This window comes from Calonectris borealis, chromosome 15 (assembly GCF_964195595.1).
Source record: "Calonectris borealis chromosome 15, bCalBor7.hap1.2, whole genome shotgun sequence".
Lineage (NCBI taxonomy): Eukaryota > Metazoa > Chordata > Aves > Procellariiformes > Procellariidae > Calonectris > Calonectris borealis.
In genome coordinates this window covers 11,129,301-11,261,370 of record NC_134326.1, presented here as the reverse complement: position 1 = coordinate 11,261,370, position 132,070 = coordinate 11,129,301, and the positions used below count along the sequence as shown (strand labels likewise).

Sequence of the window (132,070 nt, the reverse complement as noted above, 5' to 3'; positions counted from 1 at the left end):
GCTTCGGGGCTGAACTAAGCTGAACTCAGCGCTTAATTTTCAGAAATGCTGAGGCCTGCTCCTCTCGCATTGTTTTCAGCCAGAGGCGGAGGAAGTAAGCGCTCTTGGAAAACAGACCGTCAGCCGTGCCCGGGTGGGTCAGGAGGCTGGGACCACCCTTGCAGCACATACAGCGGCCGCCCCTGCACCCGAGGGAGCCGTGCAGGGAGCAGCCCGGGCAGCTGCTTTGAGGTCTCCTCCTTGGCATTGGGGTGTGAACCCCAGCATCCTCCCTGCTCCTGCCTGCGGCTCTCCGAACGTGACCACCACTTCAAAGGCAGCAGCGCGGAGTCACCGCCCAGGGGAGCCTCCAGACTGCGCGGAGACAGAGCCAGGGAAGTGGAGGCCACAGATAAGGCATGGGAAGGAAGAAGGAAGGACCAGAGCCAGCCAGATGAGCTCCAGGGTTTGAAGACCGCTGCAGCCCCTGCCTGACACTGTGTTGCTGAAAGGAGCTTTCTAGTTCACCTCTGTGCAAACATCTTGGGTTTTTTCCAGTTCAGCTTGCAGGAAGGTTTGGAGGCGTCAGGGAAAGCCCCGCGGTAATACTCCATGTGCAGGTGTCTCAGAGGCACCGGTTTCGCTATAGAGAGCTTAATGATAAGGTGTAGGAGAGTGGCAAGGAATAGCAGTCGCAAGCGTACAGCCCCACGGTGCTGCCTCTCAAAGCCTTTTCAAGCTCTTTTGATCATTGCATCCCTTCCTCGGCCATCCTGCCCGCAGCAGTGCACTGCCTTGCTCGGGCACCCTCGCCCAGGCGCAGGCAGAGCTGCAGCACCTTCCAGCACCACCACTGCTTTGGCAATGGTTGCCTGGGGGACAACCACAGCATCACACATCACAGAAGTTTTTTAGGCACAGGACTATCGGGGAAAACCTCTTTCTGTCTCTAGAACAGCTTCTTCCAAGGTCGCAGAGGTAGCACGGACCTCGCGTCCTCTGCAAGATCTGAGCTAACAGCTCGTGAAACCATCGTGCACCCTCGGGATACTCCTCCCAGCTCCCTCTGACTCCTGTCGGGTCTCTCCTGCCTGCACTACGACAAGGTTGCAGGGATGAGGGGTGGGATGCCAGGCTCTCCGCCCCAGAGCAACTCCATCCTGCACAAGGACGCCTGCTCCCCAGCAGAGGGCACAAGGGGACACGAGGAGATCTGTCAGGAGCTTCTGATGTTCCCAGCGTGTCCCACATCCTGAGGCAGCCCAGTCCCAGACCCCTGCCTCTCCTGGGATGGAGCAGGGGCTGCTCTCCACATCACCTGCGGAAGAGGAGCCCTTCCCACCGCCCCTCTAACCAGTGTCTCCCTTGGAGCCGTTGTGCCCCCCTCTCATCCCCAACACCGATTTCTCAGCTCTCCCACCACCGTGAAGCCTGGCCCTGCCGTGCACCCAGACAAGACGGCCACCCACCCCAGGAATCAGCCCCACAAGGACAGACTCACAGCTGGCAGCCAGATCCACCCGGTCTTCACAGCAGAAGAGGGTCCCCAGGTAATGAAAAGTGTCTCTTGGCCACCTGATCTCTCTTCACCAACGGAAGAGCTGCTGCAAAGAGGTCCCCCAGCTCCACCCTTCCTGCTGCCCCATCCAGTCACGGCTTCTCTCCTTGGCCTCTCATCCCTGCTCTTTTCCCAGACTGGAAGTATCTCTGCCCAGCACTGGCCAGAACATTAAATGGCCTTAACCCTATCAATAATGCAGGAGAATTGATGACAGGTAGCTTGTAGACAGCTGCCAGCCTCTGAGGGGCACCGAGACCTCCCTGAGAATGGCCAGGCAGTTCCTGGGGTGCGAATAAACTCCTGCAGCCCACGTTGGGGTGGTGAGCTCAGGCAGGATCTGACTGGGAGCCCTCCTGCCTTGCCCACCTCTCTGGATCTGGAGCAACCTGGAGGGGATCCTCTCTGCTGGCCCAGAGGTGAGGTGAGGTGGCTTCCCACCAGCTGGAGGGACACAGGGAAAGCACTGGCTGGACACGGCTGCGTGCAAGTGGTCATCTCAGCCTTTGCACCGTGACCTTGTATGTGCTGGACAGGTTTTCCCGTGGCCCCAGGTAGCCCACGGCTATCAGGCTGTGCTGGGGACAGCAGAGAAAGGTCTCTCTGATGTGTCCCCTGTGTGTTGGAGAGCTGTGTCTAAGCCTAGAGGCTGTGCTATTCCCGTCCAATAAACTGGAGAAAGGTGCCTTTCTTTGCGGAGGTGCTTGGAAAGCCATTGCATCAGGGCTACGTGCCTGAGAGAGGCAAATCTGAGCTGTTTTCCTGCAAGTTGCAGACCAGTCTGGGAGCCGCTGGCGTGCAGCTGCTGGCTGCGAGACACAAGCCAGGCGGCTGCTCTTCCACCCGGGGGTGTGCAGGGCCCGTGTGCGCCCTTGTCAGCAGAGTGGAGGTGCTTGAGTGGATTGAGGCTGGGGGTCCGCTGTCCGGGGACACGCACAGCCAGTGTTGGGAGCACAGCCCTGCCTGGGACTCGCTGCATCGCCTAGCTCTTCGCTGCAAGAGGGGGAATCGGCCGAGGGGCCCGCTTGGCTGCTGGGAGACTCCCATCGCATCTCCCGAGGGTTTGGGATGCAGACCTTCAGCAGGCAAATCCCAGTGCTTCCGCAGGCTTGCAGACGCTGTCTTCGACCTCCCCCGGGAAGGACAGGGCTACCAGGACTGGCAAGCGTCACCTCTAAGGATCTCGTCCCATTGAAATAGGAATGCCTGACCTCTTGCCTTCCCCTCTGTGCCCAGTGTCACCTTATGGGACGTTGTGCTCCTTTTCGGGCTCAGCGTCCCCCAGCAGCCCTGCGGGAGAACAGGAGAGCTCTTTAGCTGATAGCTACCAAGCCGTCGGAGGTGCGCAGTGCAGCCGGGCTCTCCCTCTCCTGCATATTAATTGTCAGAGCCATTAGATGGCAGCAACTACCGCGCCACCAGCATCCCGCTCCCCGCGCAGTCCGAACATTGCAAAAACGGTTTTGGAGCCAGGCCCCAGCCCTGCTGCCCACAGCCCACGGGCACCAGCAGCCTGCACCGGGTCCCCATGGGATGGGGAAATAACCCCGGGATGGGGCAAGCGCTGTGAGACTGCAGAACTGGGCTTGCAAGGGAAAAAGAAGGAAGGGTCTGAAACAGGGGACCGGCATCCCGAGCAGCAACGTCAGGCTCAGCGGGGACACGAGTGCAACCCACCGGCTCCAGAGGACATCTCTGGGGAAGATGACTCTCTGGAGTCCATCTGCAAGGGATTGCTGTGAGCACACGGCTGGGAATGTAGCTGGTTGCTGACTTGCAAAATCCAGCCTCTGTGCACTGCGCTAACGAGCAGTGAAGCCACACTCATTTCCAGCAGTGATTTTATTGTCTCTGTGTTGAAGACACTACGGGTCAGGTAACACGCCAGGCAAACCCTGCCTGCGATGTGCAACCGAGGTTCGTTCAGGTGCTGCGTTGGATAGAGCTGACTGAAAATCAGAAGGAAAAATTGCTCAACACGTAAAAGTTGTTCTCCTTGGAGAGGTTTCTAAAGGAAATGTATTTCATTTGGAAATATCTCCAGAAAATCAAACTTTCAAAATATTTCATTTTAACATCTCAATTTCCCTGTATTTCTCCCCTCTAGTCTCTCTTTTCCTTTATTATTCTCCTCTGGCTCTGCTTTTACCCTGTTCCTATTTTGCCATTGAAACAGAAATGAACCGGACAAGGAAGGAGAACAAAAAATGACAAAGTGAGCACATCACCCCAGATCTCCAATTTTTCATTTTTCAATTTCACCCACAGTAGGAAAATGGTCACGAAAATGCATTTTGTTCATCTTTGGACTACAAACGTACAAAATCCCAACCTCCGTATTACTTTTCCTTCCAACATCCACAGTACGAGTTGCAAGGTGCTGAACAGCTGTCTCTCACACATACAGCACCAAAAAGCAAACCCAGTGCTGTTTTCCCCACCGCCAGGCCAGCAAGTGTTGATACGAGCCATGGAGCCTGAGCAAAGACATGATTTGTATGAACCACCCCATCTAATTCACACAGCTCAAGCTCAAGTTTAATCATACAGTAAAGGGAAAATATTTAAAGAAATCTTTTGATAATTTGGAAAAAATCAATATTTTTAGACTTTCCTCTGGAAGAAAAAAACTGATTAAGATATTAATTGCTTATGCTGATCTAGAGGTTTTTTTGAAGCTCTTAATGATCCAAGCTGCTTGTAAAGGTGTTGGTCTTGATGCCATTTCCTTTTAGAAAGCAACAAAGCAGCTCAGTGAGGCTAAGCATCTTGTTTTGATATTTTCAGGGTGGAACATTTTGATTTTTCAACTTACAAAGCTTTGCTGCTTTAATTTTTTGTACATAAAACGAAGGCTGAAATCAGAATGAAAGCTTTCAGTTTAAGCTAATTAATCCAAACACTTTGATTCAAATCCCATTGTGTTTTCTCAGTTTTGTTCTCCGGGAATTTATTTTAAGTGTCTGCATTCCAATTTTAGACCGGGGGAAAAAAAAAGTGAGATTTCCTAGAAAAGAGATAACCCGCTGCCTACCCAGGGCTAGCCGTTCTGCAGTATTTTGTATGCTTAGAAGTGCAAAAAGAAATTATCTTTTCTTAATTACCTCATTCGGTTTCCTTCTGAACTGCACGGGCAGCATGGTCTGGAGACCTGGTCTGAGCTTTGCCGCCAGCCCCCGGAGCAGGGAGCGCCATGCTCAGGCCTGAAGATCCCCCAGTTCAGGAATCACCTTGATTCTCAGTTTCCCCATGAAACAATATGAGGAACAAAAGGAAGAACAAGTTATCGTGATAACGCCACTCCAGAAATAAGAAAGAAGCAGCATTTGCCAAGGCTAAATTGCTTTTTCTGAGGAGGTGGTGCTCCCCGAGGAGCCCTGGGGCGATGGGAGGTGTGCCAGCCAGCTTCCACCAGCCGAGAGGTCCACGGGCTGGGCTTCTCACAGGCAGCTCATGATGGGCAAGGCTGTCCATTAACAACATCTCAGGATCCTGACCTAACGGCTGATGGGAGGGAGGATGTTTCTTCCTTCCATCAGTCCTCGCTGCTTCAGGGCAACTTAAAAAGGAAAACTAAAAATAAACCCAACTTCCGATGACCTTTAAAGGCTTGAAACATAGTTGGCAATGGGAAAGCAGGTCAGGTACCTCGGGGGCCAGAGCTGCAGCTGATCTAAATCTCCCTTCGCACCGCTTTGCTGATGCTGCTCGGCAGGAGCTGCTGGCCGGGCTTTGTGGGGCAGCTGTCCCCGGTGGGTCCCCACGCGCCCTGCGGCAGGGCTGGGAGCAGGGGCTGCACTAGCATGGTGGACACGAACTCAGCTACACACGCAGAGAGGGGAACCAAAGCAGCCTCGAGACGCCTGACCCTGGGCAATAAGCCCCGATATTGCCTGGGAGCCCCCAGCCTCGCTGCATGCCACAGCAATGTGCTCCTTGGCTTTTCCAGCGTGCTGCTGCGGCAGAGGTCTGCTCAGGGACGTTAGCTCTCCTGAAAAGCTAGAGTGAAAGACTTTTGCAGGTTTTAGGACAAACGCTAGTTTCCAGTGCCCTAAAACCTTTGCCATCACCCCTCCCTTAGGCAGATCATGCAGCACCTCTCCTCTCCTGGGGTCCTGATCTTTCAGGAGGGGAGGTGAAGGCCCAGCACACCCGGACATGCAGGACGAATCACTCCAGAGCTTCTGCAGCGCTTGTTTTCACTCATCTGCTTTTGATTTGGAAACATTTGTTGGACTTGACCTAGGGATTCAGCCCCCATGATAATAAGATAAGGACCTGTAGCTCCTCCATGCATCCCTTCCTGGCTTTGCAGGACGGCAACCGGTCACAGGGGGGCTGTAGTGCACACCAGCATTGCCTGGAGCAGATCCGGCTCACAACCATTCTCCTCTGTCTGGGAATTTTTTTTTTTGCAGAAACCATTTGCGCAGCACTAAAATTAATGACTGAAAACGCGAGTTTGCTTGAAAATAATCTATCATTTGATTATCACTTTAATGCAGGCAGCCTGGGGAACATCTGCCTCTGCCTGTCTGTGTCTCCTCCTGCCGACATGGGGAATTGCTGGGAAGAGCTGTTGTGCTGCTGTGTAAACTGGAAGAAAGCCAAACCACTGGCGAATGACTCGGTGGTTGCTGTGACTGAGGAAGAGGAGTGGGGTCCTGCGCTGGATGAGGCACCAACTGTGCTGTCAGGTCCCACCACAGCCTCCCAGGCCACTCTCTTAAAACACCCACTGCCCAGTTCACTGGCTCTGGTCCCAGTTGCTATGTTTTCCAGGGCCTCCCAAAGCAAAATGCTGATCTCCATCATCTGGAAAGTAATTCTGTCATCACGAGAAGAGCGAGTCTGGCTTTGCACCAGGGCAGTGGGCAGCAGCATCTGACCACTCCTGACTTTACCTCTGCCAGGTGCCACCTCACAGGGGAGGCAGGGGACAAGAGAAAAATGAGTAGGGAACTGCCCAGTGCTGCAGAATTTCCTCCATCTCACGACACAGACCATGTGCTGCGGTATAATGGGGTCTCCAGACCCTTTAGGCTTCTCTGCTGCCTTTTGGGAACATTACAGCCCCAGACTTACAGGCTTTTTTTGGAAAATGTCACCAGCTTCCGATGAGTCAGAGTCCTGCTTCTCTGCAGCCTCGCTCCACGCGAGGCGTCGGGCTGTGCTGCGCTGGGGTCCCCGCGGGCATCTCGCTGCCACTGTTTGGACTTAAATCTTCTTGCTGAGAAAGGAGAGCCTTTCGCTGCCAGCGCACATGCAGGCAGGTCTGCCAGGAGCTCGGGCTGGCAGCGATGTGTTCGGCCAGCTGGTGCTTCTGGGACAGGCAGGCACATTTGTGCTATGGCACCCTGGAGCAAGGGCTGCAGCTGGGATCTCTGGCCAAGGTGTTCCCATTCCTCCTGCAACTGTGATTCACAGGGCCCAGCGGTGAAGGTTGTTCACCAAGATGACTACCAGTCGAAGGGGAAAGAAAGTGGGTGGAAAGCCTGGGGCTCCTGCAGGGAGACCTCTGAAAGCTGTTCCATGTGACTGTACGTGTGTGTGTTTGCAAACATGTACGTATGCATGTGTCTGTATCTAGGTGTGCTGAAAGGGATGCTGTGGCTTCAAGGAAAACAGAAATGCAAGAGCTAAGGCTGCTGCTGAACCGTCCCTCCATGCACTTTTTGGACAGAGATGCTTACATGATCGTTTAACTCTGACCTCTCCTAACCCTGTCTCTCCTGGCCTTGGGACCTGCTACGCGATATTTCCCGTGCACTCCCCTCTCCATTCCTCAGCTGGTCCCCAAGTCACGCAGGAGTGAGGTGGGTTCCCCTTCCCCGGGGCTTTCCCTGCTCTGCGGCAGTGGGACGGGGGCTGCCCCTCCGGCCCCGGGGGACCAACATCCCTTCCCAGGGCCAGCGGCTGAGCGCAGCCTCAAACAGAAACGTGTGGGTGGTGGCTTTCCAGGTCATCAGCTGCAGAGGTGGTGGGCCTGATTTCTCCAAGTTCCTGGTGTCGGTATAGCACAAGATACATTTTGAGCCCAGCTCCTGGTGATTTCACATGCAGCCAGCAACTTCCAGCTCTCCCAGTAATCAGCCAGCTGCTGTTTGAGTCAGGCATTAGGAAAGAAGAAACACAGTTATCAACCGGGTGTGGAAAGTTTGGTTCAGGTGACTCTCAGCATCTCACACGGCCAAGGACACAGGGATAAGAAACCCAGCGTCCAGGGAAGCCATCAGTAAAATCAAATTAGCACCTTTTTTTCTTCTGTCCTCTTACCCCCATCACTACCGTGTCCCTTTTCACCGAACGATGGAGGGTCCTGCAGGCAGCAGCATCCTCTGCACAGCCTGAGCTATGTCGTACATGCTGGGTACTGAATGAGGCAGGCGCCTTATGGGAAAAATACGCATCTAATAATTGCCGTGAAAGACCGTGTTGCAATGCACAGACACAAAGGGATGAAAGGAGGCTGCGTTAACATCCTGACATTTCCTCATTTCTGACTTCTTGTCTCAGGCATCCCTAACACCCTTTTATGGCAGCTTTTGCGGCCAGTTTCCTCAGTCAAAGAAAAGGAAATGGGATTTCCAAAACACCCTGGGACAGCACTAATGGTGAGGGGCTCTGACCAGTGCCCTGCGCCACCGGCCCCTGCCACAGCCTGGCCGGGGGCCAGGTCCCTGTGTGGGAGCCGAGGTGGGGGGGTGGCAGGGGTTTGAGCTCCCTGCTGTCAGCTCACCAGTGCAGAAACCCAAAAGTCCCATGGCGGGGGACACCCGATGCCCTGCCCGCCTGCCCCACTGGCAGCGCCCGCTGCCCCTTCCCCACGGCGCAGCTCCACGGTGCTGGGACTGTCCGGCTGGGAGGAGATAAAGGGGAAGAGGTTCTGTGCTGGTGCCGCCTGAGCTCTGCCAAAGCATCCCGTCCTCCTCCGCAGCCCTCTGCAATCCCAGCCTGTCTGTGCTGGAAATTTCAAGTTGTTCTGAAGACAGCAAGTTAACAAGATTTGGAAACCAGGTCAGCGGAAGAAGCTTAATTAGCTCGCTGAACCGTGGGGACCAGCTCACATCGTGTCTGCTTTATTGACTCCCCAAATGGACGTTATTGATACGATAAGCATGAGCCTCTCTGCAACGGGGTCCTGCGCTCTTCCCTCGAGGAGGGGACACCCCGGGCACTTGTCAGGCATGGGAAAACTTCACAAAGGGCCCCAAATCAGCACCATGGGACAGCCCGAGCCATCCCGTCGTGCTGTATCAGCAGCACTGCTTTCCCCTCAGCCCTGCAGGGACCCCCAGACCCCCACCCCCACTGCTGGTCGTGCTCTTGCCACCCACTCGGCGCCTCTGGGGAGAGGACAGAGCCAAAGGGGACAGGCAGCAGGGCTTGCAGCGAGCTGGCTGCATCACCGGCAGCACAGGCGTAGCTCACACAACCTGCTACCTGTCTTGTCATGTCACCACAAACATCTGCTGCCGCAAAAAAAACAGCAAGAGAAAGGGAAAGCAAAAGGTCCTCTCTGGGCGGCACTCCAGCCCCAGGAGCAGGAGAGATGTGGCATCTGTCACGCTGCATGAAAAACCCCTTTCATTAGTGGCAAGATCGTAGCTCGCCTCTGAATCGCAGCGCAGCTTCTCGGGGGCTCCGCAGGCAGGGCGGGCACAGCCCCGTCTCCGCTCGCACCCTGGGAGCAGCTCCGCTGGGTAAGGCTTTATTCTGATACATAGCATCTCACAAAAAAAGCAAGGGGCTAATCGCTTTGAAGCCCTTCCAGGAATCCTGATGTGCTGCCAGCAGAGAAGGCTGCTTGCTGATCGCGAGGGAAGAGCCCCCTCTCCATCCTGCAGCCAGGTGCTGTGCAGACACCCGCAGCTCCCTCCCCGCTCCTGGCGTGGGACAGACACCCGGGCTGCCTTCCGTGGGACTGCCAGGACAGCTGGGGGTCACCAGCCTGGACAGCTGCTAGATGGGGAACCTTGGCACTAGAGGAAATCCAGTTTTTCAGCATAAATTGTATCCCTCGCCACCATGCCTCTGTCCTGGGACAGCGTTTCTTTGCATGCTCAGCCACTACAGGGCCAAGCCAGAAGCGAGCGGTGGGGAGTGGCACGCGGTCCCACTCAGGGCTGGATGGGAGCAGCACCGGGCTGGGTGGAAGCTCCATGGCAAGGAGGGACAGCCTGGGAGTCCCGGGAGCTGCAGGCAGAGCCGCAGGCAGGGCCGACGGCAGGGCAGCGAGTAGGTCACCAGGCAGGGCAGTGTGCAGGATTGAAGACAGGGCAGCATGAAGGACAGGGTAGCGCAGCGGGCAGGGCCGGACCATGGGCAGGACTGTGGGCAGGGCAGGGCAGCACGCAGGGCCGGACCATGGGCAGGACTGCAGGCAGGGCAGCGGGCAGGGCCGGACCACGGGCAGGATTGCAGGCAGGGCAGGGCAGCGGGCAGGGCCGGACCATGGGCAGGACTGCGGGCAGGGCAGGGCAGCGGGCAGGGCCGGACCACGGGCAGGACTGTGGGCAGGGCAGGGCAGGGCAGGGCAGCAGGCAGGGCCGGACCCCGGGCAGGACTGTGGGCAGGGCAGGGCAGGGCAGCGGGCAGGGCCAGAACACGGGCAGGACCGCGGGCAGGGCAGGGCAGGGCAGCGGGCAGGGCCGGACCATGGGCAGGACTGCAGGCAGGGCAGGGCAGCAGGCAGGGCCGGACCACGGGCAGGACTGCAGGCAGGGCAGCGGGCAGGGCAGGACCGCGGGCAGGCGGTGCCCAGCAGATGGCGGCGGTGCCGAAGCGGCGCGCCCCGCAGCCGCCCCCCGGGGCCGGGCCGCCGCCCCCCGCGCAGCCCCGCGCTGCCCCGCACTGCCCCGCCCGGCGCGGCCCTCCGCGGGCTGAGCCGCCGGGGCGGGGCGCGCGGGCGGGGAGAGGCGCTGCGCGGCGCTGCGCGTTCCCCGCCGCGGCTCCACACCCCGCTATAAGAGCAGCGGCCGCGGCCGCGCTCCGCAGTGCATGGCAGCGCCTCGCCCGGGACGCTGCGGCTCTGCCGGGACCCTCCCCTGGGCCGGTCCCGGGCGTCCCCCCGCCCGCCTCGCCCCCTCCCAGCCGCCGACACCCTTGACCTTGCCGTCCGGCAGCTCGGGAGTGAGAGCCGCGGCAGGCGGGGGATAGCCGTACTGGGTCGCGGAGCTGCCTTGGGATGCGTTAGCCGGCGGATCGCACAGAAATATTTCTCCTAGGAAGGAGAGAGGCAACCTCCGCCCACTGACGGAGGGGCGGAAGAAAAAGAGGATTTAAAGAGCATCTTTGCCCCCTTTGTTGAATGAGAAGGACAGAGGAGGACCAGCAAGATGAGCACTAGCAGTAAGTACGGCTTTCCCTTGCCTTTGCTATGGGAATGGGGCTGATATTGCACCGGTCTGGCTGGGAGGAATTGGAAAGAAAATGTCACAAGGTTGACAAGCCTAATGGGATGGATTTTTTTTTATTATTATTATTTTCCTGCCTGCCTTTTGCTTTCTGACAGGGTCTGGCTCTGCTGGCCTTTCTTTCATGTGTACTAAGCCATGGTGCTTATCTGCATTGAGTACTTTTCTTGGCTTGTATTTCTGGGGTTTGGAGGGCAGATCATGGACTAAAATGTCGATATGCAACATGGTGAGAGGGAACCAGGAGCACTCTGACAGGCAGCATCACTTGCTGATGCCACTGCCTACATATAAATGAACACAAGGGGAACAGCCGATGAGGAGGAGGAACAGGGTAAGGAGAGACCCAGAAACCAGGTGCAATACTGAAAAACATGTACCTTCTACAGCTGGGGATGTGGGTGTTTCTATTGTGTGTGTGTGAGAGACAGGGACAGAGGCACTCAGGCACTATGTATGAATTTCTAAAGCAGAGCTTGGAAATGTGCTGCATAAGATGAGAACTGGCACCTAGTACTAGTCTGGTTACTTCTGGGTTTGTGCCCTTGTTGCAAAGTCTGGAAAGATTGATCAGGTTTGATCGAGTCACAATCAATTTCTGTTTCCTCACTGATACGATGTGTGACACCTGTATCCACCTTGCTAGCACAGCTTTGATCCATTCCTTTAAAAGCAGTGAGCCCCCAGCGAAAGGAGGGGGGGCTGATGGCTACCTGAGGTTCTTCCTCCTGGGATAACCTGCCCAAGGAAGGTGTCCTCCCTCCTGTGGGTCCTAGAGGCTATGTGAGGAAAGGAGGACTCCCCCAGGCAGAAAGCAGCAGAGCAGCGACTTCTCCATTGCATTGGTGTGTTGAGGTTTCTCAATCCAAGGGCTTGGGGTGGTTCCCAAGCAAAACACTGTGAAAAATGCCTTGGCACGCTGCAGGGCGACAGAACAGGTGATTCCAGCTCTATTGGGCTGTGTCAGAGGCAAGAAAACTTTCCAGGTGCCCTCTGCACGAGCCACACCTGGGACAGGAGCTAGCCCCCTTCCTGGGGGAGCAGGGCTGGCAGTGCCCAGGTAGGAAACAATAGTGAGCGATTCCTGCCGAGCCCTGCTGGGTGCCTGGTAACGAAGGGTCTTCCCTCTGGGTGATGAGCTGGGGTCGGGTGCGGAGGGCTGGGATGGCACACGGTGCTCGCTGCGGTCAGTGACCGCAGTGGTCAGGTGGGACTGTTAAGCTTCCTCAAGCCAATTTTGACAAATGTGTGTTGGTTCCTTTTGGGATTCCTTTCCAGCTCATAATAGCCAGCTTGGCTGCTGATAGTGATAAGGGCTGTTTATGGCACTGGTGTGTTATAACTATCTGATTGCGCCGCAAAACTCCTTTACTGGGTCCTCCCCCACACAGAGAGAGGTGCCAGCAAACCCAAGCGTGCTGCCTGCCTGTTGCTCTGACGTGACTCACAGGAGGAGGCCACCGGGCAGGCAGGGAGCGCAGAGCTGGGAGTCTCTTGGGAGGTGCTCCTCCTTCTGCCACTGCCTTGCTCTGTGACCTTGGGCACATCACTTGGCTGTGCCTCAGCTTCTGGATTTGCCAGCAGCAGGCTGCCACTGTGGCCCTTGCTTTGGATGGCTTTGCAATCTTTGCCTACATATTGCCATTACCTCTTTCTAAGCAGCCATGTGTTTCAGTAAAGGTTTGGGAACTTTGTAACATCTGCTGATCGCTTCTGTGCTGTGGGTGGATTACTTATGGATTACTTATGGTCCCTTTGGGACCACACCTGGTACAAGGGCTCGGCAAACCCTGCAAGGCAGTGGGCTCTGCCCTGTTGGGCTTCCAGACTTTTTCCCAGTAGCCAAGGGGCTCAAAGCAGGTCTTGCCATACCCAAATGCTGGCTCCTGTCTGTTCTTAGCAATGGCGCGATTCTCTCCTAGCTGGCTCTGTGAGCAAGGCATGGGGTGCAGGGCCACCTCTTCCGCCAGCATGTTCTGTGACTGGTGTGAATGTTGCCAAAAGCTGTGTCTCCCCTCTTGCTGCTGCCTTGCCCAGCTCTGCGCATCCCTACCCAGCTTGTATCCCTCAGATCCATGTGCCTGTGAGGCAAAAAAGGAGCCCAGGAGCCTTGTGTCGGTACCGTCTCGGCCATCTCTATTTCACCCCACTGATGCTACCTGGCAGTGACCTGCAAGGGCTTTCGCAGCCCTTTGCTAGCGGCCAGTGGCTCAGGGGAGCTCGGTGCCACTTGTTGGTCAGAGGCTTCCCAGCCCTGCTTGCAGCTCTGCCTCCCAGGCATTCCCAGCTCTGCTGCTCTCTGCTTTGATTTTTTTTTTTTTTGGTTGGTTGGTTTTTCTTCCCCCCTGCATTGCCCCCCCCCCCCCCCCCCCCCCCGGCCCCCATAGTGACTGAGGGCTCAGGTGTGGTGGGATCCACCCAGCAGGCTCAGCTGTGCTCCAGCCTCCCCAGTCTGGTCTCTCTCCTGGTGCACAGGACCCTACCTGTGCAGAGAGGCAGACACAGGAGGAGGAGGATGGATGATGAAGCCAGATTGTGCATGGGGTAATGATGTACAGGTGTACCTATAGCTGCAGGACCAAAATTTTGGGACTGGCAAATCAATGAGATGTGCAGCTGAGGATAAAATGCCACCAGATCTCTGAATTCCCACCACTCCTTTCCATCTTACTTGGTGCATTTTGATTAACACTTCTGTCCTGTCTGAAGCTGACGTGAGGCAGGAAACCTGGGGCTGTGGGCTACGGCTGGCCTCAAGCCATGCTCTTGTGCAAAACTACCTGTGAGGCCCCTGGGGAGCTCTGTGCAGGACTTGCCGGGCTGTACAGGTGTATCTCTGAAGATGCTTCGTGCACAGCACACAGGAGTCTCGCCTGCCCTTGCTAAGGGGACAGGGGTTTGCTTTTCACCCTGGTATGGGTCCCAGGGTTGGAGGCCCCATGCCGTCATCTCTCCCATGATACAGGGAAGGCAAAGGCACATGGAAATCTTGCTTTTAAGGTGAAGAGAAAAAGGCCCTTGATCTTGGGTGTAAACTCATATCCTGAGGCTGCAGAGCAGACCAGGTGGCCCGGAGGGTGCAAGGGTTGTGCTGGCTGGGAAGGTGGCCTCTCCTCCTGGGCTCACCAGGTGTGCAGCGAGCATTTGGAGGGCACAGTGTTGATATTTACATTAGCTACACTATTTATACCTCCCACTCCAGTTAGCACTGCTAATTGGTTGCAAATGGATTCATACATTCATAAACAGGTCTATCAGTGCTGCTCTGCATTTCCATTGAAGCTGGATCCTGTACTACAAACCCTTGCCAAAGAGACAATCCCTTAAAATCACCCCCTGAAATCTCCTACGTTCTGGGCTCAACCTCTCCCTCAGAAACTGGCCTGGTGCAGGGAGTTTAATGTGACCAATGCTGTGTTTGTGCTCATTAAAAGGCAAAGGGTTGAAGTGGTCAACTGCCCCAGGGATTTAAGACTCTCTGAAATGAGTGTGAATAATCCCTTCTGCTGCTTTGAAGGTAGCCATCAGGTTTGGGTGCTGCAGTTCCATGCAGTGAGTCCCGTCTGTGAGTATGGGTCACCCCCGTGGGACCCATGGGAGATGGCATTTGCACATCGTCTTTTTTGGTCCAGCTCTGTTGGGGTGGGAGGGGGACTGCTGGAAGTCTTGGCATTGGTCTTGTCAGGAGCAAGGTGCCCCTTGTTGTCATGGGCCACCCTGATCTGAGCAAAGACACGCACAACTCCTGGAGGAGGTGAAACCCTGGTGAACTCCTGGGTCGAACCAGGTTTGGCAGGCTCTGGATCGGTGTTGCAATAGGTCACTGAAACTAGTTCACAAACTAGAGATCTTGCAGACTCCCTCCTGCCTCCATCATGCACCCTGAAGAGGGAGACCAGAATCTCCCTCTGGGGAGCAGTCCTATCTATCCCCCATCCTCTTTCCTCCGAGCAGCTGACAGCCTGTCGGAGCTCTTGCAGAGGGTTTGGTATGTGAAGTGGAAAGTTTCCCCAGACCATCCCAACCTCTGGCACCTCTCAAATTCCTGCTCAGAGGCTCCCCTAGTCTCAGAAAGCTGGGGAAGGAGACATGAGGAAAGGCTGGCCAGCTAAGCATTTGGGCAGGAAGGCTTCATGACAGATACTGATGAATGCAGCATGTTTGCTTGGTTATTTTTGTCTTTCCTAAATCACGCTGCCTGTTACATGGTGATCCACTAAGCATAATTACCCAGTAATCTCTAAGCACATGTGGTTACAAGGTGTTTACCAGCAAACTCTATTAAGTCCCTGTGTAATTAAAGAGGAATCACATGGTGCTGCACGTCTCCGGGAGCTCCAGCTCTGCTCTGTACAGCTCATCAGGCAGGGTGATTCATCAGGTCTCCCCACCCAGTGGGGTAGGACCTGCTGAGGAGGACATGGTGTTTCTCCTATGTTCGGAAGTGCAGTGAACCCGGAGCAATCAGCCTGTTGATGTGATGAGCAATGTTAGTGTCTTCCCTGTGAGGAGGCTCTAGTTTTTGCAGGGGTGACACCAGGCCTGGGGCGTTATGGTACAGATGAGCCTTTTCAGCCATAGCACTCATGGTCGCTGGTCAACACTGGTCCCTGTTTCATCTTTGCAGTGCTGGAGGCTGCCATAGGCGTGCAGTGAACTGGGGACAAAGCACAGCTCCGGTGAGGGAGGACCCAGCAGAGTGAGATGCTGACTAGAGCAATGGTGCTGCTGCCTCGTCTCTGGGTGCTTGGTGAGATGGGCTCTGGCTCTGGATAAACCCTCATGCTCCTCACCCCTGCTCCCCCAAGAGCTGCTGGACAGGCTCTTCACATGCAAAGGGGCAGCTCTTTCTTCTCTGGCAGGTTATCGTGGAGGAGGATTGTGGAAGGAGGAGAGCTTTCAGAAAGGCTGGAGTAAACTCATAGTTCAAGGTATGCGTGCGGGTGGCACAGAGAAGAAAGGAAGGACACAGATGCAAGACAGAGTCTTACCAAAAGTGGAAAGCTACCTTCCTAGTATGCTCTCTCCAGACCCAGCCATGAACATTACCTAGCTTCCATGCTTCTCCAAGGAGGGCTCTAGCACTGCGTTTTGCAGAATTTGAGCACCCAGGGAGACTCCAGGCTCTCCACCCACATCTTGGTCCTCTTGATTAACGCTCAAGCCTGACTCTGCTGCCACAAGCAACCTGGTACAAATTGTCCTCTTTGTTCTCCTGGGCAGCCTAGCAAAGGGACAATCATCCGTTGCATTCAATTTGGTGCCAGAAAATTCAGAGCCCGGGCAGCTTCTTTCTGTCCTCAGGCTGGTGGATGGACTCTGTCCTCTCACCAAGCTTCGTTCAGGCTCTCCAGCAGACCATCGTTCTTGGCAGCTTGCCCTTTGAAGAGCAGAAGCCATGGAAAGTGGCCCTGCAGGCCAATGAAGTGCATGCTGTAAAGTCAATTGAAGCAATTGAATTATTTCAAGGGCCTACCATGCTCTTATAAAATAAACAGCAAGTTTGCTAATGACGATCAGTTTAGCCAGATAGTTGTGTCTGTGATGCCAGCAGGCTGGATTAATGACACTGTCCTGTTATCAGCAAGGAGTCGGTGTGGTGCTGCCTTTGCTCTCTGCAAAGCTGCGAAGGAGAGAAGGCAAACCCACCAAGCTCCTGCCAGACCCTGCAGTCCTATCGTGACGGTGCCATAATGAAATGGTTGGAACATCTAATTAGATATTTTTAGACTAAATACATCAGTGCCTCTCAGTTGTGAGCACTGCAGCACCTCCAGAAAGCATCTTGGGGGTAGACTGGTGATGGCAAGGATTCAGACAGAGAGTGATGGAGGAAGGAGGGAGCTTTGCAGGATGAAAGGGGATTAGGAGTGACCACAGTAGCCGTAGGGAAGGCAGAGCCCAAGCCCAGGTATTTCAGGCCCAGGAAGTTTGCTTGTGAGCAGCTCGGGGCAAGCGTGGCAGCGGAGGTAGTTCTTGCTTGGAGGATGCCTAGGCTGTCCCTAGTCCTCCTGTGCCCAGCATCTCTGCCTCTTGAGTCTGTAGGCTCAGTAAATCACTGGGGAAGTAGAAGAGCTTGAGTGCACTGATGTACAGCCCTGATGGACATGCCTTGCTCTCTAGAAAAGGGCTGTCTGAAGCTTAACAGGACCGAACTGATGTAGCACGGCAGCAAACTTGGGTGCCCAGTTCCTCTTTATTTGGTGGTGGCTCAGGTTTTTGGTAGGCCAGAGTTTATACATGCATTTTTCTGTTCAAGTATAGTCTTCTGAATGCTTTATCAGTATCAGCCATAAGCCCTCGCCTGAGAATTGATGTGCCTTCTCTGCTGCCTGGGGTGGAGATCTGAAGGAAAAAGGAGCTGGTGCTATGGTTTGCTTATGCAGCCTGTCTGACCTTCCTTTCTTCTTACCCTTTCTACCCTGGCAAGGTTCTCTGAGCCCCAGGCATCACTTGTTTTTCTGTTCATGGACATTTTACTGCACTTCCATTTTGAATCATCTTGTTTCTGAGACTGGGACAACTGGGAAAGTCCTTGGGGGGGAAGGTTTCTCTAAGGAACAGCACAGCGTAAGAGGGGAGCACGTGCTTGAGGGTTTGAAGCCATTCTGTTGGCTTCTGTGTTCTTTCTTGGCAACAAGCAGCACATTTTGGAGAGCACTACACTGCTGTGGGGCAAGAAGGGCTTTGCTGGTGCAATGCCAGCCCCAGAGCCCTTCCTCAGCCCAACTTGCGTCCACTGCAGTCTGGATTTAAGTTTCAGGGTTTGACCTGTTCTCACAGTAGTGAATTACATGACTGTTTCTCAGACACCTGCAGTCTGCTGCTGGACGAGACAAGCATAACCTAGACCAGGACTCGAAGCGTGAGCTCCCAAAGTGCAAGTGCCAGGTTCTGCAGTACAGCACCCCTCACAAACACGCTTGTAGCATCTCGCTCGTGAAAGCACGTTGCAAAGCCCTGCCTGTCCTTCCTAGTGTCTGTGTTTCGTACTAGCTGACCCTGAAGATCTTGCTGCTTTTCTCCTGGCAGCCATCTCCCTGCCAGTCCTGGGGACCCTTTTGCGCAGAGGCGTCCTGGGGAGGGCTGCCCAGCCCAGGGGCGCTTGCTTGCAAAGGGGAGCTATTTTTAAAGCAGCTGGGGACTGGGTGGGTTGTTCCCTGGCTCAGCAGCACTTGCTGGGACATGTCGGGTGCCGTGGTGGGGATCTCCCAGTCGCAGCTGCTCCCCAGCCTGGATTCTCAGCGGAGGCAGGGAGGGTCCCAGCAGGGTGGCCGGCCCAAGGTGGCTGTGTTTCATCCCTCAGTCAAGGACCTTTCCCTGCTAAAAGCTTTAGAGGAGGAGGAGGGAAGGAAGCTGTGTGTGAAGCCCATTTCTGTTGCACGTCAGGAGCTGCAGCCCATCCAAGCCCCAGAGCTGTGTGAGAGGGGCAGCTGCCTCTCCCCAGCAGCCCCTCTCTGAAAGAAGGGGCGGCTTTGCCTTGGCCACAGGCAGGGCTGGATCAGGGCTTGTCTGTCAGCCGCTGCTGCCCTCCCTGTCTCCTGCTGCACTGAATCACTGAGTGCTCTTCCTGGGTAAAATAACCTCCGGCTGGCTTGGCCATAGTGGTGCCCGGCTGGGGTGGCAAGTGGCTTTCTCAGCAGGCTGGTGTGGCTACAAGGTCTGCATCAGCCGGGATGCCTCTGTGTGACTACATGAGCAAACAGGTCTCTGGGCTGCTAGGAAGGACCTACAGCAGGTCCCCGTGGTTTGTGCTTGCCCTGCAAACGGGAGATCAATGGTCAGGTGCTGAGTACAGCAAAGGCATGGAGAGGCTCTCCTTGCCTGGCCCAAAGAAATGGGGGCTGGGGCAGGCAGAGGTCCCAGAGCCCCTCCGGAGGTGGGGCTCAAATGCAGCCCATGTAGGGCAGCTGCCTGTGCAGGGCCGCAGGAGCCAGGTCCGGGCAGCGCTGGGCAGGCAGCGTGCTGTGCGGCTCAGGGCCGGCTTCTCCCGCCGTCCGAGCAGGCAGCTCTGCTCCGGATTTTCCCTTTCTCTGCTCGTATCGCAGCAGTCCTCAGAGTGTGATAGAGCACAGGCTTCCCCAGCTCTCGTCTGCACTCAGATCACAGCACAGCGCTGGTCCCTGCAAACCCCTCCCTCCCTGCGCCTCGGCTGCCCTGCGCTGTGCCAGGGGCCCTGCGGTCTCCCTCCCCACCGCCTCGGCACCTTCTGCATCAGCTCCCGGTCCTCAGAGGATGAAGAAGGTGGAGCAAGGTAAGATGAGCTCCCTCTAACCTCCTAGGTGCTATAAATAGCCGCATCACCCGAGCATCGTCTGAGAGTGATGTGACCAAGTTCGGGCTCCTGGAGACCTGCTGCCTCCGCAGACACACCCAACCCTTGGCCGAAAGGGCTCCCGCGGGTGACACGGAGCGTGTCATCGCATTAGCGCGCTGCGGGACACCTCTCAGGTTATGCACAGCCTAATCCCATCTGGCAGCCGCTGAGGCTGGCATCCTGCGGCTGGGTCAGCGTGCCTGCACCTCGCTGGCAGCGGCAGCCAGGCAGCTTGCACCAGGGAGCCTTCCCCCTGCGGTAAAGACTTAGCAACCTGCCTTCGGCTCTTGCCGAGCTGTGCTGCGGTGCAGGTGGCATGGATGGGGCAGGGCAAGGGGGTGTCTTTGATACACGCGTCAGGTCTCTCTCCAGACCTTTGAGCGGGAGGGAAGGCAGCTCTTCTGTGGGGAATAACCAGTTCAGAGAGAGAATTGGGTTTTGTGGTGCTGGTGCTGTGTGGTCCCTGAATGCTTCTTCACTCCCTCCCTCCAGGCTGGGCTGGAGGTTGGGATTGATCAGGAAAACCTTGGTCCTCCCAATCTATCCAAGCTGTTGCCAGAGATTCAGTTCTTGGGGCAGGCTGTGCCTTTGGAGGGAGTTTTGCTGGCAGCACCAACGTATCCCCCACCTCTTGACCATCAACCAGCATGGGAACCAAGCAGTATAGCAGCTTACATGTGCATGGGCATACAGGGAGAAACACAGCCATCTTCTCAGCAAGGAAGCCCTCCTTCATCTGGCGGCAGATGCTAAGGCACGAAGCTGGATGATCCCCTGCTCAGAGCCTTTTATTCGGTGAGCAAAACCATCCCTTCATACACCCACAGATCCTACGTGAGAGGACTTGCACTGTTGCCCCACCATCTGGCCCAGCTGCCCCCCTGGGAGAGGAGTGGGTTGGACCTGATCCTTCCCCTCCGGGATGGGAGGTGCCTGGCAGTGCTGCCCTGGGTGAGCTGGCCAGGGAGGGCTGAGGGACCGAGCGTGGATGGTCTCCCCTCCCCTGCTTTTGAAAACCTCCCCCGCTTTTGAAAAAAGAAAAGTCACTGCCTGCATGGTGAGTTATGTGGTGATGACGGCTTGTGATGGGTTACATATAAAATCCCTCGCATCCCTGAGGATGCTACCAGTTGAAAGCTTTTATGGCATTTTAAAAATAGCCACAGAGGGGGAGAGAATGAGAAGATGGATAGGTAGGTGGATCCCTAATAAGGAGAGAAGAGGAAACAGCTAGAGAGGGAATGGAAAGACTTTAGTGAACGGCATGTGAGTGATTACTGAGGGAGGGGGTGGTGTGGTCATACTGAGCTGCTGAGCTGCGTGCCCAGCGGGAACGGGAAACCCTATAAAAAGCCTGGCTGTGAGATATGTTCCTTGCACGTGCTGGGGAGAGGTATGGGGTGAGCATCAGCTCGGGCTGTCTCTCCTGCGGGTGCTCACTGCGTTCTACAAGTAGCCGTTAAAAATAATCCGTGACTCTTGGCTGGCTGGCCAGGGCTGGCTGCTGCTGCTCTTACGTGATTCCCTGAACAGCTCCAGGCTCCTCCGTGCTCCTTTCCTGCCTCGAGGCTCAGGCTGATGGCCTTGTCTGGGAGCTGATGGGTGAGGTTGGTCCTGGCCTTGGCTTTCCCCAAGGTGGCCTTTCCCACCTGGGCTGTGCTCCAGGAACGATGCCGAGAGCTGCCTCTCTGCTCTGTCTTCTGGCTTTCTGCTGCCTGACAGCTTGCAGCACCCAGAGGCAAGATCTGGTGGTGGTGGGTCTGGGGCTGAGGCTGGGTAAGGGTGCAGTGCCCCAGCGCCTGGCTGGAACAGCGGTCCCAGAGCCACTGGCAGGAGGTCCCCTCGGCGGGACAGCCCTGCTCTGCCTTGCGTCACTGCCAGCACAGCGTCTCCCCGGTCCCGGAAAGTGGCTCCAGGCCCTTCCCTGTGCTTGTGGCAGCTCTCCCCATCACTCGGGGAAGATTACACGGAGTGTCTCCAAGAAATGGTAATTGCTTTGGCTTGCGCTTGGTGCAGCAGAGCCACTGGGCACTCAGAGCTCTTAGTCAGCTTAGAGATCTGCCAGATCCTTCCTCTCCTTCCCCTGGAGAGCTGGCAGAGGTCTGCTGTGGCCATTGCCCCTGGCCCCAGCTGAGCTGCAGGCTTGCACCCAAGCTGGCCCAGACCTGGGGTCTGAAATACCGGGCAGCACAAGGCACAGTGCACTCTCATCGGGGTGTTGCAGCCTCAGGGTGAAACACCCCAAGCTCAGCCCCCGGCAGGCACAGCGCCGGGTCAGATGCCACCCTTCCTCCAGCATGAGGGGTGCTGGGGAGACAACAGGAGTTTCCCATCCTGGGGGATGAGGCTGGAGCTTGTGCCATCAGCACTGCTCTGCCATCTGTCCTCCCCGACCCCTCGGCTGCTGCTGCCCACCCCTGCTCTGCCCCTGGAAATCAAAGCTCTGTGCAGCTGGGCTCGTTTGGTGCAGGCTGCTGGGAACCATTCCTTGGCTTTGCCCCTGCTCAAACTGCAAGGAAAAAACTCTGCTAACAAGACTCCTCTGTCAAACTTGCCAGCCTGTCACATCCAGGCCGTCTCCCTCTTGCTTGCTTTCTTATCTTTTTTCTTCCTCAAATACCCAGGGAAACAGAGGCGGGTGATGGGTTACCCCTGCCCGGCTCCAGGCTGGGGAATGGCAAAGCTGAAGAACGTGTGCTGCCCGGTCCTTGCGCTGGCCTCTTGCAAAGGGTTGCCCCTCATCTGTGCGCTGATCTCGCTGTATTTCTCAAGCCCACAGCTTTTTTTAATGCTGTAGCACAGGAGCTGAAGTCCAAGCCCAGCCACCCTCTGTGGGTGCTGAGGTCTCTACCTCCTTTGCCAAACCCCGGGGCAGCCCCTAGCCTGGGGAGGGTGAAGAGGTGCCTCCTGCCCTGGCTGGCTTCTGCTGACTCTGAGGAGCTGCTCACCTGGTCTGAAATAACTTCTGGAGGAGCAGCGGGTGCTTCTGAGCCAGCAGCACAGTCCTTGCCAGCGAGTGCCCTTTATCCTCCCCAAGGCAGGGGGTACCCCCAGTCCCTGCTCCCACCTTGCCTGCGCTTTGCTGGGCGGCGGTGAGAGCATCCTGCGGGCACGTGGCAGAGCAGGGGCTTGCCAAGAGAGGTCATCTGCGGCTGCCCCAGCCCTCGCTCCCCGCTTGGCTGGTCAGGTGGCATAAAGGGTCCGGTTTGGGAAATAATTCTGTTCTTTGGCTGGCAATTTTTGGTTCATTTAAACCAAAAGCGTGCACAACAAAGCACATGTTCATTTTCCCCTGTTGAAAGGGGACTTGTTCCCTGGAAAGTGCCAGCTCTGCTGGGCCCATTGATTGCCTGTTAATTGTCACTAATGAGGAGCTGGGAGATGTGGCTTCCAGAGGCTGTTGGGGACAGACCGTCGCTTCGGCTTGGGAGGGACATCTCAGCGGGGAAGGGAGCCGTGACCTCGGTGCAGGCGAGTTAAGCTGCATGAATGGGTTTGTTACCGGAGAATGCCCCAATTCCTGTGCCTATGGCACGGGGCGGCAGCGCTTAGCCCCGACTCCGGAGCGGAGAGCGTGGAGGGTTAAGAGGATATCTGGTGCTTACTGTACACAGATGGATTTATTTACGTGTATATAGCAGGGAGGTGGGATGGGGAGGGCTAAACCCACCCTGTCCGGGAGGGAGGCTTAAATCTCTGTGGCTGGCCCGAGTCGGGAGCACAGGGCTGCTGGGCAGCAGGACGTGATACCAGGGCTTGGCCGTTCGCCTCCAGCCTGACAGTTGAAGGCTGTTTTTCTCCCGGCCCTGATAAAAGGCACCAAAGGCTTTTAGCAGGAGACAGCCACGTCTGCCTGCCTGCCGCTTCCCGCGCTGGCAGCCCCCCCTCCTTTTGAAGTCGGGTTTCTGGGCGTACGCAGGAGCCGAGGAGAGCACGAGTGTGGGAAGGAGGAGGGGAGAGGATTACGTCTGTGCCGAAACCCCTCGTACGCTCATGGGAGTTTATTGTTCTAGATGTGCCTCGTCCTGCCGCGTCCCCCACCGTCCCCAGTCCGTTTGTCCTTGCCCAGCCCCATCACTGGGCCGCCCCACGTCCTACCAGCGGAGGCTCAGGATGTGGCTGGGGGGGATATTAAGCCCCTCTAGAGATTGTCATGCTGTGTGAGCACTGGTGCAGAGGTGTGTTTTTACCTGCCGAGACAGCCCCACGCCACAGCGGGGACGGGCGCTCCTCTCCCACAGCAGCAGCTTTCCAGGTGCCCATCGCCTGGTGCCATGCTCCAGCCACTCCTGTAGCATCTGTGCTCATTACTTCAGTGGTTTCTCTCATCTTCTCTTTGCTAAAATGGCTGAGCTGTTTCACCCAGTGCTTTTCCTGGGAGTTTTCTGGGTTTTTTTCTCCCGTTCCCGCCAGGCTTTCATGTCCAGCTAGCCCCGCTGACCACCTCCCGCTCCCCAGGTACCCCCTCTTGTCCCTGCAATCGGGGGGCTGAGGCACCACCCCAGCACTCGCTATCTCTCTGCAAGAGGCTGTTTCTGTGTTTACCGTTCAGCTATCGCGAGGGTGGCTCAGCAGAAGGGGAGCTTCCCTTTGGGATTTGTTATTTCGTTAGAATAAACAGCCAAGTGGGATGTTACTTTCCATTCCAGCTGAGAGAGGTTGTAGTTGCTGCTTTTTGACCCAAAGCCTGACGTCTGTTTTTTTAATTCTCTGCCTTTAATGAAGTGGGATGGAGAAGCGAGAGCGGAGCATGCTTTGGCAGTAGATGCAGCTCGTGTTCTTGCAGTACAAGGGCTTATGTCAATGTATTTGTGGTTGCATCTCCGCCTCCTACTCTGGCCTTGGATTAGGGGTTCAGGTGAGCCCCAAGCCGTGCGACAAAGTGTACTTTGTCCCCCGCTGCCTCCGGACTCCTTTCGCAACCAGCCGTGGAGATGGCCCACCGTTGTGGGGTTGGGACTGGCTATCGCTCTGAAGGGCCCTGTGCTCCACTTGAGGGGGGGTCTTGGCAGTCTGGCCTCTAAATGCCTTCTTGGGGGCTTAGGGGACACAGGCAGCCCTGCTCTGCTTGAGAAGTAGCAGGACAAACAGCTGGTGCAGCTGGGCTGAGAAATGGGCCTGGACCCCAGAACTGGGGTGCAGCGGGGAGTGGGAGCGTGGGCAGCCCTGAGCTAGCACGCTGCGTGTATGCGCTGTGACCCAAAGGCTGGGCCGATCCGTCTGTGCTGGCGGAAGAAGGAAGGTGCTGAATAACCTGGCCCCGGACACCCATCTGTCCATCATCTTAAGGGTCTCTTCAGTTTGGGGTTTGAGAGCTGCCTCAGGGCGTGGGCAGGGCTCCTTGCAGCCTCCTGGGTCTCTAGCAGGGTGCTGCCCAGCCGTGCCGCAGCGGGATGTCCTGCAGCGCAGCCTCGGGCTGCCAGCCTGGGGACTGGCAGGGGGCACATGCCATGTCCTGGAGGGACCCTTTGCTGGGACAGCCACAACGGGGCCGACAGACAATGTCTTAGTGGTGTACTCAGCCTACGCCCGGGGTTGCCTTGCTGAAGGTCATCCCAAGGTGAGCAGCCTAAAGGCAGCTCTCCTCCTCCTCTTCCACAGTGCCAGTGCTTTCCCACCCCATCGCTCCCTCCTGCCCCAGCCTTTGCTCCGTGACTTTAGGCTGTTTCCCTTTCCTTCTTTTTTGCTTCTCCCCACCTTTCTTCTCTCTCTCCTTTTTTTCTCTGTTTCTCTTCTGTCAGCTTTGTTTGCCCTGGCTGTGTACCGGGGTTGCCATGGTGACTGCCAGAGCATCTCTGCATCCCAGAGTAGTGGTCCTGGGCCTGCCCTGGCCATGGGGAGTGGCAGGGCACCCTCCTGCCCCTGGGAGGGACCGGCTGCCCCCTCCTCCCCGGGATGGAGGTCCCTGGGGACATCCCAGCAACACATCCTGGTGTCCAGGGAGAGGACAGGACAGGTCAGGGCACGGGGTGGCCCTCGCAAGCTCAGGATGGGGCTGGGGGAGGCACTGGCAGGGCTGGCTGCATGGCAGAGAGCCTCTCCTGACAGAACTGTTAATCTTCAATAAATATGTTTCTAATGAGCAGGCACTACTTAAGGAAAATAGAGGAGCTGCTGCAGCCCAGGTAGTCCCTTTGGGGCACCACCACCTGCCAGCAGAGAGGAATATAAAACTGTATAAATACGGAGCTGTACCCCACTGCAAGACGTGCACCTTTCCTCTTGCTCTTGGGAATAAGCTTTTCCCATCCTAGGAGCCATGCTATTTCTTCTGTTGATATTATTGTCTGTCACCATGCAAGTGACTGGTGACTTGACCTCGCCTTGGCCAGGCTCAGGGCCCTGGGGTGCACACCTCCCCGTGTCTTTGGGCAAAGTGTTGTCTGGATCCTAGATCTAGTCTTTGCCCATGACATGTGGAGGACTAAGGCAGGCGACGGGGACTTGGATGCATCCCCTGGCCATGGTCTGGTGTTGGAGGACACAAGCGGAGCTGTGGTTTGGAGGCAGAGTACAGCTTGTGGCTTTCTGGTGCTGCTTTGCAGACAACAATGTAACTTTTCAGTATTTGTCAGAACTTCTGTGCCCCTTTCATGAGATAATTAGGATGATGTGTTATTAGTTGATTACTGGGGAAACATATATTTACTGAGGATTTATTCTGGAAGCAACATTAATCTCCTATATAGTTGCTAAACCCCCATAAATAATCTGATTTTGATAATCAATTGCTATTGCAACCCCCCCCCATAAATCTCAATTAAATGCACATTTAATTCACATAAAGTTGCCAAATTTGCTTGTACACTTCTGTCCTGCTGTTTGCCTCAGGCAGATGTCTGTGCATTGCTAGCTCAAGTCTGTTTATCAGACAACCAGAAGCCAGAACATGGTTTGCCAAGGCGGAGCAGTTACAGTAACAGCAACGCTCCTCTCCCGCGGTCCTACATGGAGAACCCAGCACATCCCAGCTTCCTGCTGCCAGAGCTGCTCAAACACAAGTGATTTGTGAACATCACTCTGCATGGCCCTTCCCTGGCCATTCTCTTTGTGCCCAGGTTTGCAGCGAGGGGAGCAGGAGCAAGTGTAGGAGAGACTCGGCGCATGGAGCCACCCGGGCTTGCCCGAGGCGCAGGGGCGTGGGTGTGCTTGGGAGGGGCAGGGAGGAGAGGTGCAGTTGCCGAAACCCACGCAGAGGCTTCCAACAGCCCTAGCCTGGGCTGGAAACTGAGGTCTTGTTGGGTCCTGACCGCCCTTGGGCCAGCCGCAGTGACTTTTCAAGCCTTAGTGCTGGCGGATGGGTCAGAGGGGGAGGAAGCGGAGGCTTGCTGCGACAGGGAGGCGGCTGGCCCTGGACTGGTGGGACGCGGTGCTGCCAGCTTCCTTCGGAGCTGGAGGGAGATTCCAGACATCAGCTGGGCTCTGTTTGTTGTTGGGGCCATGCTGATTTATGTTCTACTCTTGTTTTTGCAAATAGTAGACAGCTAGCTGCAGTGGCACACACCCCGGAGAGGGCAGAGAGAGCTGGGCTCATTCTGGCAGAGCTCCGGAGGGGCTGTGACGTGGGTCCCTGCCGGGGGACCTGGCAGGAGCGTGGCAAACCTCCCGCTGCCTTTCATGGCGTGGGGTTTCGGTCCTCACCTGCGCTGGTTGGGTGCCAGCCCCCGCAGCTGCAGGGGCTGATGCTCTTTGGAGCGCAGCCTCCCTGTGCCTGCCGCCTCTGCCGGGGCACCGGCAGTGACAGCTTGGGCTGTGATGATCTTGGTGATGGGGACCGTACTAGGGGAGCCATAAAAGAAACGATGAAGCTGTTCAAATTGTTGGGAAGATGTCTACTAAGATCTCCTCCTGAGCCTGGCTGGAGCCCAGCCTGCTAATTATGGTGGTAGGGGAAATACACAAACATACAGATGGCAAGAAGAACAAAAACTGCTGTCTTTTAATATTGAAAGCTCAGTTTCCGGCCAACTGAAACCAACACATGGCAGAAGCTAAATGCTAACAGCTTTGGGTGAGACCGGAGCGCCTCGCCAGCCTGCGCAGGAGCTCCTTGAGCCCTTGCAGAGCCCAGAGAGGGATCTGCCTCTCCCGGGGCAGCGGGGTGGACCTGAGCCCGCAGCAGCTGCCGGCGGAGGTGCGGGGAGGCCAGGCTGCGGTGGTGGCTGGCCGTGCACGCTGCGTGAGCGCACACCTACATGTGCCAGGAGACAGCGGCAGGCAGGGCTCGCAGCTGCAGGCTGCCAAGAGCCCCCCGCTGGCTCTGCACCAGGGGTGGCCCGTGACCGCTCCAGCCTGCTCTGTCCTGGGGACTCCTTGGTGCACCCCTGCATTGCAGGGAGGGAGTTTCCTCCTTCTGAACCCACCTTTTGCCTCTGCTAGGTGGGTTGGGGCAGTGGCTCACGGAGAGGCCTCAAATGCTGCTATCGGGCACTTGTCACCACTGTTGGCCAGCCCCTCATCACTGTGCTAAGGGGTGCTGCTGGTAGGGGAGCATCTCCTCCAGGGATCTGTCGATCCTTGCAGTGCCAAGAGGCTGTTCATAGCTTGTAAAAGATGCTCTGACCCACGGGGCTTTACCCTAACACAGGCGCTAAGGATGGGGTGGGCGAGATGGACGTCAGGCAGCAAGAGGCTGGTGAGTGGTATTTTCTAGCAGTGTCCTGAGGACCTGTGGGTCAGTGCGCCTGTCTGATGCCTTGTGCCGTCCTGCAGTGCTTGCGGTGCCTGAAACCTGTTGGTGGCCATGGGGCTCTCCCCAGCACGGTGCTGTCCCCCCCTGCACCTCGCCACCCGCACAGCCCTGGCGCCTGCTGCGCTCCCCTCTCTGCCACCCATATGCGTGGCCAGGTGTCTCAGATAAGCTCTGGGGGGGGTGGGTACAATCTTTTTATGACCACTTAAAGGCTCCATTTGCTACCTTTAACAGAATTAGAGCAGGGGATCACAGTAGATTAAGAGAAGCAGTAAACACCCTCTGTGCTGCACGGCTCTCGGCTGTAGGGACGCTGCTGGGGCTCTGCTGAGCCCTTCTCTGAAGGAGGGTTTGCACAGTTTTTGTGGGAGGGTCTGTATGAATTGACTGCAGGTGTACGTTTTGTCTCTTCCGACCCCACGGTTTGCGGGCAGTTTGATGGTTCAGCAGGGCTCCAAGGGGATGTGGCGATGCCCTTCGCTGCAGCCCTGGGCTGTGTTGCCCCCCTCCCAGGAGCACAGCTGATGAGATCCCAGTTGTTTTAGAAAGCACCTTCCCAGGATATAAGAGTGGATAGAGGAATTTGGAGCCTGCCAGGGAAGCTCCTGATGGTGTTTTGCCGCCAGCCCTGAGCTGTAATTCATCCCCTGGAATGGGACTGGCTGGGGGTGGCTGGTCTTGAACCTCCTGTCCCTCTGAGCACGTGCTGATGGCATTGAGATTGCTCTGTAACATATACCCCCTCCATGCATCCTATTTATGGGGCGATTGTCCCCTCTGTGACGCCAGGGCTCGCTTTGCCAGCTGTCACCTCCAGTCCAAATTCCCATTTCATTGCATTAATATCTATACAGTGTCTCTGGATAGAAATTTGATTTCGGTTCCCTCCCTGGAGTAGAAGGAGTTAAAAATAGCAAATCCAACACCCCTCATTCCCTGGCTATGACGCAGTCTCCCAGGTTGGAGTTACAATGCCAGCATGAATATGATTTAAAATAAAATGAGTGAGTGTACTGCACTCTACAGAATAGGAGAACAAGCTCCAGCCTGGAGAAATGACATGGAGTCGTCTCTGGTCGTCTAACCCGTGCCTGCAAAAGGCAAGAATTTCTCTTCCTTGCAGTGCTTGTATTGGCCAGATAAATGATGCTATGCACAGAGCGATTAGCGGAGTAATACAGGAGGTATTCAGCCCATCAGGGAACCAACTGATCACAGAAGAAACCAGGAAGAAATTAGCTCAGTACATTATGGTTTGGGGCTGTCTTTCTAGAGCATCACGTGCAGACCACCTTGCCAAGTATCGGCTGGACGCCGAACTGAATGATCAGGGCAGAGAGGTGCTGGGCTCAGCAGCACTGTGGTCCCTCTGAAATAGCAGGGTGCAGACGCACGGGCTAACCGGGTGGATCCTCTCCCAGAAGTGGGTACCAGACTATGTAAGCAACAGTCTGCTGCAAGGTGGCGGGTTGCCAACCTGGCTCTCTCTCGTCTATCGGGGCTGTTTCTCTGATCTGGTATAGAAAATCCTAAATCCCCACATTTTTCATTCTCAAGCACTGCCCTAGTTTAAAAATGCTGGCTCCTGGCTTGCTTTGTAATTTTTTAAATATAGCATCCTTTATGTTTTTGATGTATGCACCATATGTTTTGAAAACTGCAACAAAATCCATTGGGCTTGTGGGTGGAGGTTAAAGGGAAAAAGCATTTCCATACGGGAAGCCGCAAATACAAAACACAGCAGCAAACAGAAAATCCCTCCATGCATCAGCCAGAAATAAGCTCCTTTCTGTCCTGGCTGTCTCCGGCGCGTTCGTGTGCGTGCGAGGAACCAGCCTGAATGTTTCCATTGTGTCAGCTCCTGTCCCGGACACCCTGGCACTAACTCCACAGCCCCCTCCAAGGCCCAGCGGGAGATGCCACCGTGTCGGAGACCATCTGACAGCTCCTTTGCCCTTTCCCTTCCTCAGAAAGCCCCTTTGCTGCTTTCTGGGTTGGTTTTTTTTTTTTTCTTTTTCGGCTGGGACGGATCCCTCCTGCTAAAGCTCGCCCAGGCTGCTGCATCCCTGGCTGGCGGCGGCGGGTGGGCTTTGGCAGGGGCGGGGAGAGTCCCCCTGGGCTCCCTGCACTCCCACGCAGCACGGACTGCCTCCCAGCATTGAACACAGACTCTATTTAGCAGGAAATTTGGCCTCAGCAAAATGATGAACTAACGTTTTTCATCTTTTGGCCAGGACCTCAAGTTTAGTCTCTTCTACCACGCACATCTGGCACCCCTTGACTCTAGGACCCAAGGGCATCCTCTCGCATGGACCCCCCAAACCTGTCCAGCCCGGTTAGAACAGAAAATAGCATCGTGTGGGCTGGGGCTGGGTCCAACTCCCAGCCGAGGCGCGCTCCTCCTGCGTTCTCGCTGTCTGAGGCTGCTGGGTGAGCTGTTTGGCTGGCTGTAGCTCACCCACTTGTCACGCCTCATGAATAAAATTCAGGGGAGGAGACGGGCTCCGGCCGGCGCCTGGCTGCCAAGTGCACTGCCTCCCTCGAGACCACCCTGCCAGGTCCCTTCCCCAGCCAGCATCACCCCAGGTGAGCAGGAGAGAGGCTGGGGTGGCCAGGGGCAGCCGTGGGGCTGGTGGGACCCATGTGGCCGTTGGGTGGCCCAAAGCTCCTGCTGGGGGTGGCACTCTGGTTTGGCCCTGCACTTGGAAGATGGGTGGGATGCAGTGGCCCCATGTACTGAGGGGGGCGGATGTCATAGGATGGCCACAGTGAAGGAGGGGACGTGGGGAAGGCTTTCATATTTGCTCTTGCTCTGCAGCATCCCATTGCACTGGAGATTCAGGGCTGGGACTGTGTGCCACCCCATGGGGCATGCGTGCCCTGGGGATGGCAGGGACCAGCCGCAGGGCAGAGGGAGGCTGCTACCGAGGATTTGGCTGTACGCTGCAGCATGGTGTCCTCCAGAGAACGTGGCCTTGGGTGGTCCTCCGGCACCTGGGATCCACAGAGGGCCACCAAGAGCAGCCATGTATCTCCGCGACCGCTCGGGTGGGTTTGTGCTCGCCCAGATCCTCGTCCCAGGGTAGTCCCCAGCCCTGCTTTGGGACCCAGGCAGAGCTCGAGCCATGGATGTTCAGTGTGTCTGTGTGCAGGATGCACTCATCTGCCTCACGCCTCCTCGCTCATACACAATTTATTTGTATCTATAGCAGCTCGGGCAAGATTTTTTAAGCTGAACCAGATGTAAGGATGAAATCCCATCTTCAGCCTCTCAGCAGGGATCCCTCCTCACCCGCCTCAAATAAACCTTTCCGCTGCCCAAAATGCTGATCTCAGAGTGCTGCACATCTGCTGGGGAGGCGGCGGCCGGTGGGAGCTGCGGCAAACGCCAGTGGCGGGAGCGGCCCCAGCGCAGTGCCCCGGCTGCACGCAGCAGGCAGGGGATGTCTCCGGCCGTGGGTCGGGGCTGGGATGCTGCGGAGCCGTGTGCGGGGGCGAGAGGGCAGGAGCGTGTTTGTTGGCTCTCGCCCTGCCCCTGGCCAGATTGTCGGGTTTGGGCGTAGAAGGGTGGGTTTTGTGCAGCGCTGTAGGAGCCCGGTCTCGCCTCTACCGGCAGGTGCCGCGAGGGCTCTGGACCTGGAGGGCTGTGACCCCCTGGTGCAGGGCTGGGATGCGCAGCATGAGGCCGGGGGCTCTCAGCAGCTCCCCGCTGGCTCCTGCATCTCTGCGTCACCCTGGGCTTCGCTCCTGCTGCTTATTGCTTCATCAGACCTCCTAAATTGAGGCTGACCCTCTGAATCAAGAGGCAGTCCCTCAAGAGGGACCTGTTCTGGCTTTCTGGGCCCAGATCCAGCATCTTAGCAGCCTCCCGAGTGAGGAGCTGATGTGCGCGCGTGCAGGCATCTGCTCGGGGCATCCGCGTGCGTGTGTCCCCCGCAGTAGTGGGGCACCTCTGTCATCTCCTGCTGGGGCGAGGAGGAGAGAGAGAAGAGCTCTGGGCAGTGCATGTGCTCTGGATTCAGCCCCTGGGGACGCCTGTTTGCTGTCCTCCATCTCTCCTTCAGCTCGCACGCACGTGCCTCTCGCTCCCTTTCCCCCATGGCTTCACTGCTCCGTTTTTCTTGAAAGCGAAGCAAATCGATAGTTGCCTGCACTCTGGGACGGCTCCGCACGACTCCCCAGCCCTACACCAGCTTGTGCCCTGCAGCCTGGTGTGCTGCCACGGTGCCCTGCCCAGCTGCCGGCTCTGCACCGGCTCAGCGGCAGTCCCTGCACAGCTTGGCCGGCTCCCAGACCGTGGGTGGCACTTGGGCTCCTGACCCGGCCGTGGTTGCTGCAGCGTGCTTTGGGGTGTCTGCATCAAACCCTTCTCAGCCCTGCACATCCTGTGAGGAGTGGCTTGTGGCACCAAAGCCACCAGGCACCCAAGCTTGGGGTGAAAACACCTTGTGCAGGGACCTCAGTGTGGCTTTGTGGAGCCCAGTGGAACTGGGATCTGGTCCAGCTGTGCTGCAGTGGGGCCCTGGAGGCTTGCTCTTGGGGCCAGAGCAGCTCTGATCTGGTCCCCTCCAACCCTGCTGCACCTGATACCTGTGCAAGCCAGGGTGCTTTCCCAGCCAGGCTGCTCTTGCAGGGGGTGGGAGACTGGGCAGAGCTGGCAGCACAAGTCACCTCATAGCCGTCAGGGGATGGAGATGCGTATCCCACATGCTGGGGGAAGCATCTCACTTCCCAGCACTGCTAGTCCCAAGTTGCTGGTGGGGGGTTCATACCACTGCAGTGCATCTGGATAGCAGTTGGATAGCCTAATGCTGGGGAGCTGCACCAGCAAGGAGCAGTCCTGCTCACCCCAAAAGCATGCTTGGGACTGCCACGGTCCTCACTGGTTCCCCTCCGGCAACCAAGAGCCTCAGCCACCTCTGGGCGCTGCAGCCGGGGCTGGCCATGTGGACGGCTGCCACTCCCCAGCTTCACCATTGGGGCAGCTCCCCCTTCACTGGGCTATTTTGGGATTCCTTCATGAATCTGACCTTGTGTCAGAGCGGGGCGTGAGCTTCAGGGCTGTGACTAGCTAATGTCCTCGCAAAGATTTTAAGAGGAAGAAGGAAGGTAGCCGCCTGGCTTGCAGAGCTGCGGAGCATCCCTGCTTCTGCCTGGGAATGGGGCAGAGGGGGCTGCTCCCAGCTGTCCTGCCGAGGCCACCCCGGGGCAGGACCCAGCACCAGCCCTCTGGCACCTGGGGATCGCCCTGCCGTCCTCTCCTGTTCGGCATAACTCCCTGCTCCATGCTCACCACGGCTCCGGCCGTGGGCAGCCATGCATTTCAGCTATTATTAATTAAAATGCAATCTATCCTTTCTCTTCCTCTCCCCAAGATGCCAAGAACTGCTAAAATATTCTCAGGGATAATAGGGAGGGGAATTAAATGGTTACTGTGAAATTCGAGCTGTGCCTTTTGGAGATTTATTGCCATTCCTAGAGCCTGCGATTCCCTGTTGAGTACTACGTCTCCAGCCCCACGCTCGGTGGAAATACCATGCCTGCTTGGGAGACTGGGCACGCCATGTAAGATACACAGGCAGCTGCGGCGCGTTCAGCCTGCAGATATGATACACCGGGTGCTGGGGGATCTCTTTTCTGCGAGCTGTCGGAGGGGCTAAACTCCTCGTCTCTGACCTGCGTGGTTATGTGCAGCCCTCGGTGTCAGGTCTGGGATGCAGCCCGGGGCCCCGATGGGACAGGCACTGTGGGTGTGATATCGCATGTTAGGATGAGAACAATATTGCTTGTGGAGAGCGGCTCCCGTGCAAGCGCAGTGCTGGGAGCAGAGGCGGGCAGCAGCCAAGGGGATTTTGCCTGCAGCTCTGAGCGCCGTGCCCAGGAGGGTGACCGTGGGAGGAGCAGCACCAGCCCCTGCTCTGCCTGCGAGGAGGGGGCTGCTGGATGCACAGCCTTGCTTCTCCCACATCGCCCAGTTCTTCCGTTCCTCCTGCAAATTGCTGCTGGGAGGGGGCATGCGCAAGGTGGGGAGCAGCTGGCCCAGTGCAGGGGGGCTGAGCATCCCACAGACCCTTCTTGGAGGGGATGATATGGGAGAAACTGCCTGGTGCTGTTAGTCATTGCAAAAAATCCCCAAATCCCAGTTGCATCCCAGTTGGGGGGCAGCTTGGGCGCAGGGAGGCAGGCTGCCACCCTCCCTTGGGGGTCCCGCTCGCACCCAGTTTGGGGGTCTGTGGAGCCCAGAGCTCTGCTGGAAGGGGCTTCTGTGATGTCTGCAGACAGGCAAATGTGCTAGCACCAGGCGTCCCAGCTGCAACTGCAGTTCAAGGAGATCTTGTTGCCATGACAAGCTGTACAAGTATTATCTGGGAAAAAAAGACCCCGGCAGCGCTTGTTGGAGATGGGAGAAAACCAGCCAGCGCAGAGGGCACGTACATACCATGCAAGCCATGCGCTGATGTGGCTGCAAGCACGTGTGTTCAACCTCACATGTTGAACTCCTTCTAACACGCGTTATCTTCCAGTGTTACACCCCCAAGACCTCCTGCCTTGCTCCAGCCCCCTCCCAAGCTCCCTGCCCCCCAGGCTCCCCTGCACGGGGGTGCACAGCCGGGCTCCCGGCCCCTCGCCCTCCTCCAGTCCCAGTGCAGCCATCCTGGCAGGGCCCTTGCAGGAAAGGGAAAGCGTTAGTGAAGCTCTCGAGAAACGCTGGCCCCATGCCGCAGCGCTTGCCAGGCAGGGGAGGCTTACGTCCATCAAGCCCTCAGCTTCTTCATTTCTTTAGTAGCAGGGGCTGGTGAGTGACGATTAAACTTTAAAGGGTGGTTCTGTGCTGGGAAGTGAACGCTGTCAAAAACCCCAGTGCCTCTGTACGGGCACTGCTTCTGGGGTGAGAGCATCAGTAGCAAGGGGTGCAGCCCAGCTCCGGGCACCCACCCCGTGGCACAGATCAGCGGGGGGCTGGGGGTGCTGTTTAGCCTGCGGCAGGGTGCTCGTCCTCCTCCTTTGTCTGGTGAGTGGTGAAAGGACCTCTTTCCCTGGACAATGACTCTTGCCTTAGTGGTGCTCTGGGTGCGACTGTCGCTGCAAGCCCGCGAGTGAGGATGCCACGCACAGGCTGGTTCCCCGTGGTGCTCCCTGGCCGCTGCCGGGCTGAGGTTGGGGGTTGTTGGGACAGCGTGCTCCCTGGCTCGCCAGCTCCGGGCAGCCAAGGGAGTAGCTGTCGGGCTGGGGAAGCTTGTGAGTGCTACACAAGGCTTTCTGTTGTCATGCTGCTCTGCACCAAGGTCTTCAAATTTCCCTGCAACTGCAAGAAGTAGAAGAGTAACTTTTTCCTCTTTTTCTTGAGAATCTGGGAAAATCACAATTGCAGCAGTCGGTGCTTTCAGCAAACCAGGGACATCCTGGGTCCCTCACCGAGCGCACCCCACGGCCCTGCCCCAACCCTGGGGGTTGCAGGTTTCTGCAGGGGAGGGGGTAAAACCTGCTGCAGCCTCAGCCGGCAGCGGGGTCTTCAGGTTTCCCCGGGACGTTACGGTCCTGCCTGGGCTGCCCGCACCGGGGAAGTAAACATCCTGCAGGCAGGCACGGGCAGCTGCCTGCAGCCGGGTCAGTGCCGGGAGACAATCGCCGGCTTCCTCAGCGCTCACATTTGGAGAATAATTTCCATGAATGCAGCCAGAAACACACTGCTGTGCGGGCAGGGCCCTCGCTATTCACTGCTTCATCTTTTTTTCCTTTTTCCTTCTATCCTCTTTCTTTTTCTCCTTCTCTCCTTCCCTCTTTCTCTTTACCTTTCCCCTTTGTCTCCTCCGACTGTGTTTTTGACCTCCCTCCTCTCTCTTTTCGGAGCAGTAGCAGTGTGTCCCCCCCCGCACACCCCCTCCCACCCCAGCACATGGTCCTGCCATGCCCTTGCTATTAGCACGAGGCTTTGGCACCCGTTTGGGCACCTTCCCACATCACTGGCCAGCCACAGAGGCTGCCACCACTTGAGTCTGTGTGACAGTTTGCTGCCTCCGCCCCGTTCCAGCTTGACAGCACTGGCTGCTTTGCTTCCCAGCGCAGTGCTGGGAGCTTGGGGAGCAGAGCAAGAGGAGAGGCTGGTTCTGCCCGCACCATCCCTCTGCACCCGCGCAGTGCAAAGCAGGGTGCTGCTGGCTCTCTGGGCTGTGCCTGCACCCCCGGCCCCCATCCTTCCCGCCTGCCATCCTGCCAAGGCAGGGCATGAGCCTTCGAGCATCCCGAGGTTCAAATCCGCAGTGAGCCCCAGGGTCGGGGGCTGGAGCGGGGCCAGAGCGTGCATTTGAGCTCATTAGGAGCCTGTTGCAGTGGTTTCGCCCGGCTGCCAGCCCTCCCGGGAGAGGCAGCGGGTGGGGGGAGGCACAGACGGGCCGGGCGGTCTGTGGGGGTGCTGCAGGGTGGGAGCGCGGGGCTGGCACCTCTGCCCTGCATCCTTGACCTACCTCTGCAAAGAAAGGACTTGCAGAGAGCTTGGCTGCTGTTATCCTCTGTGATATCCAGCCACGCTCATTCAGGTCCTCCCCGCGATAGCCGGCTAAAGAGGACTCCCTCCCCTGTGTGATGCCGGTGCTGGCCCAGCGTCCCGTCCTGCTGCCGGCAGCCACATGCCCTCGCCTGCGCTGGCATCTGCCACTGCAGCTCCGCTGGCTGCCATCCTCACAGCACCCACGTCTTGTTTGTGTCCTGTGTCATGCCAAGGGAGGTGATGCGGTGCCGGAGTGATGGTGGTGGGGGGCAAGGGGACAGCGTGAGGCAGGTGGAAGCAATAATTGGTCGTGATCTAATTAGGGAAGCCTAGGGCTAGATTAGGAGCTGTGACACAGTGGAGGGTTTTTAGCCGTAAGCCACAGATGGCTCTGCCTGCGGGCTGGGAGAGGAGAGGCTGGCGTGCACTTGCCAGGGTTCATAATCCTGCCCGCATGACTCTCCGTGCTGACTAACAGGACTGTTTTCTGATGGTTTGGAAATACCTCACTGCCTGGTCCACGTCAGGCGGGTGGTCCCTGTTGCTCCCAGCCCACGCTCCCCGCACTGCCCCGCTCCCTGCCCACCTTCCTGCCAGTGCCCGTCACAGCCCACTCCTGCGCTGCACGCGTGGGGACAGCAATGGATGCTGGGCGTTTGAGCCTGCAAACAGCAGATCTGTGGTACCTGCCCTCAGTCCATTCCTTTATCGGGAGTATCTGGCCTGCCCCAGCCTAAAAATCTAAATATTAAATAAGGAATCATGCAACACTTCTGGATTTTACTTAGAGGAAAGATCAGAAGAGAAAATATTTTGAGGTAAATATGTAATTTTCTTCTTGGTCAAAATGACTTTTATGTGCAGAAGCTCGATGGAAAGCCGTGGCCAGCTGCCTGAGCAGCCATCCGAGATGGCCATACAGATGTCACAGCAGATGTCAGATTCGCCATCGGAGCTGAGCACCCCCAACTGCTGGCCCCTTCCTCTATTTCAGGAGTAATTTGGCTGATCTTTCAGCTGGGCCACCAGCACTGGCATGGCAGGGTGCACAAGCCCACATTGTGCCCCTTACCCAGCTATCTGCTGCCGACCCCAGCGCCTTTCCCCACCGTCACCTTCTCGGCAGGGAGCCGTGGTGGCCAGAGCAGGCTCGTTCCTGTGCCCCGGGGTCAGAGACAGCCCCGCAGGACGGCTGCGCCTCTCTCCGTGCCGCCTGCGGCACCGGCATCATTTGGCTCCGAGCCCATCTTTCCCTTCCTCCCCAAAAGCATTTTTACGGCCACGGACAAGCTCTTTGGCCGCTGCAGGATGGCAGGCAGGAGCCCTCAGCCGCACTGCTGATGAGAAACCCATATCCCGCGGCCGCTGGAGCTCCCACCCTTCCTCCTCGGCCACCCTCGGGACGCAGCACGGCTCCTGGAGGGGAAATCCTCGCCCTCGCCTCCCGCGGGGCTCAGAGCCGGCCGGGTCGCCCTGCATCCCTGCTGCGGCAAGAGGATTTGGGGTGCAGGGTCCCGGAGTGCCACCTCTTTCTCCCCACATCCCAGCAGGGGTTTCTTCTGTGCCCCCTCACTCTCCACCCCCAGCCCGGCACATTGTGTCCCATCGCCGGTGCTTCACCCCAGCCTCTCCCTCAGCCTCCAGAGCTTCCAGCAAAATTCCTTTCTGGCCAGTCATTGCCGCCCCTCGGCCTCGACGCCTCCCGGGCCGGCGCACTGGCGGGGCCGGGCTTCCTCTTCCTGAGCCGCCACGGCCCCCACTGCATTCCCGGTTCCCTCCTCGCCTTCACCCGGTGCCGTGGTATCGGCCCTTCCCTAGGGACACAAGGGCGCGGGGTCTTCCAGCTGAGCCCACCTCGGGGTTGGGGTGCCCAGCTTCCCTCACCCTCCCCAGGGGAGCTGCATCCTGCGCGCACCCCGTGCCGTGCCGGTCCCAGCACCCCCAGTGCGAGAGGATGATTTACAGCCCCAGTTAGCGCAGGGAGCGTGCAGAGGATGACTGCGGTGAATCGCTCACTGCGAGGCAGCGGGGAGGAGTGGGAGGCAGCGGCTGCTGGAAGGGGGCTCAGCAGGAGGTGTGAGGACTCCTGAGAGCATCGTCTACCCTGACACACCGCTGCTGCTCCCCCTCGCCTCCAGCATCCACCCCAGCGCGGGTCTCGCCCAGGCATACACCCAGCACCCCCTGGAGCTGGACCCCCTGCTGACACCCACAGCACCCAGCGGGGACATCTCCCCTGCGCGCAGCCAGCACCCACTTGCTCACACCTCGCTGCACCCCAGCAGCACCCCCCCCCCCTCCCACCGCCAGCACCCACCCGCCTCAGCTTCCCACGGTGACACCGCCTCTCGTTATTAATTAAAGGGTGAATGCTTTGCTTTTCCACAGTCCCCTTCACCTGTGGCTCTCCGAGCATTGTGCTAATATTAATTACTGGTAATTAATTAAATCAGGCCTCCCCATCCCCCTGTGGAGATGCTGTCTCATAAACATGCTGATAGCAAACACGGTGTCAGGACAGGCTCTCAGAGCTGGGTGGGAGCTTCCAATTACCTGTTGCTAATGATGCAAACCTCACCTGCAGCAGTTTCTACCTAATTGACCTTCCTGGAGGGCTAATGGGCTGGGAGAGGGAGATAGGTGGGAAACGAGCAGGACCTGGTCTGATCCCAGTAAGGGGTGATGGATGGATCTTTATAAATGCCCCTGGGTGTCCTGGTCCTTGCAGCTTGTGCTCCTGGACACTTGGTCCTGGTTTGCTGCTGGTGGGGTATGGGGCTGCCTGGGTGGGAGGCCCAAGGAGCTGGTGGAGCTTGCTTTGTGTCAGCCGTTCAGCCCCGAGCCACCGTGGGGGGCTGTGCCCCGATACTCGCATTGGTGTTGAGCTGCCATCCCCCAAGGTAGACGGGGATCATCTCCCATCAGCCCCCCCAGCCTCCTGAAGGGCTCAGAGTGTTTCAGAGGCAGTGTAAGGGTTCAGCATTCCCCCGTCCCGCTGCTCCTCGGAGAGCTGGGATGCCGTGCAGGAAGAGGACAGGAAGGCAAACAAGGTTGTTGACCCTCCCGAAGCGGAAGGTGGGTGCTCTGGGAACGAAGGAGGGGGATGGCCTGGGGATGCACAGCAGGAACCTGCAGACTGCTCACTGCAGCATGGCTTGGAGGGTCTCTTGGGCAAGGTCCCTCCACCCTCCTGGGGGACAAAGCTCCCCTACGCAGCCTTGGGTGTTGTTTGGGGGCACTGTCTCTCCCCCCCGCCCAGGTCACAAGCTCCCTTGCTTGCGTATGGCTGCCGCTGTGTGTCCCTAAGAGTGCACAGGGCACCGATCCCTGACCAGAGGTGCCACCTTAATCCGGATCAGCGGGAAATCTATTGCGTGCCCACGCAGCCCCGCATGGCAGCTCACTGCCTGGCTGTGGCCACAGCGGCACCTCGGACTCTGCGGATCAAGTGCCAGCCGGGACACGGGGGCAGCCCCACAGGAACCCAGCCCTGGGCAGCCTTTTGCACTGCGTTGTGGAGCACAAATGCAGTAATCGCTGAACAAAGGCGGCTTAATTTCCCGCTCTACAAGCAAAAGCGGGAGCAAACTGGGGTGAAATTAAGGCATTCCTTGGGCAGCTCCCACCCCCTCACCCCGACTGCTGTATCTCGGCCTGCGAGGCCGCTAATGCTACTTACATTATTACTGGATTATTTTGGTGTAATGAGCTTTGCCCTGCTCAGCTGTCCCTCTGCTCAGGGGTGTTGTGATGTGTAATACTTCCTGCGCGAGGCCACGAGGCGGGCAGCTGCCTGCTCAAAAACAAGCAGAGCCCTAGCAAAACAATGCATTAATGTTCCCAGAGCAAAATTCCAGCATGGGCCGGAGGTTAATCACAAATCAGGGAGCTTTCGGCTTAGTGCTGAACAAAGCCAGCAGGCGGGAGGGCGATGGTGCCTTAAGCCGGGTCCTGACCCATCTCCGTGGGTACAAATAGGAGTGACCATATTGGTTTCATCTCCGCCAGCGGTGTAACGCAGCTATGAGCATCTCTTCCATCCTCAACTCCTCTTCCTCTGCCTGCCTTCCCATCAGACCTGCCAGCGCAGGGGCTTGGCGATGTGTTGCTATGGACACCAAGAAGTTTCCCCTAGAGACCAGAAGCCTGGAATAAGTGATGCTTGCATTTTCTGACATTGATTTTTTTTTTTTCTCTTCCTCTTTTTTTATTATTCATGTTTGTTTAAGTGTTGATTAATTCCCAGCCTTTCATCCCCTCTCCCTCCAGCTTTTCTGTCCGAGCTTTGTGGATTGCCGTGGCTGTGTCCCAGGGCTTGGCTTCTGCTTCGTTCTCGGCGAGGATGCGAGCACAGGGTGTGTGGGAGGAAGTTTCAGTGCTGTAACTCTTGCTCTGCCGGATACCCCTACGGAAGAGATCCCCCATTTATTCCAGGCTCAGGAGATCCTGTTGGGGTCAGGCCTGGGTGCACCCAGGCTGCTGCAGAGTTCATGGGCGCTCACCAGCGGCAGCTGCCTCAGGAGGTCCTGGAGGCCCTCTTCCCAAGGGTTTTGCACCTCCGTGCAAAACGTGCCTGCAAAAGCATGGGTGGGGACACCCTGCTCCCTTTACAGGTGTCCTTCATCGTATTTGGGACCTCAAAGTGATTTAGATCTAATTAGCATCCATTGGTTTGAGCTCCAGGCCTGACTCCCATTTTATAGGACCTCTGTTGGCACTGCAGTACCCTTTAGTACCTCAAGTACCTCTGTCGGCCTCTGAGAGCTCTTGGCCTGCAAGAGGACCATCAGGAGGGAAGTCCCAGCAACGCTTGGAAGTTCACGTCAAGGCTGGAGCCTGAGCTTTGCAGGGGTCTGGGAGGCACTGGCAGGAAAACACCTCGGCTTTCCCTGCAGCCCTCAGGTCAGACTTGGCAAGGCAGCCAGTCCCCAGCAGTTCCAGTCCCCACCAGCTCCAGACCTGCAGGATTACGGCCCCAGGGGATGGAGCAGCAGGCAGGGAGGGTCAGCCCATTTTCCCAGTGGCGAGCAGTGCTGCACGTCCGTAGAGCGTGTTTCTGGGCACTTGGCGTATGGGATGGGATTTTACTGTGAGACAGTCTCAATGTCATTTTGACTTCTCTTTCTTTGCTTTTGAAGCCAATAATGGGCTGTTTCTGTTCCCCGTCACACGATCTGCCTGATGGTGAACGAGGAGCCTCTCTGATGAGTGATCTCCTCTGTCCTGTGCCCCTTCCTCCCCGCTCTGCCGGGAGTTCTCATACCAGGTTTCAATCAGCCTCTTCTCTTGTTTCTGGGAATGCAGTTCAGCCCTGGGTCAGAAGGTCTCTGGTCCATTGAAATCCTGCCCTTCACTGCTTCAGTTGCCCAAATTGCAACTCCCTCTCTGAAATCTTACAGCAAACAAGTCCTTTGCTGCTTGTCCCCTGCCTGCAGCGATTAGCGTGGTGTCAGGCAGCCCGGAGCTCCTGCGAGCAGCCTGTGCACTTGCAGGTGAGGCGGGGAAAGGAGGAGCTGCTCTTTAAAATGTTTTCTCTGTGTGTTTGGGGATTGTGCTGAGACAGCAGAAAGACCCCCTGCTCCGTATGGTTCCTCTTCTGGAGCGTGGGGCAAGGCTGCAGAACATCAGCCCTTTGTGGTGGTCTGCAGAGCTGCTGGAGGGGGTTGAGGAGTGGAGGTCAGTCCCAGGACCGTCTGCAGCAGGAGGTTGGCTCTTGCCCATAGCTCTGGGGGGGCCATGTTGCCCTCCCCTCCCCTGCAGCCCCCGCCTCAGCACAGAGCCTGCACGCGCCGCGGTGCCGCTCCGGAAGGAGCAGCGGGGCTGGGATGCTGCTCCTCGCTGAGGAGGTGAGAGTCCCACCAGGGCCAAACGCTCAATTGCTGTGATGTTTGAAAGCTCCTTGAAAAATGACTTCTTCAGCCGGTTCCTAACCAAACAAGTGGAAGCTCCAAAAAACAACAGTTCCTTCCCGCGCTGCTGCCAGATCAGTGCTCGCTGGCGTGTTTCTGAGCAGGTCAGCAGCAAGCCAGGACTGCCCGAGGGCTGAGCGGAGCAGAGCCGGTGGGTAGCTGGTCCCTCTGTTGTCCTTCTGCACCTGCTTAGGAGATAGGAGAGCATGCAGGGAACTCTGCATGGCCTTGAGGCGATGGTGTAGGTGACCTGGTTATCCATGCAGGGACGTGAACCGGCTGAACATGAGCCGGCAGTGTGCCCAGGTGGCCAAGAAGGCCAATGGCATCCTGGCCTGTATTAGGAATAGTGTGGCCAGCAGGAGCAGGGAGGTGATCGTGCCCCTGTACTCGGCACTGGTGAGGCCGCACCTCGAATCCTGTGTTCAGTTTTGGGCCCCTCACCACAAGAAGGACATGGAGGTGCTGGAGCGTGTCCAGAGGAGGGCAACGAAGCTGGTGAAGGGCCTGGAGCACAAGTCTGATGAGGAGCGGCTGAGGGAACTGGGGTTGTTTAGCCTGGAGAAGAGGAGGCTGAGGGGAGACCTCATCGCGCTCTACAACTACCTGAAAGGAGGTTGTAGCGAGGTGGGGGTTGGTCTCTTCTCCCAAGTAACAAGTGATAGGACAAGAGGAAATGGCCTCAAGTTGTGCCAAGGGAGGTTTAGATTGGACATTAGGAGAAATTTCTTTACTGAAAGAGTGGTCAGGCCTTGGAACAGGCTGCCCAGGGAAGTGGTTGAGTCACCATCCCTGGAAGTATTTAAAAGACCTGCAGATGAGGCCCTTAGGGACATGGTTTAGTGGGCATGGTGGTGTTGGGTTGACGGTTGGACACGATGATCTTAGAGGTCTTTTCCAACCTTAATGATTCTATGATTCTATGACAGGGAGCAGTGCCCGGGCACTTGCACTGCACAGCGCTTAGGACTTCAGACCTGTGAGCCAAATACAGGTAGTGGCTTTTTTGTCGGGGTCGGGGGGGGGTGTGGGGAATCCCGAATCCAGGACAGGGATGTGCACCCAGCTCAGGGTCACCGGGTGCTGGCACGGTCTCAGCTGTCCTTTGCACTTATCGATGGCCTGATGTCCGGCTGCTGTGTCGCGGTCACCGGAGGGCTCTTCTGCAGCTGCCCAGCTAAGGTCAGTGCCATGACGCCCGGTTGCGTCCTAAATGCTAACAGACCCTTCCCCTCTCTCGCTTTTCCCTCCCTCCTTTCTGCCAGCAGTTCCCTATCAGCAAAACCCCTACACCCCCGGGAGCAGCTCCGCCGTCATCCAGTGCTACCGCTGCGGGGACACCTGCAAGGGAGAGGTGGTGCGTGTCCAGAGCAATCACTTCCACATCCGCTGCTTCACCTGCCAAGGTAGGACGATGCCACCTGAAGAGCTGCTGGCCAGGTTGCCCCATGGCCCCAGGTGCAGTCTGGAAAGCAAAAAGCTGGGGACAGACCTACCTGGTCCACTGACATGGTCACACACCCACGGGTGGCAGCTTCCTGCAGGGATGGCTGTGGCGTGGTGCAGGCAGGGAGGCAATGGCACGGAGCTGGCACGGTGCAGGCAATGCCCCTGCGTGATGCCAGAGCCGGCAGGCTGTGAACAGGGGTGGCCGAGACCTGGGCACCGTCACTACCCTCGAGCTGCCTGAATGCCAACAGCCCACGCTGCGCCAGTCCCAAACATACCCACGGCCCATCTGTGATCTCGGGGGGCCACCGCGTCCTTCAGCCGCCTGCCTGCCCCCAAATTGAGAGGAGGAGGAGGAGGTGTCGCCAGCCCGGCTGAGAGGCAGCAAGGTGGGGGAGACACCCGGAGCAGCTCCTGATGGGGCTGGGGGTGGGTGACGGATTGCTGCCACCCACGCGTGGGATGCGACCGAGCAGCTGGGGCTCGGCAGCCCCCGGGAGCTGGCAGACATAAAGGAGAGAGGTTGCTCAAATCCTCCGTGAGCACAAGAGGAGAGTGTGGAGCAGTAAAAGCTAACGGCCCAGAGCTGATGCTGAAGAGCTCCTTAGCACGTTTATTAAAGCAGCCGCTCTCAACCAGGCCACTGGCCTCTTCTGTAGGTTATAAAGCATCCCATTACTAGAGCTTTTTAAAGGTCTCTGGTCTTCCAAGCTCCCAGCACTTTGTACTAAGCAGGACATAAATCCCTGTCGCCTTGGCCATGCTTTGCTGCTCCTCCCCTGGGGACGGAGGGTTTGGCTGGAGGGGACTCTTCCCCTGGGCTGTTACCACCCCTGCTGCAGCCCTGTCCCCCGTGGCGTGGGGGGATCTCTGGGAGGGGGTGTGGGCCCCAGGTTGCCCTCGGGGCTGACCTGCACGTGCGGGGCACTGTGCCGAGCCCCTTCCCGGCTCGGTGTGCGGGAGCTGCGCATCCAGACAAAGAGCTGAGACAGCCGCCGGCTTCAAAAGGGCCAGGAGCCGGCAGGGAGAGCTTGGCAGTGTTCGCTGCCTGATTTCCAAGTGAAAGGGAATAAATAATGAGAGGAAATCCTCCTGTCTCACCTTCCCTCACAGCTCTTACCCCCTGCCACCTCAGGCTGGCTGCGGCCGGCTCCCACGCCAGCCCCACGGCTTGTCCCCGACGTGTCCCCGGGAGCCTGGCACAGCTGGTGCAGCCCCTGAGGATGTGCTCCGGGTCCCACACCAAACGGGGCCCAGACCTGCCTCGGTTTTTCTTGCTTCTGCTCTCTGATACTGTCCCAGAGCTGGTGGCCTGTCCCTCATCACTGACAAGGACACGCTGGCAGGCTGTTTCGGAAAGCTGCGGGTGCTGGCCCTATACCCCCCGGCTGTCTGCCCACAGCTCCGGGGAGCAGCTTTGCAGGGGATGCTCTGCGGGAGAGGAGCTGCATCTCTGCCCCTGTGGGCCCTGCAGCCAGCGGGTCCAGCTGTGCCCCGGGGAGGGTGGCTGCTGTGCGGGCTGGCCCACGGGTGCAGGAGAGCTGTGTGAGGACAGGACAGAAGGGTGCTTGGGGGAGAAGGGTAAAGCAGAGACCAACATGGGCTGTGCTGGCGGGTGCTCAGTTGCTCTGTAGTTCCCCCTTCCACCCTGTCACCTTGTAGGACAGGTGATGGGCGTTGTGCAAAGGCCCCAGGACCTGTCCCTGTGCCGTTCCTGAGGTGCCTTCCAGGGCTTGATACTCTCGAGGTCTCTCAGTGGATGGAGAAGACGTAGGAGGGAAATGACACTAAGGGCCAGGGCTTGCCACATCTCTTTGGATTACTCTGATGGGCTGTGCACCACCCACGGTTCCCACAGCAGGGAAGGAAGCGAGGTTGGGCTGGACGCTTATGGAAAAACAAGCAGTGAGAGCACCAACCCCAGTGTGTCCCAGGACCTGTTCCCATCAGGGCACGGCTTCATGTCCAGGCCAGGGAGTGGAGATAGCTCATCATGGAGAAGGCCGTGCCCCAGGGCATGGAGAAGACCTCTCCCCAACCGTCCCTAGGGCACACCCAACTCTTTGCAGTCTTGTTCTTTGCTTCCCAACACCGTGTGAGTGTCAAATGGAGGGGCTGAGCCCCATCCAGGTGCCATGGGTCCAGGAGGGGATGCCTCGGACCCTCCTGGGCTGCTTGTGCAAGGCAGGTGGGGGCTGCAGGGGTTCCCCTCCCTGCACTGGGGTTTCCTCTGGGAGTGCCCAGCCCTGGCTGGCTGCGCAGCACCATCCTGCACCCCGCCACAGCCCAACACTGACATCTTGTGGTGCTGGGGGAAGGCTCCAGCGTGTCTGGTGGGAAGGGAAACCCTCCGAGATGCAGCAGAGTGGGCTCAGAGATCCCGGCTGGGCCCTGGGCTAGACCTGCCTGCTGGCCCCTTGACGGGTGCGTGTCCTCCCCCCGCAGTGTGCGGCTGCGACCTGGCCCAGTCGGGCTTCTTCTTTAAGAACCAGGAGTACATCTGCACCCACGACTACCAGCAGCTCTACGGGACCCGCTGCGACAGCTGCGGGGACTTCATCACCGGAGAGGTCATCTCCGCCCTGGGGAGGACCTACCACCCCAAGTGCTTCGTCTGCAGCACCTGCAGGTGAGCTGAAGCCACCACTGAGGGCACGCAAACCCCCTGCAGAAGCCCCATGCAGCCCTTGGCCATGCACAGGGGAGAGGGCTGTTCATTAGCCTGCAGCCCCTCATTCCCTGCTCAGCACCGCAGCAGGCGCCTTCTCTGCGTTTTCTTAGTGGAAACCCTTGGGAAGCAATGAGATGGCTCCAACCTTTCCCTCTGCAGCCTGCAGACCTGCCTTAACACTTGCATTGGTCCTCCTGCCCCGGCATGCGTTGCACACTCCCTGCCTCCCCTTGTAGCCCTCACCTGGAGCTCCTCCGCTCCCCGGCACCGCGGGTCCCACTGGCCCTTGGGAAAGGAGCTCATGGGCAGCCCCAAGCGCTGTGTGGAGAGGAGCGAGCAGCTCACACCTCCCCACCTTTTCCTTGGCCGCAGGAAGCCGTTCCCCATCGGAGACAAGGTCACGTTCAGCGGGAAGGACTGTGTCTGCCAAAACTGCTCCCATTCTCTCATCAGCACCAAACCTATCAAGATCCACGGGCCCAGCCGTAAGTTGACTGCTCCTGTGTTAATGTGATGGCTGCAAGGAGAGGGACCGCCTGTGCCCGGACCAGTGCTCGGGGTGGTGACGGGATGGGCTTTGGGGCCAGCGTGCAGCGCTGCACGGAGGCACGGGTGTTCGCAGAGATTTTGGAGGAGGAACAGGGTAGTCTCATGGCTCCACCCGGGATTGCAGGTCACCGCTGGTTTCGGAAACTCCCTTGGCCCATTGGTGACCTGGGCGGGTGCCGCCACCCCGGCGGGTGCTGTCTGGGGCAGTGGGGAGGTTTTGGAGCTGGGTGTGCTCTGAGGCGGTGCCCAGGTGTTGCTTTGTGTCCAGCTGCACCAAGGTCTCTGTCCGAGTGCCAGCCCCGGGACCACTCGCCTGGCTTTCCCAACACTGCATTACTCGCTGCCTCTACAGGCACTGAAAACGCTTCTTACGCTCACCCCCTTGCACTGATGAACCTAAGCTAAAACTCAGCAAAGGCAATGGAAAGGCTCTTTTGGTGGATTTGGCCTTGGTTTTGACCCCAGGTTGTTCCTTGGGATACCCCCTCTTCATGCCATTCCCCTCTCATGGGGCTTTGCCCCCCCAGTCTTCCCTTGCTGCAGGCTCTCTGCCCCGGCCACTGCAGAGCATCCAGTGGGTGCTGTGCTTGGGGGCAGGCAGAGCATCCCTGCTGCACGCAGGGCTTGCTTCAGCCCGTGTCCGGAGCGAGGGGACTGCAGTGTTAACGTCCATGCTCCGCTGTCTCCCATATGCCCCGTGTTTGCTGCTGTCAAGTCCCAGGGGAGCTGTCTCAGCGCAGTGCGTGGGCAGGTGGCAGAAGGCGGGGAGAGCTGGGAGCTGTGCCACACTGTGGTGCCCAAACCCGGCCACGTCAGCGGGCTGAGCCGTGGGGGAGCCGGGCGGGGGTCCTTGCTGCTGCGGCTCAGCAAGCCTTGGAGCATCAGTGCCTGGAGCCAAGCCCTGCAGCCAGGGCTAGACCCAGGACCATGGTGTTACCCATGGTCCTTGTCAACCGGTCACCGTGGTGGCTGTTTGGATTGAGTTACGAGTTGGTGCTGACAGGTCCCTGGGAGCTCCCCCAAGCTGCCTCCCCCCAGCTGTCACCATGGCCTTGGTGCAGTTAGGGGACGTGGCGGGGTTTGAATGAGCCCCAGCCAGAGGACGGGGCGTCCCCCATCTTCCTCCATCAGCACCCTGAGCTGCCCAGAGGCAGGCTGTGGCCAGCCCGCAGCACCCCGCTGTCTCCCATAGCAGGGCCGGGGCAGCGGGCAGGGGAAGTGCAGCCGCACGCTCTGCCTCTTGTCTGCCTTCCTCTCCCTCCCCGTCCCCTTCCCGCCAGCGCTCCTCCCTGGCCTGCAGAGCGGGGTTACCTGAGGGCACCATGCTTTATTCATGGGCAGCTGCAGGCAGCAGCCAGAGGAAGCCTGCTGCCTGCACGTGCCTCTTGCGGCCCAGGTGCCCTGGCAGTGCCACCCAGACAGGGTGGCAGGGGAGGTTTGGCTGCTGGAGCCCACCCTGGTGCACTCTGCAGGGAGGACATCCCTAGAAGAAGGATGCTGAGCCTCTCCCTGCAGCCCCAGTCCCGCCAGCAACAAAAAAACCCAGCAGCGCTTGTGTGAGAGAGGGCACGGGTCCTGGCTCAGCTGAGCTGGCCAGCCTGCTTTTTGCCAGGGGTCAAAAATCCGCCCCCACCAGCGGGCAGGGACTTGGTGCAGAGCTGCCTGGGGAAGGGCTCGGTGGAAAAGCCTCCCGGCTCGGGCTGCCTGTGCGGTGCTGCTGCACCTCTGTGGTGCCGTGGCAGGGAGGGAGTTAAGGAGAAACCCTGTCTGGGCAAACCTGCTGCCCAGGGGGAGAAGAGGACAAGGAGGAGTCAGGGTCAGGAGTCCGAGGCCCATGTGCTTCCTGCTCCCAGCCTTGACAGGAGCCAGGGGAAGCGGGGAAGGAAGGGAGTCTCGTAAATACTGCAGCGGGGCCGGACGTGGCTGCCGGAGAGCACAGCCCTTCCTCTGCTGCGCTCGCTGCCGGACACTTCCCACCACTCCCGCTCCGAGGGGAGCCCCCGGGGACCTGCCAGGGCAGCGCGGCCCTGGCAGCCCATGCACTTGCCCCGGCTCAAGCTCGCTGCCTGGCAGGGAGACCCGGCTCTGTGCTGCGGCAGGTGCTTGGCTGGGGTGGCTGGGTGCCAGCAGTGCCCCAGAGGTCCCAGCTCCAGCAGGAGGCTTTCCTCCTGGCTCCTTTGCTGGGAACAAGCAGAGGTGGCATATTCCTGTAAAGAAATGATTCCCCATAAAGAAATGATCCCCACGGGGCTGCCCCTGGAGTGGTCTCAGGAGCAGGGTTTTTGTAACAGCAGCATGCCCTAGAAAAGGAGGTCCTCTGGGGCAGGGCTTGCTCTGAGTGCAAGGGCTGTGCCGGGTTAAACACCCAGGGTGCCTCGGCGCGGGCCAGCAGATGTGGGTGTTCCTGCCGTGCTGCCGAGCCCCCCATCGGTGGTCCCATCCGCTCTCCCTGCTTCTGTACCCCCAGACTGCGCAGGCTGCAAGGAGGAGATCAAGCAAGGCCAATCCCTCCTGGCCCTGGAGAAGCAGTGGCACGTCAGCTGCTTCAAGTGCCAAACGTGCGGGATCATCCTCACCGGCGAGTACATCAGCAAGTGAGTGCCACCGTGCCGGCGGCAGGCTTGGCAGTGCCGGCCATTGCCAGGCTGCACCCCCCGGGGCTGGGGCTGCAGCGAGGGGGTGCCCAGCCTGGCTCAGCCACTGCTCACCCCCTTCTCCTCCCTCTCCCAAAGGGATGGCATCCCATACTGCGAGTCCGACTACCATGCCCAGTTCGGCATCAAGTGCGAGACCTGCGACCGGTACATCAGCGGCAGGGTCCTGGAGGTGAGTCCCAGAGCCACGGCCACCCCGTCCCGCTCTGTAATAGGGACCGTGTGTGTCCCACCCCGAGGTGCCTGCCTTGGGAGGCGTGGGAGTTTCATCATCCTGCACCCTCGACATGCTATCCTCACTCTCTCGGGGCCATGGCTCTTCCTGCGGTGGGTGCATGGACACAGTCTGACCTTCTCTGGAGGGAGGGAGTGGGGGAAGGAGCAATGCCACACTTCGGAGAGGTACTGGAGCTCCAAAAGCAGCCAGAGCATGCGGTGGCCTGGGTGTGCTGGGACATGCCCGGAGCCTAGGATGTGGGGACTCCAGCTTTAAGCAGCTGCTACCATGCCCGGCTCTGGAGTGTCCCCACCATGCTCACCCCAGCCCGCCTTCGGAGCGCATCCCTGTGCAGGCAGCCTGCCTGTTGCCTTGGAAACACATCCAGCACGGCTGCCTGCTGCGGAGCCTGGGCGAGGGGCTGCAGCACCCTGCCCACAGGCAGCCATCCCCGTGGCACACCCCTTTGCAGGACAGCCACCGGAGCAGGGGGTCCCCTGCTCTGAGCCAAATCCGGAGGGGTCTTTGCTCATCACCTTGCTGGCCAGCAGGAGCTGCTCTGGCAGAGCCTCCGAGGGATGCAGGGATCCCACAGGGATCCCACGGCAAGGCGTGGATGCAGGTGGCCATGGAGGGTGTTTTGGGCGATGGTGGAGCTGCACAGCAGGCAGAGGTGGGGGGAGTGGGGTTTGCCATTGGGGAGGGACAGAGAGGTCCGTCAGGGCTGGTCCTTCCCGTCAGCCAGGCAGTCAGGTCCTTCCTGCGCTCTCTGCTCCTGGAGGTGAGGTGTCCTGTCGTGCTTTCTGTTTCTACCCCAACATTTGCAGGGGAAAAGAAAAAGCCGGAAAATCTGGTCTGAGGGTAAACTAAAGGCTGAGGAGCCAGGAGGCAGAGAGAAAGATGTCAGAATGAAACCTGTTGTGATTTTTAGACCCCCTGGTGATGCTGTGTGGCTGGGCTGTGGTGGTGTAGGGAGGCAGCAGTGCTGAAAGTGTGCTCAGTCACTCCCCCTTGGTGGGAAGGGAAGATGTGGGTGGCATTGGCACCCACACCTCTGCCACCTCCAGACAGCAGCCATAGGAAGCTGTATCCCAAAATCAGAAGTACTGTGGCTCCACAGTGAGCCAGACCGCAGGTGCTATGGGCTGGAGTGGCAGTGGCTGTGCAGGTCTCCAGCCTGCTGAGAGCTGTTCCAGGACATCTCCAGCCCATTTCACTCACAGCCTACCAAGAAGTGGTTACCCCCTCCAGTCCTGCCAGCTGGGCTGGCCTGAAAGCACCCAGCCTGGCCAGGGAACCTCTCCCGAAGCTGGAGCTGGGTGTCAGGAGCCCTCCAGCATCTTCCCCCTCTTCAGGGAGCTGTCTCTGCCTGGGGAGGCTTTCTGCTGACTCCAGGCTTCGGCAGCAGGCCCGGCGCTGGCTGCCGTGAGCATGAGCTCAGCGCTGCAGCGGCTGCTGTGGGCCGGCTGCCCATCATGGGGCCACTTGATTAGCAAACATCTGAGCAGAGCAGGGTGAAGCCAGAGGGTCCCCTGAGGTCGAATCCCTGCTGCTGCTTCCCGATAACCCCCTGCCAGGACAGGAGCATCCCCAGCCACCCCGGCAGGGCAAGCAGGCTGGGCGTTGCGTGGTGTGGGATGTTCAGGGTATGAGGGCAGGTGAGAGGAGCCAGAGGGGACCTGGGACCCCTGTCCTGAGCTCAGTGGCTGTGTGCCACCCTCGGGCACCACTGCCTCCTCACTGCACCACTTTCAGGGTTTTCCTCACTTGGCACAACCACAGTGGAGTCAGGATGAGCGCAGGATGTTCCTGCTGCTGCGTGTCTGAGGGGACGGACTGAGAGCAGCTCTGCAGGGTGTGACAGGCGTGCAGGTGGTGGCAGCGCGCCTGCGAGCTGGAGACAGCCCTGGGGCGGTGGCAAGGAGGCAGCTTTTCCCGCTGTCCCTTGCCTCTATCTCCCCTGGCTGTTCTCCCAGCGTTAGCTCTTCCCTCCTGCTTTGTCCTCCGCCTCTTCCCTGTGCCTTCCGTCCCAGGCTCTGCTCCCAGCATCGGCTCTCCCTGGCTGGAGTGGCTGGCCAGCTCTGCCGGGCTATAGGAAGAGGCTGGCTGAATCCCACGAGGGGCTCCAAACAGCCGTCGTCTTGCATTAGCACCTTGCCTGCTGCACCCGCACCCGGGCAAGGGGGGGGTCCTTATGCGACGGACTCCAGCGGGCTAGAAGGAATGCGCCTCAGCGCCGGGGTCCCCGCGGGCAGAGCCGAGGTGCCACCTCCTCGCAGGTGCTGTTACAGAGCTGAGAGGAACATTGCGTTTTGGTGCGGGGGGCTGTGCTGGGCGAGCACCGTGGAGCCTGTGGGCACCCCTTGCCTCCCTGCAGCCAGGGCTCAGCCCACGCTCCCCACCCTCCCCGGGTACGTGCCTGCTCACGGTATTGAACGATCTCCTGTAAAACCAGAGGCTTTAATTGTCTTCTCCAGCAGAGTGCAAAATGGAAAGGGCACCTTTAAATAATTTTAGGCCTTAAGGAGCCTTCTCGTGCTATCCCGGCAGCCTCCGGGCTTTCCCAACTGCCCCAAGCTGTGCAGCCAGGCTTGGATGATTAATGAGTTTTTAAGGGACCCCAGCTGATAAGGAGCAGGTCTCTTCCCTCGCAGCCTCTACCAGCCTTTTACGAGCTGTAATATTAACCAATATAAAAGGAACAAGGTTTGTGCACGGTTTGGAGAGTTACTCCTCGAGGGGGAATGGTGGGTGTTGAGATGTTGGGTGGTTTTTTGGAGAAGGTCTGCGTTGAAATGAAAGGTGGGACTGGGCTGGTATCTACTGCTGGGGGAGCAGCCAGCCTCCCTCCATGTCCACAGCCTGATCTGCAAAGCATCCCCTTTTGGCGTGGTCTGACCTGTGACAGCAGCCCGTATAGTCTAGATAGGAAAAGATACATAGATTTTTTTTAATTTTTTTTTTTTCTTACTGTCACACACCAAGCCATTGGGGGTACTAAGAGGGTCCAAGAGCACCAAACCCATGCCAGATTCAGAGAGGGACTGGGGAGAGGCAGCACATCAGCCATCAGGACCCCATGTCCCCAGCATTAGCTGTCTCTAGCCGGCTGGAAATACAAGCGAGGGGAGCTGTAGGCACATGGGCCCATAGCCTTTAGGAGCCGGGCTTTAGCTGGGTTGGTTTTAATCTCTTCTCCCTGTATTTATGGCTGTCTTTCCGACTGACGCAGCTCAGCGTGCCTGTCCTGGGTACGTGGTGCTGTGGGGGGCTGCCTGCTGGGGGTGCTGGCATGGGCAGGGTTCTGTGCGCGGGGGCTCGGGCAGAGCAGGAGGAACCGGCCGTCCTCAGGGAGCCTCTGCCTTGGCAGGGCGAGCGGGACACCTCCCTGGAGTGGCACATGTGGGAGACGATGAGTGCACTGGCACAATGGCAGGGACACTGGGGGCTCCAGACGAGGCTTTTAGGGATAAAACCAGTTTGGAATCTCTATAGCCTGGAACCAGCTGGTGTATTTGCTCAGGCTGGCGAAGCATTCAGTGCAAATTTTCCTGTTGATCCTCCCTGTTTCAAACTGGCCCCAGCCCCTCTATCATAACCCTCCCCTTTGTCAGCCGGAGCCTCGTCTTCCTTCTACTGCCTTAAATTATTCTTCCTCTTCTCTTGGATTATTATGGGAGTAAAATGTCCTTTGGGGTCCAGCTCTAACAGCACAGCCCTGATTCCTCCTGCCCTGAGCCAGCTTCTGCCTCCCAGCTCTCAGCCCAGAAAACGAGCCTATAATTGAAATGCTAGCAGACACTTTGAAACAAGCTACCAATTAAAGCTATTATCCCTGTCAAAGAGCAAAGGGAGCAGCCCAGCTCCTGCTCAGCTGGGGAATAGCATGTCGCTAGCGCTGAAGTTTGGGCATGGCTTCACAGAAGGAGAAAAGTTTCTTTAGGGAGAGGGAGAGGGGCTGGCGATGGTAGCCAGGGGGGATCTGACAGCAAAAGGAAGCCTGTGCTTTGTGAGGTTTATCTTTGGGGCCCTTCTTCTTTACTGCTTCCCTGCTGTGACATCCTGGGCCAAATTTGCTGTTTCTCTTCACACCTGTAGAGGGAAGGAGCTGGTGCAAAGCATGGCTGCTTGGCTGAGCATTACTGCAGAGGGTCTCGGTTATTTCCAGAGTCCAAGGACAATTTATTAGGGGTGAGGTTTGTAGGGGTACCTTGTTTGGGACCTCCTAGCTCTGCTTTCCAGTGTGTTGGACAATTCAAGGAGAGCAGAAGGGTCCCAGTCCAGCTTGTAGTTCTGCAGAAGCATTAGAGATGAAGTGGTCTCTGTTTTTTTCTGTACACTGCAGTGGTCTGCGAGGCCACTCTAAGCAGTTTTGCCTCATTCACCTCATCATTGCCTGCAGCAGAGAGGGCTGCCAGGGATGTGAGCAGGTCCCCATGTCCTGCCTTGCTCAGGGGCCCCTCCTCTCTGCTCGCCCTTACAGGCAGGAGGGAAGCACTACCACCCCACCTGTGCCAGATGTGTCCGCTGCCACCAGATGTTCACAGAAGGAGAGGAGATGTACCTCACAGGTAGGGATCCCACTGCGGCGAGGAGGGACTCCCCTGCCCCATGTTGGGGCATGGACCGAGTGGGGCAGACCAGCATGGCTGTGTGGAGGTGTGCTGGCTGTGGGGGCACCTGGGGTTCGGGTCCTTGCGGTGATCAAAGCCAAAAGGGTCTCTCTGCACAGGAGAGTCCCAGTGCCCACCAGCAATGCCAGAAACCCCTCTCCACTGCTCTCCAGCCCTTCCACTCTTCCTGGGCCATGTGGCAGTCATTTCTCTCCATGAAACCTTCCCTGCTGCTGAGCTGGAGGAGACTTTGTTCCTCGTGGGCAGTTTTTTGCTCCCTGCGAGTCTCCCTGCACAGCTGGGGAGCACTGCCGGGCATGCCTGGATGTGCCCCTGGCCTGCGCCCAGCAAATAGAGGCTGGGATGGGTGCGGGGTGCCCGGCTCCCCGCTCTCCCCAGCCCCAGGGGAGGGTGGTCCAGGACCCTTTCCCCACTGCCCCCAACTCCCCCCGTCCAGGTTACGCTGCGAGCAGCACTGGAGGGGTAAGGCTTTCGCTCGGCACAGCCGGTTGGTTTGGATTTGGTTTTGGCAGGAGCTCATCCCTGCCTTAGGAGCTGCCTTAGGGGCTATTTCCAGCACAGTGGGAGGGTTTGTTTTCTCTCAGTAACCTGTGCTTGCCTGTCACCCTGAGTCACTAATGACCCCGTGGGTGGCAAAGGGGGAATTGTGCACTGAGAGCCGGAATGCGGGTCCCAGCGAGGCCCTGTCGTGGGCGGCAGGATGCTCAGCATCCATCCCGGGCACACCTGGGTGAACCTCGGTGGCTTTGCTGGTTCCAGCCCGGAGGGCACGTGAGGGGCTCTGGGTGCCCCAGGCTCGGTGTTACCCTGAGTTTAACCAGCAGGAGCTGCCTGGCTGAGCGCTGGTTGGGCTGGGCCAAAAACACGCCCGGATTTGCTGTCACAGTTTAGTAGTGTTGGCCACTACGTCTCAGTGCTCGGGAGGTAGTGGTTAGTTCCTTTCTTAGTACGGACACCCGGTCCCCACTGCCCCACCTTCCCAATGCGTGTGCAGTGGAGAAAGCACCCAGGAAAGCCAGTGGGACCCAGCAAGTGACCCCCCTCTGCATCCTCGGGGCTCACCGCCTCCCTCCTGCTCTGCTCCCCATGGAGAGACCCCAGTGCCTACCCCCTGCCCCTGCAGGGCCCCCCCAGCAGCTGCCCCCGCAGCGTGCAGGGGTTGCACTCCTATAACACTGGTTGCTCAATGCAGCTGCTGCTGGGGAGAGCACCGGCACGTCCTCCCGTGGGCTGCAGGTCGGTGCTGGAGGCGGCAGGGACAGGACGGGAGTCCCCCGTGGCAGAGGGACCTGGATGATCCCTAGTAACAGGGGTGAGCTGTGCGTGGAGCTGAAACACTTTCCCTTTGCCGTGTTGCAGGCTCCGAAGTGTGGCACCCCATCTGCAAGCAGGCGGCCAGAGCAGAGAAGAAGCTAAAGGTAGGGAGCAGGGTGAGGGGCATCTCTGAGAGGTGGCACATCCCAGCTGACATTGCCCCCGAGTCCTGAGTCCCTGCTGGAGGTGAACTGTTGTGGGCAATGTCCAAGCCTGGGGTGGCTTCGCGAGGCTAGCCCAAGCTCTTTCCCCTCTGCCCAGAGGATGGCGGGTGGCTGTGGCCAAGGCTGTTAGCGGGGACCTGCCTCCTGGCTGGCACCAGCCCACGCCACAGCCAGGGAGGGGGCACAGCAGTCCCCTCGCCGACCCCCCGCGCCCCTCGAGCTGTTGCTCCCTCTCTGTGCCCGGCTGGCCGCAGGGACAGCTGCCTGCTGCGTCTCGCCGGGCCACTCACCTGCCTCTGGATCTGGCAGCGAGAGAGGCCAGGACACAAAGCTGGATGGCAGGGCAGCCTGCGACGGCCACGGGCACTGGCAGCAAGTGGATGAAAGGGCAGAGGAACTGGACCTTGATTCAGCCCCAAAATCAACCATGTGCTTGCTGCACCCAGCACTGCGCCTGCTCAGGGGTCCCTCCCCGCTGTGCTCTCACCTATCTGCCGCTTTTCTGCCTCCACAGCACAGAAGGACGTCGGAAACCTCCATCTCGCCTCCCGGTTCCAGCATCGGCTCCCCGAACCGTGTCATCTGCGTAAGTACAGCTCTGCTGCTCGCCCGGGTGAGGCAGGACATGCTCTGGCTGGAGGGAAGGGGGTAACAGCTCCCAGTGCCACTCTGCAGTGTGAAGCGTCCCCTGAGGATGAGCCCAGCGTTTGGGGACAGCACAGACAAGCCGTGCTGGCACTGCTGTTGGCACAGACCGGGAGCACTCGGAGGGGCACAGTCCCACCCTCCCAGCTCCTCTGCCCCTTCCCGCTGCTGCCTCTTGGGCATCTTCTCTTACCTCTTCCCGCTGCTGGGGTGACGGTGGGCTCTGCCTGCTCTGTGCTGGCTCTGCACTGTGCGCTCCAGCCTCCCCTCCCCTCTCTCCTCCTCTTCCTTTCCGTCTCTCTGTCTCTGTCTCTCCCTCTCCCTAGGCTAAAGTGGATAATGAGATCCTTAATTACAAAGACCTGGCAGCTCTTCCCAAGATTAAAGCCATCTATGAAGTGCAGCGTCCTGACCTCATTTCCTACGAGCCCTATCACAGATACACATCGGATGAGACGCTGGAGAGATATAGCTATGGGGAGGTACTGAGTCTCGATATGCCCAGTGCCGGGCTGCGCAGGGAGCTGGGCCCCGATTCAGGGCGATGGGGGAAACTGCCTGTGGGTTCGCTCACTCCAGTGGGAATACTGCAGGGAGGCAGGAGCGGGGGTAAGACCTTACCCGGAGGCTCCCCATCACTGGGAAGAGGGCCCGGGCTGAAAGGGAAGTCTTGGCGCTGCTGCTTTAGAGTAAGAAAGAAACCAGTGACCTTATCAGCTGATGGCAGCACCCGCCCCACACTGTGCCGCAGACGTGCAGGGACAGACGGCGCTGCGCGGGAGGAGACGTCACCCTCGGGAGTGATGTGGCAGGGGAGCTCACCCATCGCAGCCCGCAGCAGGAGCGGAGGAGGGCACGCAGCACGCGTGCATCCCTCCGGGGTGAAGGGCCAGATGGCCAGCAGGCTCAGCCCAAAGGCTGGCCCCTGGCAGGCAATCCTCCTGGCCACCCAGCCCCAGCATGGTGTCTCTGGAGCACAGCAGGGCTGCCTCTGTTGGGTGCTGGCCTCGCAGCCAGGGGAGGAGGGCTTGGGCAATGTGTTTTTGCAAGCGTGTTACGAGATGATGCCAAAGCAGCACGTGGCACAGGACTGCCCTGCCCCGCTCCCCCAGGCAGGCTGGGGCTGCTGGACGATTTCAGTAAGTCTGTGGAAGAAGAGGGCCTGAGCAGCTCACACAGAGATGGGAGAGCTGAGGTGGTCCTGGAAGAGGACGTTCTGATGGCCAGCAGCAGCATCCCATACATCTCCAGTCTCAGGGCTTCTCACAAGCCTGCTTTCCTCCAGCCCACCCCGTGATGGTGCAGGCAGCGTGGCCATGGCCCGCTGTGGAGCACTGCAGGGCTGGCAGCCGCCTTCCCCCCTTGCAGCCGCTCCACCGAGGTCTCCAAGAAGGGGCGCAGGCTGCCGATTCAGGAGGTGCCATCCTCATGCCAGCTCCCCTCCCAGCCAGGGGCTCCCTGCCCGGCATCCTGCCATAGCTTGGCTCCGGCTGTGCCACCAGCCGCCCCCGCTGCCTGGCAGCTGCGATGAGGCTGTAACGTGGGGAAAACCAGCTGCTGTGGGACCTCAGTCTGTCACTGCTCCCCTTAACTGTGTGCTATCTCTCTCTCTCTCCCCCCTTTGCCTCCTGCTGCCTCCAGTCCCTGGGGACCCTCTCCCCGTACTCGCAGGTAATGCCCCGGTGGGCACCGAGGGGTCTGTCACCTGCTGCCACTGCAGGGCGTCCCTCTGCCCAGGGACTGCTGGGACTCTGCTGAACGCCCTCTGCCCGGGTGCTGCCCCGAGGTGGGGGGAGACAGGGGGACCCCATCCGGGAGGGTCCTGTCCTTCGGACCTCGGGGAGAGTGGCGTGCAGCCCTCCCTGGCAGAGCAGACCCGGGGTGCAGCTTCTGCCCCGTGGAGGGGAACACTGGTAATTAGGAACAAGCTCAGGGGAAAGGGACCATCTCCAGGCAAGGGGGTGAAAGCCTCTGGCCGGACACCGTTGCCTGGTCCCAAACCCTGGGCTTCGCTGCTTCGGTGGCAGGGAGGCAGAGCAGCCTGGGGACCCCCCAGCCAAGAGGACACGCACGCTGCCCCAGCATGTCACACCGTGGAGCGTGCGCCCTCCTGGGCTGCCACAAGCATGGGGACCCCCATCTGTGGGACACCTCCCCGCAGGGCTGGCAAGGCACTGACCTGCCTCGTCCCTCATCCCGCCAGCTCTAACCCCGCTTCTCTCCGCACCTTTCCCGCTCCCCAGGACATCTACGAGAGCTTTGACACACGGCAGAGGCGAGCCTCCAGCCCTGGCTACATTGACTCCCCCACCTACAGCCGCCAGGGCATGTCCCCCACCATCCCGAGGTCCCCCCACCATTTCTACCGCTCAGGTGAGGATTTCAGGGGCAACCCCAGGCCGGGCTCAGCTCAGACCCCCAACTGGAGCGGGGATCACCAAACTGTCCCCTGCTTCTCCCCAGTGGTCCCTCGTCTGACAAGTAGGCAGGAGGCCTGGGGGGGTCCATGGGGGGCTGACGGCAACAGGAGCTGTGGGGCAGTGATCAGCTCTGCTGTGTGCATCCTCTGGTTCCCCTGACTCTTGTCTTGCGAGCAGCGAGGAGAGGCTGAGGGGGCTTTGTCCTGGCTCAGACCTAAGCTGGGGCTCATAGAGGATGGGGTGGGGTGAGAGGTGACCCCCAGGACCAGTGAGTACCCCTCAGCTCGTTTGGTAGCTCTGGGAGGGGTGTGCACGAGAGTGCTTGTGCCCAGGCAGTGCTGCAGTGGGGGTCCTTACACACACACACGCGTGCACGACCTGGAGCGTCTCAGGGGTAAGCAGAGTGTGTCTGTGCCATGCCTCCTGTCCTTCGGAGCCAGGGAGGAACGACTGGGAAAATCCGAGGTCAGTAATTCCGGAGGTCTCACGTTCCCCGAGCTACCCGCACGCCGCACCGCCAAGGGCCTGTCACCGTTTGCCTCTGCAGCACGCTCGGCTTTCCTCTCACCAGCGCAGGGCAAACCTGCTGCCCTGTAACAGCACCCGCACACGGGGTTTCCTCTGCATCCCGCCTTCCTCCGGAGATGCGGGAAATCTTCCCCTGCTCCATCACGCCCCATCCTGAACCACGGCCTGGCGCACGTCCTCGTCACCCCCCCACATGGGTCGCCCCCCGCTCTTCTAACACCGCTGCATTTAACACCCGTTTTCTTCTGCCTCTTGTTCTCTCTCTCGGTCACTTATGGCTGCTTCTGCTCGGCACCGCGTAGGCACCGAGAGCGGGCGCAGCTCCCCCTACTATAGCCAGTTAGATGTGAGGTCCTCCACTCCAACCTCATACCAAGCGCCCAAGCATTTCCACATCCCAGGTAGGCTCTGGAGCGCCCCGGTCCCCGGGGAAGCGCCGTGTCTGTGGCATGCCCGCATGTGCCGTCCCCCCTGTGTCGCATGCGTAGCTCCACCACCTGCCTAGAGCCAGCTGGCAGCAGGATCTACCCCTGGTAGAGGCCATCCATAAACAGGACCTGCAGCTTGAACCCTCCTCCCTCCCCATCACCACCCGGACGTCCCAGAGCCGCCCGGAGTCTGCTTGATCCTTGCAACATCCCTCTTCTTCCTCTTCCCCGACCTTCCTCCACCCCCACACGAAGACGAGTCCCCTGCGGAGAGCCTGCCCCCTCCCCTGCCTCCCTCCCAGGATCACGAGCCGAAGCGTGTCTGCCGGAGGCCTTTCCGCACCCATCCGCTACAGATGACTATTTTATACTCCCCCTAGGGCCCGCCGCTCCCTCCCCCCAGAGTCTTCTGGGCTTGCCAGATGCCTGCTCCCCTTCTGCAGGGATTGCAGGGGGCCACCAGGTAAGGGCCACCACCCGCTCCCGGCCACGCAGAGCCCACGGGGACGGGGATGGAGCGGGCAGAAGGGGAGAGTGGGGAGGGAAGCAGGCAGAGCTGCCCATCCATCCTTCAGCATGTGCAGGAGGGCCAGAGCCCCAGACCACCCTGCTCAGCTGTAGGCATCTCCCGCTGCCCTTGTCCTCGTCCAAAGCGTGGAACCCTCCACAACGTACAGCTGATGCCCTGGGACAGCACCGTGAGGACACCCAGAGGCTCCCCACCATGGTCCCCTGCTCCCATCCCATCCCTGCCAGGGTTCGGCCCCGCTGCCTGCCCTGCCCTGCCCTCCCGCTGACGGTCGGTGGTTTATGGATGGCCCCCTCCCTGCTCCGCCAGTTCTGCTGCCTGGCCCCTGCGCGGGGGCCGTAGCTCTCAGCGCCAGGCTCCAGCTCGCTTTCCCTCCCAGCTCGCTCTTTTCTCTCTCTGCTGCGGAAAGAGGCTTTGGCTGATGTTGTTTCGCCCCCAGGTAGATTGCAGATGGTTCTTCTAGGCGCTGGCACCCCCAAGAAACCGCACCAGCGTGAGCCATGGTGCATTGCTGCCGGCTGGCAGGGGTGGCCGGTGGTTCCTGGCTGTGCTGCTCCCTCCCGGGGCCGGCAGTGCCCGCCGCCCCGCGGTGCATGCTGACGCTGGGGCTCTCACTGCATGTCCTCTGTGCGCACCGCTGCCCGAGGGCAGCCCCGGGGCTGCGTTCCTGCTGCCCATCCTGGAGCCTGCCCGGCCCTGGCCTGGCACTGCGCTCCGTGGGACGCGTGGACCCGGAGGCGGTTGCGTGATGGAAACGTGGTGTTGGGGATAGCATCTCCTGCAGGACCTCTGTCCTGTCCGCTCTCAGCATGCCCACGCTGACCTCCCCTTCCTCCCTTCTTTCCTTCTTTCTTCCCTTTCTTTCTTTCTTCTGCCACCAGCTGCCGGCGAGAGTAACATCTACCGGAAACCCCCCATCTACAAGCGACACGGTACGGTCTGCCATCTGCGCACCGGGCTCTGCTCCGGGGGGAAGCGGGGCAGGGTACCAGTGCGGGGCTTGGTCTGGCTGAGTCGCATTTAGGGGCAGGGCGGGAGATGGGAGCAGGCATCAGGGTGAGATGTTGGGGTGCTGGGCTTTGGTGGGCTGATGCTCCTGCTTCCCCTCCAGGCAGCAGAGTGCAGGGTTCGGTGTAAGTAAAAGACAGCTTTGAACAGCATTGCTGTTGCGAGGAATGGAGGCGAAGGCTGTCAGCGGTGCTGGGGACCGGGATAGCTGTGGGAGGGGGAGCGAGGCTATGGCGGGGTGGCAGAGGAGACGAGGGTGGCCATTGCTTGCTGATACCGGGAGCCAGAGCAGCCTCGGGAAAGGAATGAAGGTAGTTTGCAGTTTCACATGGAGCCCTGGAGAAAAATCACAGCCCATCCTGGATGGATGCTCCAGGGTGAAATGAGCCTGGGGGCTGTCGAGGGGTGGGGAGGAGGCACAGGGGGGTTGGTGTCTCTTAGCGGGGCTGGCTTGCGCTGTTCCTGCTTGCTTCTGTGCGTAGAGGGACAGCAGCTCCCCCCGAGCAGTAACTGTGTCTCCTCTCTCTCCCTGGGCTCTCCCTTCCCACCGCCCCGCTGCTGGCTGCACCCGCTGCTGTAAGTAGCTGCCGTTGGCAGGGTCCCCTGTGCCCGCTTGAGGTGGTGGGTGGCTCTGCCGCACAGCCTGTCCTTGGTGCTCCTTCCCCTGCGAGCCTCCTGACCTTTGGGGAACGGGAGCAGGGCTCACCCTTGGGTTCCTCACGTGTGCTGCCGAGGCTCAGTCCCCAGCCTGAGCAGAGCTCTGTGGCCTTGCCATGGGGGACCGAGGCCCTACCAGAGCCAGAGCTGCTGGGGCCACCCCTCTGCTCCCCGCTGCTGCACAGCCCACTGCCGCCTTCCCCTGGCAGTAACCCACCGAGAGCCCTTTCCCCGCCGGGACTGAGCCTTCCTCCGTCCCCTCCCAGCTGTGCGGTTATAGCCCTCCGGGTGACAGGACAGCCTGGGGCACAGGGGCATGGGGAGGTTGGTGGCACTGGTGGTACTGGGGCTGGGGTGAGCACTATGCGGGAGCCAGAGCTTGTCGTGGTGCCGTGGGCTATGAGCCATTCATGTCCCTTCCCAGCCGCATCAGTAACAGCCCCTCTGCTTGTCACCGTCCCCACCACCTGCCTCTGCACCCTTGTCTCCAGGAGGTGTCAGCAGACTGAAAATGGATTATTCCCAGCTCTGCTCCGTGCTGTCCTGGACATGAATTGCTGGTGGCCACTGGGGAGAGGGGAGGGATGAGGATTTGCCTTCTTCCCAGGGTGAATCTTTGCAAGTCCTGCCAGCGGGACGCAGGGTCCTCGTTACAGCTCTGCCTGCTCCTTTTGCAGACAACCTCCCTGCAGCCACGAAAAGCAAAACCAGCGAAGACATCGCACAGTCATCCAAGTATAGCCCTGCCTACTCCCCGGACCCATACTACCACTCCGAGTCAGAATACTGGTCCTTCCAAGGCTCCCCCAAAGGTAACAGCCCCCCATTGGGCTGGGGGAAAGGGAAACCCATTCCTGCCCCCAAAACCAGCCATTCCTTGGGAGGGAACACACCCCTGCGTTGGGTCTGGACCCAAAGTTGGGGTTGGGCCAAAATACCTGCCCAAGTGACCCTAAAACCCTAGCAGCCCTTGGGACTTAGCTGTCCCCATGCAGCTGGGGACTGTCTCCTTTCTACCTGCCTCCACTTTCGTCCCCATCTGACCCCCCCATGTGTCTCCTTGCAGCCCCCCGGGCCCGGAGGTTCTCGTCGGGAGGCGAGGAGGACGGGTACGACCGGGGCATGCACAAGGTGAGTGATCTCCCTACGTGCAGCCTGGCAGGGGAGAGCCGGCAGCAAGCTGCCCCCGTGGCGGTTGGCTTTGGGGAGGAGGGGCCACCAGAGAAGGGGCCACCACCGTCCCTGCTGCCCTCTGCCACCTCTCCCCCCTTGGCCACCCCCACCATGGGGTTTGAAGGAGGGGGAGCGCACCCACTTGCCGAGGCAGCCCACCCCAGCACCTCGTCCCCTGGGGTGGGGGAGCAGATGGGAGATGCCAAGCCCGTGCTGGGAGGTGCCGTGCCGTGCCCTACCGCGATGTGCCAGCGGTCAGGGAGGGCCGGGCAGGGAAAGGAGGGTGAAGCGGCTTTCCCCCCCTACCCAGATCCAGAGCGGCATCGGCAGGCTGATCCTGAGGGAGGAGATGAAGGCTCGGTCCAACTCCTACGCAGACCCCTGGACACCCCCTCGCAGCTCGGCCAGCAGCAGAGAAGCCCTGCACATGGCTGGCTATGAGGGCTCCCTCAACGGCTGTAAGGATGACCCTGTCCTGTCCGTCCCACCCGATCCCAACCCCTGTGGGAAGTTTGCTGGGGTGGAGAGGGAAGAACAGGGGACTGGGAAGGGAAGGGGTGGTGGGAGAGGTGCTGGGCACCTGAGTTGGACTTGGGAGGCTCTTTTCCTCTCTGGAGGGCTCCATCCATTCCCTGTGCCCCAGCTGGGATGGGGCATTGCCCAGCGGGTGTTTGCAGTCTCTCCAGGCAGCCTGGTGAAGTGCCTCATGGGGTGGTTGAAGGGTCCCTTGGGAATCTCACAACACAGCCACGCTGGGTTTGCTCTGACCTGTTTCGGGCTCGCTGCGTGTGTACCTCCTCATTAACGGCACGTCTGGGACCTCAGACCTGCTGCCTGGCCCCAGAGTTGCCTTCCTTGCTTGCGCTGCCTTCACTGCACAGCACCCCAGGCACCCAGCCCTTCTCCCCTTGGGGCTGCAGGGAGGGCTGGGGGCGTTGGGGACCCTGACAGCACAGGCGCCCCTGCCCGCTCCATGCTCTCCTTCCTCACGGCACATCTGCCCTCATGGTGCTGGGGCAGTTCAGAGGTGCTCAGGGAGCCCCTCAGCCCTGCTGGGCTCTCGGGAGCCCCAGGAGGACCCGCAGGGCTGGCAGCCGGGCAGCTCTGCGTGGCGTGGGGCACCTGGTCCTCCCTGACGCCCGGCTCTGCTCTCCTTGCAGCTCCCCGGACGCACTACCTGGCTGACAGCGGTGAGCGTGTGAGCCTGCAGCCCTCCGCGGCTGCTTCCCCGTGGCTGTGGGATCCAGAGCCTGAGCTGGAGGAGATGCTGGGACCAGGGAGGGAAGAAGGGGGGAGAAGAAGGAGGTCTTGAAAGGCTGGGCCAGGGTAGAGCTGAACCAGGGCAGAGCTGGTGGCAGCGCCAGGAGAGGATGAGTCAGAGAAACTGAGAGAGGAGCTTGTGTTGCACTGAAGGGTGAGGCGGGAGGGCTGCCGTGGGAAAGGGATTTTGGGGAGAGGAATATCAGCACGGGAGGAGGCCAGGCTGGACATTAGTTGGAGCTGGAATGAGACAGAACTGGGTGAATGTGGAGCTGGGTAGCGACGTGGATAGGGTGGCCCAGCGGGTGCTCTCCTAGGGTGTGGGGCTCACCCCTTCATTTTCCCTTATGCACCTTGGTGGCTTCTTTGCAGATCCCCTCATTTCTAAGTCGGCCTCCCTTCCTGCCTACAGGAGGAATGGGCTGCACAGGGTAAGTGCCTCCTGCCTGCATCCTGCTGCTGCCAGGCATCTCTGCACCCTTCATCATTCTCCCCAGGCTCCTCAAAGCCCCCGGTGCTACCCTTTCATGACAGGGTGTCCTGCTCCCTCCTTCTCTGCAACCCTGCTGTCACCGCTGGTCTGTGCTAATCCAAAATGACCCTTACTGGGACCAGAGCGCCCTGTCCAGGCACTGCAGGACAGAGGTGCCTGCTCCGAACATCCTGCGGGGCATTTCAGAGGGATGCTGGTGTTGCTTCCCAGCATGAGAGCTTTGCTTTATACCCTGGGGTAGCGATTGCTGGGAGTCGGGAGACCTGGTCCTGCCGCTGTGAGACCTGGGCTTATCACTTCACCTCCTCGTGCCTCAGTTTCCCCACTGCCAGGGATGGGGAGTGGGTCCTGCTTTGGGGTGGGTGGGTGGGTGCCTTCCCCCCTGGGGACATGGGACGTGCCGTGCTGAGCGTCTGGAGGGGACCCCCTCTTACTCCTCCCTGTATCCCTCCTGCAGCCTCCCAGTGCCGAACTTTTCCACTATGACAGCACGAACGCCGTCAACTGGGGGATGCGAGGTAAGGCACCGCGGGGCTGGGGAGCAGCAGGGGCAGGGGACCCTGTAGGCACAGAACCAGAGGCCTTGGGGCTGCCTACCCCACCACAGGCAGCTCTGGAAAATGAGGTCCAGGCTAGATGGAGAATGGGGGAGACAGGCAGGGGTCCCCGCAGCCCCCGGGGAGGATCCTGGCAGCGGAGGCGTCAGTGTGGCTCATGTCTCTTGTCTTTTCTCTCTCCCCGCAGAGTACAAGGTAAGATGCTCCCACTCCAAGGAGCAGCCGCCAGCTGGAGGTGCGAGAACCACCCAGAGGGAGTCCCAGACACATGTCCGTGTGTCCCCAGGCCCTTCAGGAGGAAGCTCTGCCCTCTGCCCACAATGCCCTACCTTCATCCCCCTCCATCCCCCCCACCTGACAGCCCCGTCCTGCGACTGTGGGGCTCGGACCACAGTCCTTCCCCTCCTGCCAGGGTCCCAAGCAGTTGGCCGAGCAGAAACGTCTCCTGGGTGAGGAACAGAGAAGGGTGGTTGTGCTGGTGGTTCCCTACTCACACTTGTCCCTGGGTTGCTTCTGGTTTCACAGAGTGAGCAGGCTGTTCCAGAGCCACCAATGTGATTCAAGGGGGATTAGGGTCATCCTGAGAGCACCTCCCTCTGCCTTGTCCTGTCCAAGCCCTGAAGGCAGCTGTGCCACCCAAACCCTGCTAAATATGGCAGGAGGAGGCTTTGCCCTGGTGGCCCCCCCAGCCTCATTCCCAGGTGCCCCAACTGTCCTCTTCTGGCTCTGGAGCTACCCCATGGTCTTCCTGTCCCTGTGCAGATATACCCCTACGAGCTGCTCCTGGTGAAGACGAGGGGGAGGAACCAGCTGCCCAAAGATGTGGACAGGACTCGGTTAGAGGTGAGGAGAGCCTTTTCCACTAGGGACAATCTCCTCGGGGCTCAGGGGGACCTGATCCCACAGGGTGTCCCCTTAGCCCTGGCAGGCAGCGTGGGGTTGCAAGGGGCTCATGGACGTTTGAGGAGCATCTCCACAGCTCCCCAGGAGCACACATGTGCCAGCACACTGTCACGGTGGTCTTGCTGCTCCACTGGCCAGGCAGAGCTGTTCCCCATGCCCACAGCATGAGTGCGTTCAGCAGAAGCAGGAGGGAGCCGGGTGCTCCCCCTCTCCCAAGTGAGCACTGCTGGGGGTTGTAGCACCCCATTGCACCCAGCCGGGCAGGGGATGCCATCAGACCCACTCGCGTGCCCTCCCACACCACTGCAGCCATATGGCCCACGTGATGGCTGTTGGCCCTGGGTGGTGGCCACGGTCCCCAGCCCTGGCCCAGCACCCCATGTCTCCCCAGCGCCACCTCTCCCAGGAGGAGTTCTACCAGATCTTCGGCATGACCATCGCCGAGTTCGACCGCCTGGCCCTGTGGAAGAGGAACGAGCTGAAGAAGCAGGCCCGGCTGTTTTAAATGCAGTGCACTATAAATATATACATACCTATAAATATATACATAGAAAGATCTCTATATTGCAGCTCTGTATGATTCTCGGTGCTGTACGTGGCAGAGGCACCCTCTGCACCCCTGAGAGTGAATTGGAGTCTCGCAGATCATTTTATGCTCTTTGTTTCCTTTTCTTTTCCAACCCTGTTTCCGTATCGATCCTTGGGTTCTCCCAGGGGCTAAAGCCGCGTGGGCCCCGAAGCACTTGGCGTCTGTCACTGCTGCCCCACGGGGGCACGGGGGGAGGATTTTCCTGCTGCAGCCACGGCACCCAGGGCTGGGGGAGAGCGGGGCTCTGGGATGGGGGGTTGAGGTGGGGGTGTCCTGTCCCCCTCTGCTCAGCTGGTCTGTGTATTTACTTATGGGTTGGAAAAGACCCTGGACACAGTTGCAGGAAAGCAGGATCTCACCATGGGCTCCTTAGTGCCCTCCCTGCCTTTAACATGGCCTCGCACCGGGGGCACCTTCAGCCTCAGCATCAGAAATACAGAGCTTGGGGCAGGGACAAGGAGGAGAAGTGGTGGGGACCCCACGGGGAGCAGGGTGCAGCCCCACGGGTCCGGGTGCAAGCCTGAGCCCTGATGCGTCCTGAGCTGTTGGCTCTCCCTGCAAACCCCGTATTGCTACAGAGCCAGTTTTTCCTCCCAGAGTGCCGGAACGGCGGCTTTCCAGGTCATCCCAAAACCAAGCCCTTCTTAAATGAAATAGCCAAAGCCGCCTCCTCCCTTGTGCAGTTTCTTGCTGCTCTTCAGGTTTATCCAGGGCCAGCAAGACCCGAGAGCGGACAAGCTGCGATGCCGCCCAGTCCTGGGCCACCGTGCATTGGGCCCTACCAGAGGCAGTGTGGGCACCCAGCCCTGCTGCCCGGGGTCTCGGCACCCATGTGAGCAGCGGTGGGAGCAGTCCAGCCGGGAGCTGGGGCAAGGCCAGAGCTGGGGAGCCAGGGGCACTGGTCCCACTAACTGCTGGATCTTTTCGTGGGGGTTTTCCTGAATTACCCCGTCACCAATGCCTGAGTCCCAGACGAATCCCTCTGCAAGCCTCCAGGAACGAAGGCCATTGCCAGGGCCATTCAGCGTTCACTCCACTGCAAACTATGGGGATTTATTTTTTGGTTTTGCTTATTTTTTCTTATAACTAATAGGGTTATTTCCACACAAACATCTTTCCTGGTGTCTGTGGTGCTCTGGTTTCCTATTTGCTTGTCTGGCACAATTTTGAGGCATACCGCAGGACTGAGCAGTCCCAAACAGGGCAGCAAGCCACGGGGCACCTCTGCAAGAGCTGGGTCAGCAGCGTTCCTCCGAGGGGACAGCAAGGGTCTCACCTTCACTGTGCTACGGGCCAGCTCTGCTTCTGCCTGTTGTGGTCCTGTTTGAAACCCTCCTGTCCTGGTGTCTCCCATCGGGTAGATCAAACGCCCTCCCTGCCATCAGCACCACCACCGCTGGGTGCCGAGGCCGCCCAGCTTGTTGCCCAAAAAAGCCGTCACCGGGTTCCTGTGTGAGGCAGGAGAGACGTGCGGGGCCCCTTGCAGGGGCAGGGTGCAGGGTACTTGAGGCAGGAGGTCTCCCGTCAGCCACAGCCCCAGCTCCCGGAGCTTTACGTTGGCGTGGGAGGGGCTGGGGCTGAAGTGGAGATGGCGATATTGCGCTGGAAATTGCTCCTGTCTGCTTCAGAGCAGCAGTAAATGAACCAATTGTATTTATAATGATTTCACTCATACAAACTACGGCTCCCTAAATCAAGCTCAACCATTTGTGGCTATAAGAAACTTGAATCTCCAGCAGCAGTTTCAGTAATAAAGCCTGGAGGATATTATTATTAATAATAATACAACAGCAGGAGTCTTTTCATTTTCAAAGCATTTTATGGACAGTAACTAACTGTTCCCCGCAACTACCTGCATGGCAAAGATGGGGAAACTGAGGCAGGGCTCAGTGCTATGTCTCAGAGCCATGCCGTTCAGGGGCAGGACACACCCCATGGCACCCTCATGGGCTCCCATTGCCCCGGGGTGTGCAGAGAGCACCCATCTGCACCCGGCGAGCAGCGGCGGGGGCGTTAGCGCCTGCCCTGGAAGCTCTCACTGCCTGAGCCCACTCTCATTTGGCTGCTTTGCAAGTCCCGGCCGCAAAGCAGCCAGAGCCCGGCAGGCAGCAGCGTTGGCGGCTTTGGCCTGCGAGCGACCTGCGCCTCGACCACAGCCCCAGAGCTGACCCCACGTTACGAGAGAAAAAGGGGCTCGATCCAGAAGGGAGGGACCAGCAAACACCGGCCAGGCAGGGAGCAGCGTCTGGGCAAGAGCTGCCTGGGGAGAGCGGGGCAGGGCTGGCTCCCGGCTGGGCACAGGGGGATGCGAGAGGGGGGTCGCCGCCTCCCATCTGCCCTGGGCTAAGAGTGCCCCAAATGGGGAAGCCCTGGAGGCCAGCTGCTAATGCACATCTAATATTTCAGTTATTGCTTTCCCAAGGATAACTGGGTACGTGTGAAACCAAATCCCGTTTCTGTCACAGCCTGCTGTACCCAGAAGAGGGCTCAGCTGCAGTCCTGAGGCTGGAGAAATTGTCCTGGGGGTGCCAGCAGTCACTGCCCCTGCTGCCACGCGCTCTCCACGCACGGGACGCTCCCTCGCACACCCCACAAGTCTCCCAAGCCCAGGTCTCCCCTGAGGTCTTTGTTGGGGAGAGGCAGTGATGGTGGTGTGACCACCATGGCCAGGCAGAGGCTGGGTAGATGAGGGACACCAGGAGGGAGCAGATATGAAGGGATTTGGGGTGCGGGGGGAGCAGGGACAGCACGGGTGAAGCAGGGACTGAGGTGGTAAGGGAGAGCTGTGCTTGCTCACTGGGTGTGCGTTTGGGTGGGGGAATTAGTCCTGGATCTTTGCCCAAACTGAAGTTGTCCAAACCAACAACCCCCGTGGGCAGGCAGTGGGCAGGTGGAGGTGGCCCACTCTGGACCCCCACCCTTCACGGGGGGATCCCCGGGTGCTGCCGCTGCTGGGGATGCTCAATGCCCGGTGTGGGGCAGCACCTGGGGGAGATGCACGGGGTTGGGGGGGGGAACCCCGGGACACCCTCAGCCGTGCAAGGGGGGTGGAGGGAGGTGGGTGCAGCAGGGCTGCACATGGGGGGTCACCAGCGATGGGGACAAATTTTCCGCCCGCGCTGCCGGCGGGGACACCCCCAGGAGGTCTCTCGGTGCCGTGCCGGGCCGTGCCGGTGCTCGGCGCTGCCGTGCACCGAGGGAGGGGCGGACGAAGCGATTGGCCGCTCCGAAGCCGAGACCCGGCCCCGCCGGGCGGCTGCTACCGGTGACACTCGCCCGCCCGCGCCTCCCGGGGCGGCCGGTGCTGCCCGCGACTCCGGGACCATGGACCGTCTCAGCGGTAAGGGGGGACGGGACGGGACCGGGACGGGCATCCCCTCTCCCCGCCGTGCCGGGCGTGCTCACGGCGGGGAGAGGGGATGCCCGTCCCGGTCCCGGGGGGCTGGGGGTCGCGCATCCCTTCCCAACCGAGTGGGTGCAGCGGGATCCCAAACACCGGATCGATGTGGGACCCTGCCCCCAGGGTGCCTTTGCCCCCCACCAGCCCTGCGGCAGGGCCAGCTGGGATACAAACTGGTACCAGTTTCCCTTTGCTGGTCAGATGGGTGAAAAGCCAGCGGCTTGTAAGCAAGCCTGTGGGGTGTAAGCACTTGTTAGGGGAAATTATGGTCGTAGAAAGGGAGGTGACTGGTGTTTCCAGATGGAGCTGATTGGATCCAGAGAGTTTCCCCAGCTGGGGAAGATGCTGGTGGTCTCATAAAGCCATGGAGGGCCCGATCCCCACCCTGCTGGGAAGCGGCTGCGTTCCCACGTGCGTGCGATTCCCGCCTGCAGCTTGTGGCATTGGGCTCACGTAGCTGTTAGGCTTTGATCTGGGATATGAATAAACCTGCCAGGGATTTGGGCCAACTTTGCAGAGAAGGTCCTGGCTTTCTGCTGGGGCTGGCAGGTCCCTGGATGGGAGCAGAGGGAGGCTTTCAGGGGGATTGCTGCTGGCTGCTGCTGAACAGTGGCCTGGGGCTGCAGAGGAGGAGCAGGTGGTGACATGGTGTAGCATGGGGGTCCTGGCCCTTGACCGGTCCTCAGAGGTGCTAGAAAAGCACCAGCCAAAAATGATAACGGGGAGCCAGACGCATTGCTCCGGCTCTGCAGGCTGGGACCACGCTGAAGTCCCAGGGCAGTTCAGGCAGTGCTGCAGCTCTGGGTCAGCACCAGAAAGACCCGAGGGTCAAGAGTTCCCCTTCCCGATGTAAAAGGATGGGGTGGTGTTTCCGCAGTGGAAACACAGTTATGAGGAGTTTGACTCTTGGGCTGCAGCTCATGGTGTCGGTGGTCGGAGAGCAGTGTCAGTGCCCAGCAGCCCGGGAGGGGACAAGGACGGTGACAGGGACAGCCTTCCCCCATGGCTGCGGCTCACCCTGCCTGCCAGCCAGACAGGGTGGCTTTGCCAGGTCTGAAGGAGGGTGCTGTTGCGGGAGGGGTAGTGTTGTCAAATGACAGGCAATGCCAGAGCTGTCCTTCAAGATCCCAGAGGACCTCACTGGTGGGGAGAGGGGAGAGCAGAGGGTCTTGGCTTCCCTGTTCTCTTGCTGTGTGTGCTGGTGGGAGGCTACGCTGTTTGCACCTCAGGCCACCCCAAAAATCACAGGCAAGGGCCGGGAGTGTCCAGCACACTGCAGAAACCATCCTGGAGCATCGTGGAGATGGGCCCAGAGATGGTGCGGCCACTCCACGAGCTGGCCCTGCCAGGGGAGAGCCGCTCTGCTGTTTTATTGCCGTTGCTGGTGCCTTCTATGGTAGTGGCAGCAGTGCCTGCTTGCTTTGCTTTGAGTGCTTGTAATGAATTGCTGTTGGCACCTGGAGGGCTCTTTGCTAATGTAAACTTCCTCCAGACCCTCCTGCTCATCACTCAGAGCCGCTGGATCTCTCTGGGGGCTGTGGCTCGTGGAGGGAAGGTGTGGGGGTCTCACTGGCTCCCTTCCCTGGTGCAAGGGGTGCTGGGTCTAGAGACGGGTGGGAGCTCTGTGCCCCGTTCCCAGCCTCTGCCTGCTCTCTGGCAGCCCCTTTCTTCACCTGGAGCTCTGCTCAGTCCCTGACTTTCTCTTGCTTTATGATCCACCAGCTTCTTCATCGCTTTCCATGCTCCAGCTGAGCCTGCTGCCTTCCCCAGCAGGCTGGGCAGCACCCGGTGTGGGGCTCAGCTCTACACCAGTGCCTAACCTGGGGAATTGGTGCTGTGGGATGTTTGCGGAGTTGTTTCAGGTTGTGCTGATGGAGAAGTGCATGTGTGCGTGATTTGGGAGGTGATCTGTGCCACGAGCCTTTGCTCTAGCAGGGCTGTGCTCGCACATGGCTTCTCCTCATTAGTGACTCTTCTGTGACCTTTTCTGCCACTAGAATTTAGGTCCTGCACCAAACTTATCTGGTGTCTAAATCCAGCAAAGCCGGTGGAGATGTGTCAGGGATAAACTTGGCTCCAGCTCGCCCACAGGAATGGGGAGGCTGCAGAGTCGGTGGGAGGGAGCCCGGATCATTCCTGATCTGCCGCCTGCAAGCTGGCAGCAGGAATCCCGCCCGCCCCACGCACGTAGCCCGGTGGAAGGGGGTGCGGAGTGGGTGAGAAACACAGATCGGGCCAGCTGTTAGCACGCCAGGCAAGTGCCGAGCTCTCCTCCGCATTGCAGCCATTCCTTCTGCTGGAAACTCAGCTGCCCGGGGCCATCGCCTGTTTATAGCCAGGGAGCGTGCGGGGAAGGGGGCTGAGCCCACCGCGGGCTGCCCCAGCCCCACCGCGCGGGGCAAAGCAGGGTGGGAGGGCGGCCCCGAGGATCCTGATGCCAAGCAAAGCAGGAGGCACCGGAGTTATTTTTCCCCTGTATCTTCCAATATCCTTCCATGTGCAATGCTGCCCTTAACTGGGGGAAATGGGTCTCGCTGTAGGTGCTGGATCCCTCTTGCAACCAGGCTGGCTGCGCCGGAGGGGCGCAGACCTGCCCTGCCCTGCACGTCGCGGGTGCCTGCTGCGGCAGGGGCTGCTGGAGAGGGGAAGGAGAGGGCTGGTGCCCTTACTGACTGCTGCGGGGGTAGTGTCCTCCAGCCAGGGACCCTGGGGACTGTCCTATCTGCCTGGGCTGTCTGGAGAACCTGCCTCTTTCCCGCGTTTGCTCTTGACCTGGAAACGCTGCTTTCCGGTGCAAATGTGCTGAGCTGCAAGGCTGACGCACCCTCTGCTATGGAGCAGCGCCGAGCGCCGATGTGCCTGAAATCCTCTCGCCCGCAGCCAGTCCTTATCCCAGCCCAGGAAAACTTTGTTTAAGGTTTTGAAGAAGTTGTCTTATCCCAAACAGTGGGAAGGCTTTTCAGAGGAGGACAGGGAGTGAAAACTGGGCTTGACCCAAGATTTGCCTGTTGTTCAGTAGCCAAATAACTTGCTGGGGACAGGAGATAACGATTTAGCAGAATGGAGAGTTGAAGTGGTTTCTGGCATCCCAGACTCATGTCCTAACCCCTTAACCCTTCCCTACTCCAGCTACTGTCTAGTCTAGGCACAGCTAAAGCTCTCTCCTGAGAACCACACATCTCCTCCTGCATATAAGGAACCTTCTTCCAGTGAAAATTAATGGCACAGCTGTCAGTCCTGCAAAATATCTATTAAACGTCACTCTTCCAGGGCAGCAGCAGGACAGTTTGGTTGGAAACCTCCCAAGGAGCTCTGCATTGTCTCTGCCAGCCCTGCCCTGCTGCCGTGCAAACAAGGGGCTGGCACCCCCTGCCAGGGCACCCACGGGATGGCTAGAGCAGGTCCTGCCACCCGTGGGGAGGGCCCCCACGCAACCACCAACAACTTGCCTTTCATCACCCTGCAGCGCTAAAAGCGGTGGCGTTCGGGGAGCTCAGGTCCCTCCGCAGACACTGCGTTGATGATCTGCAGCCTCCGCAGTGGGGAAGGATGAAAATAACTTCTTTGGCCCTCCCTCCCCCAGGCTCCCCCCACGGCACGGCTGCTGCAGCCCCTTCCATTTTTGCTCCTGATATGCCTCCCATCGCATCAAAGGCAGGCTCTTCGGCAGGCAAGGGAAAACACTGACATTTCGTAACAGTTTGGAACGAAAACAGATCTTTGCTGCAAGGGGTTTCCATGCTCAAAATACTTTTTTTTTTTTTTTTTTTTTTTGAAGTGGGTTTCATGTGCGTGTGATCCTGGAAGTGATAGGAGGGAGCTCTGGGAGACACTGGTATGCTCTGATTGCTGGCAATTAGCAGGAGATGTGTAAGGAGCAGCCTGAAGAATGGCTTTGGCTTTCTTCTGGGTTTTTTTGATCATTAAACCCACCCAACTTGGTGATGGGGGAACAGCCCCTTTTTGGCTCCTTGTCCAAGGGTTCAGCCTCCCATTTTCATGTGATCCCAGTGTCATCTTAAGCTTTGGGAAACCAAGGTTGTAAAGGACAGAGCCAGGAATAGTAGTTACATAGGAACAGGTTGGATAGCTGGCTTTTGTGTCCTGGAGTTCAAAGCAGATACAGTGAACCAGTCCCAGCACTGTCGGAGCCACTGAAGTCGCATCTTCCCCTGTGCTCAAGCTTGTCAGCTTTCCCGCCGGGATAAACCGGCTTTCCTGCCTCTCCGCCCCTGCCCGCAGGGGTTAAGCGGGTAGGAAATGCTGTCAGCCGGTGGCCTTGCCTCTGCACCTGATGCTCCCGGCGGAGCTGGGCAGGGGAAGGAAACGGAAGGGCTGTTCTCAGCTGAGAAAATACGCTTATCCTGCCCTCCGAGGGTCCTCCGGGGCAGCACGGCCCCGGCCCCCAAACGCAGAGACCCTCTGCCATGTCCTGCCTGCTCCGGCCTGGGAACATTGCTTTCCTGCGGGGACAGGGCTGAGGTGGCCACTGAGAGGGTCCCAATCCCCCCGCCGGGCAGCGGGGACTCGTGCCCGGCACAGCTCCTGAGGTCCTGGGCATGGCTGGGGTCAGGGCAGGGATGCTAACACAGGAGGCTGGGTGCTGGTCGCTTGTCTCCCTCCCTCCCGACTCCGCGGGGTATTTCCCCACGGGGGCCTGTGGTTTCTCCTCCCACCGCCTCTGAAAAGAGGCACGTTGCATTGTGCAACGTGGCTGAAAGCGTTTGGGAAAGCAGAGCTGGCTGGTGGCTAATCCACCAGCTCCTTCCTGCAAATCCAACGCCCTCCCTGCCCACCCCCTGTAGGTGAGGGTCCCGTACCCTCCTCTGCTTCTGAGGGTCCAGGCACAACCACCTCCTGGGACTCTTCCTCCTAGAAAGATGTGCCAGCCCTGCCGGCCTCCCCGCGTCTCACTCCTGTGGGTCCAGTGTTGCATCTGAGATGTTTTGGATCTTGGCTTCAGGGAAGGGGGATGTACGGGACACGGAGAACAGCCTTTTGGGATGCAGAGAGCTTTCCACCCCCATCAGTGGGGCTGGGGTGTCCGTTTTGGAAATTTGGGGGCTGGAGGACTCACCCGGCCCTGGGTGGTAACGTGGCGGTGCCTGCCTGGGCGCAAGGCGGTGGGGAGGGCATGCCCGCGGGAGAGCCGTCATCAGCGTCGGGGTGCTGAGTCAGCGGGTTTCCCACCACGGTGCCTGCAATTAGCTGTAATTCCTGCTGTCCTGGAGGCTGAGGTTTGGTGGAGAGGAAGGGCTACGGAGAGGTGAGAGCTTCAGGTCCCCCCAGCTCCGAGCTAGCTGCAGGCAGGAAGGTGCGACGCGGGGAGGCTTCCCGGTGCTCTGCCCATCGCAGGGGTGAGCAAATGGCTCTGGCACCGGTCCTGGGGCCTCTCCCGGTGTCGGAAGGGAGCCCAGGCCAACCTGCTGCCCCCTGTGCTGTGGAGTTTGTCTGAGAAAGACTAACACCAAAATTTTGGTTGAAGAAAATACACTTTATTCTGGGTTCTGACGAATCCTAACATCTCCCCTCTGCCTGGAGCTTGTTTTTTATACATTACTCAGCAGCTCTCATCCCTGCCTGACTATTCCTTTAAAGGGCATCTCAAACCTCTCTTTTTCATTCATTATTTAAACGTGTTCTCCAGCCAGCAGCCTCTGAGCCCTGCTCCCAGGCTGGCCCGGCGGAGCATCCTGCCATGCGCCCCGTGAGGCTGGCACCGAGTTTTGAAATGTTGCCTGGAAGCGCTGAATCCGGTCCATGCAGAGCTAATGGCATTGATTGGGCTGAGCTGTGGCTGGAAACAACTTGTACGTGGGGTTGGGAGCCCCCCGGGGTTCAGGGGTCCGGGGCAGAGGGAGGAGGGTGCCCGTGCCCTGCCTGGGGGTATGAGCAGGGTCACCCTGCGATATCTCACCTGGGTGCTTTTATTTGCTCGACTTCTTGCTGTGCTCAGCAGCAAGAGAGGGCGATCCAGAACCCCCCCTCCTCCTCTGGGGTGGGGGCAGCTGCAGCCTCTTCGGGTTAGAGGGATAAAGTTTGCTTTCGGTGAGCTGAAGCAAACCACCACAGTCTTCTCCAAGAGGTGGAGAAAGGGCTGCTAAGCCGTCAGTGGAGAGGGAACAGCCCCGGCAGCCCCTGGAGAAGGAGTCCTGCTGCAGCACGGGGCACTGGAGGGTCGTTATCTGCCTGGGTCACAGGAGGTGTTTGTGGGTGATTTAATCAGCCTGTTAATTATTACCTGCACTGCTCATGAAGCTGCTTTGCTTCGATGCAAGCTGCTGTGAAGAAGGACATACCCTGCAGCCCAACAAGGGCTGCCCCAGGGGTTTCTTCCAGCAGCAATGCCGGTTCAGGGAATCTCGGCCCCTCCAATGCCCCATGGCTCTGTTGGGGGCTCCATGGGGACGTGACACCCCACCGTGGGTCACTGCCCAAGGGGACCAGGGCCCCAAGGAGGGCAGGCAGGGTGAGGGTGCTGCAGCCCTGGGGGAAGGCTGCAGCTCTGGGCATGCGGTCGCTGCCGCTGAGGGGGGGGATTTTCCACCCACAGCCGTGCTCTGAGCATGGGCATTGCCAGAAGAACCTCGACCCAGCTTGGGGCTTCACTGCAGGGCAGCACCCCTCCCCCTGGGCCATGCGGCGAGGGGTGTGCTGCCGGCACAGGGCTGGGTGGGAAGGGAACCACCATGTTCCCCTTGTTCTCCAGTTTCTCCTTTAATCCAGTTATATAGAGAAGAGGCTTGACTGGCCCCACAGCAGTGAGCAATGGTTTCTGCGGTGTGTGACCTGGCAGGGGTGTGAACACGCGTGATAATCTTTGTCCTGTGCAAGCTCGGTTGGCCTGTAATTACACTTCTCTCTATTCAGGACTCCTGTTTTCATCTGTAAGACTGGGGAGGATGTGAACCTGTCTCTCCTCCAGTGCACCGGGATAGGGATGTTTGGGGTCCTGCTCCTGTGGCCAATTCCCTCATGCCCGGTGCTCTCGGCACTGGCTGGGTGCACTGGGCACCGCAACTCCCCTTGCTCTTCTCGGCTTTTTGGGGGGTGGTAAGGACTCCAAGAAACTGCTTCAGCACAGAGGGCCAGGCTGAAGCAGGAGGGCTTGGGGTGAGCGTGGCTGAGAGGGCGGCTCTGCCGCTCGGGCCGGGTCGGACTTGCTGCTCGGCCGGTCTCTGCTGGGGTGGGTGAGCGACTGAGAGCCAGGCCATGCGATAAGGCTTTCTGCAGAGCTATTTATACTGGGGAGACGAGCTGCTGCTGGCAAAGGTACTGGGCCAGACGCAGGACCCTTCACACGAGCACTGCTGAAAGTGGCTTAGCTGGCCATGCTGCTGGGGCCGTGCTGGGAAAGGAACCCCCCCCCCGAGCTGCTGTCAGCATTGGGGTGTGCGTCTGGAGCGGACGGGGCCACAGATGAGGGAGGACCAGCAGGCACAGCCAAGGCAGCCTTCTTGCTATTTAACCTCTCTGGTTGCTCATCTCCCCCTCTCCCGTTGCTCATCTCCCCCTCTCCCAGGGCTGGAGCGGGACGGAGGGGCCCTGCGAACCCTGCGGGCTCCTTCGTGTAAAGAGAGAAGCCAGCGGGCGACTGCACGGGGAGGGAGAGCTGGCAGGGGACCTTCTGCCCCCTTGAGCAAGCAGGTTTCACGTTCATCTCCCGGGATTGATTTTCCAAGGTTATCAGCTAAGGATATTAGTTACTGTAAGGTCATGACGATGAGATGCCCAGGAGATGTGTGTCCCTGCCCTGCCTGCTGCAGCCTGGCTTTGCCAGGGCACAGGGTGTGCTGTGGGGCGGTGGGGAGGCAGCAAGGGGGTGCCGGGAGTTTGGGGGACGGGTTAAAAGGTTTGAGTTCACCTTGTGCTCCGTAATGCTCGGGGATGCTGTGGCGTCTGAGCTGGGAGCTGCTGGGGGAGCAGGGACGGCTGCTGGGGTCCTTGGGCTACTGGCAAGGGGGTTAATCACAGCGAGGGGTGGGAAGATGCACCAGCTGGGGCAGTTGGAGAGCCAGGGAGGGTGGGGGGCTCCCGGCCACGCAGGAGCCAGCCCCAAGAGCTCAGGCTCTTGCTGACATTGTTGGATGCCAAGTCAGAGGCGCTCCCCCCATCCACCCCACTCAAGGGGCCCTTGTTTCCAGGGAGGAGATGATTCATGTGCAGTGAGTGGCCCCTTAGCAAATCTTCCACTGTTACGGGGATGTTGTCAGAGCTCAAGTGTGATCATTAATGGTTGGCTTTTCTTTAAAAACCCTCCAGGCTGGAGCACGCCAAGTTGCTCCATAGCAGTACAAACAGCCACCCTGGGAGGAGGAGGTACTTTCCAGCCTCATGTTCCTGGCCCCACCAGCCCATCCCAGTCATCCCAGTTTGTCCCACACACAAGTGGTGATGGCTGGCTGGGAAGCTGAGCCTGGCTGGCAAGGATGCCCTGCTCGCCCCTGCCGCCTCCCCGGGGCTGAGTGCTGCCCTTCTCCTGCCTGCTTGGCAGGGTGCTCCTCCTGCCCGCACCGGAGAGGCGGTGGCCGCAGGCAGGGTGCAGGCAGGCAGCCGTCTGTCCTCCTGTCTTCTGCACAAAGGAACAATTCTGGGAGTGCTGCGCCGCCCCCGCCAAGGCACTTCCTCGCCGGCTGTGGGTCTGCCTCCTCCCCGTCGGAAAGAAACCTCCTTGGGAATGGGAATGGGAACAGGAACTGCCCCGGGAGCTCAGCAAAGAGCTCAGGAGGCCGTGGCCTTCCTCAAGGACCAGCAGCGGGGGAAAGCTGGCCCCACCGGGGCGGGAAGCAGCGCACTGGGACTGGAGGGGGCTGCCAACACCCGCTTCGGGCATCACTCCTCCAGTGATGCCCACAGCCCGTGCTGGGGCAGGAGGAGGCTGGGGGCAGGCAGCGAGGTATGGAGGCACATCCCTGCGCCCAGGTGTCTCTTGTAGGCGGCTCAACATCAGCCCGTGGAGAGGGCAGAGGGGTTTATCTGCCGCAGGTAACTCCCCCGGCGGCGCTGGGTCTGTTTGTCCCACAGGGCTCCTCCTGGGGCTGGGCCATCTTGGCTGCTGGGGTAGCCCCTGGCTGTGCCCCCTTCCCCAGCCCGCACCCCACCTATTTATGGCATCCCAGGAGCTATAAACATTTGTTTACTGCCGGTGGCAGCTCTAAGCAGCCCTGCGCAGGCAGGCAGGCAGGCAGAGCGTCCCGGGGCCCTGCCCGCGCCAACAGGAAGGATTTATTTTTGCTTGGTTTTTATTTTAGCTACAAACAATGGCCGTCACTCCTAGCATCCGATTTCCCCCCGGCCCCCCTCACCCCCAGCCTTCACCTGGCATGGGAGGAAGCGTGGCCGGGGGCAGGCGGAGGACACGGGAGAGCCGTGGCCGCGGGGCTGCCAGCACCTGGGGAACCGTGGGACGGGGGTCCCCATGAACATCCCGCTGCAGCAGCCTTACAGTGCTGTGAAACAGCATCTCCTCTCCCCAGGGCTCTCTGTCGGGCTGTGGACCAGCTTTGCTTGGGGTGACAACCCCACGTGCATTGTCTTATCTCTCCCCCTGAAAAAGCTGGGTCTGTACACCAGGAAACTCCTGCTTTGGCTTGGCCGGAGCCTCTTCCTCCTCCTCCTCTTCCTCCTCTCTGCAGGTTGCTGGAGCAGGACCTGATTTTTGCTCCTGTGACGGAGCAGAGGCCGGGGAGGGGGAGATGGGCTCTGCAACTGCAGGCTGCGCCCTGACCCGTAGCCGCACAGTGTGGAAGCGGGTCCCTGACCAGGGGGAAGCGCTCACGGGGTCTAAAAGTAGAGCTGGCCTGGGTGCAGGGTGGAGAGAGGTAGTGGGGTGCTGGAGGGGACAAAGCTCCTCTGCCAGCATCGTGCTTGGTGCTGCTTCTAGGGCAGGCTTTGGCAGCAGAGGAAATACTGCCCCTGTCCTGAACAGCAGCAGCGTCCTGGTGCCGGTCCCCCGGCTCACCCCGTCCCAGCAGGGCTGCCCTGGGTCCCCTCCGCCCATCCAGCCCGAGTCAGCTAATGCTAAAGCCATCTGCCGCCACGGCTCCCGGCCTTCCCAGGCTCGGAGACCTCGCTGACATCTCCCTGTCAGGCTGCAAATGTGGAGAGAAGTGAGTTTGCAGAAGGGGAGGCTGGCGTCGCTCCCTGTCCTGGGAGTGTCCAAAGCCCGAGCCCAGCAAAGCGGTGCAATCCTGCAGGATTTTGGTTGCAAAAGAAGCCCCAGAAGAAAGCAGCAGGTGGGAGCCATTTGTCAGCACCAGAGGCAGGCGCGAGGCCGGAGGTGTCAGACGAGCGAGGCAGTGGCTCGGCGGGTGGGGGACGCAAGCGTCCCTTTTCGGCTGCGTCACCTGCTCAGCGCTTGTGGCCGCTCTGATGTCATGCCACCTTCCCCCCAGGAGCCCTTTGATGTCCTGCCGCCACCTCCGTCCCCAGGCTCTGCGGTTTCACGCTGCGGTTGCCAGAGCCCCGAAGGGCAGGGGTATGCACCGACCCCAGCGCCCACGCACCCACCCCCGGCACGTGAGCCCGGTCCCCTGCCCGCTGTGGTGTGGGCACAAATGCAGGCTGGTGCGGGGTCTGTGCTTGCTCCTGCTGGCTATAGCAGAAGTAACGTGCCGGTCCTTGCTTGCTGGGTGACCTTGGGTCGGTCACGTCAGCACCCACTGCCCTCCACACAGCAACCCTGGAGCAATCTCCCCTTGCTTCCTGCAGCTACCCCATTAACCTTATTTAGGCTGGGAGCCTAACGAGCATAGGAAATTAATTCCTTCCCTTCCTCCGTTCCCCCGGGCAGAGGCTCAGCTCGGCGGGCCGCACACCCTCCTGGGATCACAGGCCTCTTTGACTGCCCCCCCCCCCCCCCCCTTGTGTTTCGGAGGATGTTTAACAAGGGAGACGGAGGGGACGGCTCAGCTGGGGGGAAACAAAGGCGCCTTCAGTGCTCGCCCTGTGCCGTGCTTCGTGCGCCCCGGCCCAGAGCTGGCGCTCGGGGCGTTGCTGATGAGCTCACCCGCCTGCCATGCCGGGCGACAAACCTCGCTTATCGGCCATTCTCGCTTCTCCTGTGCAGGGGGGTCTCCTCGCCCCCCTCGCCATGCACACCGCCTGCTTTGCCACTATTAATAGAAACCCACTTGCCCTTTTGCCCTCGGCTGGTCCGAGGAGCTGGTGGCTGGGATGGGAGATGTCCTGCACACGGCAGGGGACGGGGATGCTGGTGAGCACCATGGCCTAGGCTTCCGTGTGCAGTGTGAAGCTGATGTAGGGTGTCTGCATGGTCCCCATCTCCTCCATGGGAGTTCATGGCCAGCTGAGCACCTGCTGAGCTGGGGCAGCAGGAAGATGGGTAAGTGTCTCCCTAGATGCTTGCTGGATAGACAGAGGGGCATCTTGCTTTTTGTCCCAGCCACTTCCTTGCTAGCCCCATGCCCTACTTGCCCTGCAGCTGTGTCCTGGGCAAGGCAGGGGAGGATGTCTCACCTGGAGACCACCACCGCGTTGCTGAGCAGGAGCCTGCTCCCATCCTGCCTGTGCAGTGCTCTGCAAACACCCCAGGGACAATCTGCCCCTCCTCCCTCCTTTCCTGCCTCTGCAGAGGGGCAAGGAGACGGCCATGGGAGCCGAGTGCTTACCCTCGCTCATCACACGCATGAGGCTCTCGCGTGGCTGGAGCAGGTCCCTGCCCCAGGAGGTTCATGCTGGAGGGGGGCAGCGAGCAGAGCACCAGGAGGACCTGGGTCCTGTGGCTGCCTGTCTGCTGTGGGGTGTTTTTCTAGCTCAGGGAGCAGAAGCCCTGCTCCCCCTGTGGTTGCCCTCTCCTTCCCCGTGGGCTGGGAGATACTGCCAGCTCCCCAGGCTTGCTTGCTCCTTCTGGAGCTGTGCTGAGGCTTCACCCCCTGCCTGGGGGCTACCTGTCCCGGTTTGGCCTGCCCACGGGAGATGGGCACTGGCAAAGCCGCCCTTGCCGAAAGGGCTGGGGCTGCTGTTTAGCTTGGCGCTGGGGAGGGAGGAGGAAGCAGAAGGTCTGCGGAGATAGAAGCCCATCGGCCGGGGCGGCAGGAAGAGATTTGTGAGCTGCATCCTGCCTTGTGTCCTGGGGAGGCGGCAATTTGGGGCCAGGCACGCTGTCTCCTTGCCCGAGGGCTCGTCTTGGCTGGGCACTGATCCGCATCAACCTGCTTGTGTTGGGTTCCCCTTCAGCGAAAAAGCTTTGAAATAGCAGTTGATTTTACTGTCTGTCCCTGCTTTGGGCAGCAGTGCCAGCCTGGTCCTGGGGGACTCACTCCGTGCTCCAGGCTGTGGCTCATGGGGGTGGAAGGTGAGCACCCAAAATCCTGGGGCAAACCTGTAGCAGCCCAGTTTTTGATGGGTGTTGGGCAGAGTGGATGAGGTGTTTGGATAGGGCCCAGCAGAAGCTCGTTAAAGAATATGAGTAATGAGGATCCCCGCAGCAGCACAGCATCCTGCCCTTCCCCTGGGAAATACGCCCCGTGCCAGCCCTCGCTGCCGCCCAGCTCTGCTCTGCCGGGGCCCTTTCCCTGGCAGAGCCTGGAGGGGCAGCGGTGAGGGTGGGTACAGCTCGGGCACATGTTCTCCCCTCCTTGCAAACCATCCCCGTCACTCAGCACATCCGAGCTGCCTCTGCGGTCACCTCTGGCCTCTCCTCCTGTCCCTGGAGACCCAAAGCCCCAGCTGTGCCGCGATGACTTTCGGTTGCTGCCAAGAGAAGGGATCCTGCTCATGCTTGCGCTGGAAGAAACAGCAGCTTTTTTCTCCCACCCTCTGTAGCCTCCATAGCTGCAGGTTTGCTGCTGTCCCTGAGCTTGGCCTCTCCAATGCAGGCCGTCTCCCCCAGGCGCTGGACCCTGCAGGAGCTACCCTGGATGCCAGTGGAGCTGGGCAGGTGCGTGGTCCCGGGTAAAACGGGAGCTTGGCTTTAGATCCAGCTCAGTTTTGTCTTATTCTGCTCGGAGGAGATAAGGCACAGGAAGAGACCTGGGATGAGGATGTCGGTGCACGTGCAGGATTGGGGCTGTGGGAGCTCATAGAGATTTGGAGTCCAGAGCTTGCCTTGTTCAAGTCCTCCCCATCCTTCCCATCCCTGGCCAACAAGTTTTCCCAAAGCTGTCGGTCAGCTGCTGCCAGCACTGTACCTACTGCTTTCAGTGACAAATTTTTTTTGTAGCCCTGCTCTGATATGCAAACACCCAAGTGTTTTCTGGCGCCTTGCTGCATGGGTAACCCCACAACTGCAGTGTGCTTTTGCTTTGTAAAAACTAGCCCATGAATCACCACGTCAAAGAGAAGACCCACACTTTTATGTGTTGTGCCTGTAATGGTGATTTGCAGCGAATTCTCTTTTCCTGCTTTTTGCTGGGCTCTCCCCATCTCTCCTGCCTGGTTCTGTTTGCCGGGCTGATGCTGTGTTCAGGTTTAGTGGCAGCCCAGGAGCTGGCGGGTGCTGGGATCTCGCAGAGCAACGGGAAAGCAGATGAGCGGTGGCTTCTGGTGCGGTTCCTCTTTGCCAGGACTTCAGCTGCTCTGACCCTCTGGCCCCCTCTGGGGCCATGTGTGTTGGACGGAGGCTCAGCTAACACTGAGCGGGGTGGGGAAAGCCCCTCTTGTGCTGCAGTCCCCGTCCCCTCCCTGGGCACCTTTCAGGCCGCCTGTGTGGGGCAGGTATTGTCCCTTGGGGCAGTGACTCCATGCCTGGAGGGAAGAGTAGGGTGGCCTTGGAGCAGTGTGGATGAGCTAGGATGATACAGGGGAGGAGTGACAGCAGGGCAGAGGAGCTGCTGTTGGTGAGTGTGGGGAAGAAGGCTCTAGCCTCTATATGGGGACACTGTGGAGGTGGCACTGGGCTGGGAGGTCACGGGTGGTCTGAACACAGCAGGGGAACATGAATGTCCCCCAGCAGGCGAGGGGTGGGAGGACGTCTCCCTGGTCAGCATTGCCAGGTGGCTCTGGAGATGGCATCTGGGTTTCCTTTCCTTCCTTCCTTCCCTCCATCACAGCGAGGGGGCACCAGCAGCAATGATGCACTGTCAGGCGGACAGAGGTGTAGTTTTATCTGCATGGAAAAGTATGTGTGCTGAGCCCTTTGATAGCAGTCCAGTAGCCCTGCAGAGCTGGTGTTTCCATTCACGGGCTCAGCAGGCTGCATCCCGGCGTCTGTGTGCAGGTCGAAGAGCTTGTGCATGGAAGGAGCATGTGTGCACTTAGGAAACACCGCCTGAGCCACGCTGGGCCAGCTGGGAAAGACCCCCATCCTGCGGTCTTCCGTACATTCCAGCCCCTTCTGCCTTGTCCCAACCCCAGCACCCCAACACCACCCTGGCTGAAGGGCTTTTTCCTGCTCCCCCCAGTGCTGGACCAGCTCCTGCCAGAGCTCAGCATCTTGCTCAAGCTGCTGGACCACGAGTACCTGAGTGCCACCACGCAGGAGAAGAAGCTGGCTGTCTCCACCATCCTGCAGAAGCTGCAGCCACCCGCAGGTCTGTGTCCCGCTCCCGCGGTGCCCGGTGGCTGTCCCCAGGGGCAGTGGGTGTCCCCAGCAGCTGCCCCAGGCCAAAACCCCAGCGGGGTAGGGAAAACTCCGCTGGGCAGGGATGAGCTGCCTCTGTGCCCAGCGCCCAGCATCTGCTCAGGCCCCTTGGGGTGCTTTGCTCCCCGCTCTCGCTTCCCAGCTTCTCCCCGCCCCGGGCACAGGGGCTGGCGTCAGCCCTGCCGTGGCTGCGGGGGGGCTGCTCCCTGCGGAAAGGCCGCTTCGCAGAGGTCTTCCTGCCACCCATTTCTGCTGAGCGCAGGGGTTTCCGCGGGAAGGCCAGGAGGGCCATGCACCTGGGGCTTCACAGCCTTCCCACTTTCCTGCCTTCCTGGGGTGGGGTGGCAGCACCCCTGGGGGCTCCTCTGCTCCCCGGGCGCCTGCTCCAGAGGAGCACCCCATGGCACAGTGGGGTGGGCTGGCCTGCGTCCTTGGGTTGGTATTTGAGGGGAGGAGGGGTGCCGATGCTCGCCCCGGCCACCCTGCCCACACCCAGGCTGAGAACATCCCCTCGCTCCCAGGGAAGGACGTGGACTACATGTACGTCAACACGGCATCCCTGAGCAATGGCACCAGCTTCGTGGAGTCTCTCTTCGAGGAGTTCGGTATGTGTGGGCAACCTGGAGTGACTCCTGGGGGTCCCACTGGGTGGGTGCTGTGCTGGCCTCGGGGTCCCTGCTGACAGTGGGAGCTCTTGGGGTGCCCTGGGGAAGGAGGTTAAAAGCTGCATCTTTGTGTCCAAGGTGGGCACCATCACCCTGGGTGCTTGCTCCCACTCCCCTAAAGCTGCCTGGGGGCTGGCCATGGGGGGTCCGCACACACCCCGGCCCAGCTGCATTTACCAGCAGTGCCCAATTCCCAGCACCTTGGCAGTGAAGGGCCATGGGTGCTTGCCTTGGAGGTCCCTGAGGGCATGGCTGGGGAGGCCAGCTCTGAGGTTTCCTGCTCCCTTCACCCTCTCCGCTTACAGCAGACTGTGACCTGCGGGATCTCCAGGACATGCAGGAGGAGGAGGGGGACACCAGCGATGGTGTTGGCTTGGAGCTGGCGAGGAGCCAGACTGCAAAAGCCGTAAGTCCCTGAGTGCCCACCTGCTCTGCGAGGTCTGCTCTGCACCCGCCCGGGGAGGGGGCAGTGGCCGGGGCTGGGACCCGTTCCTGTCACTTGTCACAGCAGTAGCTGCTGGGATTCATGGCCCTCTCCGCTGCCTGGCTAATGCCGGTGGTGCTTCTGCCCTAGGTTCCTGTGGACCCTGCTCCACCGCTGCCCACCACCCCCCCGCCTGAGGATTACTATGAGGAAGCCCTGCCCCTGGGCCCTGGCAAGGCGCCCGAGTACATCACCTCCCGCAGTGAGTCCCGCTCCGCACCGGGATGGCAGGAGGGTGGGGGGAGCCCCGCAAGCTGCCCGCTGCATCCCCCGCCCGCCTGCCCGCATGGTAAAGCAGGCAGCCCTCGGCGGGCGTGACGGCTCGTCCCAGGGAAGGAAACGTGGCTGCTCCCACCAGCATCGCTCCTGTCCCGCTTCCTTCCCATCCTGCTGTGCTGTTATTGCAAGGAGCTGTTTGGTCTGGCTTGGCTGGGAAGGGGGTGATGGGGAGAGGTCGGAACTGCGCGGGGACCGATGCTGAGATGCCCTGGGAAGGTGTGCTTTGCTCTGCCCGGCTCGCAGGCTCGCTGCTTGGAGCATCCCTGGGGGGAAACCAGGTGTAACAGCCCCAGCTGCCCTCTGCCTCCTCCGCAGACAGCTCCAGCCCCCCCAACTCCATCGAGGATGGCTATTACGAGGATGCAGACAGCAACTACCCCGTCACCAGGATGAATGGGGAGCCAAAAAACTCCTGTAGGTATCCGGGTGCCCTCGCCGGGGAGGGGAGAGCTTCGGCAAAGTCCAGCCCCGAGATGGGGGCTTGAGGGCTGGGCTGGGGGCCAGTGGGGTTGAGGCTGGAGGACCTCACGTGTGTCAGAGGCTGCTGGGCAAAAAGCAAGGAGCGTGGAGTGCTGTTTGTCATGCACGCCAGAGCCCTCATGCTGTGGAAGGGATGTCACCAGCATGGGGAACAGGCGTCCCTGCCTATGCAGCTCTTGTGTCCTGCGTGAGCTGCCTCTGCCACGGTGGAGGAGACCTGGGGCAGGGACACCACTGCGGAGCCCTGCTTCTCCGTGCCCCGCACGGGAGGTGTGGGGTAGAAGGCTGGCGCGTGATTCTCTGTTGTGGGTGGAAGGTTTAATCCAGGCTTTCAAAGTTTGAGGCTTGCAAAGAAATAAGCCAGCCCAGGGGTTTGGATAGATGCACCTGGGACCGGCATTTGGCCTGCGAGCATCCTGCCTGGTTTGGAAGGGAAATGGAGACAGCCGGGGTCAAAGTGCTGCTGTTTTCAGGGGATGACATGGAGTCCATCCACCGCAGTGCCCAGCCCAGGCTCTGTGCTGGAGCCCGCTGGGCGCAGGGAGCCCTGGCAGTGTGCAAGCATGCCCGGCAAGCAGGGCCCCGGGTGCCATTCGGGGTGACTTGCCTGCTTCCTTCCAGACAATGACTCGGATGCAATGAGCAGCTCTTACGAGTCGTATGACGAGGAGGAGGAGGAGGGGAAGGGCCAGCAGCTGACACACCAGTGGCCGTCGGAGGAAGCCTCCATGAACCTGGTGAAAGATTGCAGGATTTGCGCTTTCCTGTTGCGCAAGAAGCGCTTTGGACAGTGGGCCAAGCAGCTCACCATCATACGGGACAGCAAACTGCTGGTGAGCCCAGAGCTGGTGGGGGACAGAAACCTGCTGGTGGGCTGGGAGGAAGGTCAGGTCCAGGCTGAAGAAAAGTAGCACTATCCAAGCCAAGACCCTGCCCCAAGGCTGCCACTGCCCTTGCAAGTGAATGGAGGGCTCCCCTCTTTTGGGACCCCATGGAGTGAGAGGGCACCCTGCAGCCCTCTGCCACCGAGGCTGTTGCACAGACTGAGCCACCTCTGTCTGTGCCACCTGAGAGGGACCCTGAGAAGGACCCCAACTCTGCCCAGCACGGCGGTGGTACAGGCAGGTTTTGGCCGAGCCCTGAGCGGTTCCCTTTGCTTCTCCTAGTGCTACAAAAGCTCCAAGGACCGGCAACCACACGTGGAGGTGCCCCTGGGGTCCTGCAATGTCATCTACGTCCCCAAGGACGGGCGGCGCAAGAAGCACGAGCTGCGGTTCTCGCTGCCGGGAGCCGAGGCGCTGGTGTTGGCCGTGCAGAGCAAGGAGCAGGCTGAGGAGTGGCTGAAGGTACTATGGCTGCCCCCCGCTTTGCCCGGGGGGCCGCAGACCCTCCTTGGCATCCTCCCTGGCGGAGGCGGGGCGGGGGCTGCCCTGGGAAAGGTCTTGCCCCCCTGGAAGGAGAGGGGGGCTTTGCTCCCATTTCTTATCGGTCTCGGGGGGCTGGCCAGCTGCTTCCCAGGGCCTGGGCGTCTCCGGCGCTGATAGCCCCTGTGGAGTGGGGATGTTTGCTCTCCCCCTCCTCTTCCCTGTGGCCCTTTCCTGCCTTTGTTCAGGGGCGGGAGGCAGGGGCCGCGGGGAAGGGGCCGCGGGTGGGAAAGGAGCCTCTGTGCACACCACAAGCCCAGCTGTTACCCCAAACGTGGGAGAACAGGGTCATTTTACATGGCCTGGGCAAGCCACGCTCTGCCTGCCTGTAAAACGGGGGGTCATGAGGTGTCCTGTGCTGGCAGGATGACTGTGTGGCTTGGCACCCAAGTCCCTCACTCTGAGATTTCCAAAATCTCTGACAAAATCTGCAAAACTGGTTGCAGTTTTGAAGGAGTCAAGATGTGTGCAATCCCCCGGGCAAGCTGGGCTTGTGCCCCGAGCAGGACTCACTGTCCTGTCCTGCAGAGACCAGGACCTCTCTCCCCATGGTTCAGCCCGGCTCTGGCAGCGAGATGGAAGCGTGCTGAGCCAGGGAAAGTAGCCCTGGCCCTCGGGTCCGTTTAAGTGGCTGCTGGGGGCTGTCTCTGCAGGTGATAAAGGAAGCCAGCAGTCCGGCAGCAGGTGGGATGGAAGCCCCCACCTCCCCGGTGATGCCGTGCAAGATGGACCTGGATAAGGTGATAGTTTCTAACCGCCCTGCCGAGGTGCTGCGTGGGGCTGCTGCGGCCCTGGGGAATGCGGGGCCAGGGGAGCACCGAGCTCCTGGGGCTGCTTGAGGAGTCCTTCCCACCCTCGCAGCAGCTCTGCAGGGCTTATGGGGCACCCCACCGCTGGGGAAGGGGAACGGGGCTCCCCTGGTGCCGGGGGACGTCCCAACCCTGCGTGGGAGGGATGAAGGGCCGATAGTGGTTGTTGCTGGGGGCTGCGCGGGGGGACGCTGCTGACAGGGTGCCTGCTCCGCTCCCCCCACAGCGGCTGTCGCAGGAGAAGCACACCTCTGACTCGGACAGCATGGCGGCCGGTGAGACCGGCTCCCCGGGGGCCCGCAGAGAGCCCGGCGAGCACGGTATGGCCCCTGCCCCAGCCAGGCAGGCTGTCACCCCGGCCGGCGGGGCCAGCTGTGTGCACCACAGCTGGGGAGCATCCTCTCCCGGTGAGGGGGCATGTCCCGCTGTGACATGCGGCGGGGGCACACAGCTACCCTGTCCTCCTTCCAGGGAAAGGCAAAAAGAGCGGCTTGGCTGACCTGAAGGGCTCGATGAGCCGGGCGGCAGGAAAGAAGATCACCAGGATCATCAGCTTCTCCAAGAAGAAGCCTTCCCCCGAGGACACGCAGACCTCCTCCACCGAGGAGGACATCCCCTGCTGTGGTTCGTGCGGGCCGGGGGCAGAGACGGGGCTTGGCTTGCGCAGGGCCGGGAGCGGTGGGGAGCTGGCATCCTTCCCCCCAGCCTGGCCATATCGGGGGCAGGCAGGGGTAAAAGGGCGGTGGGGTGGGGGCAAGCTCACCGAGCTGCTGGAGGGCTGTGACACTGCCTCAGGCTGCAAAATGGTGCCCAGTCTCGGGTCTGCAAACTCCCGTGGTGTGTGGGGAGGGGGCGAGGGGTCACCCGTGTCCTCCCAGAAAACAGGCTTGGGTGACTGTGTGGCACTGAGCTGGCACCTCACCTGGGTCTAGGGGTCCCAGCCGGCTCTCTGTGGGGAAACTGAGGCACAAAAGGACCAAACGAGTAGGGAGCCATGCTGTAATCTCTGGGCAGCCCTGTCTCACTAAAGCCTGCCCGAGGTCCGGCTGAGCAGGCGCTGAGACCCTTCCCTCGGCCTGCCGCCCCCCAGGCTACCTCAGCGTCCTGGTTAACCAGTGCTGGAAGGAGCGCTGGTGTCGCCTGAAGGGCAACACCCTCTACTTCCACAAGGACCGCACCGACCTGCGGACCCACGTGAACGCCATCGTCCTCCGGGGCTGCGAGGTGGTCCCGGGGCTGGGCCCCAAACACCCCTTCGCCTTCCGCATCCTTCGCAACGGGCAGGAGGTGGCGGCGCTGGAGGTGAGCGGGCAGCGGGGCGGGCAGGGTGTGCCAGTCCCGTGAGGAGGGGGTTGCCAAGTTGGGGGAGCATTTTCTGTGATGATCAACGCTCGCATGCAAGCAGTGCCTTGTTTTCCCCTCCCCTGCGCGTTAAGGAAGCCCAGGGCATCGTTTGGGTGAGCCGGGGGCAGCCGCGCAGGTATTTGCAGGCTGGAGGCAGGGATGAGGCTGGCAGGGCTGAAGCAGGCAGGTTGCAGGGGGTGGCTGGAGGTTTGGGACTGGGACCTCCTGCATGTGCCCGAGTGCTTTCTCTTGGACCCTCCTAAGTCTTGCACACACGCTTTGTGTCAGAGGGCCCTTCTCCACAGCAGGGCTTTGCATCGGGAGGCAGGAGCGAGGGCGAGGGGCCGGGAGCTGGGCGTGCACCCCAACCTTTTCTCTCTCCTGCAGGCAAGCTGCTCCGAAGACCTGGGCCGCTGGCTGGGTCTCCTCTTGGTGGAGACAGGCTCACAGACGGCACCAGAGGCCTTGCACTACGACTATGTGGACGTGGAGACGATTGCCAACATAGTGACGGCTGTGAGGCACTCCTACCTGTAAGGCTGTCCTCCCGCTGTGCTGCGGCTGGGAAGGGGCCGAGCCGGGGGCAGAGTGTTGGGCTGGGGAAGGTGATCCTCAGCCCTGTGTGTTCCCTAGAAAAGGCACGAGTGGGGCACGGGTCAGACACGGTTTATGCTGTGATCTTGGGGAGAGCTGGTGTCCCCAGGCGGTTCCCGAAGCGGGGCAGTTTCCCTTGGGCAGGATGGAAAGCGGAAGGTGTTTCATCAACGCTGATGAAGGACTTAAGGGATACACCTGGTAGAGTAGGTAGGGTAGGGTAGAGTGCTCGTGAATGAAGCTGGGAGAGCAATGCAGAAAGCCCTCTGAGATGGAAAGGCTCACTGGGGGGCTGGCAGGGATGTCCTGGAAAAGAAGACCCCCATCCCTCCTCCCGCAGGTGGGCCAGCTCCTCCCAGGACCACCGGCCAGACTCCTCCCGCGTGGTGTACGATGACGTCCCCTATGAGAAGGTTCAGGTGAGCGTGGGTCAGGAGCTTGCCCTCTTCCATCACTATGGCTGGGCTACAGAAGATGCCCTGGGGAGCCTTGGCCAGGCCACGATGGCCCTGTGGGTGTTTCAGCACGCTTTCCCTCCCGTCCCTGCCGCAGGCCGAGGAGGAGCCGGGGCGGCCGGCAGGAGCCCAGGTGAAGCGCCATGCCTCCTCCTGCAGCGAGAAGTCGCGGCGGGTGGACCCGCAAGTCAAAGTGAAGAGGCACGCGTCGAGTGAGTGCGGGGACCCTGGCCAGTGCAGGAGGACGCTGTTCCCCCAAGAGGGTCTGCGGCCAGGCTGCGGCTGGCTGGCTCCGGCACACGGGTGATGGGTTGTGCTGCGCCAGCTCAGCTGGACTGCGGGTGGCATCGGTGCTGCTGGGGCCAGAGCCTTCATGACGGGCTCTCCTTGTGCGTGCAGATGCCAACCAGTACAGGTACGGGAAGAATCGGGCTGAGGAGGATGCCAGGCGATTTCTGACAGAGAAGGAGAAGCTGGAGAAGGAGAAAGCATCGATCCGCAGCGAGCTGGTGTTGCTGCGGAAAGAGAAGCGAGAGCTGCGGGAAGCCATGAAGGGCAGCACGGGTAGGTTGGTGCCATCCAAGTGCTGTGGCTGGGGATGCTTGAAGGCACTCGGGTACGGGGGGAAGGCTGCAGAGCTGGGGTGGGATGGGGACGCTGGGCTGGCGGTGGCATTGTGGCCGTGAGCTGGTGTGCAGGGCTGGCAGCCCCATCTAGCGTCCCTATCCAGGAGGATAGGTAGCTTTGTGCTGAGCTGAGCACGCTTGTGCAAGCAGGGTCAAAGCTGCAGGACCTGGAGCAGCGGGTGGCGGTGCTGGAGGAGCAGTGCCGGCAGAAGGAGGAGCGCCGCGTTGACCTGGAGCTCAAGCTGACCGAAGTGAAGGAGCGGCTGAAGCAGTCACTGGCGGGAGGGCCAGCCCTGGGGCTGGCTGTGACCGGCAAGACTGAGAATGGGGTATGCACCCCTTCTTCCTTGCTCTCGCGGCTCTGGCTTCCCCCAGCAATGGTGCTTGGGGTGGCGGGGGGGAGCAGCATGTGGGGAAGAAGGGACATCCCTGCTGCTTTGTCCTATTGTGGACAGAGGTGGGAAGCAAAGCGTCAATTAGGTTTGGCCACGTCAGTTTTTACCTCATGACAGTTTGTGCTTTTTTTTTCCCCTGGCTGTCTCTGCTCCCTGGGTCTCCTAAATCCTCCTCTTTCTTGCTCCCCCTTTTCCACAGGAAGCTACAAACAAGCCAAATGGGAGCCCCCCTGAGCACTTGGTCCCTGTTAACTGTGCAGCCGAACTGAGGAAGAGAAGCCCCTCCATCCTCCCTGCCAACAAGGGAAATGTGCTGCGGAAGGCCAAGGTCCTGCTTTGCTCCCCCTCTCCTCCCCAGCCCCACGGGAAATCTCATCCTTCATCTTGTCTCTCTTCCTTGACCGTGAAATCTGGGGACCTAGGATGCTCCCTACCCCAAAAGCAAGGGGTACTACCAGGGTCCCCTGCAGCACTCACTGCTGGCATGAGCCCAGCTTGCAGGAAGATTTAGGAGGTGCAGAGCTGGGTGGGCAGAGGGGAGAGCACCATAGAATCATAGAATAGTTTGGGTTGGAAGGGACCTTTAAAGGTCGTCTAGTCCACCCCCCCTACAATGAGCAGGGACATCTTCAACTAGATGAGGTTGCTCAGAGCCCTGTCCAACCTGACCTTGAATGTTTCCAGGGATGGGGCATCCACCACCTCTCTGGGCAACCTGTTCCAGTGTTTCACCACCCTCATTGCAAAAAATTTCTTCCATATATCTACTCTAAATCTACCCTCTTTTCATTTAAAACTATTACCCCTTGTCCTATCGCAACAAGCCCTGCTAAAAAATTTGTCCCCATCTTTCTTATAGGCCCCGTTTAAGTACTGAAAAGCCGCAGTAAGGTCTCCCCGGACCCTTCTCTTCTCCACGCTGAACAACCCCAATTCTCTCAGCCTGTCCTCATAGGAGAGGTGTTCCACTCCCCTGATCATCTTCGTGGCCCTCCTCTTGACCCACTCCAACAGGTCCGTGTCTTTCCTGCGCTGAGGGTTCCAGAGCTGGACGCAGTACTGCAGGGGGGGTCTCACCAGAGCAGAGTAGAGGGGGAGAATCACCTCCCTTGACCTGCTCGCCACGCTGCTTTTGATGCAGCCCAGGGTACGGTTGGCTTTCTGGGCTGCAAGCACATATTGCTGGCTCATGTCCACCTTTTAATCCACCAGTACCCCCAAGTCCTCCTCGGCAGGGCTGCTCTCCATCCCTTCATCCCCCAGCCTGTATTGATACCGGGGGTTGCCCCGACCCAGGTGCAGGACCCTGCACTTGGCCTTGTTGAACCCATGAGGTTCACACGGGCCCACTTCTTGAGCTTGTCAAGGTCCCTCTGGATGGCATCCCGCCCCTCAGGCGTGTCAATCGCACCGCTCAGCTTGGTGTCATCTGCAAACTTGCTGAGCGTGCGCTCGATCCCGCTGTCTGTGTCATTGATGAAGATATTAAACAGAACTGGTCCCAATACGGACTCCTGAACGACACCACTTGTCACTGATCTCCATCTGGATATTGAGCCATTGACCACAACCCTCTGGACGTGACCATCAAACCAATTCCTCATCCACCAAACAGTCCACCCATCATATCCATATCTCTCCAGTTTAGAGAGAAGGATGTTCTGGGGGACCATGTCAAAGGCCTTACAGAAGTTCAGATAGATGACATCCATAGTTCTTCCCTTGTCCACTGATGTAGTCACTCCATCACAGAAGGCCACTAGGTTGGTCAGGCAGGACTTGCCCTTGGTGAAGCCAGGCTGGCCATCTCGGATCACTTCCCTGTCCTCCATGTGCCTTAGCATAGCTTCTAGGAGGATCTGTTCCATGATCTTCCCAGGCATAGAAGTGAGGCCGACAGGTCAGTAGTTCCCAGAGTTCTCCTTTCTACCCTTTTTAAAAATGGGTGCAATGTTTCCCTTTTTCCAGTTACCAGGGACTTCACCTGACTGCCATGATTTTTCAAATATCATGGAGAGTGGTTTGGCAGCTACGTCAGCCAATTCCCTCAGGACTCTGGGATGCATCTCATCAGGTCCCATAGAGTTATGTATATTCAGGTTCCTCAGGTGGTCACGAACCTGATCTTCTCTTACAGTGGGAGGGACTTTGCTCCCCCAGTCCCTGTCTTGCGGTCCTTCCACTCGAGAGGTGTGGGAAGAGAGGTTGCCAATGAAGACTGAGGCAAAAAAGTTGTTGAGTACCTCAGCCTTCTCCTCGACCGTTGTTACCAGTTTGCCAGTCTTACTCATTGGGGGGGTACACTTTCTGTGACCTTCCTTTTCTGGCTGACATACCTGTAGAAGCTCTTGTTATTCTTTGCATCCCTTGCCAAGTTCAGCTCCATCCACACCTTGGCCTTCCTGACCCATCCCTACACAACCTGGCAGCATCCCTATACTCTTCCCAGGATACCTGCCCCTGCTTTCACTGCCCTTTAGTTTGACCAGCAGGTCTTGACTCAGCCATGCCGGTCTCTTGCCTTCCTTTCCTGACTTCTTATACCTGGGGATTGAGAGCTCTTGCGCTCTATGGAAAGCGTCCTTAAAGATCTGCCAGCTCTGTTCTCTTCCCTTGTCCCTGAGGGCAGTTTCCCAGGGGGTCCTATTGACGAATTCCTTGAACAGCTGGAAGTTTGCTTTCCTAAAATTCAGGGTCCTGACTTTACTCTTTGCCTGACTCGCATCCCTCAGGACTGTGAACTCCACCAGTGCATGATCACTGCAGCCCAGGCTGCCTCCAATCTTGACATCACTGATGAGCTCTCTTGCGTTGGTGCCCATCAGGTCCAGTACTGCATCCCCTCTGGTAGGGCTGTCTATTACCTGGCTTAAGAAGTTATCCTCAATCCACTCCAAGAGTCTCCTGGATTGCCTACAGCTCGCCGTGCTACTTTCCAGCAGATGCCAGGGTGGTCGAAGTCCCCCAGCAGGACGAGAGCCTGTGAGCACGATGCCTTCCTGTAGCTGGAGTAAGAAGGCTTCGTCAATAGGCTCCCCTTGATCGGGCGGCCTCTACAATGCCCAGGGCAGGGCAGCATTGACCCCAGGCTTTGAAGATGCTGGGTGGTCCAAAACCCCCAGCAGGGAGGGAGGTTCTCAAAGGGCTCAGTGCTCACTTCTCCAGCGATGTGTCCTCATCCCCCGCTTTTTTTCCTTTCTCTGCAGGAATGGGAAAAGAAGCAGACTTAAGCCAGGCTGCAGGAACGCCTGCCGAGCCCCCACCAGACACTGGGGCTCACGGAGGAGCTACAAGCCCCCTTTCTCCAAGGTGCCGGGAGGGTGCTGGGAAGGCATGGGGGAGAGACGCCGTCCCACGCCCCGCCGCTGCGGCACCATCTGCCTCATGGACAATGCTATAAACCATGGGGAAGGGGGCGGGAGGGGGATTTGGGAGGCGGGTGGGGAAGGGGAGTCCTTTGTGGATCAGGGTCACATACTACTGGGAAACCCATCTCTGGGGGGAGCCTCCCACGAGGCCGGGAGTTCGACACAAGGTGTGTGTGCCTGTGGTGATGCATAAGGAAGGAGGGGAGAGCCCAGGGGAATGCCCGAGCAGGCATTCCGATTTATCAGGATCAGCTTGTGCCACCATGGGGATGCTGGAGACCGGGCTAACACTTTCCAAAGCGACCACGGACTCATTGGGGATTTTGGGCTGCCTCAGTGTTGGGGTTCATAAGCTGCTCAGGACCGGACACTTCAGAGACGCTGATCACTCACCCTGCTCACTGCTCCCAGCTCCGCAGGGTCTCATCTCAGGGTTCCTCATGTCTCGAGCTCGCTGTGCCTCAAGCAAGTGCCCTTGTCCAGTATTTCCTTCTTGTCCTCCAGGCAGTAAGGGTGAAGGCACCCTGGCTTCCCTTGGGAATGAACGAAGCTCAAGTGTCAGCATTTGAAAGCAAATTAACAGTGGATACCTTTCAACCTTGCTAAACAGCTTAGAAGTGCTGCAAAGGGCTGAGGCTGGAGGCAGCCCGGCTCTCTCTGCTCTAGCCCCATGCCAGCTTTTGGGGGAGCAGGGAAAGGCGGGGGGGGTTGTCTCCTGGCCAACAAGCGCATTCAGACTATTGCTGCTGCAGTCAGACACAGTTTGCCAAGGTATGTGGTCAAAATGGAGCGAAGGGAAGTTTAAAAATTAAAAAAAAAAAAAGGATGCTTTCAAATGAGGGGACTGGAACAGAAAAGAGAAATAGAGGAAGGTCATTTAGCACAGGCAGAAACAAGGGACAGGAATAAAAAGGAAAGGCCCAGGCTTTTGGCTGGGAACAACGAAGCCGGCCCGTCGCCCACTCATGTTAACAACTGCCACAATTAACCTTTGGAGCTCGCTCTTTCAAAGCCCTCTTGTTAGTAACTAGGTAAGCAGCTTTTAATAAAAACGCTGGCACTGGCATGCCCCTTCCCCTGGTGTAGGGAGCATGGTGGGTAAACTATTCCTGCTTGTAGTGAAATGGGCCAGGATGCGTCTCGGGTGGGCTTGGCATCCCTGCGGCAGTGGCTGCCGGGGCCGGCAGGCTGGGTGAATCTCGTATGCCACGTTAGTGACTGCAGTTAGCTCAGAGCCACGAGCTTAGCTGCCTGCTGCCCAGGCTGGAGGGGCTCCCCATCTCCCAGGGATGAGGTGCGGGAAAGCCCCATTTCTGACGGTACTCGTCCTCTTCTCGGTAGCAGCTTCCACGTGCCGGTTGTCACTGGGAACACCGGGAGCCGCACTCTGGCACCTGGAGCCACACCATCCCATTTCACTTCAGAAATGGGTAAAAACCCTCTCCTCAAAGCACCGCCTCTCCCGCTAAAGAAACGAGGAGCCTGTGCCCACAGTGGGGAGAAACAGAGCTGGACCACCACAGCTTGTGAAAGCACGTCATAGAATCATGGAATGGTTTGGGTTGGAAGGGACCTTAAAGACCATCTAGTTCCAACCCCCCTGCCATGGGCAGGGACACCTTCCCCTAGACCAGGTTGCTCAAAGCCCCATCCAACCCGGCCTTGAACACTGCCAGGGAGGGGGCATCCACAGCTTCTCCAGCAACCTGTTCCAGTGCCTCACCACCTTCATAGTGAAGAATTTCTTCCTTATCTGATCTAAATCTACCCTTTTCCAATTTAAAGCCATTACCCCTCATCCTATCACTACACTCCCCGATGAAGACTCCCTCCCATCTTTCCTGTAGGCTCCCCGTGGAGTTAGTCCTCAGTTAAAAGGCCCACTTGGCCAAGATTTGGGGGCTCTTTAATGTTTATTCACCATGAGGTGAGAAACACCGTTTCTTCCAGCTCAGGTCTGCCTGCTGGCCCACGCCTCTCTCACTCTTTATTGAACAAGAGGCGAAACCCGTCGCTTTATTACCCCCTTAAGCGGCGCAGCCAGCGGCGGCAGGAGCAGCATATCAAGCCCCGGCCCCGAGTCCCGCGTCCGCCGTGCCCGCGGTAGCTGCCCGAAGCACCGAGCCAGGCCCCGGCTGAGGCGCTGCCCGCGCAGCCGCACTGCCTGCCGGGACTCGCAGTCCGCGCAGGGGCCTCTGGGAGCTGTAGTTGGCGGGCGGCGCCGGCGCGGCGCTCCCCTTCGTCAGTCATTCCGTCGGTCGGTCTGTGGGGCGATGGCCGCCCGCTCCCTGCGCCGCTTCGGGACCGTCCTCTCCCTCGGCGGTGCGCCGCGCCGCGGCAGGTACGTGAGGCGGTGTGAGTGCGTGAGGGGGGCTGTGTCGTCCCCCTCCCTCAGCCGTTAACGGTCGCCAACCGCCGCGGCGCTGACCCCTCCCCTCCCGTGGCGGGCTCGGTGCGAGACGTGGCAGCGCCCCGGGCCCGGGCCCGCCGCGGCGCCTCGTCGCCGCCGCCGCCCTAAGGCGCCGCGCCGGGCCCGGGCCCGGGGCGCCCGCGGTGCCGTGGGCCAGCGCGGAGCTCCGCTGGAAGGACGCCATCCCCCCGGCGGTGCCCGCTTCACCCCTCATGAGGGGCACGCTGCCGGCCCTTAGCTCCTCAGAAAGCCTGGAACAAAAACAGGCTCCCAGTAAGCAAGCTCCTTCCTGGAAAAGTGACATTTTGTGGAAAAATTCATTTTCATTTTTAGGGCAAAGCGTTTCTGTGGTCAGTAAGTCACGTTGTGACGTTGTTTCCTGCCATTACGTGTATCCACGGGTGATTTCTGCGTCTCTTCTTGCCCATCTGGACCATTTATTCACGAACTGTATGTTTAATGTGCTCCTCGGGTTTTATTTTTGGTAGTGATGCAGCACCTGTGCTTTCAGCGTGTTTTGGGTGGTCGAGGGAAGAGAGTCCATTTAATTGTGTCAATATTTAGAAAAATGGTGTCCAGTCATATTTTTGGACATTGTGGAATATGGCTTATAAAAGTGAAATCCATAACAGGTGTTTTGGTTATTTGAATGAAATGTGGGCAGGTGAAAAGAAAAAAAGTCAAAGTGCATGTTAGTTTATCCTAGAGCTTTTTCTCTGGGGAAAAAAACAAAACAAAAGACCATTTAAATGCAATAAAATAATTCTGCAGCACATAATAGAAGCAACAGTGTTTGGGACTAAATGTAAAGATGCACATCTGAAAGTTCTTCCTCTTTCATATCCTCTTATACATGTGAGAACTGTTTTGCCCCTCTCAAAATGTGCACCAAGTTTGAAATAGGTGACTTTGACGGGAGCTGAGCAGGCTCCCTTCTTGGAGGATCGCCAGAATCTACCATCGGTGTGAAACTCCTCTTTGTAGGCAAGTTCTCTGGCCATGCCTGCGTCGCAGCCAGCGGGAGCACCTGTGCTGTATGCGTCTTGGGGACTTCTTACCCTGGATGGGTCCTTGGGGGCCTCTTCCCAGCTGTAGTCTGGGAGCCTGCTGCCCAGTTTACAGCCATCCTGCGTTAAGGTCCACCGCACAGGCTTGTTCTCCAGTTTCATGGAAGAGGAATCCACATAGTATTAATCTCTGGTATCACTCCCTCATGAGACAGTGCAGTAATTGGGGGTAATTAGGAGATTTCCTTCCAAAACACGCTCATCAGAGCTAAAACACTAATGCAGATGTTTCTGTCTGTCTCAGCACTTGCGTGCTTTGTCATGTTGATTTGGGAGGAGGAGGAGGGAGTGTTTAAGGAGAGATGGGGTAAGACCCTTGTGTTCAGAGGGAACATGACAGTTGGTTTGGGATGGTTGGATATGGTGCCTGTGCTCCAGAAAGAGGTGATATTATTGTTCTGACCTCAGAGACCTGTTCTCATCATTTAAATTGTAATCTTTAAGGACAATTGGCTTAAACCGTATGGATACAGTCAACTTCTCTGCTACATCTATCTATTTGGCTTTCTGTGACATCCGTTTGTAAATCTTTTTGTGTTACCAGCTTAGTTGTATAATCCCTTCACATGCTCTGGGACTTCCACGTGTCTGACTTCAGGATGTGTCAACTTCCTCCAGTGGGTTTTCTGCCTATTTTTAGGGCAGCTGTCATCATGACTGTGTTTAGAAGATGGAGCACAGTGCAGTGAATAGACTGTAAATAGCACTTGCCCTTTTTAGTGGAGTATTTCTTTCATCCTGGAGGAAGAAGTAAATTGAGCGGCATTTTCAATTCTGCATAATAGTCCTTCTTAAGAATTCCCTTTGGAGGCAGTCTGTGGTTCTTGTTTCTTGCCTGCAACTTTTAAGGCAGGCTGGTCTGAACAGCACGTGATACCCGGGGCATTTCACTGCACGGGAGAGTGTTCTGTGACTTCGTTTCACAAGCTGGAGAAAGGAGTCCATGCAGGCAGCTCTCTGCTTCACGTAGGCAGGTCCCCGTAGCTGGGGCACCGGCTCATTCATGCCGCTCTCCTCCTACACACCAAAACACACCCATTCGTGTCATGTAAATCACTTGCAGAAGGAAATGACTCACTAACCTTTGCTTCTTGGATGCGAAAGAGTTAACTCATTCGTATAGCTTTTTTAAGACACAGGAGTCTAACCTGTGAGGTGCCTAGGGAGGCTGCTTTCTCAGCTGCCTTTCAGGTTCTTTGGTTCATCTGTAGCATGGCTAATTTCCATCCCTGCAGCTCTTTGAATGAAATGTGAGCTTGTAGTTGGTGCTCACCACGGACACACCTTTTATTTACAAAGAAAGTTTTGCAGTTGTTTAAAGCTTCATGGATTGATTTTGAAGGCTTGTTGAAGGGAGTCCTTCTCTGTCCCCACCTCCGGTTTAGTCTACTTCCTGTAACTTTGAAAAAGTGCTGTGTTAATCAGTCAACAAAACGAATGACAAGCATCTTAAAAATCATTCAAGATGGGATCTTGTGCCCCAAACAGATCTCTCTCCAGCCAGGGATAAAATGCGGGGTTTTCTTCTGTGTCTGGAGCCCAGAACCGCAGTGGCTGGGCAGCTTTTTGAAAAGGGCCTGGTGACAGCCCCTTGCCGGGTTCTTTAAAGGTTAGTGCGAGGAACGTTCTATTCCAGAGCGAGTGTACGTAGCAGAAGCACTTTCAGACTTGTAATTGGCATGTAATGTATTGAAAAGGAGTTGTTAGACATACAGATCATGTTTTAAGTACCCACTTCATAAAAAAATTGCATATGCAAATGTCTTCAGGTGGGAAAAGGAAGTCTGTCATCAGTCAGTGTTGTGGGAGGTTTAGCAACCTTGTATTAAAGATAAAATGAGGGAACATCTGGGCTGCTAAGCAGGGAGTGGTAGGAGATGCTTGGTGGTCTTTGGAGAGATATAAATCTCTTAAACTGTGCTTTGGTCATAGAGCTGAGCCCGTCTAAGCCCTGGCTGCCACCCAAAGGGGGACACCTCTTCCCTTTCCCGTATTCTCCTCCCACATCTCACCAGGCTTCACGAGTTTGTCTTCTCTTTTGTACTAGCACTTGCGCTCATCTGATCTGTCAGCAAACCTATTCAGGTACACAGACAGAAAAGTCTTTTTGTTTTGTAGGGTTAGTTTTTGGCTGGTTTAACTCCCTGAACCTTTTTTTTGCACAGATCCAGTACTGGAATAAGGGGAACAAACCTCTCCCTTCCACTTGCTGCTGTAAGCTCAGCTTAGCTGGATTGCTGAACAACACTTAGGTCTCATGACCGATTTGATAGACCCAGAAACAAAAGCTGTGCACTTCTGCGACATTGCACCCAAGCAATATAGCCTTGCTGAAAAGTAAGAAAGCTTAATGGTGCAGGCCTGGTAATATGAACTTGGCTATATTGATTCTGGGGCCTAAATTGGTATCTCTGTGCAGTGTTGAATTGTGCTGTATAAACACAGAAGTTTGAGTTGGTGCCAGTGCAGATTTCTGTGCTATGCTGTGTTTCACTCAGTAGAGGTGCACTTAGGATATGCAAAACCCCTCTATTAAAGGGGATGTTGAAAGCCCTGCTCACAGGAAGAGCCCAGGAGACACCCTTCCATGTTAAGCATATACTAAAATGTTTCCTGAATGGAGCTGATTTGGGAGTAAATGGAACTTTCTTCTGCAGACTCTGTTCCTGGTGTAAGGAGTGAGAGGGAGGTGGGCTGAGGCTTTGGCCTCATGCTGGCAGGAATGGGTCCTGTCTAGGTCAGTTTGTAAAAGCAGGTGGTGTAGGAGGGGGAGTGAAAACTCTTTGTTTCGCTTCTGGACTGACAGCTTTGTTACTGCAGATGAAGGGCTTTCTGGAAAAAAAACAGAATGAAGTGAAAAAAATTTTCTTTATTTTTCAAAGTGTCTAGCATGCTGGGTTTGATCATCTTTTGACCAAACGGTTTTCAGCCAGACTTCTATTATCTAGTTTTTGGGAAACCTGTGAGATTGTTACGGTATAGAATAGGCCGCTAAGCACCTAGGCAGTGTTTATACAGCTCAATCCAATGATCTGACTCTTTGGTTCTTTCATCATTTCGTCTGCAAGTTGTGGAGTCAGGCTCCTGGGTGAGCTCCGCCTGCTGTACCAACACGAACCACTGACAAGTGCTTTTTAGTTGAAAAGCGTACTTAAGATGAAAAAGTCATTGGAAATAAGGTAGGCTTCAGCATTTGAGGCTTGGGCTTGGTTTGGTTTTTTTTGCCTTTGGGACTCTTTCATTGCTAGTAGAGAGAAAAACAGCTGAAGTGCTTAGAACTGTTGGAGAATATTAGGGACAATTTTCAGTTGGCATGTTCAGTCCCTTTTCCAAACACAGCTGACAGTGCTGTGAAGGTCCTGGCGGAAGGCCTCAGAATATTTGGGCTGCACACAACCTGATCATGTCTCTGACAGTTCTCTTTGGTTTCTTAACTGTTCTTTGTGCAGTGAACATGAAAGCTGGGTGCAGTCTAGATTGCTATTTTGTGAGAAGAACTGATTGGCAAAAGGTTCAAACTCGCCTCCTTTTCACAATGGGAGGAAACTGAATACACCAAATACTATGTCTCTTTGCAGCCGGGAGAACAAACAGGTCAGAGCGTCCAAGAATTGGATCCTCCATTAGCCAGCAGTTTGAGATGTGTATGTCTTTCCTTGCTTGTTGAATTGCTCCACAGAAATCCACAGCCATTCCACTGGTGTGACTTGCCCTTTTGCAGTCACTGTACCATCTTAGGTAGCAGGCTAGGCTCTGCCTGCCTATCTTATTAAGTGCCATGCGTTTGCAGATCTTACTGAATTTTGCTCAGAACATTTGGGTTTTTTTAAATCACTGTAAAAACAGCTTTATACCACCTGCCTCCTTTTCAAGACTACTTTGCAAAAATGTTTCTGAAGTTTGTCATCCAGTATTGACCACCTGTACTGGGAGGTTAGCAAAAATGCAACCCACAACTTGTTTTCCTGTGAAAATGTGACTCTTTTCAAGGTATGTCAAAGAAGTGGTGTACAGCCTCTGTAGTGCATATGAGTCTAAAATAAAAGAATTTTTTAAAACATCTGTCTCTCTGTGTTTCTGTGCTAGTTGACCATATTTTCTGAAAAGAGCTAAAACTTCATCTAGAATCCTATGTACCTTTTTTAAGTGAGCCTGCTTTTAGTAATGACACTAAACTAGAATTCTTCTTTTTGACCCTGTTGTTACTTAACTTTCCTTCTTTGTCACTAGTTTGTATTTCAGGGGATCCCCATGCGTTTTCAGCACTGCAGCTCAGCAGAGAAGTACAGGAGACGAGTGTGGCCCAGAAGATCCCCGTGATGAGCCCAAGCATCCCCTTTCTGACTGTGCCTTAGAGCACAAAGCCATCAAATTGGAAGAACAAGTCCGGGATTTAACTGTGAGTATGCTGCTACTGGCATCATAATGTCTTTCGTTCAGTCCCCTTGACTTGGTCTGTCTTTCAGCCCTAGCTTTTTCTGAAAACGCTATAACACGCACACAATGCCGCTGTGCTATGGCAGCCTTTAAAGCAGCTGTGCTTTAAGTGTGAGAGTGTGCACTGTGAAAGTACAGTCTGCCTTCCCCAGAAATGCCATCTATCAGTAGTACCTAGGAGCAAGACTCTGATAATATGATTCTGGCAGGCAAAACTGTATGTTGGAGATGGCCTGGTCAATTCTTTCACAGCATTGTACAGAGGGAGTGGCAGTAGGTTCGTCCTGATTGGCATCACATACTGTGTCGCACTGGATCCGGATTTTCTGAGAAGGAAAGTCCTCGTTAGTGACAGTGGTGTGATGGAAATGGTGGGATCATGTTATAGGGACTTCGAAGAACAGATGTGACTAAGGAGAGGGTTAAATACAGCAGCACTGGGCAGGCAATTCTGGAGATAATCACCCTGAGAGTACTACTGCACAAGCGATAAATCAGCTGGTTGCAGGCCAGTTGCTGAGACCGCCAACTTGCCTGCTGGAGAAAGGAGTGTCTCAATAGCTGCAGTGAATCATGCAAAAAGCAGCAGCCTGACAATGCGATACTCAATTGAGCTGCACCCTGAATGCTTCTGGCCTTCACTTGGGTCATTTGAGGGAGTTGCAGTTGTGCTCGTTAATCCGTAGGAGAGGGACTTGGGTTTGCATGTAATGAAAACACAGGAGCCCAGCACAACCTTCTGACGTGAAGTGGGCTCTTTTTAAGGTGTTTCTAAGGGATTGCTAACTTGTCAGGAAATGGGGTTTACCTCCTTGTTTGATGTCTCCCCTTGCCATTGTGGTTACAGGAGCGATACCGGAAAGCTTTGGCAGATTCTGAGAATGTCCGGAGGAGAACGCAGAAGTTTGTGGAAGATGCCAAGCTTTTTGGTAAGCAAAGTGAGACAGAGCTGTGTTTACTGCAGTGGCCTGCCTGCCTGAGCATAAAATGCTGATCAACAGCTTTTCTCTCCCCTCATCCTGCCCTTGTTCATTGTGAAGTCTGGCATGATGTTTGGCCTGGGCTGTTGGTGTCTGGGCTTACTTGCTATTTTTTCTGTATGTCCAGCTGTGTCCTATCAGGTTTATCTCAGTGACTGTTTTGTGATCTTTTTCTAATAAAATAGGCCTGGTGCAACTGAGTGTAGTTCTACTGACTTGGTTGAAATTACAGGTTCTTCTGTATGCTGAGAATTGGCTCAGGCAGGGTGTATTTCATACTCTCAGCTGTGTCATCAGGTTGTGATTTCCTTTACTGTATTGACAGCCTCTTCCCTTCTGCTCTAGCTTTTAGGAGGTAGATCCTGCCTGGGACAAAGGTTGTCAGTTCCTATATCAGATGTTCTTTAAAACTTCTATAATAAATATTTTAGCATCAGTGAAGTGAGCTGGATTTGTAGTTTTGGCAATGGAGGCAGGTGAAGGGCGAAGAAACTGCTGTTTAATCATTGCACTCTGCCAGCACCATCTCTGAGAATGAGAAACTGTTATTCTCCACAATGCATGAATCTTGGAATGTTTTTTGTTAGTTAATTCCAGTAGCTTTGAAATTAGAGCTGCTGTATTTTTCTTACCGTTCTACCCATTGTGCTATAAAATGGCTGTTGAGTTCTGGGATAATCGGCACCATTGCTTTTGAGAGGTTTTTTTTGAGCTCTTTGAATTTTATATGTAGTATGCTTCAGATTTGAAGAAAAATGAGGTTCTTTATTAGAAGTTGCTCATGGAGTGAGGCATGGGGGTCTGTAGAGCATTAAGACACACTCTGGTGCAAGAGGAAAACCTGAAAGGAGGTTGTAGCAAGGTGGGTGTCGGTCTCTTCTCGCAAGTAACAAGTGATAGGACGAGAGGAAACGGCCTCAAGTTGCGCCAGGAGAGGTTTAGCTTGGGTATTAGGAAAAATTTCTTCACCGAAAAGGTTGTTAAGCATTGGAACAGGCTGCCCAGGGAAGGCGTTGAGCCACCATCCCTGGAGGTATTTAAAAGACGTCTAGATGTGTAGGGACATGGTTTAGCGGTGGACTTGGCAGTGTTAGGTTAATGGTTAGACTCGATGATCTTAAAGGTCTTTTCCAACCTAAATGATTCTATGATTCTATGAAATGGTTAGTAATTGGTCTGCTTTTGTCTGCTCCTTTGTTGCTTCTCCTTCATGCTTCTTTGTTCTGTGCATTTTTGGACATGTATGTACAGGTATAGACAGCCCCAAACTATTGTTTCTCTTTCTCTGTTTTCCTAATGTGTCTTTCCAGTAAGTTAGTTATGGTATCTACATAACTGAGGGAGGCTGGTTTTCCTGAAATTTCTTCACTGTGTAATACACCACTTCTGGAAATGTATCTGATCTAAACCCATTTTTCTAATGAAAAAGACTGCATGACTTTTCATGACCAACCCAAGGACCATTTTGTCCAGTCCTTCCACAATGGTTTCAGCTTATAAATAAAATTGTGGCTGTACTTTTGAATGGTCATGTATTATTTTTACTTCCCCCCATTGCGTTTGTTCCCCGTGTGCATGTGCATTTGTGTGAGTTGCTTGGCAAAACATTTATGTCTGTGGGACTGTACAAGAGGGTGTGGAACAGTGTCCTAAATGACACATCTTAGTTGCAAGAACTTTTGGAGTGAAATACTAATGCTCTGCTTTGTCAAGTATACTTACTATCTATCTATCCATATATATATGTTGATGTGTATAGATGTACCTTTCCTGAATATACCTTGATCTGGGGAGTCTTTAGATTACTACCCATGTAATGATAAAGCTTTGGCTACAGGATACAGAAGACACTGTCTGCTCTCACTAAAGTAACGGTTCAAATCAATTAGCAGCTTTAAAGGTGCTTTCAAACTGCTGTGACTTTGTGCCTGTCATTGCTACTGTAGCTCTGTATGTTCTGTAAACTGCCCTTCATTTACTTCTTGCTTCTTTGTGCCTGTAGGGATCCAGAGTTTCTGCAGGGACCTTGTGGAGATAGCAGATATCTTGGAGAAGACTGCTGAGAGTGCCGCAGAAGAAGCAGAGCCTAGTAATCCAAATCCAACCCTGAAGAAAATCTGTGAAGGCCTCTCTCTCATAGAGGCCAAATTGCAAAGTGTATTTGCCAAACATGGCCTTCAGAAGATGAACCCTGTTGGTGGCAAATATGATCCATATGACCATGAAATAGTCTGCCATGTACCAGCCGAGGGAGTGCAGCCGGGCACGATAGCACTGGTGACTCAGGATGGCTATAAACTCCATGGTCGCACTATCAGACACGCACTCGTCGGCGTGGCAGTAGAGTCACAGGAATGACGTGGGCATCTGGGACCTTACTGAGCTGAGGACCCCTCAGCACTCAGTCACAGCTGCAGCTGCATGTCTTTACTTATTTATTAAGCTAGGTTTGTATCGTACGTTGGTGGCTTTATAATGTGTGCAGTCATTTCGCCATTAATTCTAAGGTACTTGTATATTTAATAATCATTTTTGGAGTATGTGGAGTAGTACTAGGAGTCCTGCTATTTGTCAGAAACATGGCACTGTAGCCCCTTTCTCCGTGGCTCATTTCTCCATTAAGACTTTTATGGGGAAGAGGGGAGATACGGGAGAGAAAGGGAAATTCTCTGAGAATTGAGGAATCTTGTCTCCTGGTTCTCTCTCTGAGACAGACTCCTGCAGTGGCGTTCAGGAAAGTAACTTCTCTGCCTCAGTTTCCATATCTGTATTAAGGGAATACAATAATACTTATTGACCTACCTCACAGGGATGTGGTGAGGCTTTTTCTTTGCAAAGCACTCAGAAGAGGAAAAGCCTGAGTATTATTATCAGGCTGGTTTTGGTGTCTTCCCTTGTCCCCAGGCCCCTCAGGTGGGGATGAAGATGATCACTTGAAATGACATTTAGGGGCAGCTTTTTCTCATGTCACTTCAGGAAAACAATCCGGAATTAATGAAATCTCTGTCATACTACAGTTGAATAGGGATGAGGTTTTAGAGAGAATTCAGATGTTAGGTCAAACTTTAATGTGTTAATATTTGTTCTCCAGGTAAAACTTCAGCTTGCCTCCTTGTTCCTAAAGGTAAAACAGGGAGTAGTGGTTCTTGGTGGAGCCAGAAGACTGTTCTCAAATCTCTCTTTCTCCAACCAAAAAGTATATTTTGGAGGAGAGTAATCTCTCTTCCCTGATGGGTATTTGTGCAGCTTTCAAGCATGATAAACTATATGCTCTTTGTTGCAGCTGCTGGCAAAATGGAGATGTGCCCTTAAGCAGAAAATCTGGACTGTTTTATTTTCTCAGCTCTCCAATAATGGTACTCGGATAACACTAACTTCCAGTTCACATTCAGATCCTACTTTTGCGTGGTCACAGTAAATATTAAACCTTTTGGGTTTTGATGCAAGGAGAAACAGCTTTTCTATTAAAAGTCTCAAGTGCCCTTGAACCAATTTTAGCAGCAGTGACAAGGAAGCAAGAGAAGCAGAAGGCTGAGGAAGTGAAAGCTGACCTCAAGCCGTCCTCTTAGTTGGAGGCGTGTTGTTGTCACAGCGTGGCATATGTATTTCCCGGTGGTCCTTTTGCCTGGGAGTCCATTTATCTCAGCTGAAAGGATGCAGTCACCAAGTAAGATCAGAATTTAACCCTTTACAGAACAGCAAGCAGTATAATGACAGAAGAGTTATATAGACCAGCCTATGGTCCGCACTATGCGAAACCAAGGCAGGAATGGTGTTTTCAGGTTGTTTCTTACCGATTTGTTAATTTCTGCCTTTACTTTCTGGAATTGGATCCGTGGCCTGACAGGTATTTGAGATCCACTTCCAAAAGCTCTTTACTTATCGTGGATGCCATCACTGGTTTGGAAGAAAGCTTATTCTTTTCCCATTCCTTTGCAGGCTTCAGTTGCATAATCCTTTTGTGGTGGACTTCAAGATTACCGCAGCCTTCAATTAGCAGCTATCGACAGTCTTTCATCTGGGGAAACTATGTGCAGCTAGTTGGTTGTCATTCCAGAAATTTAAGGAAGATGAACATTTCTAATATGCTCCATGCAAGCTGCTGTAGTGACAGCTGTATGTGGGTGACTTGGTAGTGGATACTTTTTGAAGTGCAGTTTTCTGCCTCTGCATAGTTAGGTTTTTAGGCAGGTACTTGAGATTTCAACCCTGAAACAGTGCTTCATGGCAGCATTAGATCACTTTGGACAAACCTCTTGTTCAGTGCTCTTGTTTTATCACATTGTTGGAAATTTCAGAGATATACAGGACTTCCTGTTCATTGTTTTGCTGGTCTACATGCTGACTGGATCACCAGGTTACGCTGTTACTCAAGGCAAAGAACAGGTAAAATATGAAAAGTGGCAATGCAAGTCTTGCTGTTCTGCCTCAGGACTGTCTGCAGCCTGTTCTGAGGAAACCGTGTCTTCAGCTGGAAGGAGCGGTTGGGTTCTCTGCTGCCTCTTCAGCCCCTGCTATATCAGCTGGGTCTTCTTGCAATGTGGGGGGAGAGCTGGTTATGGAAACGAACTTTGAATGTGAAACTTTATTTATAAGGAACGAAACAAAAGCAAAGGCATTTTACACAACAGGTAGTTTTCTGTCATAAGAAAGGCTGCAGCTTACCTGAGCCAGAGTTAAAAGTAGTGTGTGACCAGAAGCGATGGGATCCAAATCCCCTTTGAACAGACCCATGCAGCCACTTGACTGTGAAAGTATACTACAGCTACTTGGTCCACCTTTGGACTATTTGCCAAGCCTGCCTGTCTCCTCAGCTAGTATGCGCCCATTTTTGCCTTAAAGAAATACCCTAAAATGCACTCCAGACCTTCTGTCTGTAATAAGAGGTTATTGATTCAGCTTGTGTTATCTGGGATCCCACAACTGAGGCACTGTTGTGTGGCTAGAGCAGGAATCTGAGCGATCCAGTTCCTGTGCAGTCTTTCTCACCCTTCCACAGCCCCATTTAAGTTTGGGCAAGCTATTTTCCTTGTTCATGCCCCAGTTTTTTCAATCTGTGAAACTTCTATAGAATCTTACCAGGTTTTTATGATGATTACTGTAAGATGTACCCATTGCTTCGAGACTCTTTTACAGAAGTTACCAAAGAGATAAATACTGTAGCTGTTGTTTGTCCTGGTTTCTGCTTCCTTTGAATGGTGAAGTGAAAATGACATAACCAAACCCGGATTCCATCACAGAATCCAGATTTCCTGGGCAAAATTTGATGCTCTTGCCTTTCAAGCACACTTAATGATCTCTTTTATCGTGGATGAGATTGTGTAAGGGTGGATTGAATTTCTCCTTTGTAGATTCTTGCTCCCTTGTCTGCCCTGTTTGTGTAAAGCTTGCACACTCAGCACGCTGGGGCAGAGTCCCCGTTGGTGCGGTTCCGTTGCACTCTGCAGAGTTACACCAGAGAGGAGATGGACCCATGAGCTTTTTCTCTCCAGTCACTTTATTCAATGACTATTTAATAAAACACAGGAGTACATTAGTAAGGACGGAATAGCAGAGGAGAGGAAACATCATGTACTTTTTAGTCATTTCCACTCGGTTCGCCCAGCCATGAACTGAAGAGCTCGAGCTGGGAATGCAGGCAGCTAGATAAGACGTGCATGTGATGGTGATGTGCGGACCTGCATTTCTGCTCTCGGGAAGTGGGCAGCCCCACTGAACGTGGGCATTTGCCTTGTTCTGTGACCTTGCCCTACCCCGTCAGTGGGACATGTTTGAGTTGAACTCCTGGACGAGTCTTCAGCGGCACCGTCTCATGAGCGTGGCAGCGTCTTAACTCTGACCAGGAGCAGTGCAGAATGTGAATGTCGCTTTGTGAACCTTAAATTCTCAGTGCTTCATCAGCAGAGCTTCTGTTGAAAGAGACAGCTGTGATAAATCAATACCTATTAGCAGTCCTTTAATTTTTAAACAAATGTATTTAAGTTTTATATGTGAATATTGTAGTATTTTTTTATTTTAAAACTTAAGATGTTTTGATATTGCTTGCAAAGTCAAATGAACAAAGCGTCGCTAATCTCCAAAAATCTAAGTCCATTTAGTTGGTGGGAAGCCTGTATATATTGTATTTTTTTGTGTTTCTGTGCCCTTTGTTTACCCAAAGGTTCTGGCTGTATGAAAGACAAAGACTGAAGTGTGGGAGTGGTGTAAGTAATTGACAACAACATTTGAGTTAATGTTGGAAAGGGCTGATTTCCTTTAGATGTCCAGATACTGTCCATTTGCTAATTAAAAAAAAAGAATTGCAGTTGTTTCTTCTTCCTTTTTTCTCTACCCCAAACTGCTGCTGATTCCGACTGCCACTTTAATTGGGTGGGACTGCGGATTGAAAGGTTTCTCGCTGTTCCTGATCCGATTGTCTAAAATAAGGGCTATAGTCCATGGCCTTAGAGAACTTTGTTGAACATCTTGTTAACAATCCTTTAGGTGGACTCCAAGAAACGCACACATGCGTGCGTGTCACCTTTCCTCACGCAGGTGAGTTGTCAGGGATTTCTGCACTGATAAACTGCCCCGGTGTGTCGTTCTCCGGTACTTCTGTGCTGCTTTTGTGTCGGTTCGAAGTAAGTCCACCCAGACCATCGTGTAGAGAAATGCTGTCTGCCAGCCTTTGGTGGTGGTTCGTTCTGCAGAACTCTGCTGACAGCTGAAATCTTGACATCTGGTTTTATTTTTGCCATTCTGTTCTCTCTCCTCGCTTTGCTGCATTTTTCCCCTTTTGCGTGCAGTGTGTTGTAGCAGGCGTACTGTATGGCAGCTCGGTTAAGGATGACTCAATATACAGTGTGTATTAATGCTTGTGGTATCCGCAGGCAGGTTATGATTTCAGGGATTTGTTGGAGAGAAGAACAGGCTTTCTCTGTTAGGGTGTGATTGTAACAGATTGCATTCTCTCTTCACGCGTCCTCTGCAAAAATAACCGGGCCTCCGTGCCTGGTTTTGCCTTAGTCCCATAACACTTGGTGCCATGTCGGTGGGCCTTGCTTGCCTTGTTCTCCTGAAGCTCTGAATGCCCCTGGGGACTTCTCACTAGAAAAAAACCTCTGCAAAAGACCATTTACAAATGGCCTTTTTGGGGTGAGGTCTATATTACTGTGCTAAAAATCTGTCAGCAAAGTCCCCCTGAGATCGCGGAGGTCATGTCCCATTATAGGGGCTCTTCCTTGTTCTGCCTAAAATATGTGGGCATTGCTCGGTGTTCACTAACCAGACTAGACCAGGAAATACTGCTGCCTGCTGCTGTGTTAATAATTTCTGGCTCTGCTGGTTTTTTTCTGCAGCAACTGCGAGAGTTGGGAGTTTTCAAACCACAGCCACCTCCACCTGCAGAAAAGCGTCGGAGCTTGTGAGCAAGGGGAAGAGCATTTTGCTTATGGCACAGTATTGCAGAACGCCTGCAAGCAGGGCATGGTCCGCCCTTCCTGCTGGGGCGATCAGGAGCGGTACTGACCTGGAGTCCTAGGAGCTTTGCTGTGTGTACAGCCAGATTTCTTGTCGCCCACAGCCATAGTGAAATCAGGCCGGTTAAGTAAGAGCTTGCTAAAACCTGAGGCATGCTGCAAAGGTATTTGTGTGCTGTGTTTTAAGCTACTTTGGGAACGTCGTCTCCCGGTCCTGGTGGGTTGATACTGCCCATTGTGAGGTGAGCAACGGTAGTTTTTGGCTGTGCCCCCCCAAAATGTTCACGCCTGAGTTTCTGGGAAGTGCATGCTCCCCCGTGCAGGGACTCTGAAGAGGTTCCTGGCTGGGGAAAGGAAGGGGCCTGTGCTTGTGTTGTGTTTCTCCTGAGAAAGCTGAGATGACGGATTCTCAAACTAAATTTTGTCACTTGGTACGGAGCCAGCCCTGGGCTACAGCAGACTCTGGGTCTGTAATTACATGTCCTACCTGTTCCAGAGTTTTTGCTCAGTCTTTGCTATCCTTTGTAATCCGAGCAGCAGGCTCCCAGATGGGATCCCATGGCACAAGCTGCTTGCTGTCAGGCACCTTGTTTTGCCCAGGGCAGAAAGTGCAAGCAAAGGCTTGAAATGCCCTTGCTGATGGATGAGCCAGGCGGGATGCACCGTGCCTTCGCCCCATGTGCAGACTGAGCACATGGAATACATGCTTCCGTAGCAGCTTGGCCCAATTACTGCCCTGCGGCGTAGCCCCCAGCACGCTTGCAGCAGGAGAGGTGGTGCCAGAGGGGAGCTCCTGGTTTTGGGCGCTTGGTTCACCATTGGGTTGATTGCGAGTGGGATACTGCTGAGCGTCCTGGTGGATACGCAGCCGGCATGTGAGGAACAGAGGGCACGGAGGATCCTCGCTGTGGCTGTGCCTGGGGTTGTTCATGTGCCGCAGCCAGCGCTTGTGGATGACTTGACTCTGACCCTCAGTGTCGTTCTCCGAGGATGAGTGCTGGAGATAAGTTATCACCAGGCCTGCTTTTGTACCGCTGCTCTGTCTCCGGTGAGCCTGGTGCTGGCCCTGTACTGCTTCCCTGAAGCCGGGGAGGCTGTGTGCATCCCCCCGGCTCTGCGGGATCAAAGCTCGCTCCCCGCCCCGGGCTCGCCCTGCTCCTCCTCGCCTTGCCGCCGGCAGACGCGCTGGCTCAGGGCTTCCAGCGCCGGGGCAGGCCTGCCTCCGCTCGCCGGGAGCGGGCTCTCCGCCTGGGCCCGAGCCGCTGCCGGGCGGGGCGGGGCGGCAGCGGGGGGCGCGGGGGCCGAGCCTGCGGTAAGGGGCGGGCCGGGCCGGGCCGTGCGCTGCCGGGACCCGCTCGCCGCGCCGCCGTGTGCGCCATGGCCGCGCCGCCAGCCGCGCTGCTGCTGCCGGCCCTCGCCGCCCTCCTGGCCGCGCCCGCCGCCGCCCGCGCCCCGCCGCGCAGCATCGGTAGGAGCGGGGCGGGAGGGCGTACGGGGTGGGGAGGGGGCACCCATCCCGGGTACCGGCAGCACCCGGCCTCCTCCCTCCCTCCCTCCCTGCCTGCCTGCCTCCGGGGGTGGGAGAGGGGAGCTCCGGCACCCGTCCGCGGCGGGGGCAGGGCGTGCTGCGGTGCATCCCTGCGCCGTCCCCGCTGCATCCCCTCGGTATCCCCGCCGCTGCCCCGCTGCATCCCCTCGGTATCCCCGCCGCCGTCCCCGCTGCATCCCCGCCCTCGCACGCGGCGCTGGCCCCTTCCCTCCCCGCGGCCGGGGAGCCCGGGGCTCCGGGCGGGGGGCAGCGGCGCCCCCCTGCTCTCTCGGGGCGCGCTGCTGACCCCGCCGCCCTCGCCCCTCTCTGCCGGCAGCCGTGGTGGGCGCCGGGCTGGGCGGCTCGGCCGTCGCCTATTTCCTGCAGCAGCACTTCGGGCCGCAGGTGCAGCTGGACGTGTACGAGCCGGCAGGCGTGGGTGGCCGGCTGGCCACCGTCACCGTCAACAAGCAGCAGTACGAGAGCAGGGGAGCCTCCATCCACGCCCTCAGCCTCCACATGCAGGACTTCGTCAAGATTCTTGGTGAGCGTGGGCACCCCAGCGCTTGCGTGGCCTCCCTCCCTGAGTTGGGGGGCTGCCCCTTGGGGTCATGGGGAGGGCTGCTTCCAGCCCACCTCGGCACCCCGGGCATGCAGTGACCCCCTTGCTGTACCTGCGTCCCAGCCCTGTTGTGCTCTGGAAGAGAAAGGGATGGGGCGGCCCAGCAGAGCATCGGGGCAAGGGGTCCTGGTCACAAAATCCCGTCGGTTTCTCCCAGCCGGCAGCACGTCGACTCCATGGGATGCCCCAACATATAGGGTCTGGCTGGGGTCCCAGTGCCCTGGGGTCTCACACTCCCTGATGCTCTTCCAAGAGCATCTTTGCCCACATCCCTGCCGCGGCGGCGTTTGGCGCTGGCCTTTCCCAGCGGCCGGCCAGCCCCAGGGAGGCATGCCAGCCCGGCGGGGCCGGGGCCCCTCTGCTCCCCGCAGGCCTCAAGCACCGGCGTGAGGTGGCGGGGAAGAGTGCCATATTCAGCGGGGAGCACTTCGTCCTGGAGGAGACCGACTGGTACCTGCTCAACCTCTTCCGGCTCTGGTGGCACTATGGCATCAGCTTCCTGCGCCTGCAGATGTGGGTGGAGGAGGTGATGGAGAAGTTCATGAGGTAGGAGGGCCCGTGGGCTGGAGGGACGCAGGGGGTCTTCCCCGGGACTGGGGCATCACCAGGCACCCTGTGCTCCTGTCGCCTCCAGGATCTACAAGTACCAGGCGCACGGCTATGCCTTCTCCAGCCTGGAGGAGCTGCTGCGCTCGCTGGGGGGTGATGCCTTCGTCAACATGACGCAGCGCTCGGTGGCCGAGTCCTTGCTGGAGGTGGGCGTCACGCAGCGCTTCGTGGACGACGTCATTGCAGCCGTCCTGCGCTCCAGCTACGGGCAGTCGGTGCTGGTGCCTGCCTTCGCAGGTGAAACTGGGGACGCCCTCTCCTCCCCGTGTGACTGTCCTTCCCAGCATCCCCTGTGTGGGCAGGCTGTTGAGCCACCCTCCTCTTCCTCTTCCCAGGAGCCATGTCACTGGCGGGGGCCCAGGGCAGCACCTGGGCGGTGGAAGGAGGCAACAAGCTGGTGTGTTCAGGTCTGCTGAAGCTGACCAAAGCCAACGTCATCCCGGCGAGGGTGACAGGCGTCTCTCTGCACAGCTCGGGTGAGCCTGGGCACAGGGTCTGCTCTGGGTGGGAGGTTGGTGGTGGCAGCACGAGGATGCTGGGGCAGAGAAAGAGTGCTAGGAGGCTGGAGAGCATCCTGGTCCTAGTAAAGCATTTGGGCGAAGGCCCGGGGGTCTGTCCTTTTCCTCCCCTTGTCTGATCCAGTGGGGGCCCTGCAGTACAGACCTCAGCCCTGAGGTTCCCCTCTCTCCCTCCTGAGGTCCCTCAGGTCTCTTCTGTGCTTGCTCCCCCACCCAGCACAGCAGAAGGGCTGGATAGCTGGGGTTTGGATGCTGGGCTGTGCTGCCCCAGTCCTCCTTGCCCCACTAGGCTGGGTTTCTCCGGAAACTTTCTCCTACAGGCTTGTTAAAGCCTTCTTTCTGCTGCCCTAAAGCATCAGCAACTCATCCATAACCATCAGATGCTATGGTCCAGCACTGGTGTGTACTGGAAAACCAGGGGATGGAGGCCATGCTAGAAAAAAGGGGACCAGGCCAATACCACTTGGGGCTCAGGGCTACTCCTAACTCTCCACCATCTTTTTTCAGAGGGGAGAGCCCTGTACCAGGTGCACTACGAGGGCAGTGAAGGCCAGGGCTCAGCTTTCTACGATATGGTAGTCGTGACGACTCCCCTGCACCCCAGCAGGAGCAACTTCACCTTCGGGAACTTCGAGCCACCCATCGCTGACTTCCCTGGAGCCTTCCAGCCCTCCGTCACCTCCGTGGTGCACGGCTACCTCAACTCCTCCTACTTCGGCTTCCCCGACCCCAAGCTCTTCCCCTTCGCCAGCATCCTCACCACGGACACTCCCGACCTCTTCTTCAACGCCATGGACAACATCTGTCCTGTCAATATCTCAGCAGCTTTCCGTCGCAAGCAGCCCCAGGAGGCTGCGGTGTGGCGTGTCCTCTCCCAGCAGCCACTGGACAAGCAGCAGCTGAAGACCCTCTTCAGGTCCTACTACTCGGTGCAGGTGACAGAGTGGCAGACGTATCCCCGCTACGATGCCGCCAAGTCCCTGCCGCCCATCGTGCTCCACGAAAACCTCTTCTACCTCAGCGGCGTGGAATGGGTGGCCAGCTCCATGGAGATGATAGCGGTGGCGGCCAAAAACGTGGCCCTACTGGCTCACAACCGCTGGCATCAGGACCTGGAGAAAATCGACCAGAAGGACTTGATGCACAAGGTGAAGACCGAGCTGTGACGCCCAGGGGAGGAGGTGGGCTGGGAGCTTCTGCGTGTAGTAGCCTGGGGAGTATTTATTGCCTTGGGGACACCAGGGGGTTTGGGGCTGGGGGAGAAGGGACAGGCTGTGTCCCGGATGACTTGAACGTGCGTCGCCTTCAGGAATACAGTCCCTGCCCAGTGTTGCTATGTGTCTGTGCCGCGTGCCTCAGTTTCCCTGTTCCCCCTCCTTAGGCTCTACTGGAAAGGAGCCTGTGCCTTTTCCTGTGAAAATGGGTCACTGTGCATCTGTTTTTGGGAGGGACCTCAGGACGAGGCTGGCTGGCATCGGCAGCAGATGGGTGTCCCCCCCCCCGGTGAGCTGCCCGCCTCCTCCCCCCAGGAAACTCGGTGGCAGGGCTGGCCCCACCTGGGCAGAGGCCCCGTGGCCTCTCCCATGCCATGCGTGCGCAGAGCCTAGCCCAGCTCACTGGCCCGGCGCCCCAGGGATGGGCGTGCAGGGTGGGCTCTCGCAGGTCCTGCCTTGCAGTGAGAGGTGCCTGCTGCCGGGTGCTCCCTGTTTCCAGGGGTGTCCAGGCTTCCCTGAACCTGGGGCTCGGCTGTGTTTTGAGGGGCAGAAGAGCCTTGCTGGGAGAAGGCTGGGCAGCACCCACCCCGGGGTGGGCAGCAGTGGAGGGGCAGCACGACGGGCCGAGGCAAGGGGCGGCTCAGACGGGGGCCAGCGATGCGCTTTATTGAGGACCTCAGGAGCCACCCAAACCACCCTCCACTCCCCCCGCTCCTGGGCTGCCTGGCCCAGCGCAGAGGAGCTTGTAGGTGGGCAGGGGAGGGCTGGGGAGGGCCGGGCGCTCCCGGAGCTGTTGCACCGACGGAGCAAATAAAGGCAAACGGGGACTTTGGGGAGGGAGGAGGCCTGATCCTGCCCAGCCAGCGGGATCTGGGGGCAGCTGCCTCCCTCTCTCCCCCAGCCCACCCTACTGAGCCCCTCCCTGGAGGGGAGCGGGCTCGAGGCGGTGTCTTGCTGCGAGGCTGCAGGGCTGCATAGCTGGGTGTCCCCAAAGTGGCTGCTTGGGCTGAGGCTGATGGAGTCTGCAGGGGGATTTCGGGGAGCTCTTGGAGCTGCCATCTCCTTGCATAGGGGCTCTCCTCGCCCTGACGCTTGGCCGGGCAACCCTCTCCCAGAGGGCTGGGCAAGCTGAGGAAGCAAGAGCGAGCTGGTTAGATGCCCATGCGTGGCTGCAGGGGTTTGCTCTGCAACCTCAGAAGATGCAGGTGCAGCCCACAGCGATGGTCTCCATGACTGTTTGGTACTTCTTGTGACACTTCTTCTTCCCGGAGGGCTTGTGCCCGACCTCACCCGGCACCTGGCAGAGCAGCCGGCGGACAGGCAGCCGGCTGTAGATGGGAATGCTGGCCATGGTGCGGTCCTCCTGCATCGTGAAGGGGTTGATGCAGCCGGTGCAGAGGCATCGGGCTTCAGGGATGTCTGCCGGGATCCGCGTTGCGTCGTGGTTTATGCTGGAGGAGAGGGAAAGCAAGACAAGGCTGGAGTGGTGGTAAGATGGGAGGCAGTAGGTGGCTGGGGACAGGCAGGGCAATGCCTCTGTGTCACATCGCACCCTCCAGCAGCCACCACAGCCCTGTGATGCTGGAGCCATGGCCACCAGGACGCTTGCTGGCACAAAACCACCACGCATGTCCGCAGGGTCCCAGCCCCAAGCTCACCTGTAGGCCCAGGGGGACAGGCTCCTCCGGTTGGACCTCCACAGCCTCAGGTTGACCTGGCACTTGGTGTCTCCTGGCTCGGAACTGTTCCTCAGCTGGCGCACCATGTCCTGGATGCTGCGCTCGTAGTCTGCCATGGAGGTGTAGGAGTCGTCCGGGGCCCAGGCCAGGGCAGGGGTGTCCGTGGGGGGCCGTGTCGGGCCCCTTCTCCTGCCCTTTGCTGCCTTGCTTTGGTCCTTCGCTTCAGGGACCAGGACCATGGCAAAGGTGAAGATGCAGAGGAGAAGCTGCGGAGGAAAGGGGATGGTGCGTGGCTGCCTGGGCCGCAGGGCTGGTGCGGAAGGGGAGCTCTCCCACCTCCCATGGGTCACTGGGTGATGGCAGGACCACATCAGGACCACATTGACTTTGGGGTGGCATGTGCAACCCCCAAAGGGCAATGCTGGCCTGCAGGTGAGACCCGTGGAAGCACATGAGGGCAGTTTGCAGGGGTGGTGGGCACATGGTCGTGGTGAGCCCCTAGGCTAAGCCCCAGGTGATGCGTGTGGCTGCAAGGCCCCTCACCCTGGTTGCAGCGGGCAATTTGCATTGCCCAAAGTGCCCCTGCCCATGCTGCCCGAGCTGTGCCCGATCCCCTCCCTGCCCACCCTGAGGTGGCTGCATGCTGGAAGGGATGGGTACACCCTCAGCTCAGGCTGTACCTGGGCAGCCTTTGGTTTAAAAGGAGCTTTAGAGATGAGACAGTCAAGAATGGGATCTTTATCCAAACCCTCCCCTCCCTCCCTCTGTGCTCCGAGGACGGTGAGAGAGAAAAGAAAGATGCTTTTTCCTTTCCTTCTCCCTCCAGCCTCGCAGGGCCCAGCTCCCGTGTGCTGACACCCGGCAGGCTGCCCAGTGGCGAACAAAGTTGCTTTCTGTAGTCCTGCTCCCTGCTATTCGTGTCCCTGCAGCCAGCTGCAGGCAGCCCCGCACCCTGCCTGCCGTCCTGCAGCCCTGCCCACCATCCCACAGCCCTGCCAGCCGTCCCGCAGCCCTTCCCATGCGTGAGCAGTGCCGCGGCGCAGGGACCACTCGGCAGGGGCTGTTTTCCCCCTCCGGTGCCGGGCAGTCCAGTTGGACTGTCGCAGCTTTGCTCTCTGAGGCTGTTGCATCCTCGCCGTGCCAGGCTTGGGAGCAATGGGCCTGGCAGGCCACAGCATGCATCTCCAAAGCAAACAAACCCAGGTAGCCACCAGTAAACAAGCGTGCAAATAATTATATTAAAGAAGGAAAAGCAGGAGTGAGCCCTGAGCCGCCGTGCAGTCACCTACCAGGTTTGGAGCCCGCTCCATCGCTGCGGAGGGGCTGCCGGCCGCCGTCCTGCAGTGTGGCTGGCACCGGCGAGCAGGGAGCTAAAAAGGGAAAGCCCCAGCCCCCGGCTCCGCTCTGCCGGAGGTGTGTCCGGTCCCCGAGGTGCCAGGGAGCCTCGGCGCCGGCGGGGCGGGGGGCCAGCCTGGTCTGGGACTCGGCCACCCGCCGCCTCCCCGGGCGCTGGCTCCACCTGCGGCTGCGGCTGTGGCCGGTGGCCGGTGCCCTCTGGACCGGGCAGCCCGGAGGGGCTCGCTGGGCAATAACCTGCCCTGGGGAGGGGGTTTGGGCTCCGGTGGTGCCACCAGCATGGTCACAGCCCTGCCGAGGCCAGGAGGGCTACAGCTTTCGGGGCCAGGAGGGACACAGCTGCTGGGCTGGGGGAGCAGGGGCTTGCGGAGGACCAGGGCTGCGTCCTGCGCTGGCAGCAAGGTGTGCAGGTAGCCTGGGGCTGTCCCCTGTGGGGACAGCTGAGGGCCCGCTGTCATCCGTGTGCCACCACCAGCTCTACTGTCCCCAGGAGCCACCAGACCCTTCTGCCCAGCAGTGAGGCGACGGCACCCATCACTTCCTGCACCCCTGGTCTGTCTGTCCCCAAATCCTTCCCCTCCTGCTGCCCTCAGACATGTCCCCAACCCGTGGCAGTGGGGACACACCAGCTCCGCTTGCAGTTGGCCTTGGGGCTGGGCCCCAGAGCTGCGGGGTGGTGGTGTTAGTGGTGGGGTGCTGTGCCCCCCCATGCCGTACTGCTCTGGCTTCCCGGTGCCAAGCATTGGGATGCATGGTGCTGCGGTGGGGGAAACTGAGGCACGGGGGATGCCGGCTGTGATGCCCCGTCCCAGGGACGGGGGCAGAAGGCGCCTCTCTCGGGAGGGGGCTGGCCCTGGGTGTGGGCCGGGGGCTGCAGCAGCCCAGCATTGCAGCCCCCCCACCCTGGGCTGTCCCTGTCCCTGTGGCCAGGCAGCCGCTGTGCCACACGATGGTGCTGTCCTCCACCCAACCGCACCGCCAGCCCGCCGTCCTTCCCCCTCCATCCCTCCTCCGCTCCATGCCTCCCTCCATCTCCCCCTGCATCCCTCCTCCCCTGCCCGCCCCGGCGGGGGTGCCCGGGGCTGTTCCCCACGCTCACGGACAGCAGGGTCTGCCCTGCTCCTTTGGAGGGGCCCTTTACATCGTTAGGGCTGCTGCCCCCGGGGGCCGGGCGGTGCTGGGGAGGCTGCTCCACCTCTCGCTGGTGTTTTTTGCCTCCCCTTTACTCCCTGCTCCCTCCCCAGCACTGCCAGCTTTTGTGGCAGCACTAGGTGTTGAGTTTCCCTCTGCCTCCCGACTCACTGTACATCCCCTGCTTTGTAGGGCGGTGGGAAATTTCCACCTCCTTTTCGCAATCCATGAACTGGGTCTCTAGAAAATCCTGCAAATGGGGTAAAACTCACTGCACCCCCAATTCACACCGCCCCTCTCCTCCTCCCAGCTCCGCCATCACCAGGATGCAGCAGGGAACGCAGCCCCGCTGCTCCCACCCGCAGGGGAGCCCCAGCCCACGTAAACATCCCCCAGGACAGCCCCAGCACAGTGTTTCGGGGGCTTTGCCATCCTCAGCACAGTGTTTTGGGGACTTTGCCATCCTCTTGGGTGAGGTCTGATGCTGTGCACTAAGCACAGAGTGTCCCTTTTGTCACCTCGGGGACCTGGCAGAGGACACCCGGCCATAGCAGGGGCCCTGCAGCTACCTGCCTTTGCTGCACCGGGCAGTACGGCAGCACCCGGCCCACTGCCACCAGCCTTTTCTGGGGTGCTGAGCCAGCCCTTGCCTGCACCCCAGAGATTTCACCCCCTATTCCGCGATGCCCAAGGCGGCCAGTGAGCAGACCCAGGCCCGGGGCGCCCGGAGGGTGCCGGCCGCCTGCGTGTGCCGCGGCCGCCTGCGTTGTGTCAGCGCTCGGCAATGCTGTTTACACATGAGAGAGGCTCAGAGGCATCCGCGCCGGCAGCCAATTACCCAGTTTTGATCTTTTTTGGTGAAAAGGAAACCAAGGCTTTTCAGACATGGCCAAATTTGATAAGCTGGGGGAGGCGGGGGCGGGCGCGGGCGGCCTTTCCCCACCAGCCTCGCGTGAGGGAAGGGGCCGGGGTACACGGGCGGCTGGGTTGTGGCCAGCGCCTGCGTGCCCGGCTGGGATGGGTCGGCTGGCAGGCTCCGTGTGCCCATGCCGGTCGCCGTGCCGGCCCTGCGTGAGCAGGGTGTGCTGGGGTCAGCCCCACGCGGTGAGGCGAGGGAGCGGGTGGCCAGGGAGGGCTGGAAACCCCCGCACAGTTCCCTGGGAGTGGGTTACCTGGAGGGGAGAGGGGATGTGTTTTCGGGTTTTGTTGTACGTGCTCGTCCCTGTTACCTCCCCACCGCATTGCCTCACTGCCATGGGAAACTTGGGTGGAAAGCAGAGCCTGGAGAGTGGGAACAGGCCCAACAGGGCAGGAGGGGCCGTGAAGATAGGCTCTACCTGGCCCGAGTAAACCCAGGCACATATTTCCCAGGGTAATCATCACAGAACCCGCTGCCGTGCCCCCAGCTGAGCCCAAGCTCCCAGGTAGAGAGAAGCAGGGTGGCCGTGCCATGCCATGCTCAGCAGGAGGGACATGCTGGCCGGGGAGCATGTGGCATGGCACTCGATGTGGGCTGCAGGTAAGACCACAGTTCCCATGCTGGCAGAAAATAGCTTTTTAGTTTTTTTTTCACAAGCAGGAATGTCACTGCTGGGGTGGGAGCTGCTGGTGTGGGGTCTGCGGTCCCGTCCACCTGCGGCGGGTGGTGGGCAGCATCACTGCTGGTGCCACGCTGCAGGGCATGGCCGCTTCTCCGAGCACAAGGCTGCTCCCGAGCCTGGATCCTCCGCGGGGCTTGTGCAGCCCCAGCACACCTGAGCACACACCCACCCGTGGGCCAGGCGGCCGGGGCCGGCGGGAGGCTCTGGCACGGCCGCGGCACCTCCTATCTCTACATGAGCAACATTTTCCACTCATCAAACATAAGCGTGCTCCAGCGAGCCGGCCTCGCCAGAGCCAGCCCCGCGCCGCAGTGGGGAGGAGGGCTGGGGCCGGGACCACCGGCGTGGGGGGCCAACATGGGGCCCTCCCGCGTCCCCCCGCCGCCCCCCGGCAGGTAGCGCCCGGCCGAGCCGGCAGCGCGGCGCTCACATCCATATTTGCACAAAGGCCCGCTCAGCGTGCGAGTGGCTCCAGAGACGCCCGGGCCAAAAAGGCTTATTTTAAGCTTGCTGGAAAAAGAACATTGTTTGGTGGGAATTAAAACTCCCCATTCTCAAAAAAGGGAAAAACAAAAAGCGCTTAATTCTGCCGGCTCCTGCCGTTGCATAAACACAGAGCCACAGCCCGGCTGGCGAGGGTGGCCAGGAATTCGTTGCTGGCATCAAGCGGGGTGGGTGCCCTCCCCCGTGGGACACGGACCCATCCCCTCCCACGCCCCCGTGACGCCGGCGCTGTCCCCAGAGTCCCCACCCTGGCGGAAAGAGTTTTCCCGTGGGAGGGAAGGGGCATCGCCTGATGTGGGTGCTGCGGCTGCGGAGCCACCCTGAGGTGCCGGGGTGCTGCAGGCAGGAGAGGTGACCATGGCGGCGGCGCGAGGGGCTGGATGAGCTGTCGGCAGCCCAGGGTCTCGCTGCGCCTGGGTTCTGTATCAAAGGGCAGCATTATTTATATAGCCCTAATCCGGCTGTCTCGGCGGCCCTTCTGCCTCCTCGGGCGGGGAGCTGGGTGATGCTCGGGGCTGCCTGTAAATCACGCCCTTTGGATCACACGCGTGAGATAACAGCCAGGCTTTGGCGTCGGGAGGCAGAGCTGCGCAGGGCTGTCCTTTGGGGCTGGGGGCCGCGGGGCCAGCAGCACCCTGGCCTGCCCGCCCCCAGGCAGGAGGCTCATGGCGGGGCCAGAGGCGTCGGGAGAGCAGCTGCCGGCAGCGCCGGGACGGCGGGGCGGGAGGGAGGGTGCGCGTCCGGCACATCCTGCCACGGCCCCGCCGGCACATCCATCAGCCGCCCAGCGTTTACAGCATGTCGCTGGTTACATGATCCAGATGCGCAGGTTCCTCCTGCCCCGCTCCTCTCCTGCCTTTTGTTTTCTTTTGCTTTCTGCTCCTGGAGACAAAGCACCTGATGGAAAAAACCTGCTCTCCTGCTCCCTGTGCTGGAAACACCCGCTTCCTTCCGCCCCTGCCCGGCACAGCACCCGGTGCGGTGCAGGCTGCTGCCCCCGCGGCTCCCTGCTCCTGCTGCCCTGTGTCTGGCTGGCTCCGTGGCAGCAGTGGGGGGGACGGGAGAGGCTGGTGTGAGGGCATGGCAGGGGCAGACCCCTCTGGGTGCTCTGCGCGGGGCTCCCCGTAGTACGGAGCAGGGCAGAGCTGCGGTCTCCTCCAGGCAGGGAGGCTGCAGGGACCGCCGAGGCACTGCCCGGGCATGGATCCCCTCAGCCTGCCAAGCCTGATGGGCACCTGGCCCCACACCCTGCTCCCTCCATGTCCCCTGTGCTTTCCCTCCCGGCTTCCCCAGCCCTTTGGGCTCCTGGCCTCAGCCCGTACCAGCTGCACCTCACTGCCCACAAGTGCAGAGCATGGGCAGGTGATGCTGGGTTTCCAAATAACTTGGTTTTGCTTCCCCCCGCAGCCTAAGCCAGCGAACGTGGTGGTCGGACACCAACCATGAGCACCTTGGAGGGGTGGCTGCATTTTGTGCTGGACTGCAAAGGTGAGACATGGTCCTGCCAGGATGCCCTCTGCATCCCAGCTCCCGGTCACGGGAAGGGCTGGCCCTCCAGCCCCATGCAGAGCACACGGAGCAGCCTGGAGCTGTCCCCGCTGCCCTCCCTGCAAGGCCACGGGGCCGGAGCGAGCTCCCAGGGATGTGCTTCCAGGGCAGCGATGTCCTCCGGGTCTGTGAGGAGAAAGCCTCTTATTTTTAGGGCTTTGGTGGCTTTTGCTTGCAGGCAGGCATCCAAGTTCCCAGTTTCCCAGGGCAAGGCAGAGGGTGGAGGTAAATGGAAAGCTCGGCGGTGGCACTGACGTCTGCTCAAGTCAAAGCTCTCCTCCCTGCGGCCCTGGGCATGGGGCCACTGCAGCACATGCGGGGACCCCCAAGCTCCTGGGGAGTCATCACCAGGTGGGAACTGGTGGTTTGAAGTCAGGGCAGAAAGTCTCCTGCCCTGGTCCCCATCCCCTGCTCCCATGTGCTGCTGTTTTAGCAGCCCGTGGAGGGAAGGGATTTACAAAGCAGCACAGGCCAGTCCTGAAGGTCACCTTCAGAGCTGCTCCAGCCCAGCTTGCCCATTAATCACGTCGTCCTGCCCCTGCAATGGAGACGGCGCATGCATGGGGGCGAGGGAGGCAGGGGCTGCCTGCTCTCGGGTGTAATAATATACGGGCTGAGAAACGCCTGCCTGTCCCCCAGCAGCCCCCTCTGATGTCGGGCAGCAGATGAAAAGGCTGTAAATTCGGTGTGTTTGGATATTAGCCGGGCTCAAGGGAGAGCAGTTTCTCTTACCGCTCCCTGGGCTCTCGGGAAGCAGGAGCACCCCGCAGAGCCTGCCCGGGGTCTCCCTCTCCATCGCTGCCCCGCAGCATTGCCCCATGCATGGCTGGCAGCCAGCGGTGCCCTCATCACCTGCCGGGGATGGGAGCGGGGCTGTCCCGGTCACCCGGGACCCCGCGCCCTCACACCCAGCCGAGGGGGCTGGAGGTCGGGGGGGGGTGGGAAAAAAAAATCACTTTTGTGGAGATACTGAAACTGAATCTGCTGCGAGGAGGGCTCGCTGGGCAGCATCTTAGTGAAGGAGTAACAAAAACAAACCCGCGCCAAGGAATCCTGCTTTGCCCCAAATGTTTTTCTTATGGAGTTGTAATAAGACAAGAGCTGTAAAGATAGTAACCTCCTAAACATTACCTTATTAAGGCTTCTCAGAAACCACAGGGCACGACCCCTCTGGGTCATGGAACAAGAGAGCAGCATCCAGCGAACAAACAGAGGCTAACGTTACATTTTTCACTTCATTTAGGAAACCTGGCTTCTAATTATAGGGTTTGTTTAATGGCAGCAGTTAGTTGCGCTTCACTCAAAGCCAGCCCACTGGGAGCAGGGGCTGCGCGGCCATGCGGAGGGGAGAGGGGACGGAGGGTGGTGGGGGCCGGGAGATGCCGGCTGCGTGCCGGCTCGCAGGGAGGCTGCTGGGCTCCTGGGGCACGGGATGGGGATAAGCTCGGTACCTGCGGGCATGGGGTGCCCGACGCAGTGAGGGGTATGGGGGTCGGATGCGGCGACGGAGGGCTCTGTGCCCGTGGAGGAGCCCCAGCGTGTCCTGGGGACATGCCACACGTGCTGTCCTAGCTCTGTGCCGTGCACCAAGGCTTATCTGCAGCGGAGGGAGGGGGATGCCCCTGCTGCGGGGCGGCACGTGGCAGGGCTGTGCTCTGTGCAGTTCCCTTCGCACGCCCAGCCTAGCCCAGGCTCGGCCCCGCGCCCCAGTAACTGCAGGCAGACCTGCTGGGAGCTGGCTGCTCCTGGGACGTGGCAAGACCAAGGCTTGTCCTGCCACGGGGCCACTGGATCCATGTGTGTGCAGGGATTGAAACAAGCACGGTTTTTTTTTCCCCCAGTCTGCTGCCAGCAGCCCCAGGGAAGTCCTTCGTATTCCTGGCCAGGTACCTCGATGGTGGCTCTGGCTCCTTGAAGGACACCAGCTGCCTCTGTCCCCCGGGTTTGGGCGTGCTGCCGGCAGGTTCAGGCACTGCCACTCCAGTCCCTGCTCTCCTGGCAGCCTGGGGCTGTGCTGGCGGCTGCTTTCCCCTGCCTTGTCCTCACCCCCAGCGGGTAGTGCTGGCCTGCCAGCCCTGCGGTCCCCATCGCGGAGCTGGGAGCAGGGCTGAGCACACGACGGTTCCTACATTTGCCTGTGTTGTGCTGGCCTGGCCGCAGTGCTCCTTGCTGCAGGGTGCCTGGGGTGGAGGGAGATGTGAGCGTGTGCATGCGAGGGTGTCTGTGTAGTGGTGCAAAAAGCGTAGTCGGTTCCCTGCTTTTCCTTCACTGCAGCTGGCAGGGCAGCAATCTCGCGGGCGACTCGCCCCATCCCTCGGCTGAACCCTGTTGCTGGTACAACTCCTCCGCGCTGGTTTTGTTCCCCACTGTCCCTCCGCTCACACTTTGGGTGCCGTCCCCAGAGCCAGCTGGTGTGGCCAGGTGCTCCGCAGCAGCCTGGCCAGCCGCTGCCTCTCCCCCTCGCCTCTTGAACTCCCGAAGTGACTTGCCCAGGCTCCCTCTTTCCAGCGGTGGGTGTTTCTCCAGCAGCTCAGCAAAACCAGGCCAGCCAGTTCAGAGCTGGCTTTGCCAGCTTGCTTTCCTTCACCTCCCCCAGGTGAGCTGGATGACTCTGAGCACCCATCTCCTGCCAGCCGCAGGCAGCTGGGCTTCGTTTCCAGCCCTGACCCTCCAGAGATGCCTGCAGCCACCCAGAGCCGTGCCGGGCTGGTGGCTGCCTGGCGTGCGGCTAGTGGGGGGAGGGAGCTGGTGGCCAGCCATGCCCTCAGCGTAGGAGGGATGTCCTGGGGGACACACAGAGGTGCCGTAGGGATGTTCGGCTCCTGTAGCAGGGGCTTCAGTGCTGATGTGGTGCATAAGTCTGGGGGGAATAGGAGGGATGCCAAGCACTCCACACCGTCCCTGTACAAAGCCTGGCACGATGGCAGAGGGGCCCTGGCCCTGGCTTTGGGGCTGTCCTCAGCTCCCAGGCTCGGGCATCTGGAGACGGTAGGACCCCTCTCCTTTCCTGGCCCCTCTGGGTTATGTTGCTGGTGGAAGTCCTGCCCCACCAGACTCCTACTCCACGTTTGTCCCCGCTGAGGCCAGGGCAAGTGCATCCATGTCCCTCATGTGCTCAGCAGCCACCGCCGCCGCTATGCCTGTGCGTGGCTCAGGATCGCGCTCCTTCCCACGAGCCAGGGGACCTCTCAGGGCATGAGACCCCAGAGGCCAGCCCTTTGCCCCCCCAGGGAGTGACACCACCTTGGAAAACCCAGAGGAGAAGCTGTTGGTGCCCCCCCGCTTGCTCCCCAGCTCTCCCTCGGTTATCGCTTGCTGCAGAGGACCCCGCAGCGGCTGCTTCCTCCTCCTTCGGAGCCACGCTCCGCTGCTGGCTTCACTGCCCGCGGAGAGTCCAGCTCAGCCCTGCAAAGAGCCGTATTGCCCGGAGGGGCTTGGGGCAGGGCAGCGGTGTCCGGAGCAGAGGCAACCCCCTTCCTTGCCATGCAGGGGGCTGGCGGCCGGTGCAGGAGGATGAAGGCGCTTCGGTGCTGGGTGTTTCCCTCCCGAGCTGCCAACTGGCTGCTCATTAACGGGGCCCCAGTGCCGGCTGGAGGCCATACATGGACTCATGGTCCATGCGGGGTGGGGAGGGGCCGGGGCCGACAGAGCCCTGCGGTGACGGAGCTTCCACACCGGCTCCCTGTGCTGCTAAAACCCGGGGAAAGGTGCCACGTGCATCCAGCCCTGCAGCCCTGGCCTCGCCACCACTGTCCCGTGGGGGTCCCAGACCCACCAGCACTCAGGGATCTCACCCTGCGCACACAGGCAGCCCGGCAAGAGCCCGTGGCCGCCAAAACGCCTTTTTTCCCAGGCCAGATGGAGCTTTTCAAAGTAATGGGAATCACGAGCCACCTCCAGCTGGGCCAGGGAGCATCTCCGCTTCCTTCCCCCGGCCGGCAGGACAGACGCCAGCGCCGCCCCGGCTCCCCAGCCCCGCAGCCAGCCTGCCCCGCCGGACCCCCGCCCCACCTGTGGTGGGATGCGCGTCCCCCCCGTGCACGGTCCCGGGGCCGGGAGGAAGTCAGTTATTGCAAACAACTTTCTCTGGGTGGGATGGCCTGGGTTCCCAGGCGCGTCGCTGGCAGCCAGCGCAGCCCTGGCCGCTCTCCTCCCCCCCGCTCCCCCCAGCCCTCCTTCCCTCGCTCCCCCTCTCCGACTTAATGACTTCCACATGGGCCTCTGGCATCCCGAGCCAAGCCTCCCAGCATTGTCTGAAATCTCCAAATTTAGAAGAAATATGAAAATTGTCAAGCAGCCCTTCCTTAGGGGGTAAAAGCAACACTCGGCTGCGCGGCGGCGGGTCGCGGCGGCGGGGCCACGTGACGGCACCCCAGCCAATGGATCCCCTCGGCGCCCCTGACAGCGGTGCCCGTCGGCAGCCTGGCCTCCTCCTGCAGCTCATATAAGGTAAAAAGAAAAAGGTTTTCCAGCTTCTGAGCAGCCTGGAAGGAGTTTTTCGTCGAGGGCTCCCATGCCAGCCGCTTAAAAAACCCCAGCTGGCAGCGCCGGGGTCCCAGTGGCAGGTTATAATGTGCCGGGAGGAGGTGGCGGGCATGTGCCCACGTCCCCGCAGTGCCCCACCGCAGGTGTGGGGCAGCAGGTAGGTGCCCGTGGATGGAGGGAGCGGGCGGGCGCGCGGGCGTGTGTGCTGGGTGCGTGGGGCAGCTGGCTGCGTGGGGCGGCAGGGACAGGGGGCGGTTGGTGCTGGGACTCCCCGGCAGCGTGGGTGCTCCTGCTCTGCCCGGTGCCTGTCCCAGGCATGGGCAGGGACAGGCAGGCAGAAGGCAGGGGAAAGCACGGCTCCTCCAGCATCCCCCTCTCCCAGCCACGGGATGCTCAGCCCAGCCGGCTGCGGGGAGGTGGGCAGGGGTGCCCCTGCCCCAGACGCATGGACCCTGTGCCTGAGTAGGGAGGCAGGCAAGTGGAGCATGGCCATGGGGTGCTGGCAGGGAAACCCGCTGGGCACAGAGCTGGCGAGGAGTGGCCAGAGCTGCCTTGGGGCCAAGTGGTCCTGAGCAAAGAGGTTCCCCAAAATCCGTCCCTATGGCTCCGTTGTGGCCCTTGGAGAGGGACTTGGTCAGGCTTGCCCAGCTTTTAGGAGGCGGGGAAGGGCCCTCCCGAGGCTGGGGGAGGAATTGCTTTCTGCTCAGTGTATGTCGAGGGTGGAAAAAATGGGAAGCCAGAGGCGAGCCGCGGGCTCCCCGCACAGCAGGGGCCACGGGCCGCTCGCTCGGCTCGTCTGGCCGGCCGTGCTGCTGCCGCTTATCGGGGAAAAAAGGCTGGGGAGGGGAGGGGGCCAGGGCTCACCACCGGAGGCTTGCATGGTGCTGAAGCCACCCTACCCAGTGCACTCGTGCCTCCCGAGAGCATCCCGTGGCCCACAGCTCTTGGGACCCCGACGCCAGCCCAGCCTGTGCCACTGCCTCGCTCTGCCCCCCCGGGCTGCGGCCCCTAGCCGGCACCTCTGGCGTGCTCCCAGCCGCCAGCGTTTCCCCAGCTCCGTCGCTCACTGGGTGAATGGTTGCCGCATCCTCATCCCCCTGGAGCTGCAGCAGCGGCTGCCAAGCGTGGTCACCCTGTGGGAGCCAGCGGCTGAGCCCTGGCCCGGCCACGGGGTTGGTGGGGAGGGCATGGGGCATGCGGCAGGCGATGGCAGGGCTGCCAGCCCCATATGGCATGAGGGGACGGACACAGCTTGTTCCTAGACAGCCTTGAGCTTAGGCCTTGCAAAGGCTTCCCAAGGCTCTCCGGGTCGTGCCTCCTCCCTGCCCGGCCCTCGCAGGACACGGTGCTGCCTTTGCCTGGGTTATGGCTGGCTCCGCGCTGTCCCTCCACTCCCAGGGCGCCAGCAGTGGCTGTCCCCTCCCAGCGGGTCACCTGGGGACACCATGCCCGGCAGGCATGTGGCAGCAAGCTGCCATGTCCCCCTGCCTCCTCCCTCTGCAGGGCGGATCCCACCGCCACAGGGACAACCACCAGCTGTCACTTGGGTCCAGCACAAGGACAGTGGGTCCAGCCAGGGTGCAATGCCATCCCTGGGGGTGCAAGCTCCCATATGGGCTGTGTGTCCCTCTGCAAAGGGATGGTGACAGTAACGAGGACACTGTAATGTCTCAGGGCAGCCATGGCCACCGTGGTCCCAGTCTGTCCCCATCCCTCTGTGCTCAAGGGCTTCCTACTGTCGCTGGCTGCTCCCAGGGAAGTTGCGGCATCTTGGCACTGGGGGATGAGGAGCCACCGGTCCAACATGGCCTGCGTCCCTGTCCCAGCAGCAGTGTCCCCAGCACGGGGCTATCCTGCCTGCGTCTGGTCTGGCTCCCCGGCCTCCCTGCTCTGGCCAGGATGCCCTGCCGAAGGGCAACACCATTGCCCCCCTGCCGCCGGCCGACGGGAGGGGAGTTAATTTCCAACAAACACAGGCAAACACCTCCGCCAAAGATTTCCCAAGCAGTTATCAGCAGGAATTCGGGGAAGGCTGTGTCTAGACAGGCTGCAGCTCTGGGTGGCTGCTGGATGGAGTGGCATTTCCCTCCACGCTTGTCAAGAGGCAGTCTGGAGATGATTAAGGGCTTTTTTTTTTTCTTTTCTTGGTCTCCTTTTCTATCCGAGAACCAGCCTTGTTCCTGATCAGACTTTTCTGAGGCTTGTTCCTCCACACTCCCAGCAAAACCTGCCTTTGCTCATCCCTGGCATCCCGCTGCTTCTCCTCTCCTGGGGCTGAGCCGGGGACAGCCAGTGCCCAGGGCCCGGCAGTGCAGCTTGCCGCGGCTCCTGGTGAACACGGCCACGATGAGCCATACCGGCAACCCGCGGCACGCTTTGTCTCCTGGCAGGTGAGGGCCCCTGCCAGCAGCGGGCAGGCGTGCGGGCACCGCGCTCAGCTGGTCACCGCCGTGCCTTGGCGCGGGTGATGGGCAGTGGCGTGGCACAGGCATCCTGCAGGCAGGAGCACAGGCAGGAGCAGAGGCAGGAGCGCAGGCAGTGCAGGGGGCTGAGCACTGGGCTGGGGACCCCAGCGAGCTCCCCCGGGCGGCCCCAGCGCGTTAGCCTGTGCGGGGCAGAGGCAGCGAAAGCTGGTGTTCAGGAGCGAGCTGGAGTCGGGCAGCAAACGATGAGGCAAGAGGCTGGAAATCTGAGCTCTGGAGCCATTTCACCATCCTTTGACCTTGGCCGGGAGCACACAGAGGAGGCAAGCGGAGCAGATCCTGAGCGTGGGGAGGCTCCAGCCAGGGGGGATGAAGCCCAACACACGTCCCATGGCTGCAGGCCAGTGGGTGCTGGGGGAGCACTGGCTGCTCCCG

General features: G+C 58.6%; 5 protein-coding genes across 13 annotated transcripts; 4 read left to right on the top strand and 1 right to left on the bottom strand.

Annotated features, from left to right (window-relative positions):
* The first annotated feature begins 10,392 nt into the window (after positions 1–10,392).
* ABLIM3 (actin binding LIM protein family member 3) lies at positions 10,393–67,169 on the top strand. 7 transcript variants are annotated; one of them, XM_075163879.1, is made up of 22 exons: positions 10,533–10,888; positions 43,628–43,765; positions 46,254–46,437; positions 46,852–46,964; positions 49,496–49,622; positions 49,761–49,854; positions 54,383–54,470; positions 55,893–55,951; positions 56,526–56,597; positions 56,983–57,138; positions 58,298–58,327; positions 58,900–59,029; positions 59,907–60,005; positions 61,443–61,493; positions 62,919–63,038; positions 63,293–63,357; positions 63,710–63,857; positions 64,560–64,589; positions 65,032–65,090; positions 65,610–65,675; positions 66,472–66,552; positions 67,004–67,169. In XM_075163879.1, exons 1-22 carry the CDS (start codon positions 10,876–10,878, stop codon positions 67,115–67,117), a joined length of 2,037 nt encoding a protein of 678 aa, XP_075019980.1. In that variant the 5' UTR covers positions 10,533–10,875; the 3' UTR covers positions 67,118–67,169. The 7 variants fall into 7 exon arrangements, with proteins under 7 accessions (XP_075019982.1, XP_075019985.1, XP_075019981.1 ...); XM_075163878.1 differs by having other exon boundaries at positions 10,672–10,888; positions 62,904–63,038; XM_075163881.1 differs by lacking the exon at positions 59,907–60,005 and having other exon boundaries at positions 10,393–10,888.
* A 3,282-nt stretch (positions 67,170–70,451) lies between these two features.
* Positions 70,452–97,012, top strand: AFAP1L1 (actin filament associated protein 1 like 1). 2 transcript variants are annotated; one of them, XM_075164197.1, is made up of 19 exons: positions 70,452–70,541; positions 84,965–85,093; positions 85,665–85,748; positions 86,114–86,214; positions 86,383–86,494; positions 86,887–86,985; positions 87,673–87,884; positions 88,218–88,397; positions 89,129–89,215; positions 89,511–89,604; positions 89,756–89,908; positions 90,375–90,586; positions 91,016–91,161; positions 91,563–91,641; positions 91,775–91,889; positions 92,077–92,241; positions 92,454–92,632; positions 92,898–93,026; positions 95,905–97,012. In XM_075164197.1, the coding sequence occupies exons 1-19, from the start codon at positions 70,526–70,528 to the stop codon at positions 95,926–95,928; spliced, it is 2,316 nt and encodes a 771-aa protein (XP_075020298.1). In that variant the 5' UTR covers positions 70,452–70,525; the 3' UTR covers positions 95,929–97,012. The 2 variants fall into 2 exon arrangements, with proteins under 2 accessions (XP_075020298.1, XP_075020299.1); XM_075164198.1 differs by having other exon boundaries at positions 70,496–70,541; positions 86,117–86,214.
* A 1,258-nt stretch (positions 97,013–98,270) lies between these two features.
* GRPEL2 (GrpE like 2, mitochondrial) lies at positions 98,271–112,041 on the top strand. Of its 2 annotated transcripts, XR_012675900.1 has the most exons (5): positions 98,271–98,407; positions 103,774–103,942; positions 104,828–104,909; positions 106,963–107,407; positions 108,900–112,041. XR_012675900.1 is itself a non-coding variant. In XM_075164196.1 (4 exons), the coding sequence occupies exons 1-4, from the start codon at positions 98,340–98,342 to the stop codon at positions 107,316–107,318; spliced, it is 675 nt and encodes a 224-aa protein (XP_075020297.1). In that variant the 5' UTR covers positions 98,271–98,339; the 3' UTR covers positions 107,319–112,041. The 2 variants fall into 2 exon arrangements, 1 of the variants encoding a protein (XP_075020297.1); XM_075164196.1 differs by having other exon boundaries at positions 106,963–112,041.
* Positions 112,042–113,780: 1,739 nt separating this feature from the next.
* On the top strand, positions 113,781–117,029 carry PCYOX1L (prenylcysteine oxidase 1 like). The gene is made up of 6 exons (XM_075164194.1): positions 113,781–113,885; positions 114,283–114,489; positions 114,939–115,113; positions 115,202–115,413; positions 115,512–115,652; positions 116,202–117,029. The coding sequence occupies exons 1-6, from the start codon at positions 113,795–113,797 to the stop codon at positions 116,858–116,860; spliced, it is 1,485 nt and encodes a 494-aa protein (XP_075020295.1). The 5' UTR covers positions 113,781–113,794; the 3' UTR covers positions 116,861–117,029.
* Positions 117,030–117,655: 626 nt separating this feature from the next.
* Positions 117,656–118,783, bottom strand: IL17B (interleukin 17B). The gene is made up of 2 exons (XM_075163876.1): positions 118,567–118,783; positions 117,656–118,359 (listed from the first exon to the last, which is right to left on the bottom strand). The coding sequence occupies exons 1-2, from the start codon at positions 118,701–118,703 to the stop codon at positions 118,101–118,103; spliced, it is 396 nt and encodes a 131-aa protein (XP_075019977.1). The 5' UTR covers positions 118,704–118,783; the 3' UTR covers positions 117,656–118,100.
* Positions 118,784–132,070: the final 13,287 nt, after the last annotated feature.

Bases quoted from the DNA above. Each gene is read 5' to 3' on its own strand.
- ABLIM3 (XM_075163878.1), top strand. The intron at 56,598-56,982 runs GTAAGTACAGCT...CCCTCTCCCTAG, and splicing joins CCCCGAACCGTGTCATCTGC to GCTAAAGTGGATAATGAGAT. The intron at 59,030-59,906 runs GTGAGGATTTCA...GGCACCGCGTAG, and splicing joins CCACCATTTCTACCGCTCAG to GCACCGAGAGCGGGCGCAGC.
- AFAP1L1 (XM_075164197.1), top strand. The intron at 86,215-86,382 runs GTAAGTCCCTGA...CTTCTGCCCTAG, and splicing joins GGAGCCAGACTGCAAAAGCC to GTTCCTGTGGACCCTGCTCC. The intron at 86,495-86,886 runs GTGAGTCCCGCT...CCTCCTCCGCAG, and splicing joins CGAGTACATCACCTCCCGCA to ACAGCTCCAGCCCCCCCAAC.
- GRPEL2 (XM_075164196.1), top strand. From the start codon at position 98,340: ATGGCCGCCCGCTCCCTGCGCCGCTTCGGGACCGTCCTCTCCCTCGGC. The intron at 98,408-103,773 runs GTACGTGAGGCG...CTTTGTCACTAG, and splicing joins GGTGCGCCGCGCCGCGGCAG to TTTGTATTTCAGGGGATCCC. The intron at 103,943-104,827 runs GTGAGTATGCTG...TTGTGGTTACAG, and splicing joins AACAAGTCCGGGATTTAACT to GAGCGATACCGGAAAGCTTT.
- PCYOX1L (XM_075164194.1), top strand. From the start codon at position 113,795: ATGGCCGCGCCGCCAGCCGCGCTGCTGCTGCCGGCCCTCGCCGCCCTC. The intron at 113,886-114,282 runs GTAGGAGCGGGG...CTCTGCCGGCAG, and splicing joins CGCCCCGCCGCGCAGCATCG to CCGTGGTGGGCGCCGGGCTG. The intron at 115,114-115,201 runs GTAGGAGGGCCC...TGTCGCCTCCAG, and splicing joins GTGATGGAGAAGTTCATGAG to GATCTACAAGTACCAGGCGC.
- IL17B (XM_075163876.1), bottom strand. From the start codon at position 118,703: ATGGCAGACTACGAGCGCAGCATCCAGGACATGGTGCGCCAGCTGAGG. The intron at 118,360-118,566 runs GTGAGCTTGGGG...CCTCTCCTCCAG, and splicing joins CTGTCCCCCTGGGCCTACAG to CATAAACCACGACGCAACGC.